General features: G+C 44.3%; 1 protein-coding gene across 2 annotated transcripts; it reads left to right on the forward strand.

The window, feature by feature from the left end:
• The first annotated feature begins 4234 nt into the window (after positions 1-4234).
• PFN2 (profilin 2) lies at positions 4235-119679 on the forward strand. Of its 2 annotated transcripts, none has more exons than XM_069213364.1 (3): positions 4235-4784; positions 58394-58586; positions 117458-119679. In XM_069213364.1, exons 1-3 carry the CDS (start codon positions 4653-4655, stop codon positions 117553-117555), a joined length of 423 nt encoding a protein of 140 aa, XP_069069465.1. In that variant the 5' UTR covers positions 4235-4652; the 3' UTR covers positions 117556-119679. The 2 variants fall into 2 exon arrangements, with proteins under 2 accessions (XP_069069465.1, XP_069069466.1); XM_069213365.1 differs by having other exon boundaries at positions 4307-4784; positions 117155-119679.
• The last annotated feature ends 2217 nt before the right edge of the window (positions 119680-121896 follow it).

Consider the following 121896-nt stretch of genomic DNA (forward strand, 5'->3'; position numbering starts at 1 on the left):
AGTTGTATTAATTTACTTAGCAGAGACTTGCTTTGCAAGATGAATTGTATGATTTATTGCAGTGGTTCCCAACCTGTGGTCCAGGAACCCCTGGGGGTCCACAAATCCTTCTTGGGGGGTCCGCGACTACTCAGAAAGTTAAATAATATTAACAGATTAGATCCCCAGCTTCCAGTAATGACTCAGTGGGGGGTCCCCAGATCCCAATTAATGATTCAGTGGGGGTCCCCGGGTTCCAGTAATGGTAAAGTGAGAGGCCACAAAAGTCAAAAGGTTGGGAACCACTGATTTATTGCACACCGGATGGTGATACAAATTAAATCCAGGATGAAGATACAATTTTTAATATAAAGTCATAAGAGTCAAAAGTTAATCTGTTTCTATCTCTTACAAAAGATTAACTGCCTCTTGACTTACAACACATTGTGAAAGAAGAGGTATAGGATTTACAAGTGAGAAATAAGATTGATATAAAGTGCAGAATCAGTCAAAATACAGGTTAAACTAGACGCTAGTTACCCCAGAAATCGACAATACAAACCATCAAGAGAAACCCAGGAGGGAATGAAGCCTGTTATTAAAAAAATTTTGAGCAGGGCATTTTGCAAGAGGTGATTGGTAATCCTTGCAACTCTTCAGTTGTGGACATTAAAAAACGAGTTGTTACATGATGTGTAGTCCACATTAGAGGTTCTAACACCGTTGAGAACTGCTTTGCAAATAGCCAGAAGTTCCACTGCAGTTATTGGCCAAAAACATCAGTTCTCGTTCAGAAAAGGAACCGCACTATTAAATCTAAACTTGCTAAGCTGTGCCAAGACAAGTTTGAAAAGGCCAGATGTTTTTGCTCTACAATTCATATTGATTCTGAGATTAGTGATAATGAATCTCCCATAGTCAAAAGATCAACAGGAGAGAGACAGACAGTACCATCACGTGAATGGATTTATTAAGTTGCAGTGTCCGAAGAAGAGTTTGGTGACGATATAAGAAATTGCTGTCATTTCATTTTTTGAACAAGCACCAGAAGAAAAAACACATAGAATTCTTGTTAATTCCGATAAATTATTGAAACTAACATTTTGAACTTTGCAAGAAATCATTATTATTTTTTTTTAATCTAAGGATCCATTTGAAGAAAAGAGGCAGGAACCTATAAACTGAATTATTAAAATTAATTCCTGAATTGTTGTTTTTTGATTCCTGCCTTTTTGGATTCCTCTTGTTTTTCCTCTATAGAAGATGGCATACAGCAAAAGCTATCAAATGTTTGGTATAATCTCTTTGATAATATGATTAATAGTCTTACTTTGCTTGATGTTATGTCTCATTTCTCTGGTTGGATATGTATATCCTTCACACACTGAATCAACTACAATACATTACAAAGTAGAACATCTGACATTAACACATAGAGAATAGGTTTAGTGAAACTTTTGGTTTGCGGATTTCTTCCTTCCTTTGCAGTAGAAGGTGCAATGCACTACCAGTTGTTAGTATTTTTCATAAGCAAGCTGTTGCCCTGTCTGTCAGATTTCAATGCTTCGCTGGAAGTACTTCCTGTTTCTGAAGACTCTGGGAAGTGCATGACTTATTCTAAATATTTAAAGAGAATTGCACAACCTAACTTCGATACTACCCAAACTAAAAAGAATATAGCATATTTGTAGTTTGAGTAAAGAGGGACGTAAATTTGTTAAGAAATATAATGGGAGAAGAGTAAAAATTTCAAAAAATTGGAAAGAGGAGAGAGAAATCAGAGAACAGATCAGAGTTTAAGAGAAGTTTAGAAATTAACATTTGCATCCAAGATTAGTATTGGAGCATGAGAAAAAAAAAGGCTGAATTATGTATAGTGTGTCATAAACCTACAGAAATAAGTCAATGGAGTTTGCTGGAAAAGTGAGTGTGAAAGGAATCATGTTAATAGTAAGTTTCTAATTAATTAAGAGGCACGATTTAGAGGATTTTATTACATGTGTGGTAAAACAGCTTACTTTGATCACCCCCATATTTGTGTAGGGAGTTTCTACCTGGCTTTGGCATTCCTGAAAGTTTACCATGTTAATGAGATGGGTATTGCAGTTGTTTTGAAGAGAGTGAAACAAGGATTTGGGCAAACAGCATTAGATGTGTTGGGGCTATAATTCTATCTATTGGAGTGGCTCCGAATGATGTAAAAATTAGAAGATTACACTTGTATATCACATTGCTTTTTATAGTGCTGGTGCACTAGCCCAGATAAATGACTTAACTTATGCAATGGTTATGCAAAACTGCCTTGAGCTAGATAGCATTCTTGCAAAGGAGCAAGAAGTTGTCAGGGTTCTGACGGTGAGAGTGTGCTGCGCCTTCATCCCAGATAACAGTAAATGTATTAATGTATATGTCAATAACATCACTAATGTTTCTTGTGAAGTTAGAACTTTTGAAAAGTATGGCTTTTGAGAGTCAGTCGATTCATGGTTTGGTGAGAGTGGAAAGGGTTTTAGAAAGGTTGGTGAATGGTTTGAGGAGAGGACATGCTGCATGTTGTGTTAACTCCTATCATTATTGTGATAATTTGTGCAATTATGCTGTTCCTCTTCTATAACTTCCCTAAAAAACATAATTTCAAAATCAGGGTCAAATTGTGAGTGCAAAAAGAAGGTGATGACATTTAAGTGGAAAAGGAGCGAGATGGAGGATGCCAAAGGTCAAGTATATGATCAACTTAAGATGCTGGAAGAACCAAGATGTAAGAGACATAGGGGGTTATTACAACTTTGGAGGAGGTGTTAATCCGTCCCAAAAGTGACGGTAAAGTGACGGATATACCACCAGCCGTATTACGAGTCCATTATATCCTATGGAACTCGTAATACGGCTGGTGGTATATCCGTCACATTTGGGACGGATTAACACCTCCTCCAAAGTTGTAATAACCCCCATAGTGTGAGGCCAATTGTATTTGTAAATAGTTTGGGGGTTTTGGTGATGATGCAGTCATCAGAAAGGATAAAATGAAAACGTTTTGTCCATTTAAATAAAACTTTTCATTAATAATAGTGTGCAGAGCAACTATAAATGTGAACTTGAATTCACATTTATACTGACATGGTGCTATTAGACTTGAAAATAAATCATTGTGATGTGTTTAGTGTGCTTTCTAAGGTGGATGCCATACCATAATGTTCATTCTTTGTTTATATTCCCTGCTTGACACACTATGCAGCAAGATATGCACTGTATGCTTTGTTTGACAATATCGTTCTCAAAGAACTGCCTAACCTACTAAAATAGATATTTTGTAAATTTCTCCAAGGTTCTTCCTGCTACCACACTGTATTCCATTGATTCACGTGTCTGTTGTTTATGTAACCAGTTTGTTCTGACACCTCTGGACTATATTAGGTCAGAATGAGCTTGAGTCACTGTTCATTTAGTGGGCTAGCGGTAAAGGGATAGGATTGTGACGTTTTAAATGTGATTTAAGAGCAGTTACCATACCATGCTGACTTTTCAGAGTTTGTTCTTGACAATGCAAGAAAACGAAATATAAACCCCCGGATTTGGCAGGGAGACAGAAACCTGTTCGAGATCCTTACGGGGCTTCCAAGGGATGCTGCTCACTTTTTCGCTGCATATCTGAAAGTAAATCTATTTCTAGTTTTACCTTTTTGCTGCTCTATAATTGAGTCTTCCTTGCAAATGACGTAGTTTTTAAACGAGACTACCGCTGCATTTTTCCTAATTTATAAGTCGCACTTTAATAAACATTTGTGATTTTTCTAATGTACTTCCCCTGAGCTCCTTTTTTGAGTCGATCCTTTTCTTAATGACCGTATGTTTGAGTGATGATGGGAACATACTACCTAGTTAATTAGAGGTTCATACCGCCCCAAGCCACCCAATATCTGGGCGCGCCATTGTGATATAGATTTTTAAGGGGTACTGCGCGACTACTGATACAAATAATTACATAAAATTAACAAAAAAAATGTGTGTTCTGTCTCACAGTTGCGCCTCGGATGTAACAGAAAGACTGCCTAAAGCCGCTCAGGAATTTACTACGCGGGATTAACAGCTTTCGACCCGGTCTGGAGATAGGGTGAAGACGAGGGAAGTGTGGAAGGGGGAAGACTACTGAATATTTTCTGCTTCGCGAGTGCTCGGGTCTTTTGTTCAGTCTATCTTGCAGTTGAGGTTTAGCCAGACTAATTAGCTCGCCTCTACAGATAAACCTGGACTACCCACTCGAAGACCGTCCTGCTCGCGTGCAGTAGCCTCGCGGCGTCCTTAACACAGCCCCCTCCGTCATGCAGGCGCGGCACGGCCCACTCGTGGATTATCATGGCCGTTTATTGTCTACCTAACGGTTTCCCTTTGGAACTGCAGGATGTGCGCGCACGTGGAGGCGGTGATTAGTCTGTATCCCTCCGCCCTGGTTGGAGGTTGCGGTGGCAGGCGGAGGGATCTGGGAGAAAGGGGAGGGTGGGGGCTACTGAGCCGGGCAGTGCCCGATCCTTCCTGCCGGAGCCTAGACTGCTGCCGGACGTGCTGTCCCAACCGCTGACTGTGCCCGCAGCCCGCGTCGCCCCCACGTCAGCGCCGCAGGAGCCCGTCCGCCCCGGGATTCACAGGCCAGTCCCCAGCACCCTCTCCGCGGGAAGATGTCAGGCTGGCAGGGCTACGTGGATAACTTGATGGCAGACGGCAGCTGCCAGGAGGCCGCCATTGTGGGTTACGTGGACGCCAAATACGTATGGGCATCGACGCCCGGGGGCCTCTTCAAGGACATAACGGTTAGAAGGGAAGGGGGGGCGGCTAGCGATGCGCCGAATAACGGGCCTGCGGCAAGCAGCGCGCAGAATGTTCTGGAAGGTCTGAATGTGGCGGAGAAAGGGGGCAGGCATCCTGCGCACATCAGGAGTGGGGGATGTTTGACAGGGGGGGCGTTATAAAAGGAGGCCATGACTGTGCAGTGACAGGTGTCTGCGGTACAGTCTTCCATCTATGGGGATTTTCAGTCTGATCTAGTGTCCTCCTCTGCGCTTGCTTTCAGGAGGGGAAGAAGGGTTTACGTCGCTTTTACTGTATCCAGGGGCTGAGGAGAGTTTCTACCCCAAGGGGCGCTGGCCCCGTTGTTTCCCGTGCGCTGTAAGGCCGGTGTCGGATGCCCCAGCTATCCCCCACCTCCCCAAGACGCGCGGCGGCCCCCTGATTTGAACAACCCTTCCCCCTCCAGTGCCAGGAAGTGATTTACGTGGCTGGCGTAGGTGCGGTTCGTGAATGCCGGCGGTGGCCGCCGCAGCCTTCATGCACTGCTCCAAGGTGGTTCCAGGCTCTGCGGCCTCCGCGACTAACTGTGTAGCGGCCTGCCTCACTCAGCGTTATCTGGACGGCATCTCCCTACTGCTTCGAGACTGTGGGAGCAGAAGCAGAGGCCCGCCTTGGGGAGGCTCCGTTACGCGCCCCTCTGCTGCTTTCGTACCTAGTCATTGCTATCGCGTGCTGGGAGCACTGTATTTTTTTTTTTTTTATTGTGACCCATGATGATAATCCCATAGTTGCCTCATGGGCTGCCTAGTGACGGACATGAATGTGCTTCCCGGACGCCGTGAATAGTGCAACACTTATCCTCTTACTGGCCAGTTGTCAGAGCTCTGGAGATCATTTTTTCCTTCAGTGTCTCTTCCCGTCACTCGGTGCCTCGCACTGACTAAACTGTCACAATCTAACTGCAGTCAGGATGTCCACCTTGCTGGTCCTCTCAGGTCTCTTCAAAACATTGCTAGTGGATCTGGTTTATCAACTCGTCTTAACTCCCTACACACTACCACGTCACATTACTTCGTTCCAGTTTAGGATCACATGATGCCCTTTCAAGCTTTTGTTCTTTAGCTGCTGGCCTTCAAAACATGTCGCTTCCGTATTGGTCACTTCCGCGCTGGGAGGCCAGCATCATTTAAGTTGCTTCCTACTGTCCGCCGGAAATGAACGACACCACTTAGGTCCGACAGGTACGCTGTATCCCGGTTTTCCTTATTGCTGCCTTTCTTAGCCCTACAACACATCTCACTCGAATTCTCTAAAATGAGACTTACCACTTGATGTAATTTTTAGTGATTTAATTGCCTCTGTGTACAAACGCAGGATACTTTTTTTTAATGCAAGTTTCCCAAAGTTTACTGTAAAATCCGTATCGTGTTGTTAACAGTCAAGTTCTTTTCTTTTTCCTATAGAAACTTGCTACTTTTTTCCGCAATTAGCATCAATTGACGCCAGTTTACCACTAATTTAAGATGTACTAGGGACATTAAAGAGCAGCTTCGGTTGAATATTCTGTTGCAATACACCAGGGGCCAGATGTAGTAAAGGTTTTTACCCTTTCTGTGTCTATGGGAAAAAGTTTTCGGACATTTGGCCTCAGGTTCTTAACCCAGAGACAGCAGTTAACATGAGTCCGCCAAAAGTTTGTACCTGCTTCGAGGTTAGTGAGAACAGGCATTACCTCCCTTCGCTCCCAGTGCATGCAAAGACAGCTTTGAGTCGGTTTGCTTTGTTTGCACCCACTGAACTAGAGGGCTCCAACTCTGCGCATGGATGAACTTGCAAAACCAAGAAAAGGTTTAAAAGTGCAGGTGCGGGGAAGTTTTTTTTCTTTCGACCCCACTCGACTGACGGTTCCCAACTGGTCTCCAGATCGCTACAAAGTGATGTGCCATTGCCTTGTTCCAGGTCTGTTGTCAGCACAAGAAATGGCCCTAGCAATTCGATGAGAACTAATTCTATAGTGCCTCTTAATGAACAAAGACACCGCCTTAATGCCCCACCGTCCCTCTATTACTTTGGTTTTCTGGCTCTGTTGCACGCACGCTAATGCCTGCTGCTTGCATATCTACTCTGTCTGCTACAAGCTTAACCTTTTCGTGAACATCGTGCCCCACAACCGGTAATCCTTCGTCATTCACGTAGGCATCAGTCACCTCTATAGTACCTTTACAATCTCACTACCCAGCTATAAATATCAATGGAACTTCTAAAATCCTAAATCATGGTAACTACTTCCTGACTTACCCCTTATATCTTTGACGCAGACATTCTCTGCTATATTTAATACCACCTATTCCCAGTGCACTTTTGATCATGTCAAATCCTGTATAACCCCTGCCATATACCATAAGAATCTGCACGCCTGCAGGTGGTGGGAAGCTCCAACTTTGGACACCAGTCTTGAACAGAACTTGCCATCTTTGCCGCTCCCTTCACTTTAGATGCAACCAAATTGCGACCTTTCAAACCCTTACATACTGACCCCCCTCAACTATTATGTATCTGGTGCACTCTTGTGTCTTGTCTATCGCTTAATCATCAAATAGTCAATCCAGTGGTGGGGGCTGATCCTCCTCTCCAACTGCTACATTTCTTCCCCTTCACTATATTATACGTTGTCTCAGAGACGCTGCTTTATAACAGGGATACCCACAAACTCTGGATCTACATTATAAATTTTGTCCAGGCTCACCATTTCACAAGCACGTATCGCAGCCAGATCATTTCCACTTGCATACCCTGAAAGACGTGTCCATTATTATTATTACTATAGACATGTTTGCTGCATGCTGCTTTTTTTTTTTTTTTTTTTTTTTTTTTTAAACAGACTAAGCAATTCACTAAGTCAGTTTGATTCGTAGGGCTTTTACCTAGGGGCCCGAATTGGTCAGTGAGTTAATAAATTGAGGATGCCATAACCTATCCACCTTCTTTGTAATAATACTAAAGCACCTAGCACATCAACACTGGTCTCTTAGCCTCAGTGCTCTTAAGTAATAGGATGCACGAACAACATAAGCATAACAGTAATACTTACGTGAGGCAGCATATGTGTATTTTATTTTTATTTTTTTCGGTCCTGGCGAAGAAAGTTTCGTGTGTAGAGGTCGGAGCCGGCTTCGGTTTTGACCCTTTCGGCATTTGACTTCTTTGGCACAGCCCGTTTCTGCCATTGCTTTGATATCGTGTAATCTTCTCAGACAGATATTACTGTCTCGCAGTCGCCCTATTTGGGTGAATTGGTCTGTCTCCTAAGGGTGCTTCTATTTCACTGCATGAGGTGCATTGGATTCGGAATTTAGTACCGATTGCTCGGTGAAACAAGAATACATTTTATTTAAAAAAAAAAAAAAAAAAAAAAGCTTTCTTCTCCAGGATAGCACAATTTGCATTATTACAAAATTCTTACTTGAAGTATGTCTGTAAATGCTCTATAATAGTTGCCTTTCTTATTTTTGTGATGTTTCAGAAGTGTCTGCATTGTGTAAACGGAGTTAAACAAGCATTGGCATGCCAGCAGGCCTGGATTATGAATACTCGTGCCTTTTTGGATCACTGATGAGTTTAGATACTCACGCCCTCATACATGCACTTGATAACTCATGCATCCATTTATCCATCTGCTCACTCGTTCTTGCATTCATCCTGTGACACAACCACATTAAATGCACATGCTCACCAACATATACAAGCTAAAACAATACAAGTAGAAAAAAGAAAACCTGCTGCCTCCTAAACCTGGTGGGCATGTGCTTGCAATAACAAAGCTAAACCTAGCAGCAGGAGACCGTCTTGCAGATTTACTATAGTCTGTCGTTGTGTTAAAGTTCCAGCATGGGTACTACTTTTAGAACTAATGAGTTGACCGTATTGAAATGGTAAAACAATTATACACGTTGGACAACCACATTCCATAAGATTTCATTTTTAGAAAAAGTGGCCACATGGGATTATGTGCTTTGCAGTTAAGTGGCACACAAGCAACCTTCTGTTCCTACCTGCTATAGTACTGTCTTAAAAAAAAATTTAAAATATAAAGGTGAAACTAGAAAATAAGCACCATACAACAAGAAAATGCAAATTTGAAGGCCTGGCTAACCAGCAGTGATGCTGATGAACACTCCGTTTCAGGTGGATGTTACCATGATCACAAAATGCTGCCATTCTCTGGAAAGGGAGCCAATGACTGATATGTACTGGACCGTTACCCCATACATTATCATTTATGAATGCAAACGGAGTGTAAATGGTACTCAGACATACCAATGGCAGAACAGAGCTAACCCACCGTCCCGCCATATATTTTTTTTGCATATATATTTATGTGGAGTATATATTTAATCATTTAATTTTTTTGTTACAAGATAACGGGCATAGAGCTAAGAAGACTCTTACAAGAACTTTCCAATGCAGACCATCTACCCTAAGCGTTTGTCAGAGGCAGGAACCAATATCAAAATCCTTCCTTGCAAAGTTAATGACATTTCATGTAACAGAATCTATCAGTAGGCTTTAATACAGAGAACAATCCACACTTAAATGACTTGATTTTGACGTTTGATTTTCACAATCAATATATCATGCCTAGTGCCTTTATCATAACCTTTTATAAACTGATCAGGCCTATAGTCATGATCATTGGAGGAAATCTCTTTATCCACTGTTTGTCACACTGGGTCATCAACACTAAAACCCTTGCCAAGTAATCTGGGATGTCAACTAAAAAATATCTACCTGAATTCTTTAACATACAATAATAAAAATCCACATTTAAATGCCTACTGAATTTAATATGTATGCTTTTCACAATAAATGTCACCTAATGCCTTTTATCATAACATTTCATAATAACAAATCAGGTCAGTAGCCGTGATCATTGGCTTGCCTTACGCTCAACTCAATCCTACTATAAAGAGTATATTAGCTTTGCCACAAAGTGTGAAACAATCAGTCTTTTTAGTGAAAGCCCATAAATGTGCCCCAATCAAATCTTATACTACAGGGGACCAACGTATGGGTGGAGCCTAATCCCTTCTCTCAGTAGGACTCTGCAAGCTTGTTTTTTTTTTTTTTAAATTGATCACATAAGGTTAAAGTGTATTCTCAAGCCAGTGCTAAAAAGTAATGTAGATTAGAATAGTACAGGCTTCCCATACTTCTACCAAACACAAAACTACACTCTGAAGTGAAAAGTCAGTGATGGAAGGGGAGGGTGTTGGGACTGAAGTACATTACTCATGACTGCCCTCCCCCATCTGTGCTGCTGACAGAGTAGACCAAACACTGTTAACTATCTAGTTATCTAGGACACTTCAGTATGGCTACAATGCCAAGTGAGTGCCCCTCAAAGTTCAAGCTCATCCAGCTTATACTGCTGCTGGCTCAGGAAGTTGGATAAACAAACAAAACTGGACCTTTGTGGAGGGGACATTTTTTTTGTTCTGTGTGAGGCACACGACGTTGACTGCCCAATCTAAACTGGTACTCCTGGTTACCAAAGTGGGGTGTGTCTGTCACTCCCCGGAGTACTTCTGAAAGTCCTTTTTTCAAGGGGCCTGGGGGGGGGGGGTTTAAATAAAGTGTGACTGGTAACGGCATTTACTGCATGAGGGCAATGAGAATAGCCTTCCCATGTCTTTATTTGTACACATTCTGGACAGTTGGTTTTTCTACGCTAGCTCTATGGCTGACAAAAATAGAGGCCAGTTGTTTACACCCCACCTACAGATGTAGGGACAAGGTTTTGAAGTGGAGGCGAACATTTGTGAACATTGAATCAATGATTCTTGAAATGTAATGTGAAAGGAAAATATGTAAGTTTACTTACTTTTGCTCACCTGTTATTTAAATTTCCCTGCACAAAATGTATGCAAACACACCAGTGTGAGAAGTTTTGAAGGACAAACATGTTTGCATGGCAATGGTGTTAATTTAAGCCCTATTTTTATTCTCTAGTTATTTTTTGTTTTCAGTTTTTTTCTACTTGTGTAGGCATTCATTTTTTTAGTAGTAGCATGTTTTTTATGTGGCACCTAATCCCACACACGTGCCATTTCTAAGAGCTGTAAATAAATAATCGTATTTCATAATTTATTGCAGTTATTTCACCGACTGACTAATGAAAGTTTGAGTATCCGTTGCCATGATATGAACCTCCGACTTTAGAATGATTGCATTATTTTAATGTCAAGAAACGACCTCAGTTACCTTGCTTGTGTATTGCAAGCTTGAAGGGGGATTCAAGAGGTGGAATACTACCAGAGGCAAAGAGCCTGACAATTGCATGCCCTTTCCTGTCTTTAAATACTGACCCATTTTTGCTAAAGTAATCCGTTTGTATTGGCTTTCATTTTTTAAAGCAGCCAGGTTTTGGCAATGCCAAAAGGTCTGGCTTTAATGATGCAGTGCATGGAAGCAACACTTGTGCATCTATTTGCTTGTTCTTTGCTTTTCCAGCCATATATTTGCTGGTGATGCCTAAATGTTTCCTTGCCATTCCATACCATGCATATTTGACAGTACGTGGCCAACTGTTGGGCACTGAAATGGCAGTATACTGGTTTCTTTTGAGTTTTGCCATACGTAAATCGCCGTTTTATCCACATCTTCTAGACCGCCTTTCATAATATATTTCCCCGGAAGATCTGTTTTTTTGACAATTACATGTCAGTCTACATCACTTTAACAGGGATTGATGTTCACCGCGACATCAACATTGCCCAAACCTCACATTTAAGTACAATAGCAATTTTGTGCACCCTCTTTATAACATGTATTTGCTGGCTCTTGGTATTTAAGTTTCAGTACATATTTTGCATCTCCTTAATATTCCTGTATGTCTGCTGTTCAAACTATCACCCTCAAATACCAGTGAGCCAAGCACTGCATTTCAACAGCCATGGCGAAAATCGTGTTACTGAGCTGCAGTTTGGTACGTTTTTATTAGGGATTGATGACTGTAGTTTGCAATCAGCTGCTTGATTTCGTGGTGGGATTTAAGTATTGAATTTGAATCAAGTGTAGGCGAGGGTTGGTTGCTAATTAGAAACCATTGGCTTAGTGCTAAATGTGCACTAGCGTGTTAAATACACAATCTTACTCTGATCTTGGTGTGTGTGTGTGGGGGGGGGGGTGTTTTTCTTTTTTTTAAGAACGGAGGGTTCAAAATCGTACTTGCATATTTTAAATTGTTATACTATTTTGGAAAACGTCGTTGGGATCCGTTTGGTGTCGTTGGTGCCGTCCGTGATGTCAAGGTCACCTATAAAGGCACCACCTGCCGCATGTACGTCAGTTCTTTTCCTTCCTCGTTAAGTGCAGGTCAGAGCTACCCTCTGTCTCTTTTGTAAGGCCTTTTTCTACTTTTTGTCGATTCTGAAGTCTGTGCGAGATGACTTTGAGAAACAGAGTTCAAGCAGTGTGGTGCATGTCATTGTGCCACGTCAGTGACGGACCCCCATCAGGTGTGTCTCTGGTGCCTCACCAGAGACCATGACTCAGTTGTGTTCCGATTGCCTGGTCATGGCTCTGAAATCTTTGAGAGAGTGGTCTCTAAAGCTCATGGCGGGCCGGCAGTCGACTTCAGTTGGCACAACTCCTAGGAGGTCATGGTCCTGATTTGAGGAGGAGATTGCAGGACCCTTCCAGGAGCCTTAACTCCACTTTTTCGCACTCTACGTCCTACTGGCACTCTGGGAATAGGCACTAAAAGAAGTCCAAGAAGACTCCGACGTTGCCATGAGCCATATCAGGAACGTTGACGTTCTAGACACTGTTCCACAGGAATCGATGCCAGGGCAGAATTTCGAGGACACCCCTCCTTTTCCGGGTGCCGGAGCAACCTCAGCTCTGAGGTTTACAATGCCATGCACCTTGTACTTGAGTGGGGTAACCCAACTGGCGTGCCTTCAGGCCCTGCAGGATCGGCAGGAGCCCCATCGGATTCCACGCCGGCAGCTTCGGCGCCGTTGAGGACTACTGGATCTGGAACGACGCTGAGTCCGCACAGTTGGCCTCTTCCCGCATTGTTCCCGATGTCGACGCTCTGCTGGTGCCCACCGGTGGTGCGAGCCCCATCCTCATTCCGGATGATCCGGAGCAGGAACAATGTCGTAAGACGCTGATTCAGACTTCGGTGCTGTTAGTGCGTCTGACCTTTTAATAAGTAAACTTACAAGAGGACGCAAATAGATCAATGAACCTTTTGACTCGCAGTTAGGATATTCTTACCATAGCTCCAGTACATAATCAGTAACCAGTACACAATGTCCTGAATAACCACACCTTTTAGTCATATTTATTTTCCTATATTAACAATGCTAATGTCATGTAGATTAATCCCAAAATCAAATGAAACACATACAGAAACAATACTGGCTGTCCAAAGCGGCAGAAGAAACGCAGTCTAATCAAAGCTTGAACTACAACACATGCTAATGGTATGGTGCAAATCAATAACCAATTCAACTGCGTCATAGTGATTACATACATTCAAATTCAGCTGAGAAATTCATCAAGCCTTTTCCGTATTAGCATAATTTCTTTAGTGAGGATCCTTAATTAACACCAGATTAGCATCCGCATGTTGGGCTTAATGCAAAACAATTTAGTAACACAAATTTGGAAAAATATCTAACTATGGCTCTGTCAAAACAGTGCAGTTGGAATCTAGAAAGAAAAAACGGATATGCATAGTAGTCAACAGTCTAATTTATAATACCTATCCTCCATGTGAATCAGCAAGCAGAGCCAATCTTCGTCCTCAGGACATCAGTCGATCAGCAAGGCATTAGGATTCAGCATCAAAATTTAGAAAATGCAAAGTCTTCAAGCATTGAAGTTAAGCACATCTCTTGTTAGGACGCACAAGAAAAATTGACCTTTCGGCCAGCAAGAAAATGGACAATAACTGTGTCTTCTCTCAGTGTAGTGTTTTTATATCAAAACTAGTAAAACTACTTCCCAAATCCCCATTGGTTGATTAATCGCATGTTTACACTTTGTCCAATAAAAATAAAATTCCAAATCTATGAATTCTACCATTACCCAGTTCAAGTCGTTGATTGGTTGTCCTGCAATGTCCTCATCATCCGATTTGTACGGTAACAATATTGTTGCAGCTTGCACTCCAGCCAGTATCTCCATTGTTCTCTTCTTGAGAAAGTCTGTCTTATACACATTACACACAAAATGTTACATTAGCAAGAACAGAATCTTCTAGCAGTCGGTTCTTAGGAGAAACTTCAGTTATAAACACATTTAAACAATGGAAAATCGCTGTTAAACTCTCTAGGACAGCCGTTTATTAAACGTTTAAGAAATACAGTTTTGACATGAGGCCTTGCAGGTTGGCCAAGACAATTGCTAACATAAGGCTCACAATCAATAATACTAGGACATAATGCATAACCCTTAATATGACCTATTACTACATCAGTCAAACATATATTTGACATTTCACAATATTAAACTACTAGTAAGTACACCATGTGAACATTGACAGCGACTCTTCGTAATCACATTTTCAAATGCGTGCCTTATTTTTCTACATTATATTTTCTACACAAAGCCATTATTCAGAATACATGAACGCTCAATAATTCTTTTATTAATACACCTGCGCTGGCAATCCCTCCTCTGATGACTAAATGTGTCATCACACTGCCACTCACAAATTTTTGCATCAGCAAAAATTCTGTCAATTCAACCTCCTCATGCTTATGTTTCCTTTTGAATTTTCCCTATACAATTTTTCCCTTTTTATTTTCTTCCCTCCTCTGATTATTCTTTTACCTCTTCAATTTAATCCTTTTGCATAATCTACACAATCCCCATATTCCAGTTAGGCACACCACAATACTTAATATCCCCTGCAAGATTTTCAATAGTAACCTATTCCAAATGTTGCTGAGCCAATTTCCCACTGAAGCAAAACCTTTTCCCAAACACCTGTTTCTTTCAAGTCTTTCAAATCAGCACTTTCATTAGTCAGATTAGTAATTAAGCCTCTGATTTCTCTACTATTATCAGGAATACACGAACAACAATGCCTAGAATTAATTATTCTACAGAGCACCTTTCTTCGCTGAAATAATGTCTAATGCAAGACGATTCTGAAGAGTCACAGCTCTATCAGCAGCTAACTCAGTATCTATCCAGGAGTATGGCCCCTGAAAAATTTGTCAGCATGTTATCCACAGTAGTAGACAACTTTTGAATCTTTATCAAATTCAGAATGACTCCCACTGAAGGAATCACTGCTCCAGTTATATCTCCCACTATACCAGAAGAGGATTCCCTCCTCTGTCTCATATGATGTAATTCAGTCACTTTCAGAGACTTCTTCAAATCATCCATTTGACAAATCTTTGTAAAAACTATTGCCAAATAACATGTACCATACCATCCTCTTGGAAGACTGTAATAAGCATTAAGACCACAAATATATAATACATTCTGAGAATCGCTGGGTCCTGTCCATTCAACATAAATGTCCATTTTCTGTGAAACAAAAACACATGCTTACATTCACTTGTTCCCACAAATGAAGTGTCAGTGCGTGATTTAGGCCTGTATATACAAAGTTTCCGTACGTGTTGCACATCTAAAGCTAATTTCCCTTGCGTTTTAATTGCACTATAAGCATAATCATTCCTTCAAGACCTTTTCTCTAAGCCTTTTTCTAAATTCTTCAATGCCTTTCTCATGTCTTCTGTGTGATCTAAGAAGCTTTTCTCTAAAGGTGTAAGCAAGCATGTCAGATTATTCCTGTGCGCATAAACTGTGCCAAACGTCAATGTAGGTTCAAAGAAACTCTAACTATTACTGTATCATTATGCCTGGCTACTCTACGCCAATACCTAAATATAAGGTCAAATGCAAAACACCTTTTTATAGTTTGAATAAAAGTACTGAATGTACTCCTGGTTATAAAATCTAGTTAGCAGCAGACTACAACTTATTCCATAGGTTAATGGCAAGCTGTGATATGTAACTCCTTCCTCAACTGATGAAGGAATCTACATACACACAGTTCCATGCATCCATTGTCTCAACATACTCAATAAGCAATAGAAGACATTAGAAGAAAGTTCTCCTTGCGCATTAGTATCCTCATTCAAATATTTCTCATCTAACCTAAACCTCTATTGCTGTTAGTGCAGTAGTTGTATCAAAAGCAGAAGTATGGTTGGCTTCATTCTTATCAAAAACAGACATACCCACCAACACCACCACAAACCATATCCCACACATAATCGCCAAACCAATACTTGTATATTTACAGCGCCTAGTATTCCTACTCTGCTGGCTAATGTTACCTATGACCTGTAAAGAATCGGAAAGCAGAAGATGATTTAGGAAAAATGCAGCAAAAAAATAAATCGAAAACAATTCTTCTTTCAGCAATTATTTACAGCCTTCCGTCTTACTTCCAGGATCCCTTGTCAAAATCGGTAAGCAGCTTGTCAAAATCAGATTTCAAAAATCAAATCAGGTTATCAATGTCTCTGCCGGTTACTTCCAACAGTCTCCTTTTCTCAAAACATTTCTCTCAGATTGTTTCAACAGTTCAGTTCATCAGCTTCCTTCCAGTGCCAAAATACTGACCCGGAATGTCTCTATCAAGGCAAAAATTCTTGATGCCACTCGTAGATGCTTATCCCATTCAGGACCTGTGTATCTTCTACTTGCTATTCTCTTTCTTTTCAACTTTCGATTATCATTCAATTCTCCTTCACTTAGATCTTCTCTCCTTGTTGTATCTAGTTCTTTGTCGATGTTGCCTCAACAACCACTTCCTTTTCCCTTTCTAATTGCAACTCTGGCCACTTATCTCCTTTCAGTGGACCTTTTTTGTCAGTGTTCTCTTCAGTCGATCTTGAACCTTCTCCTTGTTCTGCAGTGTTTTCTCTTGACGGACCTGCAATCAGTTCAGGAGGAGCCAGATCACAATAGCTTTGATCCACCTCAACTCCTTTCCCCTCTGGGTCTGGCAATTGCTCTGTTTGTCTCTCCAGATCGCTGGCTGATCGCCGCCTTCTGGGAAAGCCCTCCTCTGACTAGGCTTTCCTGCTGCCTCAGTTGAGATAGGCTCTCCATCAACCTCCTGGATGTCTTCTCCTTAGTCTCTAGCAGGAGTGACTGAACCGTCCTTAGCGGGCTCAGATCTTGTCTCAGTTCCCCTTTGTTTTCTTTCTGGCCCGAGACTTGTTTCACTGTTGTTGGTCCTCTCAACAACTCTTCCTCATGATCAAGTGGACATGAATCGAGTTCGGAATTCCAGCACACTTCACAGCTATGGTAGTTGTCAGAATTACCTGACATGGTCCCTTCCAAAGAGGCTCCAAACACGTTTTCCTCACGTGTTTCCAGACCACAACCCAGTCTCCAGCTCTCAGATTGTGCCCTGGGTCATGGATCAGTGGCAATGTAGTGTCTTCCACCTGCTGAGAGAAAGAGCAAACCACATCAGCCAGAGCTTTTCAGTAGTCAAACACCATATCATCTGTAATGTTGACAAGTGCATTTGCAGGCACCGCTGGCAACCTCATAGCTCGGCCCATAAGGATTTCATGCAGCAACAATCCTGTCTTCCTGTCGGGTGTGTTTCTCATTGTCATCAACACTAAAGGCAATGCATCAGTCCATTTTAAATTCGTGGACGCACACATCTTTGCAACTCCGGACTTCAAGGTACCATTCCTCTGTTCCACTAGTCCTGATGCTTCAGGGCGATAACTACAATGCAACTTCTGCTCAGTGTTCAATGCTGCACACATCAATTTAATTACTTCATCGTTGAAGTGACTTCCCCTATCTGATTCTAAAGAGATCGGAAACCCGAAACGCAGTATCAGTTCCCTAAGCAGTAGTTTAGCTCTTGTGAGACTAACATTTCTTTGTGTAGGGTAAGCTTTAATCCAGTGACAAAAAATGCAAACAATCACCAACACATCTCAAACCTCCACACACAGGCATCTCAATAAAATCCATCTGCATCCTGCTGAATAGGCCTCCTGCTCTTCCAGTGTAGCTCAAATTAACCACTGTCCCTTTCCCCGTGTTCAACTGTTGGCAAATGACAAAGCAGTGGCAAACTGATTTAGCAACTTGTCTAAACCTTGGGTTAAACCAACCATGTTTGAACAATGAAATCATTGCATCCCTCCCAATATGTTCTTGACCATGATAGTACTTAGCCATTTGAGACAAGACTATTTGGCAAGACCAATTGACCATCTTCTGAAACGCACAATTCATCTAGTCTTTGCACACATTTCATTTTGCTCCTTGAACGTTTTTCTTCCCTGTCAGCATTATTCTGTAACATTTTCAATTTCTCCAAGGTGTTAATTACTTTCAGTGCATAGCTTCTACAGGTTTCATCATCTTCAGATAACAGTTCCCTCTTGTCTTTGAGTGGTTCAGCACTGTACATCTTTTCAATGACACATTTGGTGACCCTAAAATACTTGTTTCATGTCTGGTCAACCTCGCACCAGTCAAATATTGGGTTTTCGTCCTTGTAAGTAGAATCTCAATAGAGTGAGGGACCAGTTCAGTCGGGATGTCCCATCACAATGCCTTCACACTGAGTAAGGCTTTGACCAACTGCTGCAAGTGCGCGCAAATAACCATGTAAGGCTTCTGCAACTGGGTTCAAAGTAGCTGAAAAATATGCTGCTGGGTGATTTACACCTCCATGGACCTGTGTCAAGACAGACCAAGAACATGCATCATGCCCATGACAAAACAATGTGAAAGGTTTTGTGTAGTTGGGCATACCCAACGCTGGAGCCTTGCACAGACTCTCTGAATTTAGTGAATGCTTCATTCCAGCCTGGTCTAACACTAGGATCAGTGACTGCCTTATGAGTCAGCTTCTGCAATGGTCTCGAAATGACTGAAAAATTTGGAATCCATTGATGACAATAACCTACCATCCCATAAAACATCCTGATATCTCTCTGTGAGGTCAGTGGATTTATCTGCACTATGGCTGTAATTCGTTCTCTGGATATTTTTCTTGATCCCTTGTCAATCTGGTGACCCAAGTTTTTCACTACTTTTTGACAGTATTGCAATTTAAGCGGAGACACTTTGTGACCATTCTTTCCCAAATGGTTCAACAGGGCAATCGTATCATACTTACACTCGTCCCTTGTTTTGAGCTCAGTCAGCAAGTAATCAATGTACTGCACCAAGGTCGATTGGAAAGGCAATTCCAACAACTCGAAATTCTTTTGCAAGATCTCATTGCGTATGGAAGGTGACTCTGAAAACCCATGAGGAATTCTGCACCAGCAATAAACTCAATCCAGAAATTTGAAACAAAAGAGAAATTGACTATCCTCATGAAGAGGCACAGAAAAGAAGGCTTGTGACAAATCAAAGACCGCAAACTACTCGGCATCACATGGAAAATGAAACATTATCATAGCTGGATTTGGCACCACGGGACAACATTTGACCACAATCATTTTTCTCAAATCCTGGACAATTTGAACTTTCCCACAGGGCTTTTGCAAACCCATTATCAGTGAATTACATGGACTGCTCAGTACTTCCTTCAAACCCCTTGCTGTACAAAGTCTGCAATTATCTGGGCAACCTTCATAAGGACATCTTGCGGCATGTGGTACTGTGGAAGCTGAGGAAAACAACGTTCGGCTTTACAGTAACTTTAACTGGCTCAACTCCCTCTATCAGACCTACTTCTTTTCTTGTCAAATCCCACACTTTCTCCTTAACCGTTTCATGCAAATCAGGATAAAGCACTTTCACAGTGAACATCGGGAAAAATTCAATCAGAAGGGTACACCTCATTTATAGTTTCACCTTCTGTTTCTGGCGCTTGGTCATCTTAATCATCCCCATTCTCCTGAACCTCAATTCCATCATTTGAACAAGTAATTGAACACTTTGTTTTACACAGCAAGTCTCTTCCCAGTAGGGATACCGGACTTGGATCGTAGACTACGAATTTGTGAAATCCCTGAAAATTGCCAATTTTAACCTGAACAGGTTCTGTAATTGGGTTGGACAGATATTGGGTCTCTACTCCTACAATCTGAACTGTTGTACCTTAAAGGGGCAAATTTGGAACTTCTGCACTTATCACTGTAGAACGTGTAGCTCCCCTGTCAACCAAGAAAGAAACCCTGTGACCCCTAACCTTTACTTTCACCTAGGGACCTCTTTGATCTACTTCTAAGGAAGTTGCAAGCACACACAGCTCCTCATCTGAACTGTCTCTCATCCAGTCATCAGTTAGTCTATTCTCACTGTGTAACGGGAATTGATGCACTGTTACTACTTTGGTTAAACCTGTGACCTCTGACCTGCTGAGAAAGCATCATCTGTTGCTGTTCAATTGGGGCTTGAGGTATTTGAATTTGCTGTCTAGGTACCATGGGAACCTGCTGTTGCATTGGCTGCAACTGTGTCTTTTGTACATGTGGCATTTTCACCTGCCTTGTGGGCTCAAAATTCTGTGCTTGATTCCCATTATTCTGAAAATTTGGATTAGGACCTCTCGCCCTCGGCCCTCTCACATTTTGGAATGAAGTGTGTTCATTACTCTGCTGAACGACACCTTCCGGCGCTATCATTGGATATTCCTGTTTCCAATGTCCAACGGCTCCACAAGCGTGACATGGCAATAACTTCTTCATTCCCTGCACATCATTCTGAACCTCTACAGTACCTAAGTCTGGACCACGAGACATATACCCTCCACGACCTCTACCTCTCATGTGGGGCTGGAACATAATGTTCCCCTGCTGCTGCTGCAGTAACGGTTGAAGAAAATTCCCTTGCACTCCCGTCTGAGCTGCTTTAATCTGCATCACCATCGCCTTCTCTTTCAGCTTTTTCTGCTTCAATTCAGTCATCACCACAGTATTTTGCATACTGCAACACCTCAATCGGCTTTGCTTGCCAGCAAATCAAATTGACTCTTAATCATCTCGCTAATCTCCGGTCTCAACCCTTCCACAAATCAGAACACGAAGTGGAACTTGTCTTTCGCCTCAATTGTTTCTGTACCACTGTAATGCTTGAACGCCTGCAGCAATCTCATTATACGCATGTATCAACTCCTTTGGTTCCTGAGCTGCCCTGTCAATAATCTGCCAATCAATATTCTTGGGTGAAATTCTCATTTTCAAAAATTCAATCACCTTATAATAATAATTCATTACCTCAGGAGATGATGGACATGTATTCTTGTCTCTCTCCGGTTCACTTGTCCACAGATCAGCTGGAACCACTTTCTCTAGTAATGTGTTTTAAGTCCTCCTAAAGGCACTTTCCGAGTTTCCCAAACCTGTCCTTCTGCTGATACCACTCTACTGGTTTCTCTCTCAATTTTGGATAATCATTTCTAAACAATAGAATGTCACTTCTGCTCCACGGGACATGATAATGTCCTCCTGGAATCTCTCTCATTGGTAAACGTTTCACTGGACCTTTATCCTGTTGCACAATTGTAGTCAGCTCCACAGAATCCCCTTTTCTCTTGTCTCTTTTCCTTACCCATCTGCCTTCCCATTTGTCTAATGCTCCACAGGTCTGGGCACTTTGAATCAATTCCCTAAGGTGTGCCTTCATTCTGACAGATCTCGTGTTCAAAACCTTTACCCTCAAAATCTAATTGTAACTCCTTTTCAAATGCTTCGTTTTCTCTATTTCTATGCCGTACTTCTCTGCCAAGTCTGCTGTTTCTGATTCACATTGCTCACTTCCTTCCCAGTCTTTGGACACAAATATTTCAACTCGGACTGTGTAGAATTCTAACCTGTTCACCCCGATAGTTCCTCAATTAGTTCACCCGCTTTCATACTTAACCTGGCATAATTCAAACACTCCTCTCTAGGAGCACTCTGCGGGGTATTCAGCTTGTCTAACCATTCAGTCAACTGCTGAGCTGTCAATCCTTGCAGCGAAATGTTACTTGCTTGGACTGTTGGCACCTGCTGTGCAAATGCATTCTGAGTCTGCGGTGTCAACAATTTCAAACTCTGGCTAATGTTTGACCCTACCATAGTATCTGGAAGTGCTACAAATGGACTACGGTCTAACAATGATGTTGATTTGTCAAGAGTCTGTCCCACAGGAGAGACTATCTGAACATTTTCACTATGTCCTCCCCTCATCTTACTCTGAGACATGCTCCCTGTTCACCTACAGTAGGCTTCTTCTGTGCAAATAAGGGTGCGGCTGAACCAACAGTAATAGGTAATGATACAGCATCTGGTGCTGTTCTGGCTCTAGCTCTGTGGGAGAGTAACTCCCATATTCTGATTCATCAACGGAGTCATATCGGAGTGTGTCCCGGTTACTGAAGTAAATCTTGGCATTACCTATGGCTGCACTTGGGGCAGTAAAAGTGGAGTTGGTTCAGTCTGGACCAACACCGGTCTCTGGAAAACCCGTTTGGTAGGAACCATTAAGTTTGAAGTTGTTTCCATAATGGGCACATCAGGATAAATTCTCTGAACCTGTGGCAGTTGCACCTGATCTTGCACTGCAGGAGTAGTAGGCACTTTAAGACCACTCTGCATTGCATTCTGTGTCAGGCTAGCATTAACCTGCATCGGACTCACTGTCCCATAAGCCTGCGTCGGGCTGTCGGATCAGCACTGGTACTTGGACCACTGTCATGTGCTGTGTATGGGGGTGGGCGATTTCTCAATAACTGTGTAATAAACTCATCATTATCTGATTCCTTCTCCACCGTTGGAATTTCTAGCCTCCCTACTTTCGGATGGACTTCTGTTAGTTTTCCTAGTAGCTTTCCTTCCTTCCTTCTCATTGTTCTGCGTAATTGCAGTAAACAACTTAATTCCATGCAAAGTCTCCATACTCTCTGATCACTGCCCCATCTAGCCTCCGGCAACATCTTTTCTGCCTTTCTCATCTTCCTCTTGAATTTGTGTTGCTGTTGAGGTCTGGGTACTAGCTCCCAAATCGCTAATGCCTCAAACTGCGCTGGTCTCGGAAGGGGCTTCAATTCATAGAGCACCATCTTAAATGCTCCAAAACCCTTAAGTTGAGTGTCCCATTTGTGGGAAACGCTAAGTTCCTATCCTTCTCTGTCAATTTGCACTATTGCTTTAGCCAAAGACATGGCGCAACACCCTTTTCTTCCATTACAATGCAGGTTGGTGTATTTTCTGGCGGTGTAGCCTCATATACTCGTTTTAATATATGTATCTTCCCCTTAAGGCACTCTTTAAAGCTTTGCAAAATGTCATCTTTTCGACCTTTTTGCTGTTCAAAATCAAATCAGGAAGTGACTTTTAATCCCAAGGTTCCTTTCACCTACTTTCTCAACCAATTGCCTCTCACGGACGGCTGCCAATCCACGTGCTTCTCACTAACTGACCTATCCCAGCGTGGCTCCAGTGATGTCACACGTACTGCTGCTGATAGTCTTGCGGTTCGTCCTCCCAAACTCCGATTCACAGAAACTAATGCAAAAACTGTGAGCACAAATCAAAAACCAAATGTGCTGGTTTACTACAGGAAGGTAACGCAATTGCTTCAGAACACCTATGGATTTTTCACTGACTGCTGTTGTTCTAACAGCTACTCCTTCTTTCTTGGTCTCCCAGATTCACAAGCAAAATACAACCTGCAAATTATACTCTCTACTGATCAGTGGGTCTGTCCTGGTGCACATAAGACTCACCAAATCTCAGTCAAAATTTTCTTTCACTCACTTTGACTCACACTCTGACTTGTTGACTACGCCCGATCAACCTACTAAACCAGACAGATTACAACATAAAACCAAGTGTCTCATACACTTTTCAATATACTCCGGAGTCTTGAACCACGCAGGGTCCGTACATCAACAACTATGTGTACAATTTTTTAGCACAAAGCGCCACACACATATGAAGTTCGCCAACTTCCCTACTCTCAACTGTGCACGCACACTCCTACAACTTCATTTGTAGTATGCAAACTCCCTGAACCCTCACAATTCACCTGTGATTTGCATAAGCTGTGCAGATGCAACCTACTTCATTCACACTGTCACTAGAACGCCGAGAACACCCTCAAACAACCATTAGCAGGATCCAGGATTCTGGGAAAGTCATTCCTGGGCTTAAGGGAACATCATTGCCTCTCCAGTTCGCATAATTGAAAAATAAAATCCAGATCTCAATAATAATGAACCTTCACCTCCGTTACTATCTCTGGACATCTGTCATGGGCTCTTAAGGAGATGAACCTTCACCTCTCTCTTTACCAACACTGTTGACACCTGTTACCCTGTGCCGTACATCTATGATAAGCTCTTAAGGAGACTATCCATTACCTCTGATACCATCTCTGTTAGCGCGTCTGACCTTAAGGAAAGTTGCAAGGGGACGCGAATAGGTCGATGCACCTTAAAATGTTCTTACCATAAGCTCCAGTACATAATCAATAACCAATACACTATCAAGAATCAGCAGCAATCAGTAACAGTAATAATCAATAGTCAGTAATTGTCACACACCATGACCTTTCACTCATGAATAACCACACCTTTTAGTACAGTTTACAATTTGTATTTCTCTATATTAGCAATGCTAGCGTCATGTAGATTAATCTCAAAATAAAATGAAACGCATACAGAAACAATACTGGCTGTTCAAAGCGGCAGAAGACACGTAATCCAATCAAAGCTTTACTACAACACATTCTAATGTTATGGTGCAAATCAATAACAAAGTCTGCTGCGTCAAAGTGATTACATACATTAGACTTCAGCAGAGAAATTAATCAAGCCGTTTCCCTATTAGAATAATTTCATTAGTGAGGATCCTTAACTAACACCAGAAAAAGCAAATATGCATAGTAGTCAACAGTCTAATTCATAATACCTATAATCCATGTGGATCAGCAAGCAAAGCCAGTCTTCGTCCTCAGGACATCAGTCGATCAGCAAGGCATCAGGATTCAGCATCATAATTTAGAAAACGCAAAGTCTTTAAGCATTAAAGTTACTCACGTCTCTTGTCAAGAAGCACAAGAAAATATTGACCTTTCGGCCTGCAAGAAAATGGACAATGACGGTGTCTTCTCTTAGTTAAGTGTTGTTAAATCAAAACTCGTAAAACTACTTCCCAAATCCCCATTGGTCAATTAATCGCATGTTCACACTTTGTCCAATAAAACTAAAATTCCAAATCTATGAATTCTACCATTACTCTGTTCACATTTAATTGATTGGTTGTCCTGCAATGTCCTCTTCATCTGGTTTGTCAGGTAACAATATTGTTGCAGCTTCCACTCCAGTCAGTATCTCCATTGTTCTCCTGAGAAAGGCAGTCTCCCACACATTACACACAAAATGTTACACTAGCAAGAACAGCATCTCTAGCAGTCTGTTCTCCTGAGAACCTTCAGTTATTAACACATTTAAACAATGCAAAATGGGAAATCACAGTTTAACTCTCTAGGACAGCCATTTATTGAACGTTTAAGAAATACAGCTTTGGCATGAGGCCTGGCAGATAGGCCAAGGCATTTGCTAAGTTAAGGCTTACAATCAATAATACTAGGAAATAATGCTTAACCTTTAATATGACATATTACTACATTAGTCAAACATATATTCAGCATTTCACAATATTAAACTATGAGTAAATATTGGTGGCCACTCCTTCGTAATCACATTTTGAAATGTGTGCATTATTATATTTTCTACTTAAACCCCTTATTCAGAATAGATAAACGCTCATTAATAATTTGTTATTAATACACCAGTGCTAGTAGTGCCTGCTGGGGCCATATCAGTGGGAGGAGTCTCAGGACCCTTTAGATTTGGAACATATGGACTGATATGAGGAACAAGGGGAGGCCATTGGAATGGATACTTCTCTAGATACTGGCATGCTCTCGCCTACTACTGTGGCTATGGAGGAGGGAGATTCCTACGCTGTTGTGGTGTACAGGGTAGCTGAGGTCTTGGACCTGGATTTGCCTACTTTGCCAGTCAGGACTAACCTGACTGAGGTGCTTCAGCTGGGGTTTTCCACATTGGAACCATTGCTAACCCTTAAACGAAGCCCTCGCTGATTTCCTGCTGGGGGCATGGTCAAAACCCAGCACAGTGGCTCCTATAAATAGGACATTCGGCCATCGCCATCGACCAGCTCCTAATGATACTAATTTCCTCACCCAACACCCCACCCGGACAGCTTTGTGGTCAAGGCCTCCACTTCCCAAGGTGCCTGCCCCTCCACTCCCCCACATAGGGACTCCAAGAAGTGGGATCAGCTTGGGAAGAAATGTTTTCTTCCTCCAGCCTGGCATCGACGACTGTAAACACCTTGTGCCTATTGGACCAGGTTTCCCATATTTTGTGGATCCGGTGGCACAAGTGCTGCCCCAGGTCCCAGAGGGCGTGCAAGACACAGGCTGTTAAAGATGGGAGAGATGCAACAAAGTTTACAATAGGGGTTGGTTTGGACACCACTGATTTGCTGGGTAAGGCGTTTTTTTTCTATGGTGGCCTTTTGTCGCTACCTCTGGCTCCGTATGTCTGGCTTTTCGGCAGATGTCCAGCCAAACCTTATGAACATGCCTTTCTATGAGTTGCGTCTATTTGGGGAAAAACTCGTTTCAAGGACTCTTGGGCGGAGTCCAAATCCTTGAGCCTCTTGGCAACTGCTTGCCAGCAGTCTGCCTTTCGCCCCTTTTGAGGCTTCGGAAGAGGTGTGGTACCACGCCACCCACTCTCCTTCATTAATTCAAAATCCAGTGCGAGGACAAGATCATGGTACCTTGAGACCCAGAGGGTCTAGCCAGAGGTTGGCCACCACCCAACCCCCTTCCTCCACAGCGCCCAAGTCGTCCTAGTTTGATTCTTCAAGACCACTTGTGTCCAGTTGGAGGGAGGATTCAATTTCATCTCCCTCACTGGTGGTCAATAACATAGGACAAAATGGGTCTTGCAGATCATACAGAAGGGCTAGTCCCTCCCTTTTCAGTCTTTCCCTTCCTCTATGCATCCACTAAAAAAGTGGCCTGTGGAGGATCACTTAATCTTGCTCCGAGAGGAAGTTACCACTCTCTTGGACAAAGGAGCCATAGAAAGGGTCCTGATGTCAGAAGTAGGCAGTGGTTGTGTTTCCCACTACTTTCTGATTCCCAAAAAGAACAAGGATCTTCGCCGGGATGTCAATCTGTTACTCAAAAAGGAGGAAATCAAGATGCTCATTCTTGTTTGGGTCTTGTCTGCCCTAGACCAAGGAGACTGGATGGTAGCGCTGGACTTGCAAGATGCGTATTTTCACATCCCCGGCCTGTCTGCCCACAGACATTACTTGTGGTTCAAGGTGGGCCACGAGCACTTTGTTTACTGTGCTTCCCTTTGATCTCACCAGTACCCCTCTGGTGTTCATAAAAGTGATGGCGGTGGTAGCAGCTCATCTGCGCAGGTTAGGGATTTCAGTTTTCCCCTACCTCTGACTGGCTGTTGAAGACTCCTATGCCCCAGGCTCTCGTCACCCACCTTCAGACTACGGCGAACCTCCTGCATTTGCTGGGGTTCACTATAAATGTGCCGAAGTCACACCTGACTCCCTCTCAGAAGCTCCCTTTCTTCGGGGCTGTTCCTGATGCAGTGCATTTTTGGGCTTATTCTCCTGAGCAGCGAGTTCAGGGTATTCAGATTATGGTAACGATGTTTCAGCCTCTGTCCTGGATTTCGGTGAGACAGACTTTGAGGCTGCCGGGCCCCAAGGACTCTGCAGTGGGACCTGAAGTTCCAGGGGGCACAGCATCGGGGGAATCTTACCAAAACGGTTCACAATTCGGAAGCAACTGCAAAAGACCAGCAGTGGTGGTTGGTGAACTGCGATTGTGTCAGAGGCAGACTCAGCTTCCTTCCTCAGCCAGCTTTCACAATAGTGACAGATGCGTCACTTCTGGGATGGGGCGGCCATCTGGGAAAGGTGGAGATCATAGGCCTCTGGTCTCCGGCGGAGTCAGGACTCCATATCAACTTAATGGAGCTACTGGTGATCCGACTGGCATTGAAAGCATTTCTTCCTGTTGTAAAAGGGAATGTGGTGCAGATGTTTACGCAAACACTACTACAATGTGGTATTGCAACAAGCAGGGCGGTGTGGGGTCGTGGACCCTTTGTCAAGAGACCCTGTGTCTCTGGACGTGGCTGTAACAGCAGGGCATAACCCTGGTGGTTCAACACCTGGCAGGTTCTCTGAATGTTGGGGCGGACAATCTTAGCCGTCGATGCCTAGTGGATCACGAATGGTGTCTTCACTTGGAGGTGGTGCAAGGACTCTCAGCAGTGGGGAGAGCCTTGGTTAGATCGGTTTGCATCCACAGAGAACGCGCAATGTCAGCAGTATTACACGTTGGAGTTTCCAAGGCAGCAGTCGCTCAGTGACGCTTTTCGTTATGAGTGGAGTACAGGCCTCCTGTACGCCTTTCTGCACATACCACTTTTGCCCAGAGTTCTCAAGAAGATCAAGAATGAGTGGCCCAAGAAATCCTAGTAGCTGCAGACTGGGCAGGGAGAGTTTGGTATCCCAAGCTTCTAAAAATGAGCATCGATCCTCTGATCAGTTTGCCCCTCAAGGTGGATCTTCTGTTGCAGGGGCAGTTTCTCTACCTGAACTGTCAAATCTGCACCTTCATGCGTGGAGATTGAGCAGCGGCAGTTGATGGCTCTTTTTGGAGGGATGTGTGGGAGCAAAGTTGGGCAAAGTGACAGTTTGACCCAGATGGAATGGGGTCACCACCTTAGGGAGGAAAGAGGCACATGTGTCTAGCACTACCTTGCCTGGAAATATAATAAAATATGGCAGTTTAGATAAGGCATGTATCTCACTCAGCCTCCGGGAAGATGTTGCTGCCACCAAGAAGGCTGTGTTCATGGTAAGCAGCCAGAGGGGATAATTGTGCAGTGGCTCAACGGCACCCCCAAAATACTATTGCTAAGTATTTTGGCTTTTTTCAAAACATCAAACTTCTTCAAGAATACATATTTTTCTTGCTCTCATAATGCTTGAGTAACTTCTTTTTTTTTTCTTTTCCCCCTCAACCAAAACTACTTCTCGGGGCCTACTGCTAGTAGTTAAAAAGTAGACCAGTTGCTTCCCTGATGAGGATATCATAAGACATTATTAGGTAAAGAATGTATTCATAGTTCAAACAGCTGACCCTTTTTTTTTTTTTTTTAATGGAAAATGATTGCTCTTCATCATTAGAAATAATTTGTGAAACATTCAAAACCAAGGGGGGGGGGATTATTGCATATCACAGCTTTTTATTGAAACAAAATAGAAACTTCTAAGCCATCTAGATTTTCTAGCAATAGGATTTCATTCAGACCTTGGATGTTGATCATGTATGAAACACTTAAAACTTGCAGTCACTGCATTGTGTTGAATACAATTTACTGTCCAGCAAATATTGCTGCTACAAGTTCAGTTCAAAGCTTGGGCACTGTTAATGCAAAAATGAAGCAATCATTGGCAATGGGAATTAAAGCCAGCTAATTGGACTTGTGTGCATGACCTTAGCAGAACTCTAAACAGTTCTGCTTGTAGAGGTTTGAAGTACATTGGAAGCGACATTGCCTGGAACAATTTAGCCTTGGAAACAGTTAATTTCTCATTTGTCTGGAACACGTGTGGGCTAGAGTTGTGTAAAATAGCTCTATTCTGGCCTTAATACATTTATATTTAGCTTTGATTTGTTGAAGATAACTTGACAAGTGCCTCTGTTTGGCACTTATAACAATGTTTTTGCTTCTGTTATTTTCCGTAGAAAGTATGTGTTGTGGTACTTAGAGCGAAGGAGATGAAAGAATTGAAATGTGAGTGCCTGAGTTTGGACAATAGTCTTTCTGTCTTGGACCTGGTCATATTAGCAAACTGAGAAGTATTATGGTTGGAAGAAGGGAAAATAAATTAACTAAAATGTGTATGGATAAAGGGGTAATGCAAAGGAGGAGGGCGTTACAGAAAGGGGTGATCTTTAGGGTGAACAAGAGGTCCAAGGTTTGAACCTTGCATTACACCGACTAATGGGTGTAATTATTTAGAACAAAGAGCCCAGAACACAGTGTTTAGAGAGGTATGAGAACCAGTACACTGTGGGGTTGCGAACAGTATCCAATACAGAGGTCAAGAGGAATCAGAAAGGAAAAGTGTAATTGTAATGGTCAAAGATGGGTTATTTGCACGATTAACCTGTCAGTGGAGTCGAATTTGCATAAGCTCTATTGTAGTGAATTTGTTTTGATAAACCAATTTTATTGAATTTAGGTATTAATCATGCAGAAGCAGTAAACGTTTAATCAATGCCTCAATGCCATATAAGCACTTTATTAGCTATCCAGAAATGAAAAACACCTTTTGTCTTTCCATTAGTATGATCACAGTGTGAGTGTTTGACTCTTGAGTCCCCCACCCCCTTTACTCACTACCACCAGACTTGGTTGTGCTTCTGTGGACATCCATGGGCCTTGTACACCATTTGTTCCTGTCATGCACACCACTCCACCCCTCTTCACCTCTCAGATAGTGATGCCGCCAGGGTAACATCCACCACGCAACGATGTTTCTCTTGCGCACCGGGAGAGCTATACCTAGGAATAATCTTTTTGCTCTTGTGCCTCCTTTGCCCTCCATAACCCCATGTAATAGCGCGGGTGGAGGAACCCAAGGCCTGTGTCAGTTCCTATGCCTCTCCGGCCCAATGAAGTGTAATTACCGGATATACCCACATCGTGTGGTAGAAATCTGCTGGCTCATGTCCACATTTAGAACAGGAGGGGTCGGGACAATTCGGAGGGGTGTGAGGTAGGCAGTGTGTAGGTACTATGTCTGCACTAGCTGCAGACTGGAGGAGATGGCAAGCTCCCTCCCATAGGGTCATCAGCTTTGCACCAGTCCTCTTCCTCCAGGTGGCCAGTCCATCCCTCCAACGGTGCGGCAGATATTTCAGCGTGTCAGGTGTACTGGCGACCAATGTTTGATATATTTGGGAGCTACCCCCTTGTCCCAGGTTCCACATAAATAATTTTGCATCTAAGAGGCTAAATTCAGGTAATGGCTCTGACAATTAAATCTGGGGCCTGGAGAGCATGCCTTAACTGTAGGTATTTGTAGATTCGGTAGTGAGTGAGGGAGTAGGTACCCTAGAGGCCTTGAAAGGGAAAAAGCCTGGTGTCCGCTAAGTATAGGAGAACACCGTCTGCGTACAACGCTATACGATTCTCTTCAGTCATTTCCCATGCCAACAGCTCAGTCACCAGCGCAAAAAGGAGCAGTGACAGTGGACACGCCTGTCTGGTTGCTGTTTTGGGAAGGCTGCTGACGGGACCCCATTAAACTGCACTCGAGCTGGCGGCATAGAGTACAGCACCTTCACCATGGTCCGGAACCGAGGTCCGAAACCCGCACCCTCCAGCACTGATTGAAGGTACTCCCAATACTCTGTGTCAAATGCCTTTTTGAAATCAATTTGAGGCAGCCCCAGATCCCCTGGTAGCCAATGACGGTGGGCCAGGGCCACTTGAAGTCTCAGAAGGCAATGTCTCGTGCTGTGTGCCGGCATAAAGCCACATTAATCTGGGTGGATCAGTTTAGGCGCTAAGATTTTGATTTCTCCGTTGAGCAATATAGGACAATATTCTTTGCAAGGTATAAGGAATAAGTACTGTTGTAGCTTGGTACAACTCCAGGGGAAAGCTGCCCGTCTGGCAGACCTCATCATATAATGAGAGCAGGTGGGGTGAAAGGATATTGCGGAATAGAATATAGTGTTCTGATGGAAAGCCCTCAGGCTCCAGCATCCCCTGGCCGTTAATCTGGAAATCGCATCCCCCACCTCCATGCATGTAAAGGGTTCATCTAGAGCTTGCAATTCCTCAGTAGACAAACCGGGTAGGGGGGAATAGTCACCATAAAGTCACTGTGGGAATGTGAACTACATTGCCCCGGGGAGTGTACAATCGTTCATAGTATTGGGCGAAGGCCTGGGCAATCTCGGGAAGAGAGTGCTTTTGCGTGCCACCATAGTCTAATATCTCCAGTATTCTTCTCGAGGTGTGATGTGAGGCTGACCAAGACGGCAATTTGACAATTTTGTCAAACACTGCCCCTCCCCCCTCCTCCTATTTCCCCCTACCCATCCGTAGATCCAGGCAGTTGAGGCTCTCCAAAGGTGTTTGAGGGCCTCCATTGATCGCTGGAAAATCTCCTTGCGGACTAGGCTTAGTTGGCTGGAGATCTCCACCTGAAAGTTGGAAGTGAGATCCCTGTGCCTCTAGTTGGGTGATGTGTTCAAATCTCTCGTGCTCCTGGGCCCGGATCCGTCCCCTGATGTGTATTCATATGGTTGCTTTACATGCAGACCATAGTGAGGTGACTTTTGAGAGCGAGCCTTAATTGGATTTTACGTATGCCTGTATTTCGGTTTGGAAGATTTGGACACACTGGTTGTCCTGACGATACCAGCCATTGAGGAGCCGCATTGGCCTCCGCCTCTATCCCAGGGAGCCCATGCTAGCTAGAACAGGGGAGTGATCCAAGATCCCATGGGGGAGCATTCGGATTTGGGATAAGAGCTTGCAGTCCATGTCTGGTAAGAGAATTAAGTTGATACGAGAATGTGCACAATGTATGGCCAAAGTATGGGTGAATTGTTAGTGGCACGGATGATAGGTCCTCCAGGCATAGCATAGCCCGAGCCTATCAAGCCATCTCCAGCCATCTCCTGAGGCGGCACGCCCCAGTCCGTCTCAAATTTGAGGAGGACCCCATGACTTCAAGATCATGGACTGTGACTGCATTGAAGTCGCCCCTTAAAATTGTGATGCCCTGGGGGAAATTCAGGAGGACTTGCAATAGATCTTCTAGGCAATTGGGGTGAGTTGTGGATGACACATAGAAACTTACAAGGTGCACCAACTGCCCTTCTAGGGTCCCTGGCAGACCTACAAAGCGACCCTACAGTCTCAGAACTCACTTGTGACTGTCATGGGGAAGGAGCGTCTCAAGACAATATCCACTCTGCTGGAACCCCCCGGGTACACCCTGAATCGTAACCTCCATTAAACACTTCAAGGAAGGGACCGTCGTACCCATGAGATGGGTTTCCTGGAGTAGCAGTATGTCAGGGAAGTGGTGGTGAGCAAAAGTAAAGACAGCAGCACAATTAATGTGATCCAAAAGACCATTAACATTCCATGGCATTATGCTACCCATTGGGATACGTGGTTGATGTACCAGTCGGATTTCGTACGAGTCCCACTTTAGAAGTAGGGCTCGTGGCCCGTGTTGTGCGACCGCAGCAGTGTTGAGTCGCACCTCAGGTACCTGTTGAAGTGTGTCACAATTTGGAGTAAAAGACGAAGTATGTAGAACTTACCTCATACATCCAAAATTAAGCAATAGCAAGTGTACTACTTCCAACCTCAAAGTATCTGTCGTCCTGTAATGCAAAAGGGTTAAAACTGGAACTTCATACTTCATTAGGAAAACACCTTCATTCAGAGGAACACCCCTTCAGAACAAACTACGTCGAGGCACTTCTTATGCAGCCCTTAGCTTTAGTGCACTGTTCGTGGAAGAGAGCTCATCACAGTCTACATCTTCTCAGTCACTATGCTTCCTCTGATCATGCAGTCCATTGTGATGACGGGGAGGTCCTCCGGCTAGCGGAGTCCGACGCGCCCAGGTCAGAGGACTGGGCTACGAGAGAGATCCTGGTACTCTTTGAGGGCCACTGTAGTTGGCAGCTGGAGTGGTCTGGATCAAGCTGTGGCCATCTCCTGTCCGTCTCCACTCACGATTGGCCTCAATGCTGAGTGGTGTCGGGGAGATGTCAGACTCAGAGTGGATCAAGGCGGGGATTGTGAGCTGGCACTAGTACGTCTCCTCTGGGAACGGTTACCTTTCCTCCCTTGCCTGGGCAGGGGAGTCGGATTCTTGATTTGTCTGTGGCCAAGTGCTTTGAAAGTTGGCCGGACAGTCCCCGGAGTGGGCAGTTTGCAGTGAGTCATTGCCAGGCCTCTTTAGGGTTGTCAAAAAGTGAGACTTCTTGTCCCACAGCCAGGCTGGAAACAAAAGATGTTATTGTCCAATGACTCTTAGGTGTTGGCTTAACTTCTGTGTTTGATTTCCGTTACACCTCACGGGTGTAATCAGGAAATACAAGAACTTTGGTGCCTTCGCAGCAGAGGTTTGGCTGCCTATGGACCTCTCTCAGGACCACGTCTCTGTAGTTCAGGATACGTGCAATGATGGGTCGAGGGGGATCTCAAGGAGAGGCTTGGTGATCAGAGCCCGATGAGCCCTCTCCACCGCAAACCAGGGTGACATGAGGTCCGGAGGCATCCACCAAGACCTGATCAATTTTTCCACAAAGTCTGCTTTCCTGGTGTCAACACCCTCAACACTTTCTGGAAGACCCACCACGTGCAAGTTGTTCCGCCATGAGCGATTCTCAGCATCTTCAACCCGCCTGTGGAGTTCAGTAATGCGGGTGCGTAGCGAGGATACCTGGGGTTTAAGTATTGAGACGTTATCTTCCACCATGGATATTTGGGATTCCGTTTCAGCAATGCGTGCAGTGGTGTTTCGAAGATCTTGGTGCAACAATGACACGTCCATGTGTACTTCTCTGAACTTAGTTTCAACCACAGCCTGGAACGACTGATAGGTTTGGAGTATGGCTGTAAGGTCACTGAACTGAAATGCCTATATGTCCCTTGTGTTAGGAGCAGTCTATCTGCCGGCGGCCCCAGTGGTGTACTGATCAGTCCGTGTTTGGGACGTGGTAGAACGAGTGTGCCTGTCCTTGCCCATTGCGACGATGGTCCAGTAGTCAATGCGTGACCCTCAGAGTAGAGAAGGATCACCGGCACTCTCTGGGATATGACCACACAGTCCAGCAGCTCCACAAGGGTCACCCCTCACCCCTGGGAGGTGCGGAGCACACACCAACAAAGACTCTGGCACCAGGCCCCATCTGGAGATCCCACGTCCCCTGTACCTCTCAATTCTGTAGCCAATGAATGATAAGCTCGGACCCCGGGGCATCGCTTCATCCAGCAGGAGGAAGTTTCACTCCAACCTCACATCACAGGGGAAAAAGGAAGGGGGGTAGAGACCCTCTCCGAAGCCAGGAGTTCAGTTGCAAAAGCTCAGAGGACCCAACCAGAAGTCGCGTAAGGCCCATGTACCTCCACGCTGCTGGCGCACAACACATGCGACCCCGGCCCAGAGTGTGCCCCCAAAACAAGGTGTGGATACTTGAGACACTGTCAGGGGCCATTCTTCACACCACAATGGTAGCCAGGGTCAAATGCCCTTTCAAGCGGCCGGGCAGTCCAGCAAAGACTTCGGCGCCCAGCAGAGGCCTGGTTGAAAGCTCAGCTTTGTTGGGCACCAAAGGAGAGAGGGCCCCAGAGGCAGACCACTGCCTGGCCCCTTGTACTGTGGGACGTCACCAGTAGAGTGCACCTCAGAGCCCTAGCCACAACCGTCTGGGGCGATGGGGAGAGCCAGGTTTGTGTGGCCCACGGGGGACAGGTGGGAAGGCGGGAAGCACACAGCCAAACACTCATCCGGCTCCACCACAAGGGCCGCGAGCATGGCCAGGCGGCACACCTCCCATCGACTGAGGGATGGGGGGGCACTGCACGTCCACACCTCATCCTCTCTAGTTCCTCGTTCAGGGGCTCTAGCCCCCTACCCCTGGAGAGAGCAGCAGTCCTCCAGGCTCCCTCTGGATAGACCGCAGGTCCAAAGCAAAGCCCTCTGGCGCAGCCGTGGCCCTCCTCCCGGCATGCTCACCAGGTAGGCTGCGAAGCACAACCAGGCCCCAGCAGCGCACACAGTCTCGTCCAAGCCGGGAGAGGAGGCTCCACACGTCTGCTTCCCTGCGAGTCTGCCTCCCCTCATCCTGCTCCAGTTCCACTGTCATGGGCTCCCGCCTCCTGCACACGCCATGGACCGGGGCAGGCTGCACATCTGGGGTAGACTGCTCCCAGTCATGTGATGAGCCATGGCCTGTTCTCTCCGCACACCCTCTCAATGCGGTCCCAGGCACCTCTCTTCACCTGCGTCCTCCCGGGATTCTGCAGGGTCGATCTGGGGAATAGGCGAAATGAGGAAGGGGCTTCTAGTTTACAGAGAAGGGAACTGTCTGCAGTTGAGGTAATGTGTGTTCATATGTTATTTTTGTTGGACCTTTCGTTTATGGTTCATTAATAAAAAGCCTTCATTATTACAGTGAGCACTGTAAATAAATGATATAAGGTCACAATGCCCTACTGACAGTGGTTTGAAAAGTTTAACAGGTGAGTATAATGCTCCCAGAATGCCCTCTGATTAGATGCAAATGATTGCAGAAGCGTGTAAGCAAGAGTGATAATTTATTTGCTTTCAAAATAACATGTTCAGGAAAAAAATGCAAGTAGGATTTTTTTTTTTTTCAACACTATGAAATTGTAGTTGCCATTTCTTTGAAGGGTCATTTAGTAAAATGTGTTGATGCATGCTAGTATTTCCCCAAAAAATATTATCATTTTCAACAAGATTATGGGAAGCATGAAAATAAACAAGCTTTGGCAAAGCCAACCAATCTGACATTTTTTGTGAGTCTTTTGGTTTCCTCAATGTGTGTCTTGTTTTTGGGATGGCTTTTGTAACACTTTATTGTTGTTGGAGCTGCCAGGCCCTCGCTATTGTAACAAACAGTGGAAAAAAAAAAAAAAAAAAATTGGCCTCAAAAAGCACACATTGCACCCAGTGGCGTAACAAAGGCCCCCTCCAGTTCGGTTACGCCACTGATAGCCACAGTAGTTCTTGGCACTGAGCAAAAATACTTTGTGTACCAACATGCTCCTTGTGGAAGAGCTAAATGTGATCACTCACAGTAAAGCCAGCCAATAGAGAAATAGAAGTTGAATAAAAACCAAACATGTAGATTTGCTCATGTGAAAATATATTGAACGTTTACAAGTTCACTTTCACTCCAACCACTTTTTTCTCAACCCTGGAAGAACTTCTACTTCTGCCATTGTCAGGAGTAAATATCCAATCTTCCTCATTATGGGAAAATATTAGAGAAGAGCTGGTGAAATATGGGCACCTCCCTGATCAGCTAAGTACTCGCCCGCATCCTGAACACCTCCATCATGACCGTAATGTTCCTGGAGGCCTGGAAATACGCAGCGGCCATCTCGCTACTAAAGAAAATTTCAGCAGACCCCACCCAGCTAGCAGACTGCTACCCAATCTACCTTTTGCCATGGAGAAATTGATCAACAAACAACTGCCCACCACCTCAACATATGTCAACTCCTGGACACCACTCAGGCTTCAAAACCGATCACTGCACCAAGACTGCCCTCACAGCAGCAACCAACTGTGCGCCCCTTATCCTGGTCAACCTTTCAACAGCCTTTGACTCTGTCTCCCACTTCAAAAAGGCATTCAAGGACCTGCCCACAACTGGATCTGTTCCTTCTTTGTGGAAAGAACAGTGTGCCACCGTTCATGTTGAAAGCCAGGAAACTCGTCTGTAGGGTCCCCCAAGGCCCAACTTAATTTCACATCTATGTGACCCCACTGGCTGACATCAGCTCCGTTGGCATCAAAGTTCTTTCCTTACACAGAGGACACCCAACTAAAACGCTAAATGACAGACAAGACTCTCAAGGCAAAGAACAACTTTCCCACCTGGATGAGATGAAACTATCTCAAACTGAAATCAGACAGGACCGAAACTGGTTTTCGGAAGGAAGACCTGCAAGGGACTCCTGCTGATGGCCGGCAGATTTCTGTTCCACACCAACCCCCATTCTAGAAACCTTAGAATCATCCTTGATGATAAGCTCAGGAAAGTGTGGTGACCTCCACTGGTTTCCACATCCTAATCCTGAAGGTGCTGCAAAAAAAAAAAAAAAAAATCTTCAAGTGGCTACCAAAGTACACCCGGAAAATGGTCACACGGGCTGTATAACCATCAGACTTGACTATGGCAACACACTCGATGCAGTAATCGTCAAACGACTCCTGTACAGGCTCCAGACCATCCAAAAATGCTGCATCAAAGCTCATACTCAACCTACATCATCCTAACCGCATCACTCCACACTTAAAGGAACCTTACTGGTAGCACGCACGTAAATGGCCTTAAGTTCAAACTCCACACATACACATACAAAGCACAACACAACATAGCCATGCCTATTTCAGCACCAGCATATACTTCCACCAAACAACCAGGCACCTCTGCTCGGCCAGACTCACTCTACATTCACAAAATCAAACCAGGCTGTCACACTTTCTCAATCCCACCTAAAGCATGGAACTACTTTTAGCAGCACATTAGACTCCTTGTTGCTTCTTGACTACCTCAAGAAGCTAAAGATCTAGCTTTTTAAATAATGTGTCCTTTTTTGTAGGGTACCCACCTGTGAAACTACTGGATTCTGGTGATTAAGAATAACCTGCTATGCAAATAGGCATATCCGTATAGGTACCGGAAACATGGTTAAAGTGAAGGTATGGTTAGTTTTAGGTATCTGTCCTTCACATAAGTTTAAAAAAAAAAAAAACTCCAATTCACTGGAAATTTACCAGTTATGGCAATCTACAATTACCATAGCGTATGCCCCCAGTGTACACTGTCTGTGACCATACATAATTCATTACACTATTAAATGAAATCACTGATGACCCAGAGGCCTTTGGCTGTGCACATCAGAGGTTGGCTGCTTGACCTCACCCTCTTACCACAATCATTTTGCACTGAGCATGGCCTTTAACTGTTCTCTGGGAGGCTAGCTACATAGCCTGCTTTACAGTTAGGCCTTGAGCCAAACCCTTCAAGAGTGGCCAACCTCAGCTACACACAGCCTTTAGACACATGCAGCAAGGGTTGGCCACAAAGTTTTGTCCATGAGCCCAACCGTCCATGAGTGACCAGGCCCCATGTTAATGCTTTAACAGTGTTATTCTAGATTTCATCAATCATCCCATTTAGAATGGTATCCCTGATGCTATTTGACTTATCAAGGCAGAAGTACTGGTCTTCAACAAGAAAGCCCACCCAACGGATTCCACCTGGCTGTTGGAGCTAAGACCCACACCCACTGACCAGGCAAGAAATCAAGTGTTCATCCTAGATGACAAGCTCAACATGATGGCTCAAGCCAACACAGTGTGCACCTTCGGTTTACATATTCTAAGAATGCTGCAGAAGATCTTCAAATGATTGCCTCAGAACACCGGAGAGAGCATTATGCAAGCTCTCCTCACCTGCAAGCTGGACTACGGCAACACTCTATGCCAGAGGTCTCCAAACTTTTTAATGCCGCGCCCCCCAGTTGAAAATTAAAAATCATTGGGCCCCCCTCAGAATTTTTCTCAATTATTTTATAAACCTGGCAATGTTTAAATATGTCTAAACCTATTTAAACATTGCAGTTAAGTACTGTTACCTTTTTAAAACTGCAATAACATGCTTCTGCTTAAAACAAAGGCGTGTTATCTGTATAATATTTATTTTGGCCAGAGTCTGGGCCCCCCCCTGGGATCACTTCAGGCCCCCCTAGGGGGGCCCGCCCCCCAGTTTGAAGACCTCTGCTCTATGCTGCAATTCCCAAACATCTTAGATTCCAGACCATCCAGAATGCAACTATAAAACTCGTAGGCGACCTCCAACTCTGCACCCATATCACACCGCACCTCAGGAAGCTTCACTGGCTCCCCATTCGCAAGTGCAGCCAATTCAAACTTCTCACACACACATAAAGCCCCACCCAACACAGTACCAGAATACCTGAACCAGCTGCATACACATTAAGCAACCCACCAGACACCTACACTCTGCCGAAGCCTCTCTCTTGCACTTCCTGCATCTGCAAAAGCAAAACTGGAGGTCTCTCATTCTCCTACGTCGCCCCCAAGACATGGGACAACCTCCCTCAAGACATCAAAGCTTCCACCTCACTTCTTGAGTTCCGCAAGAATTTGAAGACCTGGCTCTTCATATAAGCTCTTTGGGACCACACACCTACACAACTTGTATAAGCACCTGGATACTCTCTTGAGTAATTAGTGCACTTTACAGATCTACAAAAGACAACATGAGTGTGATATGTAAGGTGCATAACGGGCCATATGTAATGGTTAGTTTCCTTAAACATAACATGCTGATTTCAGTGCCTTTTTAGGTATTGTTTTGCAGACACAGCTGCACCTGCAACTTATTTTTCATTTAATTTAAATCATTTTTTTAAATATATGTTATGGTTGTTTAACCAGAGTTAACCATAACTTTACTTTAACCTTTGTTTTTTCCCCTGAGAAATTGAGGTTCTTTTTTTGACCGCATCCTACTGTTCCTTCCCATGCTGCGCACTACCGGCAGCTATGAACAGGGGGGTTTAGCACAGCTTTTGTGCACTCAATTCATTGCACCCCAACAGCCCCCCCCTCCAAACCCCGTTTTTTGGGAGTCTTTAGCCAAATTTGCAATTCCTGCCACCCCAGGTACAGACCTTCCGTACCACCCATGGAGGATCTAGGATTTCTGGCAAAAGATTTGTGACTCTTGCAATACAAAAGATATATTTTTTAAATATTGGTGCCGTGTGGGGATCCAACAGGGCCCCTCAACATGAGCTTGGCCGTGAGGTTAGCCTCACTTACCCTTTTATGTCCTTTCTGTTTTTTTCCAACATGGTGCTCAGTGCTCCGCGGATTATTGCTTCGGATTGCGCTTAAAAAATAAAAAATAAATTATTTTGTGCCCAGCCCATAAGTTTTTAAATGCTTTCACTAGGCCCTGGCCAAAGTGTATTTACGACTGCGTAACTCATGCTATGTTGTGACTTTGGAAATGCACTTGTACCATGAAATAACTGAAATTACACAATGCTTCGTAAATTCACTACATTCATTGAAAATTATAGTGAGGAAACAATTAACTTGTTTTTTTGGTAATATTTGTTTACTGAGAAATGCACCCTCCCAGTCAAAATAGATGCATTGGTGCATTTTTCCACTACTATGTATAAAAGAACAATAAATACTACGTTTGCATTAGGCATAATTACACGTACATTGCATACTTTTCTCATAACTAAACATGTCACACACCCTTAATCTACACCAAACCAAACAGACGCATTGTGGAGTAAAGTTATGTTTGATAGAAGTCCTTTCATATTTTCTTTTTTTTTTCTCTATATCAAAAGCAAAGAAATCCATGAGAATTAGAGCGGAAAACTTAACTTTTGTGTTTCCTCCCCCCCTCCCCCCTTTTTTTTAACCTGATCTAACTGTACTTACTCACACTTACCTCTTGTTTAGTGTGGTGGGGGAGGGCATTGATTAACAAGATGAAGCCTTATTAGGCCATGATTTTACTCCCACTCAATGATAATTCATTTTACAGACTTTGGATATGCACGTATAGGTTATCCTATACAGTTTTTCGAAAGTCTTATGCGACAAGAGCAATCGTAAAACCCATTGGAACCTGGATGTCTTATAATTCTTAATAACATAGATTCTAATTGGTATTGTAACAATTCTCCAATAGCCTATGAATTAACCATGTAATGCCGATATAACAAAATGACAGACACTATCTTCATTGCATAAGGATCAACTATATCCACATTCACTGGACTACAGCTGACGTAGTACATTGGAGAAACCAAATATAGTTTTTGTTTAGTATATCTATCCTATGTGAAGAAAAATACAACCGAACGACATTCAAGGAAAAAGTGAACAGACTAGAATTGCTTGTGTTAATTACAAGCAGCTTTTCAGTTATCATTGATTCATCGATAAAGGTTGATATGATGCCACCCACAGTCACTGATGTTGCATATCACACACTATGGATATGCACGTATGGATTAGGTTATGCTCATTTTAAATACACAGTTAAGGTTCATGACCACAGCGGAAGCACAAGATTAATTCATTTAGGGAACCTCTCGTGGTATGAAAAGGAAGTTTCAGCTTTGTACAGTAGTAATGAATGTGAGTGCACTTCTAAATAGCTTGTTACACAGGCACAGTTTATTTTTACAGGCAAGGATTAGATGCATAATTTTTAATACAGTCAGGAAGTGCACGGACTTATCTTGGCTGCCCCTTTAGAGTGCATGCTAGTAGCTTGATGCAAATGTTACGTTATGAGACATAATTTAAACATTGTATGGCACGGTCGCCATGTTGCTAGGAGCGTGAGACTGAAGACAGATAACATGCCTGCTGGAGGTGGGTTGAATTATAAACAGTGCCACTACAGAAGTTAACAAGTGGGCCGCAGGTAATATACAAGGGTTTCCCAGAACTGAGAAACATGGTGTCTCAGATAAACAAATGAAGAAAGCTATATTAACACTACTTTGTGTGTGTGTGTGTGGGGGGGGGGGGGGGGGGGGGGTTTACATAAGACCAGATCGTAGTGCTTATATGTGGGCCTGACCTGTAAAAGAGGAGATGAACTAATAAACGGTCAGCCAAAGTTTAGATTCACAAGAGGTTTATTGAAAAAGGCCCCATGGTAGTTCAGATGAGAAGCATGAGTTTTGTGGTAAGCTTAAGTGAGGTGCTAGTTCAACCCTCTGTGTTGGTGGTGTTATGGGAATCTGAATGGAATGTATTTAAATTATTGACAAAGCAGGGGAGATGCATAAATTAAAGTCCACCTAGGTGTCACAGTAGCCCAGACCTCTGGAGAAATGTATCCTTGATCAGAGTTACGATGAGATGCACACCTTAGGAGCAACTACTGCAACATTAGATACGAATCTGCTTAGGTGAAAAAACATTTCAGGAGCAGCCTAATGGGAAAGGACACATACATTAATCTGTGTTGCATTAGCTCTCGTGTCCATCCAAGTGTTGCTAGGCTAGCCCATCACTGTGTAGTATTAAACTAAGTAGAGAGTGCCAGCAGTGTTTTCTAAGGAAGGGATTCATTCAAGCTACCATATGAGAGTGGAAGGTGTGATATAAAGGAATAATGTCTGTGAAAGAAACAAAACCAGGATTTTTATAGTCTGGCTTGACAGTGCAGTTGTCCCCAGACAATTAAGTGAGAGTCACTTGGATTAGGGGATTTGGTTCCACCCACATGATGGCAACTTAGAGTACATATTTTAATTGGGCAGAAGTTGTGTGCTTCCACAGAAAAGCGCTTGCCCTCCACTCAGTACTGATCAGTGTGTGTATACAGCTGACTGAGTTCGAACTTTCAGGGGCACACACGACATGGTAAGGCAATTAATGTGATAATTTATGGTATTTTTTTTCTCTTGAAGAGGTAAAGATGAAAGGAGGCCAGTCATTACCCTATATGGATTTGTAGGTCTGGCTTGACTGTGCAACTGTCACCCGACCTTTTTAAGATATACCAATATTAATCTTCAGATATTTTCTTCCACAAATACCATAGGAATGGCTATATGTATCTTCTTGCACTGCTTCATATTACCATACAACATTCCCTTAGAAATGCCAATAGGCCTGGTGTTAATTCTTAATACGCTACCAGGTCTAAACGGAGAAATGACCTTAACCCCGAGGGCCTTCAACTGCATGTCCGGCCCAGATGCCTTAAAAAATGCCTAAAAATGGACAGGTGCATGAAAGGTAAGAGCAGCTGTCTAATGATGACACTTATGAAGGAGTATGACCCAAAGGCAATGTGCGGGGCAGTAACGGGAAGCACTGGACAGGATACATATGAATCAGGAGGCCAGGACTGAAGGAGTGCTGACTGGCAGACTGAGTGGAAGGACGATTAACGGCACACAAACTGTGCAGTTTACTACAGATGCCCACACATTCTCACAATCTCGGCTCTTTTTCTGCCTCGCAAATCTCTCAGTGCACAAAAGGAAAAAATGGGGATAGCTGGCTTATCAGTTGTTAATGCCAGTGGCTCCCAACCTGTGGTCCTGGCAGCCCTGGGGGTCCGCAGAGCCTCCTCAGGGGGTGCGTGACTGCTTAGAAAACTAACAGATGGATACAATGTATATAAAATGGCTAAATGTATAACTGAACATGTTTAAACGTACTGTAGTTGTCAATGAATTTGAAATTGGAGGCAAAAAATTAAATTAATATCGTCAGATTGATTTGTAGAAGTGCAGTTGCATCAAACAGGATATAAGTATCGCTGTGTGGCTTCAGTTGAATTTAGAAAAGCTCTAACCTTCCTATCAAAATGTATATATTTTTTTTAATTTTATTTGTTTGCAAATTAAATAAAATGTTATTTGTGCATGTTTGATGGAATGATTTTTTCTCTGTTGTGAATTGTTTTGTGCTTCAAATCATCAACAGTGTTTAGGCCTAGGTCTCTGGCTTCCAATAGTGACTATGTGGGGGCCCCCGGATTCCAACAATGATTCATTTGGGGTCCCGGGTTCCAGTAATGATAAAGTGGGGGCCCACAGAAGTCAAAAGTTTGGGAATGACTGGTCTAAGCCAAAACCATTTCTGCATAATAAATTGTAACATTTCCCTTTTTACCTCTTGGCTCGAAAAATAGCACTCCTGTTGACATGACTTACGCCTGGCTGCTCTAAGAGCTTCTGACTTTGGTATTGAAAAGTTTTTTATTTTTTATTTTGAATTGGTGATCAATATTCAAAATTATTCTAGAATTATATATCCCCATTTTTAATTCTACTCCTGAAGATTTATACTGACCCGGTGGTACGTTTTTGAAAAACCTCCGTAACTGTGTGTTTTTATGTAACATGAATGCCTCACAGTGCTATGATATTGTTCTACTCTCCAGAGACGAGGAGCGCTCTCAGTGAAGAACAATCTCTCTTTTCTAAATCTGAAGATTGCTCCTACTAGAATAGCACTCCTAGCATGTTCATGCAGGATTTTGCAAACTGTATACCATTCGTTATTTAGAACACAAGTAAATCTTACCCTCAACAAGGGTCTACTTTTTGCTGTCAACTAAATGTTTTACATAGCAGGTCTTCACTGGAGTTTGAGAGGAAAGGGAGCTCAGAATTTATGCACATTGAGAGGCCTTTTCTTAGGGACCTGGATAAATAATTGGTTAAAAAGCATATCCACGTCCCTTTAGGAAGAGCTTCTCCTGTTGTACCAAGCATTTCTGATGGATACAACTACCTGTGGATTCCTCACCTAATGAATACTCCCATGGCGCCAGCATTCGACGGAAATCTTCTTACTAGTCTCTGCACGTCGACGAGGACGTCACTCTTGCCCACGCGACGCCGTCTGACGTCATACAGGCAATAAGAGGTCCTCGCCGACGTGCCGATGACAGTTCCCTTTTTTCCATGCATTCGAAACGGTTATCTTCGGGGGAGCTACTGTTACCTTCGTGGTTACAGTGTATTGTCTGCTGCGTAGTCTTCTCTGCGGTAACAATGTCTCAGAGGAAGTCGGGTTTCAAGCCCTGTCGAGAGTGTGGGGGCAAGATGTCAGTTACAGATCCTCACTCCGACTGTCTATGGTGTTTGAGCTCCGACCACGACGTCTCGACTTGCGATTCATGTCAACACATGAATCCGAAGGCCATCAAAGAGCGTGAGGCCAAGTTATTCATGGCAAAGTCAAAGAAGAAGGAGAAACATCATAAGAAGTCTTCTTCGCCAAGGTCTCACCGGCGTCATCGAGATTCCCGGCGCCGTAGAGACTCATGACGTCATTCCAGCAAGGAGTCTCGTTCGAGGTCACCTTCGGCTCGGCGTCGGAAGACTTGGGAGGTCAGCCCCACGGTCACGCCGCATCCTTCGACGCCGTTGCCCTCTCCGGCGTCACCGACTTCGCCTGGTCAGGCGTCGGTGTTTGAGGTGGTGCAGCCTCTTGTGTTTTCTCCGGCGTCGCAGACGTCGAGGCCGGCGTCGGGGTCGCCCTCGATCCAGGCACCCCAGTATCCGGCTTTTCCCACTCCTGGAGCCGATAGTACCGCGTTTCTTAATGCGATGTATACCATCTTTCAGCAGATGGCTCCAGGAGCTGCTCCGGCTGGTCCTTCGGGGCCCTTGGCCTTTTCGTTGGGTGATCCTGCGCCTCTTCGGCCGGCACCCTTTATGCCCTTTCTCCCTTTTGGGAATGTGGGCTCGGCGCCGGTGCCGGCGTCGGTGGCCGCTCCGGTGGCTTCGGATGTTTCGGCCCCGGAGGTTGCCCTTCCGTCGAAGTCAGGATTTTGCCCTGTGACTCCGGTTGGTCCATCGGCTCCAAGACCTCGTCCTCCGGCTCCTGCCTCGGCGCCAAAGCTGCCTGTGGCGCCGGATGCGGCGTCGGATGCTTCTGGAGATCGGCGCCGTTCTTCGACGTCGGCGGAGGCCATGTCGACTCCGCGTATCGAGGAGAGACTTCATTCGAGGAGGCGTGCTCTCCGTCTTTTAGAAGAGCAGGAGTACCAGCGAGTCCTAGAGGAGGGAGAGATTGAGGACTCTGGAGACGGACTGCATGGTCTGGATACAGCCAGTGGGCTGGACACTTCCCCTGAGTGGGACCTTTCATCTCCAGGGGAATATACGGAGGAGGCTGCTTCCTTTCATGCTGTGGTGAGGAAGGCAGCGAGCTTTTTGGACCTGCCTTTGCCGGTGGCAGAGGCGAAGCAGAATTTGCTGACGGAGGTATTGCATCCGGCCTCTGCTGCAGCTGAGCCTCTCTTGCCATTTAATGAGGCTTTGCTGGATCCGGTGTTGGAGGTGTGGAAGAAGCCGGTGTATTCCTTGGCCGTTCATAGGGCTGTGGCCAGGAGGTATCGAGCTGCACCATCTGACCCTGGCTTTCTCTCTAGACACCCTACGCCGGAGAGCTTGGTGGTGCAAGCCTCCTGTTCCTCAAAGTCAGCGCCTGGTTCCTTCCAGACGGTGCCTGGAGACAGAGACTCCAAGAAACTGGATGCGCAGTCCAAGAAAATATTTTCGTCATGCAGTTTGGCGTTGAAGGCCACCAACGCAACGTGCATTCTGGGGAGGTACATCCATGCTCTGATGGATGATATTTCGTCTTCATTTACGGAGCTCCCCCAGGGTCTCTTGGATGTGGTCTCGGACGCCCAGGCTGCCGCGACCCAGATTATCCAGTCTGGGCTGGACACGACCGACTCGGTGGCCAGGGCGATGGGCACGGCTGTGGTGGCAAGAAGACAGGCCTCGCTTCGAAACTCAGGGTTCTCTGCGGATGTGCAGTCGACCCTGCTGGACCTCCCGTTTGATGGGGACAGACTGTTTGGAGCCAAGGCAGATTCGGCCTTGGAACGATTTAAGGAGAGCAGAGCCACAGCTAAATCGTTAGGACTGCAAGCTCCTTCTTCCTCTGTTTCTTCTAGATTTTTCAGGAGGTTTCGGGGATTTGGGCGTGGCTCTTATTCCTCTTCCTTTCGGGGGAGGTTCCAGCAACCCGCCTCTTCCCTCCCCTATAGGTCATTTAGAGGGAGGGGGAGGGGTGGGGTCCGTACCAGAGGAGCCTCTCAACAGCACTCTGCCTCTTCCTCGTCCTCTGGAGGGGTGCAGCAGGGGAAGCAGCCTTAGGCTTCCGCCGTTTCCCACTCACTCCTCTCCTGTAGGGGGAAGATTACAGCATTTTCTCCACAAGTGGAAGTCTATCACAACGGACACTTGGGTTCTCGGCATTGTGGGAAAAGGCTACGCCCTTCCCTTTCGGGAGTTCCCGCCCCTCATCCCGCCCATCTTATTGTTCAGAAGAACACCTCCTGTTGCTAGAACAGGAGGTTCAAGTCCTCCTTTCATAGGGCGCGGTAGAGTTGGTCCCAGAGCAGGAAAGGGGTCGAGGTTGTTACTCAAGATACTTCCTGATTCCCAAAAAGGATGGTCAGTTGAGACCAATCCTGGATCTGAGGATCTTGAATTGGTTCCTCAAACAGGAAAAGTTCAAGATGCTGACCCTAGCACAGGTGCTTTTGGCGTTGAACAAGGAAGATTGGATGGTGTCTGTCGACTTGCAGGATGCTTACTTTCATATCCCGATACTCAAGTCGCACAGGAAGTATCTCCGGTTTGTGGTAGGGTCGCAGCACTATCAGTTTGCGGTCCTCCCGTTTGGTCTTACTTCAGCACCTCGAGTCTTCACAAAGGTGATGTCAGTGGTTGCGGCAGAGCTCAGAAGGAAGGGGATAGCAGTATTCCCTTACTTGGACGACTGGTTGATCAAAGCCAAGTCCCCGGTGCTTGTGTCGCATCATCTGCAGTCAACAACCCAGTTGTTGTTCGACCTGGGCTTTTCGGTGAACGTGCCCAAATCTCACCTGGAGCCCTCTCAGCGCCTCCTGTTCATAGGGGCAGTACTGGATACAACATTGAGTCGAGCCTTTCCTCCGCCTCAGCGGATTCAAGATATTCAGGAATTGGTTCCAATGTTTCGAAATGGAGCGGTAGTTCCAGTCCTCAAGGTCCTTCGTCTGCTCGGTCTGTTCGCCTCCTGCATTCTGTTGGTCATGCATGCTCGCTGGCACATGAGGGCTCTTCAGTGGTGCCTCCGAAGGCAGTGGTCTCAACACAAGGGAGATTTAGAAGGTACTGTCAAGATCTCCAGAGATGCTGCTGTGGAATTGAAGTGGTGGATAGCGGGCAGCAATCTTTCACAGGGAAAGCCGTTCGCGCAGTCGCCACCAGTGGCCACGGTAATAACGGATGCTTCCACCCTAGGATGGGAAGCTCATCTGGGGGATCTGGAGATCAAAGGGCTTTGGTCTCCAGAGGAACAGGTGTTTCATATCAATCTGTTGGAGTTACGGGCTGTACGTCTGGCTCTCAAGGCCTTCCTCCCATCCCTTCGTGGTCAGTCGGTACAGGTCCTGACGGACAATGCTACCACGATGTGGTACATAAACAAACAGGGAGGAGTAGGGTCGTACCTTCTCTGCAGAGAAGCTCTTCGGCTATGGTCCTGGGCAAAGGACCATCAGATTTGCTTGGTGGCAAATCATCTGGCTGGGGTCTTGAATGTACGTGCGGACAGTCTCAGTCGCCAATTCTCGGCAGACCACGAGTGGCGTCTGCATCCAGATCAAGTCTGTTTAATCTTCCAGATGTGGGGGTTTCCTCGGATAGATCTGTTTGCCGCTCAGGAGAACGCGCATTGCCCGTTATTCTGCAGCCTCCAGTATCCGATGCAGGGAGCGTTGGGGGACGCGTTTCAGATAACCTGGTGCGACCAGTTGCTTTACGCGTTTCCCCCCATACCCTTGATTCCTCGAGTGTTGAGAAATTCGCCAAGACCGGGCCCAAGTCATCTTAATAGCTCCGGATTGGCCAAGGAGGGTATGGTACTCCGACCTTCTCCAACTCTCACTGTGCCCTCCGCTCCGTCTCCCTCTCAGGGCAGACCTCCTCTCGCAGTCGCAGGGGCAGGTTTTACACCCCAACCTCCAGAGTCTGCACCTACATGCTTGGAGATTGAACGGGGCAACCTGAGTTCCTTCTCTCTCCCGCCTGATGTAGTGGATGTTATCTTAGCGGCCAGGCGACACTCCACTAAATCTATCTACGCTAATAGGTGGTCTAAATTTGTTATGTGGTGTGGAGAGAGACAGATTGATCCCTTACATGCTCATCTGTCACATGTTTTGTCTTTTGCACTGTCTCTAGCGCAGAAAGGTTGTGCAGTGGCTACCATTAAGGGTTATTTGTCGGCCTTGTCAGCCTTCATTTGTCTTCCAGACCAACCGTCGTTATTTAAATCCCCTATTGTTCTCAGATTCTTGAAAGGTCTTCTGAATCAATATCCTCCAAAACCATTCATTATGCCTCAATGGGATTTGTCCTTGGTCCTGACTTTCCTTATGGGGTCCCCTTTTGAGCCTATGCATTCTTGCCCTTTAAGGTATTTGGTTATTAAAACAGTATTCCTGGTAGCTATAACATCTGCAAGGAGAGTGAGTGAGTTGCAGGCCTTATCGGTTAAACCCCCTTATATAACGTTTTATGGGGATAAGGTGGTGTTGAGGACCAAGGCTGCTTTCCTTCCGAAGGTTGTTTCACCCTTTCATTTGGTTCAGACAATCACTTTGCCCACGTTTTATCCTCCGCCTCATCCTTCAAAGGAGGAAGAAAGACTACATCGCCTGGACCCAAAAAGGGCGTTGAGCTTCTATATCGACAGAATGAAGGATATCAGGCTGGAGGATCAGCTGTTTATTGGATACGTGGGCAAGAGGAGAGGAAAGGCAGTCCACAAGAGAACACTATCCAGGTGGGTTGTTCTTTGCATTAAAATCTGTTACTCTTTGGCAAAGAAGGATCCTCCTGAGGGCATTAGAGCTCATTCCACCAGAGCTAAGTCGGCCACTTCGGCCTTGGCCAGAGGTGTTCCTGTGGTCGACATCTGCAAGGCCGCAACTTGGTCGTCCCTTCACACTTTTGTGAAACATTACTGTTTGGACTCTGAAGTCAGAAGGGACGGTCATTTTGCACGGTCAGTGCTGCAGGATTTCTTGGTTTGACCATTTAGGCACCCACCGCCGGGCGTGGTACTGCTTTGGGACTCTATTCATTAGGTGAGGAATCCACAGGTAGTTGTATCCATCAGAAGAACGAGTTACTTACCTTCGGTAACGACTTTTCTGGTGGATACATTAGCTACCTGTGGATTCCTCACGGTCCCACCCGCCTCCCCGTTGCCTTTTTGGTCTCTCCAAGCAATCCTTGAGTGTGCTCCTTTTGGTTTTCAAAGTTGCAATACATTTTGCATATATGATATTTGTATATATGTGTATATTTATATATAAGTCTATATATATTGTGTATATACATGATTCGTATGTATATATATATTTATTTGTTTAAAAAAAAAAAAAGGTTATATTAAATCTACAGCTATTTTATTGCTATGTTGTGTGATTTACAATATTAAGAGATGTTGCTTTGCTCTTTCATTACATTGGGTTATTATTATTATTCTCATGCACGTAAAAAATGTTGGTACTGTCATCGGCACGTCGGCGAGGACCTCTTATTGCCTGTATGACGTCAGACGGCGTCGCGTGGGCAAGAGTGACGTCCTCGTCGAAGTGCAGAGACTAGTAAGAAGATTTCCGTCGAATGCTGGCGCCATGGGAGTATTCATTAGGTGAGGAATCCACAGGTAGCTAATTTATCCACCAGAAAAGTCGTTACCGAAGGTAAGTAACTCGTTCATTACCTCTCATCATGTTTTTTGATATTTATAGTAAGCCCTAAACTGACGCCGCCCTTTCCCAAACAGCGTCGACCCAAGAATGTCATTACCTTGTGAGCTCCGTGTAGTTCTTTCTAGGCTCATGGACACGAGTTCCGAGACAATTCATAAACTTTCTTGCAACACATGGGAGTGACATTTTATAAAATATCTACATCAGTGTTTCCCAACCTTTTGACTCCTGAGGACCCCCAATGAATCATTACTGGAAGCCGGGGACCCCCAGCAATATGTACGATTTTAATTTTCAAACATTAAAACAGTAATTCGCAAAAAATATAACAAGTACACACAAAAGAAATACTAAAGATAAAATTATTTTATATTGAAAAAATATGCAAAAATCGAAACATTTTATTGGGAAGGTTGACGCCGCATCTCGGCAACTACCTTTTCAATGTTTGGTTTTATTTAGGAAAGGTGAATCCTCAGGTCAGATTCTACAATTTCCAGAGCGATTTCTGTTTTTATTTTTTAGGTAAACAAGCTGTGAGAAAGCTTCTTCACACAAATAAGTGGAGGGGAGAGGATGTAAACCATAAGGGCCTCTCATCTCTCCCTAGCCTCTTTGTCACATGTACTTCATTTGTTTTATAGAACCTCTCATACACTGTAGGGTGTCATGGCACTTTACAGGTGTCTACAAGATGTAGGATTCACATGTCATCCACACTGGTAGGCATTTTCTAAGAGTGCTTGGTCTGGAGAAGCACAAACTTAGGATTCAGAACACAGCACAGTGATTAGCGATGACTTTAGCACAGTGCTTAATTCGTAAATAAAAACGTGCCGTGCCCAAAGCCCTCCTCTTAAACACGTGGCTGCTGCAATTAAATGTGGGTACACGGAATACTGAGGCAGCATAATCCTAAACCATCTCGGGCCTCTTCAATCCATATAAAGCCACTCCCTGCCACTTCAGCTCACTCTAGCAGCTTTCTACTTTCTCCCTTTGTGACGCTTTTTCATTTTTCCCTTCCTCTGTCTTTCCCATATGTGTCTTTTGCTCACAGCAAATGCTTGAGCCAGAAGAATAAGCCCCGGCCCTCAAAAATAAGTGCCGGTACTCAGCACAGGAAACAACAAGCAGAAATTAAGCACTGCGTTAGCAATAAGAATGTATTTCTACATAAGGCAAACCTTTTTAGCAGCATAAGGGAAATGAAAGACTAGGAAAAAAACAACTTTCTAATTTGTGCCATGTGGGTTGCATGCAGCTCTTTAATGGCAGTTCACAACTCACTGTGCTAGATTAGAATTATGAACTGCATAGTGACAAAAGAATCTCTGTGACAAAAGCAGTAACCCACTGTGCCATGCACATAAAATAAGGTTTTTTGCGTGATACACATTCTTTGCAGTAGGCATATTAACCATCTGCACTACCTTTGAGTCAAAACTGCCACTGCACAAAACTCCCATCTCTCTCCTGCAAATACATTAATCACTTGAGTTAGCTTGACGCTATTATTTTATTTAAACTGCTCAACAAAGGAAGTAATAAATATGAAAACACACACAGTGTTTGTCAGAGGTCCCAGCTGGAGAAGTGCCTTCCTCCCAGCCCAGGCCTGCGGTCCCCCTGGGAACGTGTCACGGACCCCTGGGGGTCCACGGCCCACAGTTTGGGAACCACTGATCTACACGACCTAGTGGACGGGATGCTTCAGAAATCTACTTGGCTTGTAAAAAATAAATTAAAAAAAACAATTATTTTTCGTTGCCTTGCCATAAAGTGTCAGATTGTCACCATTCTTGATCGAAGCTTTGATAAGCGCCTCTCAGACTATGTCCTTATCATAACAGGGTTTGTATTCTATTTAGACTCTATTTTTTGCCATTATTTCCGCTAAATTACATACATCGGTTGGAATTAGGTGGCAAGCGGTAGGTTGTTCCAGGACTTGGAATATAACCTGGTCATACCCACATACTATGGTATTTGCTAGGTCGAATAAAGAAGTCACAAAAGTTTTAAATTATAATTTCCAAGTCTGCTTCTGCAAACTCTTGTGAATTTTTGAAACACTTGAATCTGGACAGCCACCAATGTAACTTGTGTGTGTATGTATATGTGTGTGTATATGTATGTGTATATATATATATATATATATATATATATATATATATATTGTGCACTTTTTTTTTATTATTATTATATATATATAATTTTTTTTTTTTAGTCATTTCTGATTTTTCTTACGTTGGCCCTAATGCTGCCTTTTGTTTTACACGGATTATCCATTCACCTTTTTCATATTTGCTTGCCTCAAACATGTTTTGTTAGTCAATGCTTAATATAATTCCATTTAAAGTGGAATAGTAGTTAAGCAAAGTTTTCTCAAGTTGTAATTTTTTTGTGTACTTCATATTTTGAAAGCAACAATCACCAAACTTTCATGCCTATGCATGTGTTTGTATATGAGGAAACAGAAAATTGTTTTTCTTTTGCAAACGTGCTGATGTTTTATACCAACACCACTGTCAGTAACACTAGCTGAGCTCTCAACGCTGAAATTCCCTAAAGTGCTTGCACTAATAGTAAAGGTTTTCGTAATAAAGACCTGAATGTAAGTTTAAAAGTCTTCTATATACATATATCTTGGTTTTAGTAGAATTCAGTGTTCATACTATGGTACATTAGACTGGCAGCTAAAAGGCTTATGCTGCATGGGGTTTCCGTGATTTCTCCACTGGAGGAAATATACATGGGAACTTTCTAATATTGACCCTGTCTGTGGGGGTTGGGCAAAAGGAGTTCCACATGCCGCCTGCACAGTGCCTTGGAAAGGTTACTTTCCTAGTAGTGATATATGCACATATATTTACCTTCCTGCAGAAACTATGCTCCCCTGAACCAGACACATTTTTCACAATAACAGGGCAAGTATGAGAGTACTTTTTCTTTTTTTTTTTATCTAAGGTTGTGTTGGAAATCAGAAAAAATAGGATGACGGAGGCAAAGGTTTGGGGATGACTGCAAAAAGGGCCAGGTCCAGCAGGTTGTCTTAAATTTCTAGAGTAATACATTCTCTGCATCAGAACAGTCTTTGCACACGTCAACGTGGGAATGATTTCGGCCTTTTCGCCTTCCTAAAACTAATACCTTTACATAAGATACTTGCTTGTTCGAATGGATTTATCAACATCCAAACCATCAGTTTAAAAAATAAATCGTTTCATGTTATCCAAAAAACGAATTCTTTTTTTCGGAGAAAACTAAGGCTCACTTCACAAGGATAAAGGGGGCTAGTTAGCCAATATCAGTTGCCTTAAACCTCGTAATGTAATTAGATTTGGGTGGTGCTAAGCATGGTTTTGTGATTAGTAGGAAGTAAATGCGATTCGAAATTTTGCCTGTTTGATCTGAATCACCCTTCTTCGTATAGCACATCACGCCTAGATCAAAAGATAGTGGGGCCAGTGTCCCTTCATGTTCTGGAAGAGTACCCCCAGAGCAGTTTGAAATAAATGTAAGAACTACTCAGAGGAACGATCAAGGTAGCTCCAGAGAACAAACACAGTGTGTGGATTTACTCGCTGTGCTTGAGAAGACAGAAGGCATCGAACAAAATTGAATATTTACAGCCCGAATCCATTTTTCCTGTTACAATATTTCCATACAGGAATTGGTAGCTCAAGTTTTGAAGGCTTTGCAGATTTGATACTGTCGTCTGTAGATCGCAATGAAGAGCATAGCCACTTTAAAATTAGTCGGAGATGAATACTGCCAGTACACATGCTGGCCTTAACGCTGCTCCAAGAGTTTTCTTAAAGGATATTTTGTTGGTGGTTGCCAATCCGCTTTTAAGAGGCAGTGAAACATTTATTTCTGTTGTGCGACTTCGGTGAAGTGTTTTCAGAGGCCTCTGGATACAGTGGCCAAATGAAAGTTCTCCACGTTTCTCTATCAGTGCAGTCTCCAGGAAGGTGGTGATGCTATTAAGATACGAGAATGCTAGTTGCGTGTCTAGAGAGGGTAGACCACGTTTGTTCCAGCGTAATGATGAAAGGGGTGCTATGGAAGGAGAAAAAAACATAGCAGTGTTGGAACGGAACGTTGATACTTTTGCTATATGGCTTTTGAAAAACAAATTTTACGTTTTTCTTTTAAATCCCCAAGAGATGGTATTTATGAAAAACATAAACACTTTTAGACAGTTTCACTAAAACTGATAAAGCCATAATGTGATGAGCGAGCGGAGATGGCTAAATCTTTTTTACTGAAATCTTGGAAGGTAATACTGATACAGCTGACAAAGGTAAATTGTTTTTGCAATGAAGATCTAGAAAATCCGGGATGTCGGATTTGGGAAGGGCGTGAGTTTAGATGGGGTTGAGTTTACTTATTGTGGGATCTAAAGTATTTAAAGCCCTTGTGTTGAACTTTAGGAGAGAACCCATCTATTGGAGAATACAAATTTAGAAATTGGTTGAGAGTTAAAGGTCCTACATTACGACACGGTACATTTTTGAAATGTCAAAGTTTTTGATGTAAAAGTACACAACTAAAAAAAACTAATCTCATTCGGAAAGCCATCGGAGTTCATGAGGTCTTAAGACCATTCCAGTGAGTTCACCAACCCCATTTATTTCTCTTATCGGCAATTGTATAACCCAGTTGTACTATTTGTATGGTCTTGTACTGTTCTATGAAATCTGGAAGTCATTTTCTTTGAAGGTATTTGTGGTTGGTGTGGGATTATTGATATTCTAAATGTTCAATATAGTTGATTGTTTTTATTTGTTCAAATGAACATGTCTCTCATCCTTTTGGTGTGTATGATGTCGGACTTTTTTTTTTGTTCTACCAGAGACAGTATTTGTCCATTTCCCAGCCAGAATTGCCTGTGGAGTTGTACCGAATTGTGCTGTAGCAGCAACCTACATTTACTACTTGGTGGCTTGGGTGTTGTGTTGTCCTAAATGTGTTGTATGTTCTTAAAAGTGTTAGGTGTTACCTGAGGCTGCATGCACTGTCACTTGCGAGGCATTTGGTTTACTTACTGGGGCTTAAAGGCCACCCACTGCTTACCAGTGGTTGACTTCATTGTCCCTCATTTGCTGGCTCCTCTTTGGCCTGCGCAGGCAGTCTTTACTTCCTCTTCATGTTTGTTCTTCCCCTGTAGCCTCATCAGTTAAGAGGTTAATGGGTCTGGGAGAATTTAATCTCCATGTTAATAATTACTCTGACCCAAGAGTTAGTCTTAGCCTGCCTTGCACTTAATCTTGCGAAATCGGTCATAGGGCTCACCTATCAAGCTGGATAAGCCTCCAGTTTATTTAGTTGTTAGCCCTGTTTCAGACCTTTTTAGAGGATATCTGGTCTGACCACAAAGCCATTCTATTTAATATATCTAAAGCACGTAGGTCTAAAAAAAAAAAAAAAAAAACCTCCCACAATCTGCCAATTAGGCCCTTGTGGTTCAAACTTAATATTCAGCAGTTTATCTTCATCTTTGAATCTACACCGCCCTCCCCTTCTATCAGTGCCGATTTGTTCAACAACTCACTCACCAATGCCCTGAATACCATCATACCAGCTAAATCCTGTAAGTCCCATTGAGCTTCTCTTTCCATGCCCTGGCACACCGAAGAGCTCTCCGTAGCTGAACATTGCTGTACATGTCTAAAGCGGCATTGGAGTCATTCATATAAACTAGGTGACAATACCACCTATATACACAGATACAAAACACAAGTAAGGCAGGCAGAGCTGCTTATTATCATAAACATAATCCTTCTGTCAAATACATTGGCAAAACGATTGTTTTCTCTTTATGACAGCCTAGCTCATACAGCAGCAGCATCGTTTTCTGTTGGAACACCTAGTAAAGCTCTGCTCTCCGCTTTCAGATTATTTTCATAACAAGATAGTAAAACTTCTCATCATGATATCAGTGACCCCAACAATTCTTCTGAGTGCTAGAAGTGCATCACTCAGAGTGGACGTTCAGTTCCTTATGTGGTTCTCCTTCACTCCAATCTACCAAGACCCAGTGATTGCTGACCTCATCTCCACAACACAAGGGTCCCCTGTGGATCCTGCCCTGTAAAGATTGTCAAAGCAGTGGCAGACGCTCCAGCTCTTTTTCTCACAGCTCTGTGCAATTCATCACTGAAATCTGGGGGTGTTGCTGTTTTTTGTTAAAATGCCTATTGTGGACAATACCTATGCTTTGTGTGTGTTGGTTAGCCCTTTGCTTAACATTGGTTGGCTTTCATATCAATCTTGTACACTTGCTTGCTTATTAAATAGCTTTTCTTCCTCTTTGTTTGTTTTCTCTTCCCCAGGAGCATAGCCTCTATACCACACTTTTAATTGGCTTACTTTCAAGGGACAACCTTTTTCCTTCTGCTTGCAAGACTCCATGAGAGTACATGTTTTCTTCCTCTCCTCAATGTGTTGCTCACTCCCATTCGCCCCCTTCAATCCTCCCTTTCTTCTTCTCTCCCCATCCGTCTTACTATCTTCTCTCTGTCCCACTCAACTGCCTGGCTCTTTTTAGAATGCATATTTTTCGTGTATTTCTCCACCATGCATGTTCCTCCCACAGACCTTCCTGACCCTCCCTTGTCCAAAGGCTTGCCCCACTCTTTGTTGTCCGTCTGCTTGTCCACAGCCCCTCCAGAGCACCCTCCGATGCCCATATGCTCCCACACTGGCATTGTTCACTCCCGAACTCCCTGTTGCCTTGGGGGAGCAATCAAGAGCTCTTGGCCAGCACTGCTATTGCTATATGCAGGCAGTGTGTATTGCTTCATTTTTTTTTTTATCACCCACCACCACCACCACCTGCATCCTTGATTCCAAACCTTTCTCGATCCTTGTTGCCAGTCACCATCTCCCACCCACCATCATGTCTTTCCTCCTGCTCTGTTTACTTGCAGGAGGGAGTAATACAAAAAAGAGCTTTGACAATGCCCAGAGCTGACTGTGTTGGAGTGCAAGACCTTTTTGACTTTGCCAGTCCTTTTTTTAAACCTTAGTCTCTGTGAAATGTATTTCTCTGCGATTTTAATAAACGTTTTAAATCTGACGGACAAGTTCTTTTTTTTTTTTTTCTTGTAATCTACACAATTGATGGTTTACGAATTAAGCATGTGCTGCTGAGATCCTGTGACCAGCATGGTCTTTTCAACCTTTGATCCATCGGTTGTTAATACGTTGTGTACCATTAAATTGCTTAATATTAACATCTGTTATTTACAGTTAACAGTGATATTAACTTATTTGCACATATAGTGCACTATATACATTTTAAACACACTGAAACGTGACACTTTTTAAAAAAAGTTGAGAAGACTGCACGTTAAATTTTAACCATTTTTTTTTTCTTCGGCAGCCTGCTGAAATAGATGTACTGATAGGAAAAGACCGTGAGGGATTCTTCACCGGCGGGTTGACTATTGGTGGAAAGAAGTGCTCTGTGATCAGAGATAGTATGTTTATTGACAATGACTGCACAATGGACATCAGGACGAAGAGTCAAGGTGGTGAACCAACATACAATATTTCTGTCGGCAGAGCTGGAAGAGGTAAGCTTCAGTTTGTGAAGGAAATGCATGTGTTTTTGTTAACATCTGTACTTTGATAAATTAACTGTTAATATGTTAGATTGTTTTACTTGTTGTAGAGAAGAAAGAATTGGAACGGTTGGGTTGCCACCGCCCATAGGGAAAGAAGCATATTTTGAGATAAACTATTCACCTGGGTGTTAGAAATGAAAGGCACTTATTAATAGGCTTTTCTTTTAATGAAACTTATATGGGAAACATCTATATCGGAATTAAAGGATTTGTAGAGGGATATTATATGAAATGTTGAAATGCTTCATGTTCCTCATGAAGCAAAACGGATAGTTAATATTTGAATGTTGTTTAAGTATGTGTTTTTGGTAAGTAACCTGTAGGTCTTAATCATAGTTTTTCGTCATGGGGTCTACATTGACAGTCATAAGCACTTAACTGAATAAATGGGGGGATTCTTGAGCACTTTTCAAAATAAATTACTATAAAGTAATTTGAAAAGACCAGTAGAAAAACAAAATCATTTTCTAGCCCATCTTTAGGCAATGGTGGCTGAATTATTTGCAGTGAAGTCTAATAAAGACACTAGCAGAGATCTAAGTGACAAATATTTTTAAAGGGAAAAAAATTAAGCCTGAGGTAGTTGGATGGCTTGCAGCTTTTCTGATTTTAGAATAGGATAAATTATAGAGCACACATTTACCTGGGTGCTCTTGATGTTGGTATAGTAGCGTAAGCTGAAAATAAAATTGAAGTGATTGGAAAAATAGTGATGTCTTTGTTGTATGTCTAAAACTGCTATGGCAAGAAATCGAGCAAAGGTTATCTGCGCAGACAGAAAAATAGTGCCCACCTAAAGTCCTGCGCCACGACAGGTGGTGTTGATGATCGGAAATGGAACTTCTCTGCAATAATCTGCAGATTGCCTATAAAAGAACAATAACGTCTTTAGAGTCAAAATAGGAACAGGGGTGTAGTGAAAAACACTCAAATCTGATTCCACACCGCCAATTGACAACATTTTGGGCACACTGCCGCCAAGCTTGGTGTATTCATTCTTGAATTACACATAAGGAAACTTGGACAGCTGACCCTCGCATACAAACAAAATGGCAACTGGACATGTAGACAGGGTGGCCCTAATAGATAGAAAAAAATTCTACTGTGTATGCTCATGCTGTGAGAAAGGTGAATACAACTCCAATTTGAAAGGGCAATCAAAAATAAAAATAATTTTTTTTTAAAAGATTAATTGGAATTTGGACCCATCAGTGTGTGAAAGAACGTGGTTCACGGTCTGGCTTTTATATAAAATATGAATTTTGAAGAGTGGTGGTCCAATATCATGATTGGAGACACTACAGTAGTAATTTTCATAAACCGCAAAATGGTGGTTCTGTAAGTGATTCATAAAACGTAAATGATAAACCTATATGTCAGTCGATTAGACATTGAAAGAGGATGGAGAATGAACAATAGATTAGGAGACCTTCTGAACATGATTAGGAGACTCTGATGGGGACAACTACCTCGCCAAATATTACTTACCATTAAGCACTGTTTGTTTTCATAAAGTAGGACGTACAACACTACACAACTTAGTCCAACTAAAACACAACTCGAAGATAATATAGAGTATGGGTTGGTATAAATATGCATAGTTTAAAAGTTGTTGTGCATACAAACAACAGTTATATTGTTAGCCTAGAGTTCTAAATCAAATCTTTCCAGTCATTAATTTTTCTATCTCCTTGATTTAGAACTAAGCACTGACATAAGGAAGGTGCGAGGTTAATATAATTGCATGCATGTACAAGATACATTTTGCATATGAACATATAAGGTGATGAGAATATAGTAACTCAAGCATATTAGCACAGGATGACAGAATATAATAGCACTTCACCAGTGGTCAGGTATGCATTCATATACAATGTATGCGTGTCTCTATGCAGACAATGTAGTGGGAACACAGCAGTGCTGTAGCCATGTAGGTGTAGTTGGAGCGTAGGAAAAAGTTACATTTTCTGAAGTGTAGGCCAGTGGTTTCCAACTTGTGGACTGGGGACCTCTGGGGGTCCACAAAGCCTCCACAGGGGGTCCGCGACTGCTTAGAAAATGAAATATTAAAAGATTAAAGTGAATATAAATAGTGGTTAAATTCCGGAATTGAACATTTTTAAAACGTACTGTAAATGTCAAGGAATTTGAAATTGGAGGTTAAAAATGTAATTAGTGTCCTAAGATTGATTCATAGAAACAGTGCAGGTGCAGGAAACAGAATATACTATGGACAATAAAGATTCAGTGAGAGTGCCTGGGTTCTAGTAATGCTAAAGTGGGGGTCCACAGAAGTCAAAAGGCTGAGAACAACTGGTGTACACTAGTTCATATAACAACCTTCCATTATATTTAGACCACTGGTAATACTGTCCCGCTTAGGATTCCAACAACACTCAGCTTTGTTCAGCAATAGTTGTAGGACACCAGGGAGGTTGGACCACAAGTTCGATGACCTGCTAGTGAATATCAGTCTCAGAATGATTTTGGGCCAGATATTATCAGCCCTTTTGCATTTACAAACCGGCCAATTCACAGCATCAACCAGTTTGACTTCAAAAAGTATTTAGGAATTTAACTAACCCAAACAAGGATTTCAATAGAATATTACAGAATCACAATTTTGGGCTCCCATGGACCACTGCGTCACCTTAACCAAATGTAAGAAATAAAAAAAAAATAAAAAAATTAAAAACTTTTTTAAACACTTTGTTTTCCTTTAAATGAAAAACGGGTTGAATTTTATTATGTTAAAGTACTTTAATTAAAAAGCAGCCATAGACATGGATGTCTACAGATCTCGCCACTATCCCTGTGATAGTGTAGATTCCTAGTGGGCTGCAGATTGCAGCCTACCTCATTAATATTCGTAGAGTAGGGCAATTTGTGACCCTGTAGGAGTCAGGATTTTAATATTAAAAGTTTCAAACTTTTTAGTAATGGTGATTTCTAAATTGCGATTTGGTAATAATTGCAATTTGAAATCCCAATTACTAGTGTTGATACATATGTCCCTTAGTTCTGAAAATTGTGAGCAAAGGAGTAGAGCTGCATTTGCTCTTCATTCTTATCCAATATTGACATTATCATCTTGATTTTTTTTTTTTTTTGGGGTGTTTGTCCTAAGTTGCAAGGACACCAAATGACTAGAATTGCAGTTTGGGGCATGCCTGTTTGTGTAATGGTGACGCTTGTGAATTCTTTGCTATTTTTAGTGAATTTTCACTTCACCCAACTGCCAAAGCAGTAATGACCCACTAGCTTGTTTTGTCCCAAAGGCCAGCTAGGTTAGAAGGTTTCTTTGTTTAGACAATAGCATGGACTACGTGGTCCCTCACATGCATTCCCTATTAGAATGAGACCATTGAAAGTTCATTAGTCAGACCAATAGACTTCTACAGTGACCAGTGTTTTTCGATAATTGGAACTAGAGTTACGTGTGAGCAAATGGTGGTTACATAAACAATTCCATCAGATTCTTTCCTTTTCCTTTAGAGTGATGAAATAATAACACAATGAGTATCTTGCTCTTTTTAGTGCTCTGAGTTTTCTGCTATAACCTCCAGTCGAGAGTTTTACTCAGTGCCCCTGCTTCACAGAAGTAGTCCGGTTTCCATTTAGAGTTTTGTCGCGTGTGTAGAAATTGGATATGGTGGTTACTGAAATACTGGAAAAGAGTGTTGTGTTCGATCAGTTGTCAGAACAGTGTTATCCCATGGTGGCCCGCAAAAGGTATTATTGTGCTGTCAAGAAGATCAATGGCGGTCTTGCTAACTTGTATGTACTCTTTTCCACAAACTGTTATGTTCATGAAAAAAGATTTAACTCTATATTATAGATTCATTTGTGATAGCAATCATGGGCATCTAGTATGGTATTCCAGGGTGCAAAAGATGCTCCCATTGAATTTACTGTTGTCTCCAAGTAATATGTGCCATCAAATTATTTTTTGTGAGGGCCAAAGTGAGGAGATAGGCACCTAACAAAGCATCCTGGATCATGCTTAAGACTTCGAAATTGTTGTGTTCTATCATAGCTATCCTGTGGAGTTTCTTAAAAATAGCTCAGTTTCCTTTATTGGCATTTAACAATACAAATTAGGCATCATTCGCAGATGGTTAGAACAGTGACAGACATAAGTACATTTTGCAATCATCTACAAACCCAGGTTGGAGTGGAGGGCCACTTCGATAGTTGTGTTGCCCTGGGCATGACAGAGCCCACTACCCATCGTGGCTTGGAGGAGTGTGGAAGCAGTGTAGGATGTATGTGGTTGGTGTCAGGAGTTAGGTGTGTGTGCCCCTCAGCCATCATAACTCAGTTCCCAGTAGCTGGTTAGTTGCTCCTGACAGTATGCCACATCGCCCAGCCACAGCTTTATGGAGGGCACCGGTTTCCTACACCAGTGTATCGCAACCCTACGTTATGCCAGAAGCATTGCAGTCAAACGGTGCTGAGCCTTGGCAACGTTATTGGCATATCCCAGCATGCCCATTAGGAGTGTAGACGGGAGAGGATTATCAGTTGTTTTGTGGATGTCTAGAAAAACAGTAGACCAAAACGCCGCCACCCTAGAGCAGAGCCAGGCCAAGTGGAGAAAGGAAGCTGGGACCCAACCGCATTGTTGGCAGCAGGAATCCTGACCCCATTTTACAGAGCTGCAAAGGGATGTGGTAGAGCCAGTGTATGAATTTAAAGTGCATTAAATGGAGTCTGTAATTATGGGAAAGTTGTTGAGTTGGGCATAGCAGAAGTCCCATTGTGCATCTGTGAGGGGGTGTATCTAAGTCTTCCTCCTATTGTGCGCTGACGTGCGGCAGGGCCACCGAGGGTGAAATTAATGTGAGGGTGTAGAGTCGAGTGATCAGTTTGCACGGTTGTGGAGATGTGAGTATGTGCTCCAGTGCTGGAATTGTGGGGGGGGTATGGATGTATGGAAAGATATCATGCAATGCGCAGCATGTTGAGCGGAGGTGATAGTAAAGGAGCGTATCCGAAAAGGTGATGGGTGTGGACTCTGGGCCCTCAAATGGGGGTGAGAAAGCGGTTATCTGTGTATAGGTCAGAAAAGTGGTGAAGACAGAGTTACCAGGCCCAGGTTTTTTGCCTCTCATTCTATTAGCGACGATATTGTGGGATTGTCAGCAATGGGGATTGATGTTACGTATGGCATTGTCAGGCCTACTTTTTTTTTGCATAGACCCGCCCATGCCCAGGGTACACGTTCAACCCTGTTGATTTCATCTCTGGGTGCACTATAGGGCATGTATTGAGCCACCGAAAGAGTGTATGGCAGTGCCTTGTCTATTTCCACTGCTACCTTGGGCTGAAACGATGTTGGGTGTATCCAGAAGCGTATAAATTGGGCCTGTCCACAGTAGACATATAAGGTCATATCAGGTGCACCCAGACCACCCTGGGTGGGCGGAACAGTAAGGGTCTCCCAGGAAATCTGGGGTTGGCTCCCCACCTGTGTCAAAGCCACCAGGCTCACTCTCAGCTGTTTGAAAAATGAAGCAGTAAGGGGGAAGGGGGATGTTTACAAACAGGAAGAGGAATTGGGTAGTACAATCATCTTGGCAATCACTATGCGTCCGGCTAGGGATAAGGACAACTTGGACCGAATCAATACTTTCTCCTCCAGCTAGTACACAACCCAACCATAATTTGCCGGCTAGAGTTCTTCAGAGTCTCGATTTAGCCATATTCCCAAATATATGGTCAGTTAATCTGCCCATTTCAAAGGCTATTCAGTTGGGAATGAAAGAGTGCTGTCCGTGAGGGGAAAAATTATCGAATTGGACCGTTGATCTGGATGTTGGAGTAATCTCCGAACTTGATTACCTCCAAAGTCAGTGGAACCAGATTCTCTTTGGGATTGCATGCATAGAGGGTAATGCCATTAGTATACATGGAGACGACTAGGTCTTTGGTGGTGAATCCTATACCTCTATTAGCATGATACTGGCGGAGCCAAGCCGCTAATGGCTCCATTGTGAAGAGAAATGGGAAGAGTGGGCATCGCTGTCTGGAGTCACCTAGAATGGATCAGAGGCGAGTCCGTGAAGTTGCATACAGGCTGTGGGAATTGTGTAAAGGAGTTGTATTTGCTTAATGTATCGTGGACTTGGGCCGATTCATGCTAGCAAGGTAAAAGGGTATGTCCATTCTAGAATGTCAAACGCTTTAGTCGCATCTAGTCGGGCGGCGGCTGCTGCTGTGATTTGGGGATTTTGCTGATGCATCAACGCCATCAGCACCAACAGAAGTTTCAAACTCCTGATTGCCAGACAAAAACAAGATAAATAGAAGACTTCGCACAGCATTGAGCGTGTGTTGGAAAATGGGTTATTGGGAAGGGAAGGTAAGTACCTACACTTAGAAATAGTCCACTAACCTCCACTTAGGTCCCAGTAAATTAAACCCTGCTCAACCCTTGGTAGCTTGGCAACAAGCGACAAGGCTTAACTTATGAGACAGTGTAAAGCATTCAAATATCACAAAACCGCAATTAAATAAAACACAGGAAACAGTTTAAAAATCCAACACCAATTTATAATAATAGATTATATTTTCATCTTTAAAATGACACAAAAACAAATAAAATCGGATAAGGGGAACCGTAGATATGAATTTTTAAAGAATTGTTTTTTTTAGCACCTAGAAACAAAAAGCGCCAATCGGGTCATCTGGTTGCACCTCGACTGGGGCAAAGGCAAAGTTTAAGGCCGACTGCGATGGAGCCCTGCTCGGCTTCAGCTCGCGGGAGGCCTCGGTCAAAAGTTTACCTTCAGACTTAAACTCTTTTCTGAAGATTTTCTTCAGTGGGACGAACCTGCCAGTCCAGTCCGACCTCCTGGAACTCTTCGGATACGCGTCGCGGGAATCCTCAGTGGAGATTTTTACCTTCGGACTTAGTCGTTTTTTCGAGGTGAAAATCCTTCGACCGGGGTAAACCTGGATCTTGATCAGACGTCCTTGGAGCCCTCCTCGGATATGCTGGCTGGGAGGTCCCGGTCAACTTTTTAAGTTCGGACTTAGTCTCTTTTTTGGAGATTTCCTTCAGCGGGACGAACCAGCAAATCAGGCCGGGTCGCGGTTGAGGCAAGCTGGCTAGAGTTGCTGCGGCAGGTAGGTCCCTCTGTGGAGCTTTTTTTCAAAAGTTCTCCAAACTTCTGGGTCTTCTCCCAGATGTTCCTTTAAGGTTCTTTTGGGGTCCACAGCTCACCCTAAGGGTCCAGAAGCTCTGAGATGATCCTTGGGAGTGTGGACCACAACCCCCAGAATGCACCTGGCGTAAACTCCTTTTTGGCCACTTGACAGTGGTCAGCTGGTTGATTTCTTCAGGAGTTGGTGCAGGGGACTCTGGTTAGAAATTTTTCACCTGTAGCAAACAGGGAGTCCCCCCTTGAACCAGTTGAAGCCAGGCAAAGTCCTTCTTGTGGTGAAGCCCAAGTGTGCAGCTGGTGCAGTCCTTCTGAGTGCAGGTTCCAGGTGCAGGCCAGGGGTCCAGCAGGGCAGTCCTTCTTCTGTAGTTCTTCCTGGTAGGGATGTGTTAGGGAACTGAGGTGTGGGTGCAGGTCTGCAAGTTTTATCCTTGCTCCTGGGCAAAAACAGGGGGGGTCCTGATTCTCCAATCAGGTGCAGGGAACTTCCCCCTATGATGACCACTTCCTGTGAAGTGTAGCAAAAATCAATCCCAGGAGGCAACATTCTTCAAAAATCCATCATGGCTGAAAATGATTTTTGGAGGTTACATCTGGTTGAGCCCACCCACTGGTGTGGCTGAAAATCATAAACATACCCGTATCCTCCCCTCGCCTAATCTAATCAAGGGAGCACCTAGTTGTCTGGGGTGGCAGGATGTGGGGGTGTTGCTGGGTTGCTCCAAATGTCCTTCTCGGCCTTTGAAGACCAGTTTGGCAACCCTCTCCCTTCCTGCCTCACCATCTGCTGAGGGGAGATTCCCTCCCACAGGCACATCTTTGTGTGAAGCCAGGCCACTTCGCACCTCAAGGCAGCCTGGCCAGGCTGACAGAGGCTGGCCAATCAGAGCACAGCAGCAAAAGCAATGCAGGGCTGAAATTGGCAACTTTTCAGGTAAAGTTTAAAACTCTTTACCTGAACAAGTTATATTAAATCCAACAACTGGAAGTTGTGGGATTAATTATAACAATTAATTTGATAGCAAACCCTTGGTATCCATTACTTAAGGGGACTTTGGAAATTAAAATAAAGTCCCCCGTTATAGCCTATGGAGGCCATTAACTACAATGAGGAAAATACGAATTTGGCTGTTTTTACCTCACCAGGGCTTATAAAACTATTTTTATAAGGTCCCTGCTTATAGTTACATGGCACCCAGCCAGGGGCACATAGGGCACACCTTAGGGGTGACTTACATATAAAAATAAGGTAGTTTAAGACTTTGGAACTACTTTTAATTCCAAAGTCGAATTTGCATATAACTTTAATTTAAAAGCAGCCAGCAAGGCATGCCTGCCTTTAAAATGATGCTGGGCACGTCTGCTGTGGTCCCTAAATCTACATGCCCTACCATATACTAGGGACTTGTAGGTAGGTTGACTTAGCCAATTATAATTAGCCTAATTTACATACTGATTTTATACAGAGCACAGGCCCTGGGACTGGTTAGCAGTACCCAGGGCACCATCAGAGTCAGGAAAACACCAGCAAAAAGTGGAAAATGGGGGCAAAAAGTTAGTGGGCCTCTGCAATCAGCCCTGTTTTCTCACAGCGTGCTTAGTTTCTGAGGATACACTGTAACTGTAATTGCATTTATATGGTTAATACTTACCCTGAATAGTTAAAGTACTTTTGCAGTTTCTGCCGTGGCATGTTACATTGTAACACTATTGTTTTGTAACTCTATGGAGAGAATAGCAAGTAATCACCTTTTAAACCTCATGCAAAGACAATTCTCTCAAGAAATTAACAGTGGGCTCTCTATGTGCTACTTTGTACGATTACGCTTCGAAGCACAGAGCCCCTTTGGCATTTCATGATGGAAGACAGTATCTCAAGATTCATAATACGTAGGCTCGTGGAAGCAGTGCCATAGTTGACAAAAGATTGTCTATGAATATTGTGTGTCTGTTCAGGAAATGTGGTGGATAGACCAAGCAGTCTTTTTGCTTTAGATTTATTTGATATACTGAAGGTGACTAACAGTTTATTTTATTGCTTTTTATGTTACCTGATGAACCTGCATTGAGATTTTATGGTAGTTCTAGCGTTAAGGACTGGAGATAGGAGCGCTTTATGTGGGGGGTGGGGGGGTTGGGGGGGAGCAGCCAATGGACGAGGCTCGAGTGTTGAAAATTAGGAACACCAACATTTTTTAAGTTTCTCAGAGAGAGAGCAGTTTAAAAATGATGTGAATTGGCCTGGGACGCCCCAGTCAGAGACACCTAGCTCTCGGAGGCTGAAAATGAAGTCACCATATACCCTGTCGGGTCCACCTAGATGTAGGGTAGTCGTTCATGTGCAGGCTAATCTGGATGCTATTGCAGCAGAAAATTTTTCTGGCCTTACTATCCTGCTTAATCCACCTTGAAATAAAATACACTCTAGGGCTTTGGCAAGTGAAAAATACAAAAGTGGCAGAGCCTCAAAAGCCCAGACAGATTTTTCTGACTGAGTTATTTTTTTTTTTGTGCGGTTGGACTGGTTTCCAGAAGTTGACACAGGCGCTGATGCTGAATTCTGGTTGTTTCTATTACGCCCAAACGGGCTTGTGACCCTGTCCTTGCCCATGAATCCTCAAATTATATATTTCAAAAAGTATAGTATTCTTTTGAGAAGAATGCCTTCAGGCTGCCTCCACTGCACATCACATCTGTGAGAGTTACCAGGAAAACCTTCCAAAAGTTCGAAATGGAGAAGGGGATTGGAATATGCAATTTATAAGATTATATTCGTATCCCAAAAAAGGTGAACAGGGAAGTGGTGGGGTGCCTTAGGTTTCAGAGTTATAATAAATAAATACATAACAAGAGAAGTGTACATAAACCATAGTACGTTCGTCAGATTTTTAGGTTAGCCTAACTTTAGGATTGAGTCACTGAAAGTTTAAATTGAGTCTTTTATTTTTCATCATTCCTGGGACCGGTTTAGATCAAGGGATGAAGATCAAAGAGGCAGGAGATGGACCATGGTAAAGACAAGCTAATTTTCTTTCCATTAAACAGGAGGTTATTTTCTGCAGTTTGAAACGGTGATGCCCCACGCTGAAGCGAAGGCATCTCTTGTGCAAGAGCACCCAGAATACGAACAAAAGAAGACAATCGTATGTCTTTTTTTAATTTTTTTTATTTTTTATTTATGCTTTTAAGACCTGAAATAAAACAACGTCGTGGCATAAGTGAAAGCATCCAGAGTGGTCAAAAAGGTTAATGATTTGGAGCTCATCTGCATACTTGTTATAGCATTCCCTTCAATGAGGACGCCATGTAGACCTTTTTTTCGTTGAACATCTCGGGTTCAACTGTCCGCAGTTGCTAGCAGTGTTCGAGCTACCCTCTCATGTCAGCATGCATCTCCTCAGGGCGGCCAGATGTCTTTAGGTCGGGATTAGTATGGCAGAAACAACCCATAAGCCCGTGACTATCACACCAAACAAAATCCTGCACCTAGTCCTCACCACTAGGGTGATCTACCCCAACACATCGCCCTCCATTTTGCCAATAGTGCTAATGCTGTGAATCTCCTGTGTGTTTTTTTTACGAATGTCCAGTAGATAGCCTAGCAATGCCAACTGGGCTTCAATCAAATTACTAGTTTTTTTTCGAAAAGCAGCCAAATATCTATGCACTCACTGTTGGGCATTTCCACACACGGTGGGGAAAAAACGCATTGGTGTCTCTCTTTTTCCGGAATCTTGCATCAGTCACAAGTCCCCACCTGTTCAGACTAAACTGTGTATGATATATCCTGTACATGCACTTAATCGGAGTCTATGGTTGGCAGACACTCTTTGCGTTTGCATACAACCTATGGCAATCTGTCCTCTCCTACGTCAAACCCAATATCGTGGTCCTAACTAGCCCATGCTGTGTGTAGGATTTCTGTTCTGGGCATAGTCCGCATAACTGTGGCATACGTAAGCGAGACTAACCATTTCTAGTCCTCGGTCTCCGCAGGGTACCCGTGACGTCTTTAGTCAGTGTATGAGGACCCCCCCCCCCAGCTGATGATTCACAGGTGGTGTCATGGCCATGCAGCCGCAACCATTTTATGCGGATATGAAAGGTGGAAAATTGTCGAAATGGCACACATGGGTATTTGCGGTGCTCAGTGAGGTTGACTCCAGCAGCTTTTAGCATAGTATTAGCCAGTATGCTAGTGCGGTACCCTCGACAAGTGGACTCTGATAGCCTTTATTGTAGATACGATATTGTGTCATGGCTGCTTCCCTAGCTAGTAAGTGGAACTAAGGCTAAGTGTTGTCAGACCGTAAAGAGTCACAAATATGTGCTTTGTTTCAAAAGTACTGTGTACCTGGAAGCAAAGCGGACTCATGAAAAACCAGCCCTTTTCTGCAATATTGGTGGCCATGGAATTTGGCTTCTAGCATAGCCGTCACCCAGGTAAACCTATCAAACTGGTACATTTCAGAAAAATAGACAAGCAAGGGACTCTAGGATGGCATTACTTGAATTTAAGTGTCTCTCAGTGTGTGTGTGTGTGTGTGTGTCTTTTGTGGTGGTGGATGGGGGGATTTTAAAACACACATTCTTGTCACGTTTCTCTGACTAAATGTGCTGGAATTTGCAGGGAGACCCACATTTCCTACCACTCAGCATTTCTTCAAGTTTCCCAATTAAAATAGTACCTTACTTCTGTCGTGGGCCTTGTGCCTGCGACGGTCAAGAACCGTTCAGAGAAATCAAGATAAAAGTTAAAAAGAAAAACAAAAAAGTGACGTGCAATAGAATCCGAGATAAACATTAATCAAATGGGCAAAGGCAGATTGACCTTGGGGTCAATGACTCATGTCAGTGACTTTTCATGACTGAAACCTCCACGATTGGGCGTGCCTTGTTTGTGGAGGGAGGGGGATAAAAACATAAAACCTTGAGGTTTTGACACTCCGAGAAGTACCAGGAAGTGTACTACTGCATTTGCCATCTGAACATGTACTTTCAAACAATACAATAAGTTTGAATATGGAAAGTTCACATGGGAATCCCACAATGCATTTACATAATCAAAATCCTTATTTAATCTGCGTTATAACACACTGCCACCAGATAAATGGTGTTTAAGTTTGTTATGCTCAAAACACAGGGCTTCCATACCACTTTAAAGTTTATGATGGTGCAGATGCATCCCTGTTAGAGGAGACACACCTGCTTTACAAAGATTTGCTTTGACTGAAATCTAGGGAACGCCCACAGTAGTTGCACCATCATCAAGAAGCAAGTTGTGGCTGAATTACAGAATAATAGCCTTCATTTCCAGTATAGTAGGATGAGCCAGTACCTGGAAGGAATACACAGAGCTGCGCGCACTTATACTAACCTTCTACTTCTACTAACATTCTGCTCTACATGCTCCTTGTCTAGATTCACATTTTATATTAAGTTCTTACATAAGCTTTAGCAGATATTACATTTCTTGCAAAGGCCTAACTTACTTTGTCTACACCTCAGAAGAGAGATGTCGTATTTGGACACCAAAAAGTAGAACTAAGCCTCCTCTACACTAAACAATGACCTATGATGGAGCAGACTCCAGCCAAGGAACTTAAGACCTAAACTAAGAATTACATCAGGGGAGTACCTTAATCTAGCAGCACTATCCAATCAAAACAAGATCTCCACTTTCATATCTCACTGTGAAGAGTTAATTTCTTCAGATTCTCTTCCTTAGTTCAGGTGGCTTGTTCGGAACAGGTCACATTTCTGAATCGAGCAGATGATGATAGAGATGCTTATATCACTTTGAGAAGCATGCTAGAACACTAAGAACCTCTTGACAAATAAGACTTCGGTTCCAAATAGCTTCCCACCTTCCCTTTAAAAAGCTTTCCTGTGGTATTGGCTCCTAGCCTCCCAGTACTTCAGCAGTCCTTTCTTGATACAGTTAAGATAGATCCAAAATGGCTAAATATACTCTTAACTTTGATCACATAACTTGGCCACGGCCACAAACGCAATAGCTGCGAACAGCCTCACAGTGATGCTAAGTACAAAGTCAAAATATTTTCGAAAACATTAGTCTTAAGTGGAGCAACTTGGCTTTTTCATCGAAGCACCTAGACCAAATCAGTTTTATTTAAAAAAAATCTGTGATCACATATAAACGATTTTAGAAAAGTACTAAGTTCAGTAAGTCTGGCTAACAAAATATGTGACCAAGTACCCCGCTTGTTGTATTTGTCACCAGAGAAGACAGTGTGTCTTAAATATTGGCTTATTTTACACACGAATAGAGAGGCTAAGAGACTAGAGAAGGTATTATCCCCATACGGCAGACTTGTGGGACAGTGGAGTTTTTCTGGAAAGAGATTGTGTGCAGACAGTATGTAAGAACGCAGGGTCCTCATTGTTGAATGTCACCAGTGACCCTGGGCTCGCACTTGGACAGACTTAGTGGATTTCAACTAATCTAATGGTGAGTGTTAACTAGCTATTTACTGTGCCCCACGCTGCCACTCCAAACGGGCTATTGCAGACCGAGTTTTAAGTATTCAGTAACCAATTCATAAGTCTCATGAAAGCTTATTTGAGTGTTGCACATACTGACGTCTTCAGTCTCTTATTAAAAGATTCAAATGTAGGGCCTCATGCCGTCAATGCCATGTTACCTTTATGAAAGATACACCGGAGGCGCACAAGTCCTACTGTGTAAATGTGATTAACTACTAAGCTGTAACTTTAAGGCTTCTGACCTTTCAAGGGTCCTTCAATAAAAGATAAAAAAAAAAAAGTAACTCTCGGTCTTTTCACTTAAAACCAGTAATTTTGAAGAAGCATTTGGGCAGGGAGAGTACAATACAAAACGAGGACATCGTAAAAAATGACCTAGGGACGACTTTGATGTCTAGATTACCTCCCTGTAAAGAGGCACATTACTAGAGGTTTTCAAATTTAAAAAGAGCCTTGACATGCATATGCCTTCGAAGTTGACACTGTGTAATGGGTCTGCATGCAGAAACTTCAGCCACTGATATTTGTGGCAGCACATCCTAATCTTTCCCTTTTTAATAAAAAAATGTTTTTCGCATTCAAGATGAAGTTTTGAAATTGAGCAATATCGAGACTAGGCCTGAATATCGCCGCTAGCCTTGTTACTAAAGCAGTTAATGCTTTTCACAGGAATTGTTAATATCTCCCTGTTATGTTTTGGGGTCTTTTGTGTTGCGGGCACTAAGCCCAGCAACAGAAATGAGGCAGTGTTTTTATTGGGAGAAGTATGGGAATGTTGGATGGCAGGAATTCTGTGGAACCTTGCAGATTCTGGAACTTTCCCTCACTGAATTGTGAGGAAAATCCTTGATTTTAGGTAAAATTTGAAGTTTGCAGTATATTCTGTATAACAGAATGTCATGGGATCAACACAAGTTAGACCACCCTGGACTCGCCAAGTGTCTAGTTCTGAAAAATATATGCATTTGGTTAGTTGTCCTTTGTAGAGGCTGAGCCCATTCCCAAGTATCACATCGACCCTAACAGCAAAACAGGTAATTATTTGAACAGGAAATGTTGATGTCACCACACTGCATTTTGGGGCCCTTTATGATGTATAAGGTAGATCCAGCCACTCATGTGGGGTAGCTTTTTTTTTTTTTTTTTTTTTTTTTTTTTTACTTGGGAGACTCTCCTGTTTGTCTTCTTTTTAGAAATGCCTGGGCTTAGTAGGATTTACTGGTTGCTGGATGACCCAAAATAGTGCAGCCACTCAGCATGCAAATGACCAGAAATTGAAAGTTGCTGCAACTTTGCAGACCTATGTTCAAAACTAGATCCACAACAATCGAAATACCCTCTTGCTTACCATAGAAGTAGGTATGTTGTAGGTTGCAGCCATAAAGTATATAGGAGCACTAGGAGTGGGAGGGATAGGCCTAATGCCTGGTCAATCTGTCCCCCTCCCATTGGTATTTCTAAAGAAATCTAAATCCCTGGTGTCTCATGGGCTTTTGGCGCCCCAAGGGCTGATTTGTGATAAACCTTCTGTTTGGCATTGGGCCATATCCCACTCCAGAATGGGACAGTGTCCTTTTTGTGGCATCTAAGAAAATCCATGGTGTATAGTAGGCTTTCTATCTGATCACGAGGGGTGGGGTGGGTGTCTGGGTGTAAGACTGTATTGCTGTGCATGGAGGAGAGGGAGCACTGGCGCTTGCCCAAAGGGGCAGCTTCCCTCTACCCCACAACAAAAAAAACACTCCTTGGTGTCCAGGATGTGTTCTATTCCTCCTCTCTTACAATTCATCTCCCCCCAGGTTGCAGGGGGGTGCAGATTTGGGCAGACCTCTTATCTACACCCCAAAGGCGAGGCAGAAAGACTATATGCCCCCACCAATTTTATTTTTCTCGACCTAGAAACCTGTTGTGTTGAGGGATATCTAAACCCTGATGTTGGACAGCAAATGAACTGTATTGACTTTTGGGAGGATGGGGTGCAACATTCTCCCCTCAAACCCCAAAAGAACTACTTCCTGGTGTCTAGTGGGGTGGGTCTCCGAGGGTGATTCCCCAAGCAGAGGTCCCCTAGAGGGTAGAGCACTGAAAAGGGTCCTCCTTCAGAGATTGATGAGGGGCGAAGTTCTACCCACTGACACTGATCAAAACTGAAAGCATGGCCTACTTTAATGTTTTTTGGTGACATCAGCAGGTTTCTGCCTTGTCACTGCTTCAAGATTTTTAAAAGAAAATGCTAGTGGTGTTCTAACCAGAAGCCTTTTCTTGTACGGCTAACACTTTACTAATGACTGCACTATAAAGTAGAACGCGCTGATAGTCGCACTAAAAAGGTTAAAATGGACCCAGGCCAGCTTTTCTTGGCTGCTGCAGCGCTCGCTCCTGTTTGCTACCTCATTCTCACTACGGTCTCCTCCTTTCCCTCCATTTGTTTTTATTGCTTCCTCCTGCTTTCTGCCTCGTTTTCACTGCGTCCTCCCTCCATTACCTCCTGTTATTTTTCTGAATGCTTTCTGCCTCGTTTTCAGTGTTTTTTTCCTCTCATTTACCTCTGTTTAGGTCAAGCGCACGAGCTTTGTCCTGTTGTAAGAATTGTGAGCTTTTAACCATGCCCATCACTTTCATTCGTTCGTGGGCTTGCCTTTCAAAAATCACTTGATGTAATTGGTAAACACTCTACGTTTGTCCCACCTTGAGGCTGTTTTTGTCACGCCTTCCAGACTGCCCCCGTTACATGGATAATTGTACGATTGGCAGTATAATTCAGCGTGGGCAAACAATTTTTTTTTTTTCCCTCTCCCCTTCGTGCTGCATGGCGGACGTGGTGCTCACAGCGCAAACAGGCACAACAGTGTAAACTCAATCAGCAATATTGAAGCGCTGGTCACATTGTTCGCAGTTCCCTTTCCGAAGTCATTTCTTGTGGTGCTCTCCCTAAATCATCTGAATTTGTTGAATGCTTTACATAAAACAGAAATCCTCAAAGCAAAAGCGGCTCTCTCAGCACAGCGGGAGAGCCAATACTACAATATTCAATGCACTTGGGAATCTTGCCCCTTAATGCTTTGCAGGACATAACTTTTACAAAACATTTTTGCCCATAACTCAGTGTGTTGGTCCTAGGATAGTTGTACCACCACCAAAATGTTCAACACAACGCAGTCCTTCTCTCCAGACCATCTATGGATCCCCACACTAAGTTAGTGGGGCCCCCAGAATAATAACCCCTTCCTCCCATTCAATGTCTTTAAGCATTCTCATGACTGAAACTTTTGTTTTACAGCTGGGAATAGCTTGTGTAAGGGCCTCATTTGTAATATCATAGCTATAGGCCTGCTACCATTGCAAATATGTAATGCACCATGCCCTGTGGGGGCTAAATATAGGGCTTACTGTGCATTATTTAAGGCTATTTTCTTTTTGTATGATTATGCCCTCTAGGGGCTAACTATATAGTTACAGGACCATGTTTCTTACAAATGATATTTTTATTGTGATGTCCTCTAGGGCTGTTATAAGGATTTCAGGCATATCAACATAATAAAGTATTCATGACACAGACTTGCCCTCTAATGCTTTGCAGGGCATTACTTTTACAAAACTTTTTTGCTCAGAACTGTGGTGGCATAGGACAGTGGGACCGACCTTTAACATTGACCACTGGTCTTTCTGCCTACATCATCACTGGGTTACCACAGTATGTTAGTTGGGACTCCTAAATAACCCCTCCCACCATTCAATTTCTTTTAAGCTTTCTTATGGCTAGAACTTTTGTTTTACAGCTCTGAAGTTTTGTTTTAAAGGCTTGGTTTCTTCAGTAGTGGACCTCTCATAGATTCACATGCTTGAATCATCCCCTTCGTCGAGGTGGGAGCCTCACTGTAACTTCAAATACACATAGCAGTAAACTTTACACACTAGGTCCCAGTGGCCCACCTAGGTTCTTTTATAGCTCATCCATGTCCTTTTATTAAAAAAAAAAAAAAAAAAAGACCTAAAGTTGAGCCACCGCCAATCAGGCGTCCACACCCTCTAGAACACTCCCAAGAGAGGCTCTTTCCCTCAAATTTTCTACCACACGTCGTGTGAAGGGAGTCTCCCTGAGCTCTGCTCAGTTTATCTTTGACAGGATTTTTTCTCTCAGAAAATTTCACCTTTGCATTTTCAATATGTCTCAGCAGACTAAGAAGGGTCTGTTTAGGGATTGTGGCAGTTGTGGGAAGAAGAGACTTCATTTTGATGACCCCCACAAGAAGTGTATCTACTGCCTGCATCCTGACCACAAGGTAAGAGACTGTAAAATCTGTCGCACCTTTAGTCAGAAAACCCTCAGACCGTGAGGGTAGGCTTCTGTTGTGGCTGCAGAGACAGAAGGCCATGGAAAACCCATCTTCAGATGAGAGCGAAACATCATCTCCTACTTCTCGCTCCCTCAAAAGACCTGGGGAGAAAGGAAGACTACCTGAGGAGCCACCGAAGAAGGTGGCTAAAAAGTCAAAATATACATCTGTGGAGAAGCAGGGGCGCCAAGAGCCTGCTACCTCCGGATCAGAGACCCAGGCAAAACTCTTCAAAAAGGATCGCTCAGAGCCTACGACGCCTGTGGGGGAAGAAAGGCACTCCCAAGAAGTGCCTCCCTGTCCCTGTCACCGGCAAAGGATCTGATAATACCTTCCTCAGATGCTGCCAAGAAACGCACGTCGATGACGACCCTGTTGATGACGGTGTCGACGGTCACGACAATGACGTTTACTACAGCGGTGTCTCCGATTACAGTAACATCATCGCCGCTTTCACCGACGATTATCACCGCAAAAATCTTTAAGAAGGCATCGTCGATGAAGACGTCGACGGCGGAAGCATCGCTAGTCCATCCGTCGCCGACAACACTACCGTCGACGAAGCACCCGTCGATGAGGATCAAGAAGGTGCCTTCGACGAGCACAACTGTGCCGTCGGCGAGAAAACAGTCGACGAGAGGCCCCTCGGCGACAGAAGAGTCCTCGAGAGAACCGTCGACGACGAAAACTGAACTGTCAACGACAATGATGGAAATTTCGTCGGCACAATTGTCTGCCATGAGGCCATCCTCTGGGGATTTGGGAATACAGCACGATTCAGCAAGGTTCCTCCCTCTGTCGTTTATCATCACAGGAGAAAAAACATCGCCAATTCTTCCAGGGCATACTTCTCCAAGCAAGGTCTTGCCATACCCCCGCAGCATCTCCTGGATGATGATGAGGACATTTATTCCCAGGATGACGGAATGTTTGGTGCAGCCAGTATTCCATCTCAGCTGCATGTAAAATGCCAGGACTTGGATGAAGAGCAGGAGCAGCCCTACTATTCCTCAACTACATTCCAAGGTGACTCTTCAAACCCAACGGTGGAACATGAATCTTCTTTCCCCATGCCTAGGTCATTGGTCATGGATCTCCAGGGTATGCTAAAGGACTACTATAGCCGTTTTCCACCGTCGACACCTGTAACTCCATCCAGGCCTTAGAGCCAGCAGACACCTATGCAAACCCCTATGACCAGTCTCCCGGGAACACCGCACAGAAGCGTCCCATTGGTTCCCCAACCACAGGATGACCATATCTCGACGGATGACCAGAGGGAAGATAATGGAGGCAGGTCCTAGGGAGTGGGATGACTACCTTATTCCCACACTGTCACCGCCGCCTGCAGGACTGGTTGATTCACCCCCTCAGGGTTTTTTACAATTTAATGGAAAGGGCGGCCAAGAGATCCGACTCTCCTATTATTTCTCAGGAAACAGATTGTTTCTTATATGACTTCAAAGAGCCGTCAAGGAGATCAGTAAGAGTGATCTCGATAGTGGATTTCCTATGGCAGGAGGGCTTGAAGGCAATGAAAAATCCAGCAACAGTGCCTTCCCAAATGCCAAGGCTGGAAAAGAAGTACAAAGCCCGTGATAACACTCCAACCTGCTTAGCATCACAACCAAAGCCGGATTCGGTAATATCTCAGGCGGCGCAGCGTCGATCTAAAAACCCTTCGGCACCTATTGCAGCGCCTCCAGACAAGGACTGGAGGAGATTGAACAATATTGGTAAGAGATTTTCCTTGGTGGCCGCGATCACAGGTTTAAGCGGCTAACTCCTTGGCCATACTAGGAAGGTATGATCGCCAGATGTGGGCGGACATGCCTGCTTATGCTTACTTTGGGACACTTAAGGAAAACGTCCTGTTGAAGCTTTTCATTGTGATGACTATGCAGGAGCAAAAACTTTTGCTCTGCATAGGAGACCATGTTGACCTTTGATCTGAGGCATGCTACTTCTACATCTTCATTCATCAGGCACATCACCACTACCTCTGACGTGTGAACAACATTACCAATTTCAGGTTTTCCCTTTTTGGAGGACTTAGCAAGTTTAACGTTGTTGACAAAATGTCTATTGGTGAGTCGACTATATCTTCGATGGAGTGCCATTCATATGTTTCCATAGCTGGATAATTGGCTATCGTAAATTCTTAGCTCACTCCGTTACTCCATCACAAGTTATGATACATAGTTAACATTAACCGCTACAGTGCCTTGGACAAGGTGATCTCGTCCAAGGAACTGGGGGAAGCACTAGCGCTTACCCCATGGGCCCCCCACCCACACACCCCGGTCGTGGATGGAAGGGGAATCCCTTAGGCAAGGGTCGTCGCTCCCCTGGAGGGGCAAAACGTATTTAGGCCATTTCTGCCGTCTTTGGGGCCGACCAGCCGATTTGAGGGTAAAAAGGGGGCAGAAACCACTAGGCTCCGGGATCCTTTTTTTTGTTGTTTTTTTTTGTTTTTTTGTGCCAATGTCACGCAAGGGGAGCGACCCTGTAAGCAAGGGAGAAACCTGTAGACGCCAGGGCTAATTTTTTTTGTGTTTTTTGTGTTTTTTTTTTTTTTTTTTTTTTTTTTTTAGAGATTTCGAGATGGGGAGAGACCCATTAGGCAAGGGTCGCTCCCCTGGGGGGCAAATTGTGTTTAGATCATTTCTGCTCCCCTGGGGGTCAGATCGGCCGATTTTAGTTCAATCTGCCCACAAGGGGGGCAGAAACAACTAGGCACCAGGGATATATATATTTTTTGTTTTTTTTGGCGCCAATGTCACGCAAGGGGAGTGACCCCTTAGGCAAGGGTTGCTCCCGGGGGGGGGAGGGAGGGGAGATTTATTTTCTAGGCGCCAGGGCTGAAAATTATTAGTTTTTTTTGTTTTTAGAGATGGAGAGCGACCCATTAGGCAAGGGTCGCTCCCCTGGATGGCAAAATTAATTTAGACCATTTCTGCCCCCCTTGGGGGCAGATCGGCCAATTTTTGTTAGGCCAATCTGCACCCATGGGGGCAGAAACCACTTAGGCACCAGGGATTAGTGTGTGTGTATGCGTGTGTTTTCTTTAGGGAGGCAGCCCCATGGGAGCACATTACTGTTGGCCATATCTGCCCTCCATTGGGGGCAGATAGGCCTTTTTTTTGGAAGGGCCATCTGCCCCAATGGGGGGGGGGGCGGGGGGTCAGAAAGCCCAGCAGAGGCCAGGGAAGTTTTTTTTTTTCTCCAAAAATAAGAGGGTGGGGGATGGCCATACCCTACCCCAAATAAATGGGGCCAAAGTTGTTCTGCCCACTAGTGGGCAGATGGGGCAATTACCCCTAATCCACACACCGGGGGGGACAGAAAGTCTACTAGATGCCAGGGAATTAAAATATATATATATATCTATCTATATCTATGTATCTATATATAGGTGGTGGCTACCAACCAGTATGGGCCTGGTTATGCCCCCACCTCAACTGAAGTGGGTAACAGTCTTTCTCTCGTAGGGGATTTCCATGTATAGTCATAAGCACTGAATAGTTCCGCATATTCTCCAACTTTATTTACACCTTCAAATGAGAATGAAACAATGCAGGGCAGTGTAGCCCATAGGCTGCCATTATACAGGATGTAAATAGAGCTGTGCCTTTAAGAAAGGAAAGTCTTCCTGTATCCCATCATGCACAGCAAAAGGCAGTTGCCTCAGTTCTTTTTTCCGGCTCCTTCTGACAGGACCCTGAAGCATTGAGCTCTACCTTCCATAGCTTTTTTTTGACAAAAATTCAACTACAATCCTTTCGATTTCAATTTCACTCGACGTTTTTCATCTAGAGTGAACATTTTCTAGCTTTTCCTGTTAAATTCTGACAGAAATTTGAGGTTTTTCGGTCTCCAGAATGCCTTCTCTTTTTGATAAGTGCCCTAGCTGTGGCAGGAAAAAGGCCAAAACAGATCCACATCAAGTCTGTATTTGCCTACCGTCAAGTCACAAACCTGATGCCTGTGACATTTGCAAAACTGTCTGCAGAAGAACTCTTCGTGACGGGGAGAAAATCCGCCTTCAGGCAAAAGAGGACAGGAGACGAAGAGGGCAATCTGCCACAGAGCGAGGAGAAGGTCCGTCTTCTACCAGGGCTCTCACTGTGTCCTCTGGAGCAGCTGCCAGACCTGCTCACAAGCGTCATAGGTCTCCGACGTCGAGACCAGGAATGGCGCCAACATGCTCGCCGTCGAGGACCAGCTCACATTCAAGGAAGAGACATCGCTCGACATTCACAGCCGTATCGCCGTCGAGACAGTGTAGACACTCGCCATTGAGAAGTTCCCGGTCCAGGTGGACGCGACCGGGACGATCGACGTCGGTGGACAGTACTCGTCGGAGACGATCGCCATCATCCCATCCCATCCAAGCTCTCAACGACGAGAGGAGTCAACGCCAAGAGGTACTCGTCGGTGTCGTACTTCGACGTCGAAGTGTGTCGACGTCGAGAAGGCACTCGAAGAGACCAAGGAGGGTCTATACCACCTCAGAATCCTCGGCCTCTCCCATTCTTTTACCACCTTCACCTCAGCCGTCCCCTCTACCACAGACACCTCTGGCACCTATAGCTCCTCCGCCGGTACCTCCTTCAGAGTCCGCGCCAGTGACTCCTGCAGAATCCACAAGGTATTCTCGACATTCTTCAAGACGCTCTTCTTCATCTTGACATCATCATCATCGGCGTGAATCAGTTCGATGGTCTCCTCGTTCCCACCACAGACATTCCTCCTCATCCACAAGGGATTACTCTCTGACTTTATCTGACTCCCCGTCTCCGAGAGTTTCTCCCATAGACGATGTGAAAACCTTTCAGAAGGTCCTAGTTCGCAGTGCTACCAAGTTGAACATCCCTCTGGCAGTACCCGCTCCAACAACTTCTGTCATTTTTGAGACATTACACCAGCGTTGTTCTTCTAGACCATTACTACCGCTGGTCCCAGGACTACTTGAACCGGCAATGGACATATTTTTAACACCGTCCACAGCTAAAACTGCTCCTTCCAGGCTTATAAAGAAATATCGTCCTCCGGAACAGGACCCTTTGTTTCTGAGGGCGGATCCAGTGCCCGAGTCGGTGGTAATCGTGGCTGCTAAAAAGTTACATTCTACGTCTCCGTCTTCTTCTTTGCCACCGGACAAGGAGAGTAGAAAAATTGATGCCGCAGGCCGCAAAGTTTGCTCTACCTCAGCCATCACTATGAAAGCAGCTAGTGCTACTTGCCCTGTTACGCAGGTATGATCGTGCCCTTTGGGACTCTGTGCTGCAATTTGCGGAACACCTTCCTAAGGAGAAAAAGGAGGATTTTTTGGAGATCGTTAGTGAAGGTGCCACGGTCTCCAATCAAGTGATAAGCACGGCTGCAGACTCCTCTGTGTTATCCACACATAATTATGCTCATGGAGTTTCTTTGAGAAGACACGCCTGGCTACGCCTTACGTCACTTAAACCAGAGGCGCAACAGAGAATACAAAATTTGCCCTTTTCAGGTTCCACTTTGTTTGGTTCTCATGCTGACGACGAAATGTCGAGAATGAAAACGGAACTGGACACTCTAAAAGCGGTGGGCATCGAGAGACCAAGGGAGCAACGGAAAACATTCCGTCCCTACCACCGTAGACTCTTTACTCAAAGATTTCAAACACCACAGTGGATGCCTTCAAGATCCCAGCAACAACATCAGAGAACCTTTTCGACCCAACGAAAGCAAACTACGCCACAAACCCAAACAGCTCGTCAGGCACCAGCGTCTAAGCCCTGAATCCTCGCTTCCCCCTCCTCCGTTACCCACTCCGGTAGGGGGAAGTATCTCAAGTCATCTGGAAGAGTGGCAACGCATCACATCAGACGCCTGGGTGTTGAATATTGTGCGGAATGGCTACTGTCTCAGGTTCATCAGCCCCCCGCCGTGTATTCCACCCAAACCAATGAATCACCACCTCGACGCTCTCCAAGTGGAAGTAACAACCCTATTACAAAAGAGAGCGATAGAACCTGTCCCTATCAACCAGCAAAGAAAGGGAATCTATTCGAGGTATTTTCTGGTACCAAAGAAGGACAAACACGAGTTTCGTCCCATTCTAGATCTAAGGGTAGCCAACAAATGGATTTGCAGAGAGAAATTCAGGATGCTATCCTCACACCAAATCTATCCCCAACTTTGTCAAGGCGACTGGCTCTGTGCAATAGATCGCCGCGATGCTTACTTTCACATTCCTGTGATCAAAAAGCATTGGAAGTTTCTGAGGTTCCTCGTCGGAAAAAGTCATTACCAATTTACGGTGCTACCTTTCGGCCTCAAATCAGCACCGATAACGTTTTCCAAATGCATGGCAGTGGTGGCAGCCCATTTAAGGAAACATCGAATATTCGTCTACCCCTATCTAGACGATTGGCTCATAAAAGCATCCACATACCTAGAGGCTCAACAGCATTTCAACTGGACTCACCAGCTCCTCCAGAGTCTGGGCCTTCAGGTCAACCTCTCCAAATCCACAGCAACACCTGTTCAGAGGTTGCATTTCTTAGGCGCCATCATAGACACCACTCAAGGAAAGGTGTTTCCTTAGGAGGAACGACTATTATCAATCCTCCAAATGCCAGTAGCTCGAGAAAATGCCTCAGACCACTGCAAGAGCGATATCCTCTCTCCTGGGCTCGATGGCGTCTTGCATTTACCTCATTCCCAATGCTTGCCTCCATATGAGACCCTTACAGGAATGTCTGGAGAATCAATGGTATCAACTAGTGGATGATTGGGAGAACAACATCCTCCTTTCTCCCCATGCCATACAATCTCTCAAGTGGTGGTGTTCTCCGAACAATCTTCTGAAGGGGATTCCATTCCAACAACAGCCTCCAACCCAAACCATAGCCACGGATGCATCGCTGCTCAGATGGGGAGCGCATATGGATCACCTCCAAATACAAGGCACGTGGCCACAGAGAGAGCGACTGTATCACATCAATCTTTAGAACTTTGCGCAGTCCATCTTGCACTCAAGGCCTTCCTCCCCTCACTGAAGGCGAAAACTCTGCTTCTCCACACAGACAACATGGCCACCATGTATTATTTAAACAAACAAGGGGGTACCAGATCCAGGACTCTGTCGACAGAGGCCCAAACAATTTGGCACTGGCTTCTAGCCAGGAACCTATCGCTAGTGGCAACTCACCTTCCGGGCATACAGAATGTCCAAGCGGATGCCCTCAGCTGAACAATGGACGAAAACCACAAGTGGATTTTGCACCACGACGACGTCGTCCGCTCCATTTTTTTCCATGTGGTGTACCCCTTCTATAGACCTATTCGCAACCCCAGAAAACAAAAAATGCCAAAGCTTCGCCTCCAGATACTACCATCCAGGAACATTAGGGAATGCCCTGTGGATAAACTGGTCAGGAGCATTTCTTTACGCCTTTCCACTGCTTCCCCGGATACCGACCGTCCTCCTCAAGCTGTCCAATTCTCACATCAAGATGATTTCTCATCGCCCCAGAATGGCCACGCCAGTGATGGTTTCCAGACCTCCTTCACCGGTCACTCAAACCACACATCAGATTACCTTGTCGCCCCGACCTTCTCACAAAGTTTCGAGGCCAGATGACACATCCCAACCTCTCATCGTTGAATTTGGCAGCATGGCTCCTGAGTTGGTACAATATGGTCACCTGAATCTACCTCAGGACTGCATGGAGATTCTAAGGGAGGCAAAGCGCCCCTCCACAATACACAAAGCATCACTCCAACATCTTACATGGAAAACTGCTTTTCTTGTTGCAATCACTTCAGCTCGCAGGGTCAGTGAGATCCAGGCCCTTTGCGCTCAAGAACCTTATACGGTTTTTCATTCTTCAAAAGTAGTAATGAGGACACATCCAAAATTTCTACCTAAATTCGTTTCAGACTTTCATGTAAACCAAACCATCTCATTACAGACTTTCTTCCAAAATCCGTCTACTCCTGCTGAGAGAACCCAACATTATCTCGATGTTAAAAGGGTCTTAAAATTTTACTTGGATAGAACAAAATGCTTGCGCAAATCACAGCTTATTGTTTATTAACTATGGCCCAGTTAGAACAGGTTTAGCCACTTCCAAACAATCCTTATCCAGGTGGATTGTTTTTTGTATCATATTCTGTTATCAGTTAGCAAATAAATCCCTCGATGGCAGGCCAAAAGCCCATTCCACTAGGGGGAAGGCAGCGACTGCTGCTTTGATGAGAAATATTCCTTTGGCAGAAATATGCAAAGCGGCTACCTGGAAATCTGTCCATACCTTTACTAAGCATTACTGCCTTTATTCAGATGCTAGGACAGATGCGCAGGTTGGACAGACCTCTCTCAAGAATTTATTGGCGTGATTTATTGTTTTGGTATTGTTCTGTCTACTCCACCGCGGTTATTGGGATGGGCTTGCTAATCTATTCATTGCTTATGACTATACTTGGAAATCCCCTACGAGAGAAGTAATGGTTTCTTACCTGTAACTCCAGTTCTCTCGTAGGGGTATTTCCATGATAGTCATAAGCAACCCTCCCTCCTCCCCGGTGGAGTTGACATAAGGATATCTACAATAATAATAACGATGTTGTTAATTAAAAGGATGTTCAGGTTTCTTCATGTCATATTACAAGCCTACAAAAAGAACTGAGGCAACTGCCTTTTGCTGTGCATGATGGGATACAGGAAGACTTTCCTTTCTTGAAGGCACAGCTCTATTTACATTACATCCTTTATAATGGCAGCCTATGGGCTACACTGCCCTGCATTGTTTCATTCTCATTTGAAGGTGTAAATAAAGTTGGAGAATGTTTTTTACTACATTTCTAGAATAAATATGTTTTTAAAGGTATATCTGTACTACAGCTTCCTTTCTTTCCAACCTAAAGAATGAACAATTTGGCCTTTGTAGCTTTTCACCTAGGCTGCACATTGATATTCTTAAGTGACTTATCAGGCCTTTTTTCAAGAAAGGCAAACATCTACACTTAAGAATACACTACAGACAGTGCTCCGGGGTCCCCACAGGCGTGCAGAACTATTCAGTGCTTATGACTATCATGGAAATACCCCTACGAGAGAACTGGAGTTACAGGTAAGAAACCATTCCGTCAGCTCTCCCCCGCACTCTAAAAATCTTATCCCACAGCAAGCAAGAAGGCATTTGATTATTTTGGGTTTTAGTTTTACATTTGGGCCATGAGAACTTGGCTTACTCTCAAAATCGTCCCACTTCGAATGGTGAGGGCTGCACTTTATGGACTTTGGGACGCTGCTATGTAGAAAAATCCACAAGACCTAGACACATCTGAAAACTAAACATCTGTGTGATTCCAGAGTGGTGTGTTTCACATGCAACCTCACCATTTTTGTACCCACAATCCCCTGCAAACCTCCAACTTTGCTGGAAATCCCAGATTTTTCCCACGTTTTTGTGATGGAACCTTCCGTAATCTGCAGAAATCCACAAAATTCCTACCACCCAGCATTGTCTCATCTATACCGATAAAAATTCTGCTGCACTTGTCAGCCTAAAAATGTTTTTTTGCAGACTGCCCTTTTGGGCCCCCTTTGTTCCCCCTCAATATCAACATGTTTTTGGCTCTTCCCTTTCACAAGCACTTGGCCCACCTACACAAATGAGGTATCATTTTTACCGGGAGACTGAGGGGAACATTGGGTGGTATGAAATGTGTCCCAGTGCGGTGATCCCACACAGAAATGTGGGAAAAATGTTTTTTTTTTTTTTTTTTTTTTTAGCTATATTTGAGGTTTGCTGAGGATTCTGGGTAAGAAAACATTGGGGGATCCACGCAAGTCACACCTCACTGGACTCCCTCGGGTGTCTAGTTTTCAGAAATGTCTGGGTGTGGTAGGTTTCTCTAGAAGGCTGCTGAGCCCAGGACCAAAAACGCAGACGCCCCCCTGCAAAAACAGGTAGTTTTGTATTTGATAATTTGATGTGTCCACGTTGTGTTTTGAGCCATTTCCTTTCGTTGGCGCTAGGCCTACTCACACAAGTGAGGTACCATTTTTATCGGGATACTTGGGGGAATGCTGGGTGGAAGGAAATTTGTGGGTCCTCTCAGATTCCAGAACTTTCTGTCACCGAAATGTGAGGAAAATGTGTGTGTTTTTATTTTTTATTTTATTTTTTTAGCCAAATTGAGGTTTGCAAAGGATTCTGGGTAACAGAACCTGGTCAGAGCCCCACAAGTCACCCCATCTTGGATTCCCCTAGGTCTCTAGTTTAAAAAAAAAATGCACAGGTTTGGTAGGTTTCCCTAGGTGCCGGCTGAGCTAGAGGCCAAAATCTACAGGTAGGCACTGTGCAAAAAACACCTGTTTTCTGTCAAAAAATGGGATGTGTTCATGTTGTCTTTTGGGGCATTTCCTGTCCTGCCTACCCACACAAGTGAGGTATCATTTTTATCAGGCGACTTGGGGGAATATAGAATAGCAAAACAAGTGTTATTGCCCCTTGTCTTTCTCTACATTTTTTCCTTCCAAATATAAGAGTGTGTGTAAAAAAGACGTATATTTGAGAAATGCCCTTAATTCACATGCTAGTATGGGCACCCCGGAATTCAGAGATGTGCAAATAACCACTGTTCCTCAACACCTTATCTTGTGCCCATTTTGAGTATACAAAGGTTTTCTTGATAGCTATTTTCCTCTCTTTATATTTCAGCAAATGAATTACTGTATACCTGGTATAGAATGAAAACCCACTGCAGGGTGCAGCTCATTTATTCACTCTGGGTACCTAGGGTTCTTGATGAACCTACAAGCCCTATATATCCCCGCAACCAGAAGAGTCCAGCAGACGTAACAGTATATTGCTTTCAAAAATCTCACATTGCAGGAAAAAGTTAGAGTAAAACGTAGAGAAAAATCTTTTTTTTCCCACCTCAATTTCAATATTTTTTTATTTCAGTTATTTGCTGTAGGAAACCCTTGTAGGATCTACACAAATTACCCATTGCTGAATTCAGAATTAAATATTTAGGTTTATGGGATTCAGCATTGGTTTCTCACCCATTTTTGTCACTGACTGGAACGAGGCTGAAAGCACAAATAAACGTAAAAATGAGTTATGTCCCAGTAAAATGCCAAAACTGTGTTGAAAAATTGGGTTTTCTGATTCAAGTCTGCCTGTTCCTGGAAGCTGGGAAGCTGGTGATTTTAGCACTGCAAACCCTTTGTTGATGCCAATTTCAGGGGAAAAACCACAAGCCTTCTTCTGCAGCCCTTTTTCCAATTTGAAAGAAAAACGAAATTTGCACTGTATTTTGGCCAATTTCTTGGTCTCCTTCAGGGGAACCCACAAAGTCTGGGTAGCTGTAGAATACCTAGGATGTTGGAAAAAAAGGACGCAAATTTGGCGTGGATAGCTTACGTGGACAAAGTTATGAGGGCCTAAGCGAGAACTATTCCAAATAGGCAAAAAAAGGCCTGGCACAGGAGGGGGAAAAGGCCTGGCAGCGAAGGGGTTAAAAAGTCCCATCCTACTCCACCGCAGCTTCGCTACTATCTGGGAGCCACGGATTGGGCATTTAAAAGGCAGCAGCATCTGTTCTCTTCCCCCTCCCCCCACCCCCTTTTTTTTTTTTTTCTTTCAGATTACACGTCTTCTGTGAGAACAAAAATGAGACTTTGGGATGATGGCCCCCTGCATAGTCCTATTACTGTATTCAGGCTGCATGTGTACCCACTGCAGAAGTGTCTGACTAGGCAGAGGTCACAAGCAAAGAATCATTGGGAATATATAGTGTTGGTGGTGCCCCGGGTTCAGCACGGCTTCAAATAGGTCAATAGAAATATGTCACTTGGGAGGTTTTTTCTGTACACTTGGCTACAGCTGACCGTTACCACAGATGTCTCGTCCAGTGGTTTACACATATCAGTGAGGGGGGTGGGGAAGCCCTACTGACAACTGACAAAATGTATGCCATGTGTTACATTTAAAACCCAGGGTCAACACTATTGGGCAAGCACAAGGGGCAACAACGGAATCCCAATGTTATTCTGTTCCCAAGTAACCGGGATGAGAAAAGACATTGACCTCATGTGGAGACGCCGTTTGCTACAAATTGAGTGGGGGAAAGATGTAACTTTACTCTTTGTTTATGTACTTGTACATTGAATGTGTGGATGTTTATCGCAAAAATACTAGTGTTTTAAAAAAAAACAACAGTGTCACCGTGCCATTTGCAGTCCGATGCAACTTCTAGCAGTCCTTCTGCCGAGGAGGTCAATGACTTTGCACACCTGCTCAGCAGGATGCATTAACAAGGTGCAATATATTCCCAATACTTTGGTATTACACATATTGCAAAACCCCCACAACTGATCAGTTTGCTACTGCAGGCGAAAATTGCACAAACGTTTGCCTTCAAATAACCTACACTCACAGTTTGTGGGAAATTCACAATAGATGAGCTGGCCATGGATAGTTGCTTATGTTCTTTTTGCACTCTTTGACTCCTGATTGGATCAGTGTGGGCAAGACAGCTCGGGTTCCCAGTGCTTCTAAAAATGTTGGTCCAGCCACAGAAGAAGTTGCCCACCAGAGCGGAACTTGTAACACAACATCACAGGAAGCCAAGACTTACAAACCTCAGGTTGGCACCTGAAGCAGTAGTGTTGGGAGAACCTCAGACTTCCTGAGAAGTGTATGCTAATGCTGCTGGAGGCATGTAAGCTTTCATGTGTATGTTAGGTAGCAAATTTGAAATGTTGAGTCCGTTATTGCATAAGCAATGGAACAGCCTTTAATGGCATTGGACTTTACTTGTTGCACATTCAGAAGGCAGGGCTGACTTACACATCCATTTTTAGCAGCAGTGGCTTTTTACGCACAAAACAGGCAACACACACCTCTGTGTAAATTCTAGTCATCAAAGCATTCATGTAGGGACTAAAGAGTTGTTTCTTAAAGAGCACCACCAAGAACCCACTTAGAACCTAAGCGTTGTACTCACAAGACTTATAGGGCCGCTTTTTGAGCTGCTTAATTTGTGCACAATGTTATACCTTTCATAGAAGACAGACCACAAAATTGGGATTTTTGTGTAAAACCCGCCATTTTTACAAAAGCACCATACAAAATCTTTTGTTCGATGGCATATGTTGCTGCAGATACACATGTTTCGCACAGTCCGCTGCCTGGTGTTGGGCTCGGAGTATTACAAGTTGTTTTTCTTCGAAGAAGTCTTTTTTGGTCACGGGACCGAAGGACTCCTCCCTCTTCGGCTCCATTGCGCATGGGCGTCGACTCCATCTTAGATTGTTTTTTTCCGCTGTCGGGTTCGGACGTATTCCTTTTCGCTCCGTGTTTCGGTTCGGAAAGTTAGTCAGAATCTCGGAAGAAAGCGTCGGTATTGTTCCGTTCGGTATCGGGATAGTTAGGTACATCGACACCGATCATCGGAAGACTTTGGGGTAGCTTTGATTCCCCCATCGGGGCCTGGTCGGCCCGACCGCGTGCGACATCGAAGCCGATGGAACGGACCCCGTTTCGTTTCTGCCCAAAATGTCACAGTAAGTATCCTTATACAGATCAGCACTTGGTCTGTAACTTGTGCTTGTCCCCCGAGCACAAGGAGGATACCTGTGAGGCCTGTCGAGCCTTCCGGTCCAGAAAAACACTCCGGGACCGAAGAGCCAGGCGTCTACAAATGGCGTCCACGCCAACAAAACAACGTTTCGACGACGAAGAGGAAACATTCTCGGTTCCGGAATCAGAATCCGGAGACTCCGACGTCGAACAACAGCAACAAACAGTGAGTAAGACGTCGAAAATTAAAACCATCGAGAAGACAAAAGCCCAGGGGACGCCACTGCCAACAGGCCATGGCTCGACCCATAAAACCGGCGACCCGTCGAAGGTGCCGAAAAAGGGCACGCCCATAGCGAAGACACCCGACTCCGGTCGAGGGACCGCCATGGAGCAACCTCGGAGCCGAGATAGCGGCTCCGAGAGGCAAAAACAAGATGCCGGCACCGAAAAACATCGGCACCGAGACACACTGCCGAAAGCCACAAAAATTCTGTCGGTGCCGAAGCCGAAAAAAGATTCTCTCTCGGCGCCGAAAAGTTCCACACCTTCATCCTACACAGAGGAACAAGGAATAAGTGGCCAGATGCACAGATTTGGACAAGAGCTCCAAAGTGTAGAATCAGACTACACACAAAAGAGACTGTACATCCAGCAAGACACAGGGAAGATATCAACCCTTCCCCCAATAATGAGGAAAAGAAGGATTGGACTTCTCAAGGATGACGCACAACCACAAGCCAAAGTGGTTAAAAAAGTCACGCCTCCGCCCTCTCCACCACAACAGGCATCGCCGGCACAAACACCGCCACAAATGCACTCACCAGCGCAAACTACCATAAGTCAAGATAATCAGGATCAAGACGCTTGGGACCTATATGACACCCCAGTGCCGGACAATGATCCCGATTCATACCCCACAAAGCCGTCACCGCCAGAGGACAGTACCTCATACTCGCAACTGGTGGCTAGGGCTGCAGAATTCCACAATGTCCAACTGCATTCCGATCCTATAGAGGATGATTTTTTATTTAACACCCTCTCGGCTACACATAGCCAATATCAATGTCTCCCAATGCTACCAGGGATGTTACGGCACGCAAAACAAATTTTTGAAGAGCCCGTAAAATCAAGAGCCATCACCCCAAGGGTGGATAAGAAATACAAACCACCACCCACAGACCCAGTGTTTATTACTTCGCAGTTACCACCTGACTCCGTAGTAGTAGGGGCAGCTCGCAAGAGAGCAAATTCCCATACATCTGGCGACGCCCCACCTCCGGACAAAGAAAGCAGAAAATTTGATGCGGCAGGAAAAAGAGTAGCATCACAGGCAGCCAACCAGTGGCGCATCGCAAATTCTCAAGCGCTGCTGGCCAGATATGACCGCGCACACTGGGATGAGATGCAACTTCTCGTAGACCATCTTCCCCAGGAATACCAAAAAAGGGCGCAGCAAATAGTTGAAGAGGGACAAACGATCTCAAACAATCAAATCCGCTCTTCACTGGACGCAGCCGATACTGCAGCGAGAACAGTCAACACTGCTGTCACCATAAGGAGACACGCTTGGCTCCGCACTTCAGGCTTCAAACCTGAAATCCAGCAGGCTGTCCTTAATATGCCCTTCAACGAGAAACAACTTTTTGGCCCTGAAGTGGACACAGCCATTGAAAAACTTAAAAAGGACACAGACACGGCCAAAGCCATGGGCGCACTCTACTCCCCGCAGAGCAGAGGCTCTTTTAGAAAAACTCCATTTAGAGGGGGGTTTCGTGGCCAACCCACAGACACCACCAGCCAACAAACAAGAACCACACCATATCAGGGTTCATTCCAAAGGGGAGGTTTCAGGGGATATAGAGGGGGTCAATTCCCAAGGAGTAGGGGAAGATTCCAGACTCCAAAAACACCTCCACCTAAACAGTGACTTTCAAGTCACACAACCCCTTCACTCAACACCAGTGGGGGGAAGACTAAGCCAATTCTACCAATCTTGGCAGCAGATTACAACAGACAATTGGGTATTAGCAATAATCCAACATGGCTATTGCATAGAATTCCACAAATTCCCACCAAACATCCCTCCAAAAACACGCAAAATGTCACCACAACATTTAGAACTTTTAGGACTAGAAGTTCAAGCACTACTGCAAAAGGATGCAATAGAGTTAGTACCAGTACAACAAAAAAACACAGGAGTTTACTCCCTGTACTTTCTAATTCCAAAAAAAGACAAAACATTAAGACCAATATTAGATCTCAGGACACTAAATACCTACATCATATCGGACCACTTTCACATGGTCACACTACAAGACATCATTCCACTGCTCAAACAGCAAGATTACATGACCACATTAGACCTAAAAGATGCGTACTTTCATATACCGATACACCCTTCTCACAGAAAGTACCTAAGGTTCGTATTCAAAGGAATACATTACCAATTCAAAGTGTTGCCATTCGGAATAACAACTGCACCAAGAGTGTTCACAAAATGTCTAGCAGTAGTAGCAGCACATATCAGGAGACAACAGATACATGTGTTTCCTTACCTGGACGATTGGCTAATCAAGACCAACACAGTAAAAAAGTGCACAAACGACACCACATATGTCATACAAACCCTTCACAAACTGGGTTTATCCATCAACTATACAAAATCACACCTCGAACCGTGTCGGACACAACAATATCTAGGACCAACCATCAACACATCAAAGGGAATTGCCACTCCAAGTCCACAAAGAGTGCAAGCATTCCACAAGGTAATAAGTGCTATGTTTCCAAACCAAAAGATACAAGCAAAATTTGTGCTAAAACTTCTAGGCATGATGTCATCATGCATAGCCATTGTCCCAAACGCAAGACTACACATGCGACCCTTACAACAGTGCCTAGCATCACAATGGTCACAGGCACAGGGTCAACTTCAAGATCTGGTGTTGGTAGACCGCCAAACATACCTCTCGCTTCTATGGTGGAACAGCAACAATTTAAACAAAGGGCGGACATTTCAGGACCCAGTGCCTCAATACGTTATAACAACAGATGCTTCCATGACAGGGTGGGGAGCACACCTCAATCACCACAGCATTCAAGGACAATGGGATGTACACCAAACAAAATTTCATATCAATTACCTAGAACTGTTAGCAGTATTTCTAGCGTTAAAAGCCTTTCAACCCATAATAACACACAAATACATTCTTGTCAAAACAGACAACATGACAACAATGTATTATTTAAACAAACAAGGAGGAACACACTCAACACAATTGTGCCTCCTAACACAAAAAATATGGCAGTGGGCGATTCACAACAACATTCGCCTAATAGCACAATTTATTCCAGGGATCCAAAACCAACTAGCAGACAACCTTTCGCGAGACCACCAACAAGTCCACGAATGGGAAATTCACCCCCAAGTTCTGAACAAGTACTTTCAAATTTGGGGAACACCCCAGATAGATTTGTTCGCAACAAAAGAAAACGCAAAATGCCAAAACTTCGCATCCAGGTACCCACACCGCGAATCACAAGGCAATGCTCTATGGATGAGTTGGTCAGGGATATTTGCATACGCTTTTCCCCCTCTCCCTCTCCTTCCATATCTAGTAAACAAGTTGAGTCAAAACCAACTCAAACTCATACTGATAGCACCCACATGGGCAAGACAACCTTGGTATACAACTTTACTAGACCTTTCACTAGTACCGCATGTCAAACTACCCAACAGACCAGATCTGTTAACACAACACAAACAACAGATCAGGCATCCAAACCCAGCATCATTGAATCTGGCAATTTGGCTCCTGAAATCCTAGAATTCGGACACTTAGACCTCACACAAGAATGCATGGAGGTCATAAAACAAGCTAGAAAAGCTTCCACTAGACACTGCTATGCATCTAAGTGGAAAAGATTTGTTTGCTACTGCCATACCAATCAAATCCAACCATTGCATGCCTCTACAAAGGACATAGTGGGATACTTACTACATTTGCAAAAAGCGAATCTCGCTTTTTCATCTATAAAAATACACCTCGCAGCAATATCTGCTTACCTACAAACTACTCATTCATCGTCTCTATTTAGAATACCAGTTATTAAAGCATTCATGGAAGGGCTAAAAAGAATTATACCACCAAGAACACCACCAGTTCCTTCATGGAACCTTAACATCGTCTTAACAAGACTCATGGGTCCACCTTTCGAACCCATGCATTCCTGTGAAATGCAATATCTAACCTGGAAAGTCGCATTTCTCATTGCAATCACATCCCTCAGAAGAGTAAGTGAAATACAGGCATTTACCATACAAGAACCATTTATTCAAATACACAAAAATAAAATAGTTCTAAGAACAAATCCAAAATTTCTACCAAAAGTAATCTCACCATTCCATTTAAATCAAACCGTAGAATTGCCAGTGTTCTTCCCACAACCAGATTCCGTGGCTGAAAGGGCACTACATACATTAGACATCAAAAGAGCACTAATGTACTACATTGACAGAACAAAGCTAATCAGGAAAACAAAACAGCTGTTCATAGCTTTTCAAAAACCACACATAGGAAATCCAATCTCTAAACAAGGCATTGCTAGATGGATAGTCAGATGTATTCAAACATGCTATCTTAAAGCCAAAAGAGAATTGCCTATTACACCAAAGGCACACTCAACCAGAAAGAAAGGTGCTACAATGGCCTTTCTAGGAAACATTCCTATGAGCGAAATATGTAAGGCTGCAACCTGGTCTACGCCTCATACATTTACTAAACACTACTGTGTAGACGTACTCAATGCACAACAAGCTACAGTGGGCCAAGCTGTACTAAGAACATTATTCCAAACTACTTCAACTTCTACAGGCTAAACCACCGCTTTTAGGGGAGGTAACTGCTTTATAGTCTATGCGAAACATGTGTATCTGCAGCAACATATGCCATCGAACTGAAAATGTCACTTACCCAGTGTACACCTGTTCGTGGCATTAGTCGCTGCAGATTCACATGTGCCCTCCCGCCTCCCCGGGAAGCCTGTAGCCGTTTAGAAGTAGATCTTAAATCTTAAACATTTGTAAATAATTATTATAAACTTTTTATGTACATACGTATTCACTCCATTGCATGGGCACTATTTATAGCAAACAACTCCATCCTCACCCTCTGCGGGGAAAACAATCTAAGATGGAGTCGACGCCCATGCGCAATGGAGCCGAAGAGGGAGGAGTCCTTCGGTCCCGTGACCAAAAAAGACTTCTTCGAAGAAAAACAACTTGTAATACTCCGAGCCCAACACCAGGCAGCGGACTGTGCGAAACATGTGAATCTGCAGCGACTAATGCCACGAACAGATGTACACTGGCTAAGTGACATTTTCATTTTAAAACGTTGTTGAATCCTCTATTTATTGCCCAGCGCTACCACGTTGGGTCAGTAAAACGGGTCAGGCAGGAGAAAGTGTTTTCGTTCTCTGTACCGCTGTGCATGACGACAGCACTACAAGCTTCTTGGAAGGAGACCCGGCCTCCAAGAAGCAAAAAAACAAGCCTGCACTCACCATTCCCCTCTCACCTTTTTCTGACTCCCTCCACCCCAACCTCCCTCAAATTTTTTCTTGCTTGCCATCCCTTATCACCTTTATCTAGCCCCCTCCTACACTCTGCATCAGCCTCATGATCAGAGCAGTAGAAAATACATGACACTACAAGGAAGTGTTAAGCAGCACCCTTCTTCAAACTTATATTAAAATGGGGGGGTGGGCACATAAACAGCTCCCTCCAGCAGAGCGTATTTACTCCAGTATTGGAACTTTCATAGATTCACATGCTTGAATCATTCCCCGTCGTCGAGATGGGAGTCCCTGGTATAATTTTCACAAGTAATGTCAAGATATATTAACAGAGAAAAAAGGCCTTAGGCCTCTTCAATTTCACAGTCTATCAGAGTCATTTTGTGAAAAGGACCAAACCTGAGCCTCCACCAATCAGGCGACAGCACCCTTCAGAACACTCCTGAGAGAAGCTCCAGCACCTCAGATTTTCTACTGCACGTCGTGCTAGGGAGTCTCCTCAGAGCTCTGCTCTGTCTTCACACCTTTTTTCAACTATTTTCTCTCAGAGAAACTGATTTAACTTGATTTGTCAGCTATTTTTCAACTAGGTCTGACAAGGAGAAGGAGGGTCTCTTCAGAGACTGCAGGACTTGTGGAAAGAAAAGGCTTCATTCTGAAGACCCTCACCAGGACTGCATTTACTGCCTGTACCCAGATCATTCAGCTAAAGACTAAGATTTGCCGTACCTTTTCTTCTAAAACTTTAAAAGACAGGGAAGGCAGATTATTAATATGGCTGCAGAAACTATAACATAGGAAGGATCCAGTTTCTTATTCTGAGAGTGAGGAATCATCAACATCGAAGAGATCATCTAAAAGGGCGAGATCACGCTCTAGATCTCCGTCACAACCCTCAAAAAGACTACTTCAGGGTCTTATAAGGGTCGCAGACCATCTTCTTCCCCAAAGAAAGTTTCCAGTAAAGAGGGGAAAAGCCATTCTTCCAGTTCTGAGAGGCACAGGAAATCTTCATCTGTTCCACCATCTGTGCCTTTCAAGAAGCCATCCTCTGTGACTGGAAAAAAGGCTTCGACATCTACTTCTGGATTTTCACAGTCGACGAGAACAAGTACCCCACCGTCGACGAGAACTGCAGCGACGACATCAGCGTCGACGACCTTCTACACCTCGTCGACGGCGCTGATGTCCGTGTCGGCCCTACCGTCGTCGACGGTAGATTCGTCGGCGAGACTTTCTGCTATTAAAATAACCGTGCGTCGACGGCACCGTCCATGACTAAGTCTATTTATACGTCGTCGACGACGACACCGTCGATGAGGGAAAAACATCTCAAAAGTGTAGAAAAGCTGACGCCAACCCACACATCACCTAGTAAGGTGTCCTCCCTTGTGCCAGTACATCTTTTGGAGGGAAGACGAAGACTCAGATGACGAGGGGCCTTTTGGAACAGCCCACAGTCCATCTCATCTGAATGTATAGTACTAGGAAGAAGAAGAATATGAAGAGGTTTATGATCCCCAGCTTTACTCAGATCAACAGCAATATCAACAGGGAACGTTTATTCCTTCCTCCCTGCTTACTGATCTCAGAGCGATGTTAGTGGATTACAACAGGTGGTTTCCTCCTCAAGGAGAACAACCTCCTCCATCGCCTATTTCTGCATCAGAGGCCAACGTCATTACATCTCACAAATGTGGCCACTCCGGACATGACAATTCCTCAGGACACCGACATCTCAGAAGGGAATCAGGAAGAAGGAGAGCTCATGGACACTCACTCACAGTGGGACGAATACATTATCCCTGCTCCTCCTTCTCAATCGAAGGTGGAATCCCCACCAGAAGACATTGGAGGATTTCTCAATCTTCTAGAGAGAGCAGCCAAGCGTTTTGCCTTACCATTACCTACTAAGCAAACAGACTGTTTCCTGTACGATTTTAAAGAGCCCTTTCAGAAGTCTGTGCGCTCTATTCCGATGGTGAACTACCTGTGGGAAGAGGGCCTTAAAGTCATGAATAATCCAGCTACAGTCACGGTAGTGCTGCCGCGTCTGGATAATAAAATACAAAGCTCCTGATGATGCACCAACATGCTTAACGGGACATCCTCCTCCGGATTCAGTGGTAGCTCAGGCAGCTCAAAGAAGATCGAAGAATCCTTCTGCCCCGATTTCCCCACCCCCAGACAAGGAGGGTAGACGGCTAGATAACATAGGGAAAAGGTTTTCTTCTATGGCTAGCCTAGTAGTTAGAGCTGCCAACTCTTTGGCTATTCTGGCTAGGTTCGACAGACCGCTTTGGCCGGACATTGCACCTTATATTGCCCAACTGCCGGAAGATGCGAGATCGGAGGCAAATAAAATGGTACAAGAAGATCAACGCACGTCTGCAGAGCTTATAGACACTGCAGTGGGTATAGCGACCACTGCTTTTAGACAACTTGCAGGTGCAGCTGTGCTAAGAAGGCAAGGCTGGCTTAAAGCCACCTCGTTTTGCCCAGAAGTTCAAAATAAAATCCTGGACTTACCCTTTGATGGCCAGGCGCTATTTGGAAAACATGTTGATGAAGCCTTACAATCAATCAAAATGGACACGGCAAGGTCATTTAGGGACCCTGCAATATCGAAAATCGTCCTTTCGTCCTGGAGGGCGTGGCCAACCCTCATACAGAGGGGGATATCAACAACACAGGTATTTCCACTTATCCATCATCTTCACAGCAATATCGTCATACTACTCGCAAAGGCAGCCGCCACAACCAGCCTATAGTAGACCTGGCGGCCGTGGACGTTCAACCCGTCCGGCCAAAGATTCGGCTCGTAGAACCTGATGATTTCAAGGCTCCGGCTACGTCCAGTCCTTCTCCTGTCACTCTGGGCGGGAGGATATCTTTATTCCTCAATCAATGGCAAACCATTACGTCAGACAAGTGGGTCCTACAATTAGTGAAACGGGGCCATAATTTAGAATTTATCCAGATACCTCCCTCCAACCCTCCCCGCAGGACTCCTTCAAGATACCCTCAACCACTCAAAAAGGAGATCGACAAGATGCTTCTCAAGGGAGCTATAGAGAAGGTGCCTCAGGCCCAACGAGGAACAGGATTTTATTCCAGGTTCTTCCTCATTCGGAAAAAGTGGAAGGATTGAAGGCTGATACTCGATTTAAGGGAACTGAGGGCCATATTTATACTTTAAAAAATTAGCGCCGGCTAACGCCATTCTGAAGCACCATGCGGGCGCTGTATTTATTGAATGGCGTTAGCCGGCGTTAGCCGACCGGCGCTGCCTGGTGTGCGTGAAAAAAAACCACGTACACCAGGCAGCGCCGGCGTAGGGAAAAATGGCGTTTGGGCGTCCAAAAATGGGGCAAGTCAGGCTGAGGCAAAAAAATCGTCTTAACCCGATTTGCGCCATTTTTTTTTGGCGCCCAGACGCCATTAACATGACTCCTGTCTTAGCAAAGACAGGAGTCATGCCCCGTTGCCCAGTGGCCATGCCCAGGGGACTTATGTCCCCTGGGCATGGTCATTGGGCATAGTGGCATGTAGGGGGGCACAAATCAGGCCCCCCTATGCCACAATTTTTTTTTTTTTTTAAAATACTTACCACAACTTACCTTTTCTTCCCTGGGATGGGTCCCTCCATCCTTGGGTGTCCTCCTGGGGTGGGCAAGGGTGGCAGGGGGTGTCCCTGGGGGCAGGGGAAGGCACCTCTGGGCTCATTCTGAGCCCACAGGTCCCTTAACGCCTGCCCTGACCCAGGCGTTAAATTCAGGCGCAAATATGGGGTTTTTTGCCCCGCCCACTCCCGGGCATCATTTTTGCCCGGGAGTATAAATACCACGCACATGCCTGGGAGTCATTTTTTAAGACGGGAACGCCTACCTTGCATCTCATTAACGCAAGGAAGGTGTTCACGCCAAAAAATGACGCTAACTCCATGCACTTTGGCGCTAGACGCGTCTAACGCCAAAGTATAAATATGGAGTTAGTTTTGCGTCGAATTTGCGTCGAAAAAAACGACGCAAATTCGGCGCAAACGGAGTATAAATATGCCCCTGAATGCCTACCTGAAAAAGCAATTGTTCCGAATGATCAGCTTGAAAGACGTCCTTCTGCGTCTCAATCAGGGAGATTTTATGTCTTCACTAGACCTGAAAGACGCATACTTCCACATACCCATCCACCCTGCCCACAGAAAATACTTGAGATTCACCGTAGCCAGGAGCCATCATCAATACCGTGTCCTTTCTTTCGGACTGAAATCAGCCCCAAGAATATTTACCAAATGTCTTGCACCAGTCGCTGCCTTTTTCCATACTTAGACGATTGGTTGATAAAGGCAAAGACTTACGCAGGAGCGCACAAGTCACCAAAAAACTCAGTTTCCTTACTAACCAATCTCGGATTCACAATCAACTGGGAGAAGTCCAACCCTCTACCAGCACGCAATATTACCTTTCTAGGAGCAAGACTGAACACAGAATCCGCCATGGCATGTCCCACGTTAGAAAGGCAACAAAGATTACTGACTCTAGTAAGTTCCATACAGAGACGAGGAAAGGTTACTGTCCGTCTGTTCAAGTCGCTGTTGGGCATGATGTCTTCATGCATACCTCTGGTCCCTCTGTGTCGGCTGAAGATGCGCCCCTTACAAGAGCAACTAAATCGTCAATGGCTCCAAGTATCAGGCACTTTCGAAGACCAGATACAAATAACTCCGATAATGCTCAGAGCTCTGAGATGGTGGTCTCAAAGGCATCATCTATCAATCGGCCTTTTGTTTCTACAGCAACCAGCCCTGTAGACCATAGCAACGGATGCCTCACTGGAAGGCTGGGGAGCGGTGTTACAGGATCTGCAAATAAGTGGCAAATGGCCACTGTATCTGGCATCAATGCATATCAATTGGCTGGAACTCAGGGCAGTGCACCTGGCCTTATAAGCGTATCTCCCCAGGATCGCAAGTGGTAATAAGAACGGACAACACCACTACGATGCACTATCTCAACAAACAAGGAGGCACAAGATCTCTCACTCTTTCCAGGGAAGCCCAAGCGATCTGGAACTGGGCCTCGCAGCAAGGCATCACACTATCAGTGGTAAACTTGCCTGGAATAAACAGCAAGACAGTAGATGTACTCAGCAGGCAGAAATCGGACTGCCACGAGTGGGAGCTAGACCAGACAGTACTGAACCATATTTTTTCCCTTTGGGGAACACCAACGGTGGATCTGTTTGTGAACAAAGACAACACCAAATGCCGGTTCTTCGCAAGTTGGCATCACCAGAAGGGATCTTGGGGGAATGCGTTTTCGATAGTCTGGTCAGACATCTTTGCTTAAGCCTTTCCTCCCATTCCGTTGATCCCAAGGGTCCTCACGAAGATGAAAACAGAACCGTGCACTCTTGATACTGATAGCTCCGTACTGTTCGCGTCAACATTGGTTCGCGGAACTTCTCTTTCGGTCAGTCAAACCTCATATTCCACTGGAGCCATCACCTCAATTACTGACAATGAACAACGGCCAGGTTCGGTACCCCGATCCGCAGTCAATGCGTTTATCAGCCTGGCTCCTCACCACAGAGAGTTCCCGCATTTGAATATCCCGCAGGACTGCAGGGATATTTTGTCAAAAGCCAGAGTGGATAGCACTAACAAGACGCATCAGTGTAAATGGAAAAGATTCTGTGCTTGGTGTCATCAGCGACAAATTGACCCTCTAGTCTCACCACCAGAGGAAATATTGCCGTATCTGTTACAGCTAGCTCAATCTGGCCTAGCACACTCGTCCATTAAAGTTCACTTAGCAGCTATAGCTGCATACAGACGTTCAGATGACACACCCTCACTCTTCTCTTCTCGTTGATTAAGAGATTTTTGAAGGGGCTTTTCAGGGTTTACTCTCCTTTCAGACCACCACCTCCTTCGTGGAATCTGAATATTGTCTTGGCACAACTGATGAAGCATCCGTTTGAGCCGATCCAACGTGCTTCCCTCAAGTTCTTGTCATGGAAGGTTTCCTTATTGGTAGCTCTTACATCAGCTAGGCGGGTCAGCGAGGTGCAAGCGCTTTCCATCCAAGAGCCATTCCTGCAGCTTGACTTAAGCATGACAGACTGCTAATGTGCACTAACCCGCATTTTATTCCAAAGGTTCCGTCAGACTTTCACATAAACGAACCTTTAGGCTTCAAATCTTTTTTTCCTCATCCATCTACTCCGGCTGAGAGGGCATTACACTCCTTAGACATTAAAAGATGTGTTCAATTTTATTTGGACAGGACTAAATCTTTTCAACGCTCTAATCAGTTATTTGTAGCGTACAGTGCTCCTAGGAAGGGGTACCCACTATCCAAGCAGAGTATATCCAGATGGATCGCCTCAGCCATTTGCTTTTGCCATCAAGCAGCGGGCAAACCTTTGCAATCATCTCTGCATGCTCATTCTACGAGAAAAGTCTCATCGTCAGCAGCACTGTTTGCCGGAGTACCACTACAAGACATTTGTAGGGCAGCAACATGGAAGAGCTGTCCTACTTTCACGAAGCACTACTGCTTGGAATCTCTATCTCAGGGAGAGGTAGCAGTAGGCCGGCCAGGCAGTTCTCAGGAATCTCTTCAGGTGAAGGTGAGCCATCTCTCCTACATCCCTCCATCCTAGAACAGGTATGCACATTGTTTATATTTCTATAACAACAACAACAAAGAAAGAAAAGAAAAACAGAAAGGTATACAAAGATAAAAGAACGTTATGACAAACACAAGTGGTCGGGTTTGAAAACAACAGTCATGTTACAGTAGTGTCTTACAATAATTTTTGACTGTCTCTTGGTATTTCGTCATGTATCTATACGTGTGTGTGTATATGTGTATGTGTGTGTATATATATATATATATATATAATATATATAGGGTGTATACTTATATAGTTGCATATATATATGTATATATATATAAGCAGGATGATAATAAGGTTTTGTGTCAGTGTTTTTCCATTAAAGATGTTGTCATATTACAATGTGCATAGCTGTTGCTCTCTACTTTGATTCAAGCATGTGAATCTATGAAAGTTCCAATACTGGAGTAAGAAAATAAGTTACTTACCTGTAACTGTAGTTCTCCAGTATTGGAATCTTTCATAGATTCACATGCGACCCACCCGCCTCCCCGGAGAAGCTCACTATACCTCTTTCTTTCTTTCTTTGTTTAATATATTGTACGCACTTGTGCTTGGAAAATCTGAGGTGCTGGAGCTTCTCTCAGGAGTGGCCTGATTGGTGGAGGCTCAGGTTTGGTCCTTTTCACAAAATGACGCTGATAGACTGTGAAATTGAAGAGGCCTAAGGCCTTTTTTCTCTGTTAATATATCTTGACATTACTTGTGAAAATTATACCAGGGACTCCCATCTCAACGACAAGGAATGATTCAAGCATGTGAATCTATGAAAGATTCCAATACTGGAGAACTTCAGTTACAGGTAAGGAACTTATTTTCATCAGAACGGTGTCAAAGAGAGCGTGCCCATTTTAAATTGTACACCCTCTAGCATCAGACATCCCTCTTTCCATTTCGGGCTTGCTGTGTGGTGCTGGTTTGGCCATAGTATTTTTGGGGCAATTACATTGTGTGCCTGTCGCAAAAATAAGGCAAATGTTGTTTGTTGTTGTTGCAATTGTATAGTTTTGCCGTGGGAATATTAAGCAAACCAGTCCACAAGGCTGTCTGTTATAAAGATTGAGGTGCAGGCCCCAACAGTAGAACAACCTTTTATTCAGGTACACCGGTTTAGAGTTTGTCTTGAACTAATCTGGTAACATCCCAAGCGGGTTTCTCAATTTCATGTAAACTAAACCACTTATGGGGCAGTTTTCTTTCTGCACCCAGACACCTGCAGCAAAGCAGTGCACACATTTCGTGTAAAGAGCATTAACGTTTTACACAGACGGAAACAAATTTTATTCAAATCATATTTTTTGTTGTATATGCTTCGCTTGGGAAATCTCTTATCGGAGCAAAGTTTGTCAGGTAATTGCAGTGGGCTTTTTTTTTGTACGAGGAGGCTTAAGTTGGCCAAACGGTGCCAAGAACTTTCTTTCAAACATCAGCCTCCTCGACTTGCTAGAGATCACTTTAGAGTGTATGCATTGTTTTGTAGTCTATGCGGAGCACGGCATCTTTAGCAGCACATGCTACAAATGGAAAATATGACTTTACTTGTGACTGTTTGTAGATCGTAGTGCTGTATACTCGTATAGGCTGCTCACCTCCCCGTATAAAAGCTGAAGTTTAAGGTGTTAAAGTTTCAGTTGCGCAATACACTTGTACATAATACACATGTAAGCTTTACCTACTACAATTCCACATTTGGGGGCTGGGAAGGGGGAATGCAGAGATATGAAGTATGTTTCCTGGTGCGTTGTAGGATTTAGGTATATGTCCCAAGATATATCAAAATCAGATTGTAGGAGAAAAACTTGCAAAGGTCTGCACCCAACACCTAGGGGCAGAAGTGTGCAAAACGTGATTCTAAAACATAAGGTTCGATGGCATCTGTCGCTGTAGATACGCATGTTTTGCATAGCTCGCCATCTGGTGTTGGGCCGGAGTGTTACAAGTTGTTTTTCTTCGAAGAAGTCTTTCGAGTCACGGGACCGAGTGACTCCTCCTTTTGTCTCCATTGCGCATGGGCGTCGACTCCATCTTCGATTGTTTTTTTTCCGCCATCGGGTTCGGACGTGTTCCTGTCGCTCCGAGTTTCGGAACGGAAAGATAGCTAATTTCGGAAGATTTTCGTCGGTATTGTTGCGTTCGGGATCGGCGTAGTTAGATTCAACACCGCGTCTAAGATCGAAGAGCTCCGGTGCCCTTCGGGGTAATTTTTTCGATCCCCCGTCGGGGCCTGGTCGGCCCGACCGCGTGCAGAAGATCGCCGATGGAACGGACCCCGTTCCGTTTCTGTCCCAAATGCCACAATAAATACCCCTATACAGACCAACACTTGGTCTGCAACCTGTGCCTGTCACCTGAGCACAGTGAAGACACCTGCGAGGCCTGTCGTGCGTTCCGGTCCCGAAAAACACTCCGAGACCGTCGAGCCAGAAGACTTCAGATGGCGTCCGCGCCGACAGCCCACCGGGAGTTCGAGGAACAAAAAGAGGAGGGAACCTTTTCGATCCAAGAATCGGACTCCGAAGGATTTGACGATACACAAACCGTGAGTAAGACGTCGAAAACCACTCAGAAGAAGATTTACAAGGCCCAGGGGACGCCACTGCCACCAGGCCATGGCTCGACCCATAAATTCGGTGACCGACCGTCGGCACCGAAAAAGGCCCAAACAGTGCCGAGATCGTCAGACTCCGGTCGAGACACCGGCACGCAGCCTTCTCGGGACCGAGAAAGTGCTGGAGACAAGCATCGACACCGAGATACCGGTGTAGACACGGCTCAACGCCGAGACAGCGGCACCGAAGAAGATCGACGCCGAGAGGTTTCGGCCCCGAAAAAGAAAAAAAGTCACCTCGGAGCCGCAAAAAGATGCAGACAGGGTTTCGGTGCCAAAACAAACTGCAACCGACCCAGTTTCAGGCTCTTATACTGAAGAGCACTCGCTAACCTCCCAAATGCAAAAGCATAGGTTTGAGGAAGAGCTACACTCAACTGATGTAGACCATACGCAAAAGCGTATTTTCATACAGCAGGGGACAGGAAAAATAAGCACCCTTCCCCCTATTAGAAGAAAGAGAAGATTGGAGTTCCAAACTGAACAAACACCACAAACAAAAGTGGTGAAAAAAGTTACCCCACCACCCTCTCCTCCACCTGTGATTAACGTCTCACCAGCACAAACTCCATCACATTCCCCAGCTCACCACCATGAGCCAGGGTGACCAAGATCAAGACGCATGGGACTTATACAACGCCCCAGTGTCAGATAACAGTCCGGAGGCATACCCTACGAAGCCATCTCCACCAGAGGACAGCACTGCGTATTCTCAAGTGGTGGCTAGAGCAGCACAATTTCACAATGTAAGCCTCCACTCAGAACAGGTCGAGGATGACTTTTTATTCAACACACTCTCCTCCACCCACAGCTCCTACCAAAGCCTGCCTATGCTCCCTGGTATGCTCCGGCACGCAAAAGAAATCTTTAAGGAGCCGGTCAAAAGTAGGGCAATCACACCAAGAGTGGAAAAAAAGTATAAGGCGCCTCCTACAGACCCGGCTTTCATCACTACACAGCTGCCACCAGACTCTGTTGTTGTAGGAGCAGCTAGGAAAAGGGCCAACTCCCACACATCTGGAGATGCACCACCCCCAGATAAAGAAAGCCGCAAGTTCGATGCAGCTGGTAAGAGTCGCAGCACAAGCTGCAAACCAGTGGCGCATCGCTAACTCCCAGGCACTACTTGCGCGCTATGACAGAGCCCATTGGGATGAGATGCAACATCTCATTGACCATCTGCCCAAGGACCTACAAAATAGGGCAAAACAAGTGGTTGAGGAGGGACAGACCATTTCCAACAACCAAATCCGCTCCTCCATGGACGCTGCAGATACAGCTGCACGGACAATTAATACATCTGTAACTATCAGAAGGCATGCATGGCTCCGAACGTCTGGATTTAAACCAGAGATTCAGCAAGCAGTTCTCAATATGCCTTTTAACGAAAAAGAACTGTTCGGTCCAGAAGTGGACACAGCGATTGAGAAACTCAAAAAAGACACGGACACTGCTAAAGCCATGGGCGCACTCTACTCCCCGCAGAGCAGAGGGAATTACAGCACATTCCGTAAAACACCCTTTAGAGGGGGGTTTCGGGGTCAGAGCACACAAGCCAGCACCTCACAGGCAACACCGTCCAGTTACCAGGGACAGTACAGAGGAGGTTTTCGGGGACAATATAGAGGAGGGCAATTCCCTAGGAATAGAGGAAAATTTCAAAGCCCCAAAACCCCTACTACTAAGCAGTGACTCACATGTCACTCACCCCCTCCACACAACACCAGTGGGGGGAAGAATAAGTCATTATTACAAAGCATGGGAGAAAATCACTACAGACACTTGGGTTCTAGCAATTATCCAACATGGTTATTGCATAGAATTTCTACAATTCCCTCCAAACATACCACCAAAAGCACAAAAGTTGACAAAACATCATTCCAATCTCCTGGAGATAGAAGTGCAGGCACTATTGCAAAAGAATGCAATCGAATTAGTGCCAAACACACAAATAAACACAGGAGTTTACTCACTGTACTTTCTGATACCAAAGAAGGACAAAACGCTGAGACCAATCCTAGACCTCAGAATAGTGAACACATTCATCAAATCAGACCACTTTCACATGGTCACACTACAAGAAGTATTACCATTGCTAAAACTACACGACTACATGACAACTTTAGACCTCAAGGACGCGTATTTTCATATACCAATACACCCATCGCACAGGAAATACCTAAGGTTTGTATTCAAAGGAATACATTACCAATTCAAGGTACTGCCTTTCGGATTAACAACCGCACCAAGAGTCTTTACCAAATGTCTAGCAGTAGTCGCTGCACACATCAGAAGGCAGCAAAAACATGTGTTCCCATATCTAGACGACTGGCTAATCAAGGCCCATTCGTTAATAGAGTGCTCAAATCACACAAATCAGATCATACAAACCCTCTTCAAACTAGGGTTCACCGTCAACTTCACGAAATCCAACATTCTGCCGTGCAAGGTACAACAATACCTAGGAGCCATAATAGACACAACAAAAGGAGTAGCCACTCCAAGTCCCCAAAGAATTCAAAATTTCAACACCATCATACAACGCATGTATCCAACACAAAAGATACAAGCAAAGATGATATTACAACTCCTAGGCATGATGTCTTCATGCATAGCCATTGTCCCAAACGCAAGACTGCACATGAGGCCCTTACAACAGTGCCTAGCATCACAGTGGTCTCAAGCACAGGGTCATCTTCTAGATCTGGTGTTAATAGACCGCCAAACTTACCTCTCGCTTCTGTGGTGGAACAACATAAATTTAAACAAAGGGCGGCCTTTCCAAGACCCAGTGCCACAATACGTAATAACAACAGATGCTTCCATGACAGGGTGGGGAGCACACCTCGATCAACACAGCATACAAGGACAATGGAACGTACATCAAACAAAACTGCATATAAATCACCTAGAACTTCTAGCAGTTTTTCAAGCACTAAAAGCTTTCCAACCAATAATAGTTCACAAATACATTCTCGTCAAGACAGACAACATGACAACAATGTATTATCTAAACAAGCAAGGGGGGACGCACTCCACGCAGTTAAGCCTGCTAGCACAAAAAATTTGGCGTTGGGCAATTCACAACCAAATTCGCCTAAAAGCACAATTTATACCAGGGATCCAAAATCAACTCGCAGACAATCTCTCTCGAGATCACCAACAGGTCCACGAATAGGAAATTCACCCCCAAATTCTGAACACCTATTTCAAACTCTGGGGAACACCTCAAATAGACTTGTTTGCGACGAAGGAGAACGCAAAATGCCAAAACTTCGCATCCAGATACCCACACAAACAGTCCCAAGGCAATGCCCTATGGATGAACTGGTCAGGGATATTTGCTTACGCTTTTCCTCCTCTCCCTCTCCTTCCTTACCTGGTAAACAAACTCAGTCAAAACAAACTCAAACTCATATTAATAGCACCAACTTGGGCAAGGCAACCCTGGTACACAACGCTGCTAGACCTATCAGTAGTACCCTACATCAAATTGCCCAACAGGCCAGATCTGTTGACACAACACAACCAAAAGATCAGACACCCAGATCCAGCATCGCTGAATCTAGCAATCTGGCTCCTGAAATCCTAGAATTCGGGCACTTACAACTTACCCAAGAATGTATGGAAGTCATAAAGCAAGCCAGAAGGCCATCCACCAGGCACTGCTATGCAAGTAAATGGAAGAGGTTTGTTTGCTACTGCCATATTAATCAAATACAACCATTACACACAACTCCAGAACATGTAGTGGGTTACTTGCTTCACTTACAAAAATCTAACCTGGCTTTCTCTTCCATTAAAATACACCTTGCAGCAATATCTGCATACCTGCAGACTACCTATTCAACTTCCCTATATAAGATACCAGTCATTAAAGCATTCATGGAGGGCCTTAGGAGAATTATACCACCAAGAACACCACCTGTTCCTTCATGGAACCTAAATGTTTTCCTAACTAGACTTATGGGTCCACCTTTTGAACCCATGCACTCCTGCGAAATACAGTTCCTAACCTGGAAGGTTGCATTTCTCATCGCCATTACTTCCCTAAGAAGAGTAAGCGAGATTCAGGCGTTTACAATACAAGAACCTTTTATACAACTACACAAGAATAAGGTCGTCCTAAGGACTAATCCTAAATTTTTGCCAAAGGTTATTTCACCGTTCCATCTAAATCAAACAGTGGAACTTCCAGTGTTCTTTCCACAACCAGATACCGTAGCTGAAAGGGCACTACATACATTAGATGTCAAAAGAGCATTAATGTATTACATTGACAGAACAAAGAACATCAGAAAGACTAAACAACTATTTATTGCATTTCAAAAACCTCATGCAGGAAACCCAATATCAAAACAAGGTATAGCCAGATGGATAGTTAAATGCATCCAAATCTGCTACCTTAAAGCTAAACGACAGCTGCCCATTACACCAAGGGCACACTCAACCAGAAAGAAAGGTGCTACCATGGCCTTTCTAGGAAACATCCCAATGCAAGAAATATGTAAGGCAGCCACATGGTCTACGCCTCACACATTCACCAAGCACTACTGTGTAGACGTGTTATCCGCACAACAAGCCACAGTAGGTCAAGCCGTATTAAGAACATTATTTCAAACTACTTCCACTCCTACAGGCTGAGCCACCGCTTTTGGGGAGATAACTGCTTACTAGTCTATGCAAAACATGCGTATCTACAGCGACAGATGCCATCGAACTGAAAATGTCACTTACCCAGTGTACATCTGTTTGTGGCATCAGTCGCTGTAGATTCGCATGTGCCCACCCGCCTCCCCGGGAGCCTGTAGCAGTTTGGAAATTACCTTCAACTATTTGTATATGTATCATCTCAACCTTAAATAGGTACATACTTAGTCACTCCATTGCATGGGCACTATTAATACAATTCAACTCCTACCTCACCCTCTGCGGGGAAAAACAATCGAAGATGGAGTCGACGCCCATGCGCAATGGAGACAAAAGGAGGAGTCACTCGGTCCCGTGACTCGAAAGACTTCTTCGAAGAAAAACAACTTGTAACACTCCGGCCCAACACCAGTTGGCGAGCTATTGCAAAACATGCGAATCTACAGCGACTGATGCCACGAACAGATGTACACTGGGTAAGTGACATTTTCATTACACACCGATACGTACAGGGTAAGTAACATTTTTGTCAGTGCTGCTGGTGCAAATTGGCATTTATCCGGTCTTCTACAAAATACATAAATGTTAAATGCAACTAAATGTAGAATTTCAAAGTTTACCGCTGAAGAATGTGTGAAAGAATACGCATATTAGATGGGCTCTGTCTGAAACAATGTAAGATATTGTGGTGTGAATATATGTATTTTTTTAACGAAAAATGTGCCTATTTTATTGTGAATAAGTAGTTTTAATGACTCCTGTGTAACTTTATGTTCGATGGCATCTGTCGCTGTAGATACGCATGTTCTGCAATAGCTCGCCATCTGGTGTTGGGCCGGAGTGTTACAAGTTGTTTTTCTTCGAAGAAGTCTTTCGAGTCACGGGACCGAGTGACTCCTCCTTTTGTCTCCATTGCGCATGGGCGTCGACTCCATCTTCGATTGTTTTTTTTCCGCCATCGGGTTCGGACGTGTTCCTGTCGCTCCGAGTTTCGGAACGGAAAAAATAGTTAATTTCGGAAGATTTTCGTCGGTATTGTTGCGTTCGGGATCGGCGTACTTAGATTCAACACCGCATCGAAGATCGAAGAGCTCCGGTGCCCTTCGGGGTAGTTTTTCGATCCTCCGTCGGGGCCTGGTCGGCCCGACCGCGTGCTGAGGAACGCCGATGGAACGGACCCCGTTCCGTTTCTGCCCCAAATGCCACAATAAATACCCCTACACAGACCAACACTTGGTCTGCAACCTGTGCCTGTCACCTGAGCACAGCGAAGACACCTGCGAGGCCTGTCGTGCGTTCCGGTCCCGAAAAACACTCCGAGACCGTCGAGCCAGAAGACTTCAAATGGCGTCCGCACCGACAGCCCGACGGGAGTTCGAGGAACAGGAGGAGGAAGGTACCTTCTCGATCCAAGACTCAGACTCCGAAGGATTCGACGATACACAAACCGTGAGTAAGACGTCGAAAAACACACAGAGAAACATTTACAAGGCCCAGGGGACGCCACTGCCACCAGGCCATGGCTCGACCCATAAATTCGGTGACCGACCGTCGGCACCGAAAAAGGCCAAAACAGTGCCGAGATCGTCCGACTCCGGTCGAGACACCGGCACGCAGCCTTCTCGGGACCGAGAAAGTGCTGGAGACAAGCCTCGACACCGAGATACCGGTGTGGACACGGCTCGACGCCGAGACAGCGGCACCGAAACAGATCGACGCCGAGAGGTTTCGGCCCCGAAAAGGAAAAAAGTCACCTCGGAGCCGAAAAAACACGCAGACAAAGTTTCGACGCCGAAACAAACTGCAAGCGACCCAGCTTCAGGCTCTTATACAGAAGAGCACTCGCTAACCTCCCAAATGCAAAAGCATAGGTTTGAGGAAGAGCTACAAGCAACTGATGTGGACCATACGCAAAAGCGTATCTTCATTCAGCAGGGGACAGGAAAAATAAGCACCCTTCCCCCCATTAGGAGAAAGAGAAGGTTGGAGTTCCAGACGGAACAAGCACCACAACCAAAAGTGGTTAAAAGAATTACACCACCACCCTCTCCTCCGCCCGTGATTAACGTTTCACCAGCACAAACTCCATCTCACTCCCCAGCTCACACCACCATGAGCCAGGGTGACCAAGATCAGGACGCATGGGACCTATACGACGCCCCAGTGTCAGATAACAGCCCGGAGGCCTACCCTACAAAGCCATCTCCACCAGAAGACAGCACCGCGTACTCTCAGGTGGTGGCTAGAGCAGCACAATTTCATAACGTAAGCCTCCACTCAGAACAGGTCGAGGATGATTTCTTGTTCAACACACTCTCCTCCACCCACAGCTCCTACCAAAGCCTGCCTATGCTCCCTGGTATGCTCCGGCACGCAAAAGACATATTTAAGGAGCCGGTCAAAAGTAGGGCAATCACACCACGGGTGGAAAAGAAGTATAAGCCGCCTCCTACGGACCCGGTTTTCATCACTACACAGCTGCCACCAGACTCTGTTGTTGTAGGAGCAGCTAGGAAAAGGGCCAACTCTCACACATCTGGAGATGCACCACCCCCAGATAAAGAAAGCCGCAAGTTCGATGCAGCTGGTAAAAGAGTCGCAGCACAAGCTGCAAACCAGTGGCGCATCGCGAACTCCCAGGCACTACTTGCGCGCTATGACAGAGCCCACTGGGACGAGATGCAACATCTCATTGAACATCTGCCCAAGGACTTCCAAAATAGGGCGAAACAAGTGGTTCAGGAGGGACAGACCATCTCCAACAACCAGATACGTTCCTCCATGGACGCTGCAGATACAGCTGCACGGACAATTAATACATCTGTAACTATCAGACGGCATGCATGGCTCCGAACGTCTGGATTTAAACCAGAGATTCAACAAGCAGTTCTCAATATGCCTTTTAATGAAAAAGAACTGTTCGGTCCAGAAGTGGACACAGCGATTGAGAAACTCAAAAAAGATACGGACACTGCCAAAGCCATGGGCGCACTCTACTCCCCGCAGAGCAGAGGGAATTACAGCACATTCCGTAAAACGCCCTTTCGAGGGGGGTTTCGGGGTCAAAGCACACAAGCCAGCACCTCACAAGCAACACCGTCCACTTACCAGGGACAGTATAGAGGAGGTTTTCGGGGACAATATAGAGGAGGGCAATTCCCTAGAAATAGAGGGAGATTTCAAAGCCCCAAAACCCCTACTACTAAACAATGACTCACATGTCACTCACCCCCTCCACACAACACCAGTGGGGGGAAGAATAGGTCATTATTACAAAGCATGGGAGGAAATCACTACAGACACTTGGGTTCTAGCAATTATCCAACATGGTTATTGCATAGAATTTCTACAATTCCCTCCAAACATACCACCAAAAGCACAAAATTTAACAACACACCATTCCAATCTCCTGGAGATAGAAGTGCAGGCACTATTGCAAAAGAATGCAATCGAATTAGTGCCAAACACACAAATAAACACAGGAGTTTACTCACTGTACTTTCTGATACCAAAGAAGGACAAAACGCTGAGACCAATCCTAGACCTCAGAGTAGTGAACACTTTCATCAAATCAGACCACTTCCACATGGTCACACTACAAGAAGTATTGCCATTGCTAAAACTACACGACTACATGGCAACTTTAGACCTCAAGGATGCTTATTTCCATATACCAATACACCCATCTCACAGGAAATACCTAAGGTTCGTATTCAAAGGAATACATTACCAATTCAAGGTACTGCCTTTCGGATTAACAACCGCACCAAGAGTCTTTACCAAATGTCTAGCGGTAGTCGCTGCACACATAAGAAGGCAGCAAATACATGTGTTCCCATATTTGGACGACTGGCTAATCAAGGCCCATTCGTTCATACAGTGCTCAAATCACACAAATCAGATCATACAAACCCTCTTCAAACTCGGGTTCACCGTCAATTTCACAAAATCCAAAATTCTGCCACGCAAGGTACAACAATACCTGGGAGCCATAATAGACACATCAAAGGGAGTAGCCACTCCAAGTCCACAAAGAATTCAAAATTTCAACACCATCATACAACGCATGTATCCAACACAAAAGATACAGGCAAAGATGGTATTACAACTCCTAGGCATGATGTCATCATGCATAGCCATTGTCCCAAACGCAAGACTGCACATGAGGCCCTTACAACAATGCCTAGCATCACAGTGGTCTCAAGCACAGGGTCACCTTCTAGATCTGGTGTTAATAGACCGCCAAACTTACCTCTCGCTTCTATGGTGGAACAACATAAATTTAAACAAGGGGCGGCCTTTCCAAGACCCAGTGCCACAATACGTAATAACAACAGATGCTTCCATGACAGGGTGGGGAGCACACCTCAATCAACACAGCATACAAGGACAATGGAACGTACATCAAACAAAACTGCATATCAATCACCTAGAACTGCTAGCAGTTTTTCAAGCACTAAAAGCTTTCCAACCAATAATAGTTCACAAATACATTCTCGTCAAAACAGACAACATGACAACAATGTATTATCTAAACAAGCAGGGAGGGACGCACTCCACGCAGTTAAGCCTGCTAGCACAAAAAATTTGGCATTGGGCAATTCACAACCAAATTCGCCTAATTGCACAGTTTATACCAGGGATACAAAATCAACTTGCAGACAATCTCTCTCGAGATCACCAACAGGTCCACGAATGGGAAATTCACCCCCAAATTCTGAACACTTATTTCAAACTCTGGGGAACACCTCAGATAGACTTGTTTGCGACAAGGGAGAACGCAAAATGCCAAAACTTCGCATCCAGGTACCCACACAAACAATCCCAAGGCAATGCCCTATGGATGAACTGGTCAGGGATATTTGCTTACGCTTTTCCTCCTCTCCCTCTCCTTCCTTACCTGGTAAACAAACTCAGTCAAAGCAAACTCAAACTCATATTGATAGCACCAACTTGGGCAAGGCAACCCTGGTACACAACGCTGCTAGACCTATCAGTGGTACCCTGCATCAAATTGCCCAACAGGCCAGATCTGTTGACACAGCACAACCAAAAGATCAGACACCCAGATCCAGCATCGCTGAATCTAGCAATCTGGCTCCTGAAATCCTAGAATTCGGGCACTTACAACTTACCCAAGAATGTATGGAAGTCATAAAACAAGCAAGAAGGCCATCCACCAGGCACTGCTATGCAAGTAAATGGAAGAGGTTTGTTTGCTACTGCCATATTAATCAAATACAACCATTACACACAACTCCAGAACATGTAGTGGGTTACTTGCTTCACTTACAAAAATCTAACCTGGCTTTCTCTTCCATTAAAATACACCTTGCAGCAATATCTGCATACCTGCAAACTACCTATTCAACTTCCCTATATAAAATACCAGTCATTAAAGCATTCATGGAGGGCCTTAGGAGAATTATACCACCAAGAACACCACCTGTTCCTTCATGGAACCTAAATGTTGTCCTAACTAGACTTATGGGTCCACCTTTTGAACCCATGCACTCCTGCGACATACAGTTCCTAACCTGGAAGGTGGCATTTCTCATCGCCATTACTTCCCTGAGAAGAGTAAGCGAGATTCAGGCGTTTACTATACAGGAACCTTTTATACAACTACACAAAAATAAAGTCGTCCTAAGGACCAATCCTAAATTTTTGCCAAAGGTTATTTCACCGTTCCATCTAAATCAAACAGTGGAACTTCCAGTGTTCTTTCCACAGCCAGATACCGTAGCTGAAAGGGCACTACATACATTAGATGTCAAAAGAGCATTAATGTATTACATTGACAGAACAAAAAACATCAGAAAGACTAAACAACTCTTTATTGCATTTCAAAAACCTCACGCAGGAAACCCAATTTCAAAACAAGGTATAGCCAGATGGATAGTTAAATGCATCCAAATCTGCTACCTTAAAGCTAAACGACAGCTGCCCATTACACCAAGGGCACACTCAACCAGAAAGAAAGGTGCTACCATGGCCTTTCTAGGAAACATCCCAATGCAAGAAATATGTAAGGCAGCCACATGGTCTACGCCTCACACATTCACCAAGCACTACTGTGTAGACGTGTTATCCGCACAACAAGCCACAGTAGGTCAAGCTGTATTAAGGACATTATTTCAGACTACTTCCACTCCTACAGGCTGATCCACCGCTTTTGGGGAAATAACTGCTTACTAGTCTATTGCAGAACATGCGTATCTACAGCGACAGATGCCATCGAACTGAAAATGTCACTTACCCAGTGTACATCTGTTCGTGGCATCAGTCGCAGTAGATTCGCATGTGCCCACCCGCCTCCCCGGGAGCCTGTAGCAGTTTGGAAGTTAACTTCAATTATTTATATATGTATCATCTCAACCTTAAATAGGTGCATACTTAGTCACTCCATTGCATGGGCACTATTACTACAATTCAACTCCTACCTCACTCTCTGCGGGGAAAAACAATCGAAGATGGAGTCGACGCCCATGCGCAATGGAGACAAAAGGAGGAGTCACTCGGTCCCGTGACTCGAAAGACTTCTTCGAAGAAAAACAACTTGTAACACTCCGGCCCAACACCAGATGGCGAGCTATTGCAGAACATGCGAATCTACTGCGACTGATGCCACGAACAGATGTACACTGGGTAAGTGACATTTTCATTCACAGGTTTGTGGGATTTACAAAGTGCCAAGGTTATCTGTGTAGTTTAGGATTATGCCCGACTGCCTGATTGTTTTGGAGGGAGGGAAGGAGGTTGCAATAATAACTCAAAAAATAGTTAATAATGGAGAAACTATTATTGCATGTTTTTAGTCGTATGGTGGGCACCAATGTAAGGGGACGAGTTTTCACCACTTTACACACATTTCTCTTGCATATTTGAACTTCTAGAATATTTACATAAGACTGCATATGCTTGTTTTATGTTTTATGCCTCCGTTATTGTTGTTCGCCTTTCCTCCAACTAAAGGATGGATTAATATGGACAATATTCTGGAGCAGCCCCAAAATAACAAACTAGTTTGCTTCAGGGATGCTATGCTGTTAAACATTTTCAATCCAACCTACGAATTACACTTGGCTGACTCTGGGCCGCTCAGAAATAGTGCAGTATATCCAATTGAAATAATTTTTCCAAATCATTTTTGCACTAGGGACACATGGGCGTTTGCTTTCTGAATAATTTCAGCTTCTTGTCTTTACTGTTCGCTCCTACCGTTCTTCCAAGTTTGTTTGCTATGCTTGCCTGATGGCTTTATCCTCTGTTGTAACAAGTTTACTGTGCTGATATGCTATCATTACTAGCATCCGTTGCAGTGTCGTCTATAACTTGCACTACTTTCTTTGTTTTTCTTGCTTTTTTTAAAACCTCTCTTCTCTTCTTTCTTTTCTTTCAGTCTTGGTCTTTGCAATGGGCAAAGAAGGGGTCCATGGAGGTGGATTGAATAAGAAGGCATACTCGATGGCAAAATACTTGAGAGACTCTGGGTTCTAGTAGTTAGGCAGATAACTGTACTAGGGGAGAATTGCTACTAAACTTTCCTATTAGTGGGCTTAACTTGCAGTGTTATGGAAATTTTATTAGCAATGCCGGGTGATGGGGTATGAACCTGTGTCTCCTTTGTATCCCTTTGTTGGTGGGGGAAAGGTGTTTTTTTTGTTTGTTCATGTTTGTTCTTTTGTTTCCTTGTGTACTCCAGCATTGGTTATTATCATGGCAAAAGAAGGTGTCCATGGAGGGCTGCTCAACAAGAAAGCATATGAAATGGCTACATACCTGGGCAAGCTTGGATGCTAAGCAGCCTTTCCCCATCTACCTAGCAACTGTCATCATCATCCAGTTGTGTTCGCAATGCTATCAGACTGTAGATGGTAGTTACATTTTTTTATTTACCCATATTTTTCTAATGTCACTACAATACCCTTTCGTTCATTTGTTCGTTAACCACTCTATGTAACTAAATCTCATGTTTCGCACCATTATTGCAGTAAAACACTAAAGATAAGCTGCATGATACTTTCAGGAGGAAATATGCCAATTCTGAATATCGCTTTCTTTTAGCAATCAATAAAATACTGACAACTAAGACAAGTTTAAACTCTACAAGTGCCGATTGTATAATCTATAATTTGATCCTTGCCTTTTCGCACTTGAGCAATTACAAGGCTCATTTAGTCTTCCTTTTGCAGAGCATGGTTGGGAGAATGATGCATGCATATGTTTTGTTTTCTCCCGTTTTCATCCATAATGTTTTAATTACACATTTATTTTCGTTCAGTGCCTGGTTAATTAAACCGTTTAATACCAATGTTGAATTACTTTTTAAAAAGGTGCAATGTCTTGAAATTCATTTTTTTTTTATTCAGCCTAAATATGGTCTTGCAAACTTCATAGCTCGTAACATCTGCCTCTTGATTGTCAGTACAAGTGTAAAACTGCTTCAACAAGTGCAAATGCATTTCCTCCTATGATTGTACCCGAACTATCTTCACTTTGAGTATCAAATGCCAAACAACCTTTTCATTTAAAAAATATTGCAGCAGAAATGCTTCATTTACCTACATCTCCGAACATTGCATTTTCAGAAAAGGTGTTCCATTTGTAATTAATCCCAAATATGCGTCTGCACAAGTGCCCCTTTCCCAAGCACCTTTTCTGTTCTAGTTTCAAAGGAGAATGTATCTGTACATAACTTTACGTTCACACTTGGGCTCACTGTGACTACGTACACTAATCCCTTAATATGTTACTGTTGTCACGGTACTTTGTTTACATTTGACTTCCAAAGTGGAAAGCTTTTAGCTATCATATACTATGACTTGGGAGAAAATTGTAAAGAACAATAAGTCAGATTGAGTGAGGCCTTCTTACTTCTAACAGTGGGTTGGGGTTGAAATTTCACAGACTCCTTAGCTTAAAATTGGGCAATACTGAAGGATGACATTTAAATTGTTAGATGCCTTTTCTGAAAATAAAGTGTGGGGTTATTGAGTTGAAAAACTCATCTCTAAACTCGTTTTTGGCATGTGTGAACTTTATTGTCCGGGGACATTCCATCATGCATAGCTCAGCACATGGTTATTTTTGTGAGCTCCTGTTGCATTAATAAATTGTTAAATGCTGCCATTCTGGAATTCCTTTTCCCAATCTGGAGTGTGTCCAATTTCAGTTTTCATAGGACCAATTTTAATTGCAGCTTCGTATTTTATACGACACTAGTGTCATTTAAGAGGGGTAACTACCACCTTCAGCTGTATACTGGTAGTCGAGACACTAAACTGTTAAAATGCTTATTTGTAGGTAATGTACAAAAATGCTGCTTTGATACCAATGTTTGGATGAAGGCTGGTAGTTTTTCTGAATCGTTGAAAAAGTCTATTTCAAAAAATAAAATATTTGAATCAGTCTACTAGAAAGACCATTGCTGCAGAAACTTGAGCAAGCTGTGTACTGGCCATTTGAAATGTATATCCAGACTGTCCGTTAAATCGTGGTACTAACATTTCCCATCTAAAAAAGGAAAATTAAAGAAATCTTTATACAAAAGAACAAATGGGAGATGGTATTGGTTGGAATAGGCTGTCTTGTGATAATTCAAATGTATTCTGTGCCATAGTAATAAAATGAACTGTTAATGTTCTGAGATGGATTTTAACTGATCAGCAAGGATTGTCATTTTTCCATTGGCACTCGTTTAGGGACATTCTAGTATTTGCTTTATTGTTTGGGCCTTGTGGATTATGTACAGATTTAAGCAAATTCTTGTTGTTAATTTGTCTCTTTCCCTGCACTTTTTGTTACATCTGGGATACGGTCTAACTCGTCTGATTTAATATGCATTTCAAAAAATGCCATAAACTATTAAAACACCTTGTTTACAGACAGAAGAAATAAATTTATTCCAACCAAATATAAAAAAAATAGACTGTTGTGTTTCTTTGCGTGAGTGTAAATCATTTTGACGAATTCTCCTGGCGTTGGTAATCTACAAGTTGAAAGCACGATAATTCAGATAGACCATTGGTACAGTAAGCTACTGAGAGTCAGGTAAATGAAAACACAATATTTTCCATTAAACTACTATAGTTCAGCTAAACAAAAACAAGCAAAACCATTGAAGTGTAAAATTCCACTTTGAAATATTTTATTAGTAAACTTTTCAGGGCTCAAAAAGCTTATTTTAGGCAAAACTATCTGGGTATAAGCATACATGGTTTTAGTTGTAAATGGTGACAAAGCTTCATTTACGAAGTGAATACATGCAGCTCTCACCCATAAATCTGTAGCAGTGTTCATGGTAGAATCTTTAGCAGTCAGTTGTAGTAACAGTTCATTTTCAACTCCCTGGGAAAACAAACTACCTCATTCACTCAATTTACCAGCACATATATTTTTTGAGGACCTATTTATGATGATCATGCACAGTTTGAAGAAATCCATATGTTCGATGGCATCTGTCGCTGTAGATACGCATGTTTTGCAATAGCTCGCCATCTGGTGTTGGGCCGGAGTGTTACAAGTTGTTTTTCTTCGAAGAAGTCTTTCGAGTCACGGGACCGAGTGACTCCTCCTTTTGTCTCCATTGCGCATGGGCGTCGACTCCATCTTCGATTGTTTTTTTTCCGCCATCGGGTTCGGACGTGTTCCTGTCGCTCCGAGTTTCGGAACGGAAAGATAGCTAATTTCGGAAGATTTTCGTCGGTATTGTTGCGTTCGGGATCGGCGTAGTTAGATTCAACACCGCGTCGAAGGATCGAAGAGCTCCGGTGCCCTTCGGGGGTAGTTTTTTCGATCCCCCCGTCGGGGCCTGGTCGGCCCGACCGCGTGCTGAAGAACGCCGATGGAATGGACCCCGTTCCTTTTCTGCCCCAAATGCCACAATATATACCCCTATACAGACCAACACTTGGTCTGTAACCTGTGCCTGTCACCTGAGCACAGTGAAGACACCTGCGAGGCCTGTCGTCCGTTCCGGTCCCGAAAAACACTCCGAGACCGTCGAGCCAGAAGACTTCAGATGGCGTCCGCGCCGACAGCCCACCGAGAGTTCGAGGAACAAGAAGAGGAAGGTACCTTCTCGATCCAAGACTCAGACTCCGAAGGATTCGACGATACACAAACCGTGAGTAAGACGTCGAAAACCACTCAGAGGAAGATTTACAAGGCCCAGGGGACGCCACTGCCACCAGGCCATGGCTCCACCCATAAATTCGGTGACCGACCGTCGGCACCGAAAAAGGCCCAAACAGTGCCGAGATCGTCCGACTCCGGTCGAGACACCGGCACGCAGCCTTCTCGGGACCGAGAAAGTGCTGGAGACAAGCATCGACACCGAGATGCCGGTGTAGACACGGCTCGACGCCGAGACAGCGGCCCCGAAGAAGATCGGCGCCGACAGGTTTCGGCCCCGAAAATGAAAAAAGTCACCTCGGAGCCGAAAAAGGACGCAGACAGGGTTTCGGTCCCGAAACAAACTGCAACCGACCCAGCTTCAGGCTCTTATACAGAAGAGCACTCGCTAACCTCCCAAATGCAAAAGCATAGGTTTGAGGAAGAGCTACAATCAACTGATGTGGACCATACGCAAAAGCGTATTTTCATACAGCAGGGGACAGGAAAAATAAGCACCCTTCCCCCTATTAGAAGAAAGAGAAGGTTGGAGTTCCAAACTGAACAGACACCACAACCAAAAGTGGTGAAAAGAGTTACCCCGCCACCCTCTCCTCCGCCCGTGATTAACGTCTCACCAGCACAAACTCCATCACACTCCCCAGCTCACACCACCATAAGCCAGGGTGACCAAGATCAAGACGCATGGGACCTATACGACGCCCCAGTGTCAGATAACAGTCCGGAGGCATACCCTACGAAGCCATCTCCACCAGAGGACAGCACCGCGTATTCTCAAGTGGTGGCTAGAGCAGCACAATTTCACAACGTAAGCCTCCACTCAGAACAGGTCGAGGATGATTTTTTATTCAACACACACTCCTCCACCCACAGCTCATACCAAAGCCTGCCTATGCTCCCTGGTATGCTCCGGCACGCAAAAGAAATCTTTAAGGAGCCGGTCAAAAGTAGGGCAATCACACCAAGGGTGGAAAAAAAGTATAAGGCGCCTCCTACAGACCCGGTTTT

Source organism: Pleurodeles waltl, chromosome 11, assembly GCF_031143425.1.
Source record: "Pleurodeles waltl isolate 20211129_DDA chromosome 11, aPleWal1.hap1.20221129, whole genome shotgun sequence".
Taxonomy (NCBI): Eukaryota; Metazoa; Chordata; class Amphibia; order Caudata; family Salamandridae; genus Pleurodeles; species Pleurodeles waltl.

Bases quoted from the DNA above. Each gene is read 5' to 3' on its own strand.
- PFN2 (XM_069213364.1), top strand. From the start codon at position 4,653: ATGTCAGGCTGGCAGGGCTACGTGGATAACTTGATGGCAGACGGCAGC. The intron at 4,785-58,393 runs GTTAGAAGGGAA...TTTCTTCGGCAG, and splicing joins GCCTCTTCAAGGACATAACG to CCTGCTGAAATAGATGTACT. The intron at 58,587-117,457 runs GTAAGCTTCAGT...TGTGTACTCCAG, and splicing joins TGTCGGCAGAGCTGGAAGAG to CATTGGTTATTATCATGGCA.